General features: G+C 40.3%; 1 protein-coding gene across 1 annotated transcript; it reads left to right on the top strand.

Moving 5' to 3' along the window:
• The first annotated feature begins 48,949 nt into the window (after positions 1-48,949).
• On the top strand, positions 48,950-109,846 carry RXFP2 (relaxin family peptide receptor 2). The gene is made up of 19 exons (XM_007097721.3): positions 48,950-49,047; positions 50,037-50,095; positions 68,136-68,282; positions 70,748-70,825; positions 73,649-73,754; positions 74,603-74,674; positions 82,408-82,479; positions 83,060-83,131; positions 84,694-84,765; positions 85,806-85,877; positions 89,735-89,806; positions 91,257-91,328; positions 94,644-94,715; positions 94,827-94,898; positions 96,810-96,881; positions 99,495-99,724; positions 100,354-100,764; positions 103,767-103,985; positions 108,432-109,846. Exons 1-19 carry the CDS (start codon positions 48,950-48,952, stop codon positions 108,689-108,691), a joined length of 2,328 nt encoding a protein of 775 aa, XP_007097783.2. The 3' UTR covers positions 108,692-109,846.
• The last annotated feature ends 34,333 nt before the right edge of the window (positions 109,847-144,179 follow it).

Here is a 144,179-nt window from a genome sequence, read left to right on the forward strand (position 1 = left end):
CTTGAGTGTTGGAGGTCCCCGGCCTCACACTCTTCCACAAGGACTTTGGCCTAGGTCACCTAGCAAGCAAACCCCAGTCCTTGCCAAAGGCTCATCCGTCGCCGCCCACAGGGCGCCTCACCCCTTAGGCCTGGCCAGGTGCAGAGGAACCCACTCTAGCTCAGGTGGTGCCCAAGTTCCCAAGGCTGGTCCGAGGATGCAAACTGAGCATGCTCAGGCAACAAATCCATCGCCTTCTTGGAGGCCTGAGGCCCCAGGGCAGCCACACGGTCCTCCACTGGGGAACCCCGGGGCCTCAATGTGGCCCCCCCAGGTCCAAGCTGTGGCAACCCAAACCTACTGTTCCATTGCACAGCCTCAGCTGCAAGGTGTCCCAGGAGACTTATAATGTGACATCCTGGATGGGATCCGGCAACAGAAATGACATTAGAAAAAAAAAAAACAACTCAGTTTTTTTTTTTTTTCCTGAACTCTGTTCAGGAATATAATTAGTAACAGTGTATTAATATTGATTCATTAACTGTGACAGATATACCACACGAATGTAAGATGTTCATAATAAAGGAAACTGGGTCTGGGATATATGGGAACTCTCTCTCTCTCTCTCTCTCTCTATATATATATATATATATATTTTTTTTTTTAAGGGCATTTATTTATTTATTTATTTTTGAGAGAGAGAGAGAGAGAGAGAGAAAACACGAACGAGTGAGCAATGGGCAGAGAGAGGAGAGAGAGAGAGAGAGAGAGTGCGCACGCGCAAAGTGGGGCTCAAACTCAGGAATCGTGAGATCGTGACCTGAGCAGAAGTTGGTTGCTTAACCAACTGAGTCACCCAGGTGCCCCTCTCTGAATAATTTTTGCAGTAATTCTGTAAATCTAAAACTGTTTGAAAATATAAAATTAATCTAAAAATCTCTCATTGATATTTAAATGAGCTGCAAACGTAATGGATAACCAAAAATCACATTAGTAACAGATTTTTCTTATACAGATATCAAACTTTGTCTAAGCATTTTTTAATGATTGATTTTTAGTGTGGATTTCACATGCGCTTTAACACATGGCTTAAACATGTGGGTTTTCAGGGCTGTGTCATTCGTAGGTGTGCCATACCTGTGTCAGCAGGAAACTTCTCTGTGACAGCCACCATTAGAATAGTCTGTTAGCATGCCTGTTCTCCCCTTACAGAGGGTTCTGGAGGCTTGAATATTGATTGAATTTTACTTTGTGATTCTTTAACTCCTAATTCCTTATGAAACTTCTAGATTCTCCTTACTGTATGATAAATGGCTTGGCTCTTGGATATTACATGTCTTTCTCTTGTTTTCCTTTTTAAAAATATTAAGTTAATAAAGAACTATCTTTCATCTCTTACCTGCTATTGGAAAAATGGCAATTCAACCAACTTTTGGTTACAGTATCTTACTGCTATAAATGCCTTCATTTCTTCCCTCTGTCTCCCATTTTCAGATATTTGAGACAACGATGCCTACTTAGAGAATGACAATAGATTGGAATCACCTGAAAAGCAACACACGTTAAACTCTATTAAATCACCATTTCAAATCCCCCTGATGAAAATTAAAATATTTGGATAATCTTCAAAATATCTAATTTGAACAATGTCAGGCATCAAAAATGTTTAGACACAATTTACCCAGCACCAGTGCAAAGTGATAAGGATTTCTGGGTTATGTAAATCAACACAGGAATAATAGTTACTAATTCTCAACATAGAGATAGCCACAGATGTGGTCTCATGTCATAGAACTCGCATCTTCTTGTCAAATGGTACCAACAAGTGGTCTATGTTGTTTGATCACTGAAAATTTCCAAGTCTCCATTTAGATTCCCCAGCGGTGCCTGCTGTTGCAATCTTTCTCATGAACTTCCCTGATCAAAACCATACACCCAATAGCCCTTCCAGAGATCATTTGACAAACTGATCTATTCTGTTTTGCCATGACTCATTGCAGAGACATTTTCATTTTAATGACAACTTTTGGAAATATTCCAGAGGAATGAGTCTAAGGGCAGGAAATCCAGGAAGATTGTCTGGGGAGATGTTCTGGAGCAGGGTGACCTTTTAGAACATTTCAACGCTTCTATCCTGCCCTGTCTTGACTTGGGGTTGACAGATTTGTGATATATATACATCTTATCTTCCTTTCTTATGGTGATTTCATTGTCTTTATATGTCTTTCATATGTCTTCATTGCCTTTAACTGAAGGAAGATGAAAATGTGAATTCTTGTGATTACAGAGCCAGGGAAAAATGGTCTTGATCAACACTATCCAATCTAAATATAAGCTTTAAATGAAATTTAAAACTTTCTAGGAGTCACATTAAAAAAATTTAAAACAAAAGAGGTGAAATTAATTTTAATAATATGCCTTACTCAACCCAATATATCCAAAATATTATTATTTCAACATGCAATAAATATTTAAAAATTATTGTTATTTTAGTTTTCCTATTGTCTTTGAAATCTATGTGTGTGTTATGCATACAGCACAACCTGATTTGGACTAGCCATATTTCAAATGCTAAATAACCATGTATGCCTGGTGACTACCACCTTGGACATTGTGATATAGATAAGTGGTAATTAAGAGGAGGGAGCTTAGGGGCACCTGGGAGGCTCAGTCGGTTGAGCGTCTGACTTCAGGTTATGACTTCAGGCTCAGGTGATGATCCCACAGTTCATGGGTTCGAGTCCCATGTCGGGCTCTGTGCTGACAGCTTGCTCAGAGCCTGGAGCCTGCTTTCTATTCTGTGTCTCCTTCTCTCTCTGCCCCTCCCCTGCTCATGCTCTGTCTCTCAAAAATAAATAAGTGTAAAAAAATTAAAAAAAAAAAAAAGAGGAGGCAGCTTGGCTTCAGATGGTTTGAGAGTTGGAGCCAGCATAATACAATGAGAAAAACTCCAGTATCCCTGATTAAGTAAGAATCCTTAGAAAAATTGCCTTAAATGTCTCTAAGTCTCTTTGCATGTTTGTCAAGTAGAGACAATATTATTCCGTGGGGTTAGAGATCAGATTTTTTTAATGTTTAGTTTTGAGAGAGTGCAAGCAGGGGAAGGGCAGAGAAAGGGGGACAGATGATCCAAAGCGGGTTCTGTGCAAACAGTGGCAAGCCCCAGGCAGGGCTCAAACTCACAAACTGTGAGATCACGACCTGAGCCAAAGTCAGACGCTGAACCAACCGAGCCACCCAGCTGCCCCCTGGGATTATAGATAAGGTTAATTAAGATGAGGTGGGTACATCTATGGCCACACTGTAGGTATTCATCAGATCTCACCTTGAATCCTTCAGAGGGAATATATCCTGTGAATTTATTAATTCAACAATATATATTTATTAAGTGGCTGCTGTTACACATCAGTGAATAAAACAGACAATCACACCTAGAAAGTGGAGGAAAACTGACAATAAAGAAATAAAGCATGTCGTCGTATGTTGGAAATGCCAAGTGCTATAGGAAAAATAAAACCAAGCAAAGTAAGAGAAACCAGGTATAGAGAGGATCTAGCATACTTTTAAATAAAGTGGTCAGACTAATTGAGGAGAACACATTTGGGCAAAGACTTAAAGGGTGTGGCAGAGGTGACCAGTAGATTTCTGAAGGACTAGCATGCAGGCAGGGTGTCAAGCTGGAACAAACACCCTGAGGTAGGTTATGTCTCATGTGTTTGAGGAACAACAGAGAGAACAGTATGGCTGGAGAGCTGGGAGTGAGGGTAGAGTGATGGGAGATAAAGTCAGAAAGGCCCCGATGGGGTGGGTCCTTGTAAGCCATTGGTAGAATTCAGGTGTTCGCTTGGACTTGAGACAGAAGTTGCTGCAAGATTTCAAGCAGGGACGAACATGTTCTTACTTCTGCTTTAAAAGCATCATGCTGACATCTGGGCTGAGAGTAGGCTGTAGGTGGTGAGGTTGAGGGCAAGAGACACCGGGAGTAAGAGAAAAAACAGAGAAAGGTCAGAGCTACTGCGATAATGGTGGAGAGATGGTGCTGGCTTGGACCAGGAGGTAGAGTGAAAGTGTTGAGAAGTGATGAATCTCTAGATCTGTACCGAAGGCAGAAACAACACTACTTCCCAACCAGTCAGATGAGTGTGGAAGAGGGAGAAGGATCAAGGACGAAACCAGCACTTTTACAATAAGAAGCTATGTGTCTATCATTAACTCAAATGAGAGGACTGAAGGTGGAACAGATTGGGGGAACAGCAGGAGTCGCATTTTTGACATAGCGAGTCTGGGATGTGCCCCTGTTCCCGAGTGGCTCCCAGAACAAAAGCCACAGGTGAGAATTTGTAAGGTATCTCTCTGGGGGAACCACTATGCCACTGAAAGGAAAGCACCGGGGGGTCCAGTAGGGCGAGTCTCCCATCAAAATGTCCACTCACTTCACTGAGAAGCTCCCCAATACAAAGGCATCTATCTGTCAGTTTTGAAGCACTTTTTCTTTCCATTTTAACAACTTTGAAATTTAGATGCATCTTAGAAGAGTAAGCCTTGTACAATCACCATTGGCCATGGGACAGTCATGAGGTGGACGTCACTTCCCGTGCACGTGCAAAGCAAATTTTTTTGCCCCGATAACAGGACTAACTCCGTATCTGCAACACCTCATTGCATATTGATGTAACTAAAAATTATGACCTAATTGTAATGTGAGACCTGAATCCTTGTGCTTTGTTAAAGTTGGAAGTCAGTAACAATATCCAATACCAAAAACCATCAAAAAGCAGTAGAAACTATTTTCATCATAAACCATGTGGAATCATATATTTTCCTATAGAGTTTCTATAAATACAAATAGGTTATAAAAAAATAGGATGTGATATCACACGGTAACATGCTAATGCTCTGAGTCTTTCCAGAGACCCGTTCTTCCAAAAACCATCTTCCACACCACCACTAGAAGAATTTCCTGAATTCCTTACATTTTGAGTATTTCCAGAGATCCGCTTTGAAAATTTCGTCGCAAAGTTTTCACATCTTTTGAGTAACCCAGCAAAGCCAGTATGCAAAGCACGGGGCTGTCATGGGAACTAGAGCCTCAAAGAAAAAGAGAAACTCCGAGAATCCAGGACACCCAACAGGAAGTGAACAAATATGCCGCTAGATTCCCTCTGGGAAGCAGGTGGGCCAGAAAGTACTATAATTATTCCCGACATGAAGAAAGATGCCATTAGGTGTACCAGCTGAGAGGTTCTTGCCAACTTCACAGACTACCGGTGGCTGTTGGTAGGCCTGTGCACACACAGCCCGTGTGGATTCCTCTGGGTCTAAGTAGAGTTGACCATCCATCTGCAAGTAACCAAAACGCGTTGTTCGTTGTTCACAGCTCAGATGGAGCTGTGTCCAGGGCAGGGATTCATATGTTTTTTGTTTTGTTTTTTTTTAAATGGCCAGAATAAGACAAGGTGGGGAAGATAGGTTTCTAGTCCTATTGTTCTATAGATCGGAAAACTGTGCTAGTTCACAATGAGATATACTCTTTCAAAAGGAGAAATTGGACGCTAACGTAGCCCAAGAAGTCGATCCGATGTTAAATCAAGGGAAGGACGTGCATTTAAAGTAAAAGCATAATCTAAGTTCAATGATGAAAATAAAAAGTTCAAGCTGCTGATGTCATTAAAGAGGAAAATGTGTACATAAAGAGGCAAATTAAAAAAGAGAGACAAATGTGTGTTTGTTTCATCAATTATCCCAAAAGGCAAGATGATCTGGAAAACAAACCTTAAAAGATGTCATCAGTTATGTGTCCCTCAGGAAAGAATGCCCAGGGATGACTGTTTCCAACTCTGTAATATCTTTTCCCTAAGAATAACAATGCAACCACAAATCTTTAGCATATGCATAAATGAATAAATAAAGGAATGGGTAAATACAGAACTACTCAATAAAGCAGGAGAAGTTAGAAAAATGAGAAAATATGAGGAAAAACTCAAGGGCATACTGTGTTGATACAGTAATGGGAAAAAAAACAAAAACAAAAACAAAAAAAACGAAATCCGCTGGTCTCAGAAGACTATATCTTACAGGATCAGGGGAAAAACAAACCCCAAAGCAGCAAACCAAAAGCCCAAAGCTTCTAGACCATGTTAATAGCAAAGATGATTTGACATTTTTGTTTTGTTTGTTCTCTTTTTGACAGAAATGGGATGCATGTTATTACTGCCGGTGTCCCTCCGGTTGAGGAAACTTCATAAACAAACATCCTCTCTTATAGAACCAATTAATTTGGAGGTAGCTGTAGTGTAAGAATTTACCGCCAAATTTCATCCTTTAAATAGCAAACCATTCTGGAGTCTTCTTTTTTTTAACCTAGCTATCCCCCCAAGTGGGAAATAATTGAATTGGGGGAAATGGCTGAAAAACAAGAGGCTTCTCTACCACTTTGGAGGGGGTGAAAAATATAAAGCTGAGTTCATTTTTCAGCCCGTGAAAAGAGCTGACTGCAATGACCACGTTCCATAGTGTCACCTAGTGGTCTTGGGGGACGGGCTCCAGAACTGAGGCAAATACTGGAAAGATGTTCAGTTGGCTTCGGAAGCCTGCCATTCTGGAAAGCAGCCGTCCCTTCCGGCTGGGGGAGGGGTGGAACAGGATTAATAGCTAACCTCAGAGCTCTGTGGTGAGGCCCAAACTCTCAAACTGCTCCTACCACCATGTGTTTCCCAGGAGTGACCTCCCTTATTTTTGTAAGTCTAAAACCAAAGCTTTGCAATCGGGTTTCCATGTATCTGATGTGAAACTCCTCAGTCCGGTATCTTTGAGATTTCTGTCTGAGAACCAGACAGAGAAGATATCAGACAAATAAATATGTGGTTTTACGCAGGCATCATTTCCAAGTTGTATGGAAAAGACGTACACGAATAGCCTCATTCTCACGTCACACTCTCACTGTGTCTCTTATATTGGTCTGCCATTTGATTGCAAGGTCACGGGCCTCACGGACACGAAAATGCCATTTACTTCAGAAACACCGTCCTTTGTTTCCAGGATCATTGCAACTGACTTACCGGCCTGCAGCCTAGACCCCTCAGAATTTAACCCCTCACTGCCACTTGACCACCTCCTAAAGCATAAAAAAGTGATTGTGTTGTTCCCTTCCTTAAATTCTTTATGGAATTCTCTTTGCCCTCCACACAAAGTTCAAATTCCTTAAGCGACACGCAGGGACCCTCAAGACTCAACCCTGCTCAGCTCCCAGGTAGAATCAACCGTTCTTACTTGCCTTCCAAGTTCTGCCAGACAGATCCCTACCGGGCACGCCTGGGCCCCGACTCAGGTTTCTTCCGCTGCTGTAACACAATTCTCCACCCCCTCTTTACCTGTGCTGGTCCTGATCATCCTTTGTCCTTCCCCAACCTCAAGCTTAGGTTAGGGGCCTCTCCCCTCACTCCCCTGGAGTGTTCTGTATGATCCATGTAATAGTTAATACCCTGTTTGACCATTACTCCTCCAGTAAATTATTAAGCTGGAGTGCCTTATATCTCTATATCCCAGTGCCTGGAAAAGTGCCAGAGGCATAGTTAATCTTGGGAAAATTTACATGAGAGAAGCCATGAATAATTAAATCAATGGTCTGTTTTCTGTCTCCTAGCACATCCAGACAATCAACTTAGTTCTAAATATACATGTGACATGGTGCTTAGTGGGACTTACCTGTGGCTCTTAAACCATAGAACCAGACAAAGATGAAGTTCACATTAAAGACAGCCCATAGCAATAGAAGCCAGAAATTCCCACTGCAGGTCCTGTGACAACTACCTACTCCCAGCACCACCCCTTAAGTCTCCTCTGAGAAGAGGTCTCCTGGGAGAGGGGAGGGAAGTGGACATCATTAGCCTTATGGACACTGTGATGTTCATGTGGGATTTATTCCCCATTCCCTCCAAAATCAAGTGAAGGAGGAGAGTCCAAGAGACCTATGTGCATCTACGAAAAGTGCCAGCAAGAAAGGAAGCTTGACTCTCGTTCAGCTGGGTACTGGCTGAGTGGGGTGAAGGAAGCCTTGGGAAAGCCTGGAGTGTCCTCTGGGGTAAGAATGTAAAAAACATGGAAACTTGTGCTTGCTACTCAGATGGCTATTCTTAAAACACAGGCTTGATGGTGAAGCCCATATTAGTAGGCAAAAAAAGGGCTACAGCATAATGTGCCTGGAAAGAAAAGGACAGGAAGGGACACCCTCACTCCAGTTTGTCACGTCCTTTGGCCCCGTGAAAGAGCCTGGAATAGGGGAGAAGCTGCAGGAAGCCTGGAGTGGCCAGGATGACCACCAGGCCAGGAGAAAAATGCCCTGCTGGGCAGGACACTTGAATATCTCTGTCTAAAGGGATCCTCAGTAACAGAGAGAGCAGAGAGATACTCACATTATGTGCTCTGTCTATAGAGACCACCATATCAGCAGAGGATAAGCAAGAGTAGACATAACCTGGGTCAGGCGAGCAACACTCCCCAGCACATGTATGCAACCAGTGACATGCGATGTTCCTTACCTTCTCCATGTTTCCCTCCTGCCTCCCTCCAAGTTAGAAGGAGCTAGTCCTGAGAGAAACCATTTGCACAGATAGACCAAGCTTCCCCACTAGCTCTTTCAATTCTAAGCAGACAGGTTCATGGTTCAAGCCTGTCCTGGGACGTAGGAGCCAGAAGAGGCTCAGTTTCCCTCACTCTTTTGGCAAAGCCCCATGTCTCAAAGGCCTGACATAACAGGTTACTTCTCACTCATGCTATATTTCCAAAGCGCAGCGGCAGAGGGCTGAGCTGAGGGATGCTTCACCTGGACATGGGCTTCCTCCGCCAGCATAGGAAGGAAGGGCATGCAGAAAATGATACACCTCTGCCAAGATGTGGTATATGTCATATTTGCTTGAATTTTGTTGGCCAAACACAAGTCATATGGCCACCTTAACTTGGAAGGCTGTGGGGAGTGCTTGCCTGCCATTTTCTCATTTAAAGGACTAGAAGATTCTTAAATGGTCCTAATAATTTACCACATTGGGAATGGAGGAAAAGACCATCAAGATGAAACTCAAATTCAATTTAAGCTCGAAATATTGAACTAGAGTAGGTTATAATGACTGAAAGTGATCAGAATGATCTAGAATCTGCCAGAGGTACAGTCAAGGGATCCCAACAGATGACTCAGAAGAGCATACCTGGAAGTCATGTTTAGAAAAGAGAAGTGTTTCACATTTAGACCCTCTCGGCAGAGGCGCTTCGTTAAATTGGCTACATATATATTCTCACCTTCTGTCCAGAAGAATGTTCTAGAACAAAACTCTACAGAAATGCTGAATAAATTCCACCTCAAATGCTTTGTTTGACAGTTTCTTCCTCTGTCTAATGTTTATCCTGCTTATACCTGACCAGGCCTGTTTGGGTTAAGGAATACGTGACAGCAGTATAGAAAAAAGTTGAGAGGAGACATTTAATTCCAAAATTTCTTCTGAAGAAAAGGATCTTCCGGTAAAAAGATTATATTGACATGTGGAAGAATTATTTATAAATCAGCCTTGAAGTCCTAAATCAGGACATCAAAATTCTCAAATATTTAAGGAAATTATCTCACTTTAGAAAATCCCTACTTGGAATTATTTTCACTACATTGAGAACACAAAATTCATTTCAATTCCTTTGAGTTTCAGTTGAAGAAAGTCATGTATTGTGATAAATTAATTCAAATATGGACTCCTTCCAAATAATGAAGAAATTCGTAGCTTAGACGTTATTTCACTTTTCCCAGTGAAAAACACCACCTGATTCTTGGACAGGCTCCCAACGCCAACCTTGATAGATATTGGTGATTTCCATTTGCTGAAATTGTTTGCTTTTGCTTTATTTCCTATAAAATACTGGCAAGGAAAGAATTTTTAGCGTCATGGATGATTTAAGGAAATAATAATTTGATACATTCAGTGTTGAATTAATGAGTAATTTTTATTTTCACTTGTATCAGAGTAAAGAAGGGAGATTAAAAAAAAGTTGTCTAATAAAATGTGATATACAGTTTTATTTTAGATCTTACAGCAAATGTTTAGAGGCCGTAAATTTTTACCTTGCGTGTCTAGTATTTTTGTTGAACTACTAACAGCTCCATTAGCCGATGGAAACTTTCAGTTTGTCAAACCTGTGAATCTACAGAGAATTTTTCGCGTTTATATGAAACAGAAACACAGCAGGCTTTGTGACTATCTTGAGTGGACTCTATAAATATGTTCATGGAAGATAAACTCTGGTTCATACTGGATGGTATGTCTGCCATTAATGTCTGAATTTTCCTACTGTAGCCTTCTAAAGATATTTTATTGTGTCTGAAGAAAACCTCATATTTCGTACAACTCCCAAGATAACTAACTTCGGGAAAGATCCAGAGGGTGGGGTGAAAATATGCTTTCCATTATGTCTGTTGCAATATGGAGAATAAATTACACGCATGTATACCTCATTTTATTGTGTTTTGCTGTATCGTACCTTTAAAAAAAAAAACAGAGCAGATATTCTTGCTGTTGTTGTTGTTGTTTTCTTGCAAATTGAAGGTTTGTTGCAACCGTGCACTGAGCCAGTCTATCCGCGCCATTTTCTAACACATATGCTCGCTTCTTGTCTGTGTGTTATGTTTTGTTGCTTGTCACAATATTTCAACCTTTTTCATTATTACTGGATTTGTGATGATCTGTGATCAGTGATCTTTGATGTTACTATCGCGATTGTTTTGGGTGCCACAAACCGCACCCGTGTAACATGGTAAACTTGACTGATCAACGTTGTGTGTGTTCAGACTGCTACATCCGCCAGCCATTCCCCGTCCCTCTGCCTCTCCTCGGGCCTCCCTGTTCCCAAAGACACGATAATATTGAAATTAGGCCAATTAGTCAGTGGCCTACAGTGGCCTCTAAGTGTTAAAGCGAAAGGAAGAGTCACATATGTTTCACTCTAAATGAAAAACTAGAAATGAGCAAGCCTAGCGAAGAAAGCGTGTCAAAAGTGAAGCTAGGCCGAAAGCTAGGCCTCTCGTGCCAAGGAGCCAAGTTGTGAATGCGAAAGAAAAGTTCTTCAGGGCAATTAAAAGCGCTACTCCGGGGAACACATCAATGATAAGAAAGGGAAACAGCCTTACTGGCGATTCACGGAAAGCTTGAGAGGCCTGGACAGAAGATCAAACCCGCCAGGACATTCCCTTAAGCCAAAGCCTAATCCAGAGCGAAGCCTTAACTCTCCCCAATTCTGTGAAGGCTGGGAGAGGTAAGGAAGCTGCAGAAGAAAAGTTTGAAGCTGGCACAGGTAGGTTCATGAGGTTTAAGGAAAGAAGCCATCTCCATAACATACAGGTACAAGGTCAAGCAGCAGGTGTTAAGCAGGAGCTGCGGCAAGTTCTCTAGAAGGTCTCACTGACATAACTCATGAACAGATTTTCAGTGTAAATGAAATAGCCTTCTATTGGAAGAAGATGCCACTGAGGACTTCCATAGCTAGGGAGGAGCGAGTACAGGTAAAACACTTATAACGATGCCTGGCGAATAAGAACCGGTCATTTTTATCGTTGTCACTGTTTTTCTCCCTTTTCTCTCGCTAGTTTCCTCTTACTCTTTCCCCGTGCCTCCTGCTTGGTACAGTACTTGATACACAGATGATAAATAATGTCTCGTTACATGAAAATGCGGAAGTATTTCAGAAGAGAAAAAGGCCGTGAGACTGGGGGAAGGTCCAGGAAGTTTTATGGAGGAGGTGGGGCTTGTTTTGGCTTTATAGTCAGATAAAACCTAAATATGTAATAGAAAACACATTAGTATTTTTATAGGTGAAAAAAGAGAGATTATGTATTATACATATACTCCTGGGTTATACATTATAGATTTATTCTTAGATTTAACAAATCCTACATTACTATAATTTCTTCCATTTCCAGATAATTAGTGCCAAAAATCTGTTCAAAATACATTACAAAATGTAGCTTTATCTCGCACTTGTATCTCTTATGTGTGCCGTAAATTCCAATTTACATAATCCAAAATCAAACCGAATTCGTGTTCGTTACGAGACATGGAGAAAAATCAAACCGAATGGCCTTAGGGATACTGTTCAGCTGTGTTATAAAAAATGACCCACAATAATGTCACAGAGAACTTTTATTTATCTAAATTTTATTTTTGCTAAGTGAGTCCAATTACAACTCTGTTTCTCTTTGTAGCTTGGGACTTTCTTCTTTAGGGGCTCCAGGCAAAACCTCTGTTTGATGTGCCGGGAGTGAAACTCCTTCCCCAGCTGTCAAAGATACACTTGACTTATTAGTATATTTTTCACTTATCTTCACTCCCAGCCCTAGAGTATCTTGATTTCTTTGTTCTCCGAATGACTGCCATTGCCAGTGGGGCTACTTGAAGCATATTGGAGCATAATTAACATTGAATGTTCTTCAGAAAGTAAAGAGAGTATTTGTTTCTTTTTTTAACTCTGCAGTTGTAGCCCTTCCCACAGTATGTTACAACATTCAAAGGAAAGCCAAAAAGTACAGGCGCTGGCTGAACATTTGACACCCTTATGATGCTGGTGTCCAGACCCTCCAGCCGTTTCAACACATCACCTGAAATTCACACCATCACACGTGACCCCTTGCTTTTCTTTGTCGTTGTCCTCTGAGGAACCCACCCCACTCCCCCTATTTCAGGAAGGGATGACTTTATCAACTAAGCTTTCTTTACTTCCCCACCACTACTCCTGTCCTCATTCTTAACAACTTCAGCATCCATGTAGACAACTGATTCAGCACCCTGATCTCTCAAATCCTTGGGCTCTCTGCTTCCAAAGGTCTGTTACTTCCTCCAACTCAGCAGCTATTCTGGAATCTTTAAAACACGCTCTCCCTGAGAACTACACCTCTTCCTTCCAGCTCACCTACCCCTAGTGCTACTCCAGAAATCCCGACCTACCGAAGCGTCCACCTGACCATTTCCTACTACCACTCTTCCCGTTGTGCTTGTGTCCCTTCTTGCTCAGCATAAATTCCACAGCCCACGATTCTAAACTTAACCCCCTCATTCCTCCCTTTCTCATTTAATTGGCCTTGGAAAGCTGAAACTCTATGCCAGCCCTGTTGCCCACCTGCAAGCCCCACTAACCACCTGCTCCCTGCCTGCACTCAAGAAGCTCCACGATGCCACAGCAAATACACAATCAAGCCGACGCACTTCTCCTCAAGATCAAAGTGACAATCTCAAATGAGCACATTTTTAATGTGTGCTTGTCCACTCTCCAAAAAGGTCATTTGCTATCTGCTTTCTGTTCAACTCTGCCCAACATACACACACACACACACACACACACACACACCAGTCTCTCTTCTGATCTCTCTTCTGAAAGCAAAGCAGTCTTTCACCAGTGATCTGGTTTCATATGTTACTAAAAGAAACAGACACAATCAGATAGGTACAGAATTTGATTCACTTTACCTGGACTAACCTAGGTTAAGAACTTTGCTGTTGGGTATAACGACGGATCAAGACAGATATGTGTTGTTGTTGTTGTTTTTAAGTATAATTACATTTTTGTTCAGTTGAGTTTGTGGATTGAGAACATTTTATCTTCAATAAAAGCAGGTCACTTCACTTGTTGTGATGAGCACTGGGTGTGCTATGTAACTGATCAATCACTAAATTTTACACCTGAAGCTAATATTACACCGTATGTTAACCAACTGGAATTTATTATGGTTTTTCTTCATAGATATTTGTCTTTACTTTTTTGTTATACCTTTTCAAAACAGAGCCATTCAACAGTAGTTAGAATGGCCATCTCCCAACATTTAAAAAAAAAAAAACCCTGCACCTCCCAATGGGTGAACAAAGTAGAGTAGTAACCTCGAGTTGAGCTGAGTAAGCCGCTGTGGAGCCTTAAGTGGTGAGGTTTTCCAATTTCAGAGTGATGTGTCTTCAACTTGTATCATCATGTTAGTGGAAAGAACATAATTTAATTTTGGTGAAATGAGATTCATCTTCCCACAGGATTAACGGCATTCACTGAATGCCATATTCTTCTTTTGGGAACCGTGAAGGAAATGAATGGTAGCTAGAAGATCAACGGTATTCCAACTCCAGCTGCAGATGGAATGAAGATATTCCAGGACAAAAACATCTACATTTTGATTTAAAAAGCTAACAGCAGTTTTAAGTCGGCAACTTAATCACAGACCAACCACACCACAAACTTTTCAAACGGCAAACATGCAAAAAACTTAAGTGTTAACAAACATATTTAACTGAAATTTAAATTAAAATTTGGAGGAAAAAAAAGCAGGCCACTTAAGAGAATCTTTTAAATCTTCATCAAAACATATTTTCGAGGGGCATCTGGGTGACTCAGTCATTTAGGCATCCGACTCTTGATTTCGGTCGTCTCAGATCACGATCTCACGGTTCCTGAGTTTGAGCCCCACCCTGGCTCCATGCTGACCATGCAGAACCTGCTTGGGATTCTCTCTCCCTCTCTCTGTCTCTCCCCTGCTTGTGCACACACTCTCTCATTCTCTCTCTCTCAAAATAAATACACTTTAAAAAAATGTGTAAAGAAATTTTTAATAAGACATATGTTAATTACAGAAAACGGATAGTAAACAGGAAAACAGTAGCAAAGAGGAAAATAAAAGATGCCCCCCAAAAGTGCTATTGACATTATGGACTGTTTACCTACCACCATGTTTGTGCTGAAATCAATGACACATTTAAATCTTCAATATTTCTCAATAGTATTGAAGACTCTTGGTACCCGTAAATTTCAGTGGCTACACAATATTTCTTTCATGAATGTACTATAATTTGTTTAACTCTTCCCGTGTTGTTGAATGGTTTGTTTCCAATCTTTGTTATTATGAATTATGTCATGCTGAGTATGTGCTAAAGCTTTTCCTGCATTTCTGCATTTTTCCATGTGAAATATTCTTAGAAATTGACTAAGAAAAGATAGGATTTTAAAGACTCCCAATACATAGTACCAAATTGGTTTCTGAAAATATTAGACCAATACTCCCATCTGCAGTTGATTAAAGTTCATTTTTCATAGCACCCTAACCAGAATTGCATATCTTTTATAATCCTTTCTGCTTATTTAATTAATTTTTCGGGTCTTGTTTTTGTATTTTAACTTCTTTATTAGTTCAGTTGAACATTTTTTAAATATGTTTCCTGGCCATTTATAATTCTTCTCTTACGAGCTAAGTTAGAATCCACCAGCATCACAGTGCAGAACTGAATGTTAGTAAAATAATAGGAAGATGCACACAGTTCACTCATTTATCAGTTTGAGCTATTGCAATAACTCTTATATAAGATTATTTGTCAAATTCGGGTTTTAAAAAACAAAACCAAAACCGAAACATATAAGGAAGAGCTATACTTACTCAACACTAATTGATAAGCCTTTATGTGCCATTACTGGGCTATAAATGATATACAAAGATAAATTAAACCTATATTTTGCCCTCAAGATGCTTATAAGTTCAATCACGAGTGGTATGAAACAAGAGTGTTATCCGCTAGAGAGCTGGAAACTCAAAGTTTACTGCGCACTCATAGGAAAGGATCTGACTTCTTCCCATGAAGCAGAGAAGTCTAAGAAGGGCAAGAGATTTTTGAGAGGCATCCTAAGGATGGGAAGGAGTCCAGCAGGCAGAAAAGGGACAGGAGTGCCAGATAAAGAGGTCTCGTTCAGCAAGATTCCAGTTATTAAGAGACCCGTCTTACTATGAAAGGGTGAGATTCTTGGTGGGATTGGAGAGATAAGGCATATTAGGAAATTGTGAGAGGGCCACCTGGGTGGCTCAGGCAGTTAAGCGTCCAGCTTCAGCTCAGGTCATGATCTCACGGTTCCTGAGTTCGAGCCCTGCATCGGGCTCTGTGCTGTCAGCGCAGAGCCTGCTTTGGATCCTCTGACTCCCTCTCTCTCTGCCCCTCACCCATTCGCATGTTCTCTCTCTCCCTCTCTCAAAAATAAATAAATGTTAAAAAAAAAAAATTGTGAGAGCCGGGAGTGGTTAGTCTGAGGCCAAACTATGAAGAAATTTATATGTATTAAAGAAGAATTTGAACTCCTTCTATTTTTGGTGTGAAGTCAGCATTTTTTTAAAGCGGTACTACTAACCTCATTTTCAGATGCAGAATTGGAGGTGGAGAGATGTGTGGTGATTTGCCACATCATGCTGTTAGGAAGTGACAGATTTTTGAACCCATTTCATGTGACTCCTGAAACAGGGCTTTTCCACACAAGGCTGTTCTGCTTCCCAAGACTCTGCTCATCCTCACCATATCCACACAGAGTATGCCCTGCGAACCGTGTTGAGTAATAAAGGAAGGAGCCAGTTCTGCTCTGCCTGCCCCTATCACACACCCGTGCCTAATACACATACACCCCCACCTCACCCCACCCCCATACACCCCTTTCATCCCATGCTCCCCAAGAGAAAAAAAGGTACCGGTCTACCTGGCGAAGGAGAGCACTGTGGAGGGTGATGCAGTGGGCACTGGCATCTCAACATACTTCGTTTTAGGCTCAGAACCAAGGGGTATATCCAGTGCCAATGAAAATGTCAACCACACCGCTCTTCACCTTCCCACAGGCTAGTGCGGCCTCAGAAAGCAAGGGTTACCGAAGTATTTTTTTTCTTCACACTCACCTTGGTAAAAGCACATTCCTGATCAGATAATTAGGCTCTGTAAAAGTGAATGCGAGAAAGAAAAATGGTTTTTTTTTTCCTTGGTCTTCAGGGGAAACATTCTGTCCCTCATTAAAGATCCACTGTTAAAAAAAAAAAAAAAAAAAAAAAAAAAAGACCCAGGATCTAGAAAGCCAAATCCCGTCTTCTGACACCATCCACGTAAACAAGTTTTCACTTCTGTCTTACTGATCTCTTCTTCCCTTTTAATGTCCCTGGTCTCCAAAATTAAAGAAAACCTAAACATACCAGCTTGTTCTTAAGACCTATTGTTCTCTTCCCTGCACTTCAAAGTTACTGGAGACATTTTGCAGATTCTTTCAGTTTCTATGAATTGTTACCATATGAATCAGTAGAAGCAAAGAACTGAAAAGCTTGATGTGGAAGAAGTTTGCTGTATTTTGGCAGATGCTCTGCTGGATAGCAGCTAATAAAGTGCAAAGCCAGCTGGTGAGCCCTCCGCCTAGATGCTTCCCGATGGGTGGGAGGTGACCTCTCCAGAATACACTGGAATTCATTAACCACCATTTGGAGATGGTGTTAAGAATCCTCCCATGATCTGGTGCACATGAAACCTTCTTATTTTTCTGCAGCCTACTTATCCCTCCATGGATGCACATTTAACCCTTTGACAGAAATCCAACCCCGGTCGTAGAGATCAATGGCATAGAATTTCTTCACTTTCACCACGCTCTTGACCTGACAAACCCCTTTATTTTGAATTGATTTATTTTATATTTATAAAATACAATTAAATATTTGTATTTATTTTATTTTTATTTGTTTTGACTCCCCGTTTACTCTTTATAACCTGTCTTTGTATGTCATTCTTGAGTCATGTTTTGCTACAGAGAGGATTTCCCCCTTTCCTCCAACAGTCGCTACTGCATGCATAAGGAGGAGACGTGAGAAATGCTGGCAGATGTCTGGATATTTATTATTAATTTGTATTAGCTACGTGGCTGCTCAGGTTTTTTAAGGAAATACAAAGCATACAACTTTGAATGCATATACTGAAAATCTACCCATTTTCATCTGAAATATATTAACCAGCAAGATAAAGTAACTTCCTCAAAAGACACAGGTAAGGATTTGAGTTTGGTCGAATATGTTTCTAGAACCAGATGATTCTCAGATTACTCCGAATAAGAGTCAAAACTAATGAACACCTGTCTAATATTTTAAGCAGATGTTTGTTTTATCTAGAATTCAGAAGTTGACTATCTATGGTATTTTTTATGGGTGAAGATGAGATATTGATTACCAAGATAAACCAGAGATAAATAAACACAATTATGCAAAATTTCTTCTGATATAAATAAAATGAGATTTGAGTTTCTGCTTTGTAGCCCGAAGCCATATATGTAATAACCTTTTGAAAGATTTATTGATCCTTCTGGGAAAAAGTAATTTTCCCCAGAAACTAAGAAATAGTATCTTTTGTTTATTGTGGAGAGAGCATCTGTTAATTACGATTTTTCTCTTAATTCAGAAATCTTTAAATGAACAAAAAGAGGGCATTTACCAATAAGAGAAACATTAAGGCAGTAGATAAATGAGCAAAGAACCTGACCAGAAAACACGTAAAGGAGAAAATATGGCCAGAGAAATGGAAAGGAAAAAATAATGGTTGAAAGTTATTGACATAATTATTCAAGGAGAAAACTGCATTTTTTTTTTTTAGCAAAACACTGATGGGCCACTTTGGGTTGTGAAAGACAGTTGTAGGCCAATGCCAAGTGGAATCGAGAGGGGGCTAGAGGCAACAAAGAAACACAGGACTGAGAGCACAGGGCTGGAAGGAGAGAAGGGGGTTTGATGAGGTGTGGTCTGGAAGAGGTTGCCTGAAAGACGCAGGAAGCTGGGATCTGGAAGGAAAGGCATCGGTGAGCTTTCAGAAACAGGAACAGCTGTGTCCTTTTACAAATAGAGATGTCCACTATTCAATTGTCAGGGCTTTGCCATGCTAAGAGGTTTTGTTTACTTGCAAACTCCACCCCTCCTTTGCTGTCCCAGGTATGAGGAGCCTTTGAGGGAAATGAAGAAGGGACGGTGTGATCATGGAAGGTAAGAAATGGGGGGCGGGGGAGACTGACAATTCTGTCCATTCAGGAAATTGACACAAGAAGTGCCTAGAAGAAAAATAAGACCCTCAGATCTCCAGACCTGTCCCAGCAGACAGTGGGTTTCTACCACCGAAGGGAATTGAAACTATTTTATTTTAAAAATAATGAGAACCAAGGTGAAACTAGCAAACAGGAGAACTTGCTAACACTCCTGCAGCTAATGTGACCTCTTCTTTCTCAAAAGAATAAAAGACACACAAATTAAAATAAGCAGCAGGTACTGTTTTAGCTACCAAATTAGGGAGGAAGAATGGTAATGATGAGCTCGTCTTGCCATTTTGTACCTTCATTTATCATTGATAGCACTGTAAATTGGATCGACCCTTCGGAAAGGCAAGTTAGCAATTATACATCAAGAGACTTCAATATGTTGATATGCGTGGGCCAGTAATCACACTGCGGGACCAAATACAAAAATGGCATCATTGTTTTAAACAAGGTAATCATCGGAAATGATATATTTTAAGGTAACTGTTGGATCCACCCGAACTGCCTGCTTCTCTGCCAAGTCCCACTAAAATTGCCAAAGGGGCGTTTTATTTCCTCAAAGAGAAAACCCTGTGTCAGTTCTGAAAACTAGGAACATTATTATAAGGTGGGAAATAATGCTGAATAATTTCCAGACCGTAGAGTGGTAGCCAGAACGGACTGCTCGCATTTGGACATAAGCAAAGGAGGAAACCCACCGAGGAAATGAGTGGACAAGGGTCCCTCACAGAACCTCAAAGGCCAGGGAAGCCCAGGCCATCAGTTACCCGGTGAAGTGCGGAGGTGACAGAAGGATACTGTGAAGACCAGCCCAACTGCACCAGTTTCCTGCCCCCGAGTCCTGGTACCACCTCTGCCCCGTTCTTCACAGATACAGGCAGCAGCAGCCTCCTGATGGTGGCAGTCGCTTAACGAGAGGAAATGAGGGTCCTACCCAACTCACGTGGGGTCTGCTCTACCCCCGTGGGGGCGTGGTGTCAACCCGCCCCCGTGCCCCGCAGGGACGTTCTGCCCCAGGGCAGCTTCGATACCCCCTCCCCTCTGCTCCTCCTCCCGCTCCACGCACACCTTCTGCAGGCCAGCAGGTCAAGTCAGACCCCATTCCTGGACCTGACAGCCCCCCAGGCCGGGAGCGGCCCTTTCACAGCTGTGCCTGCCAACGACCTATCCGTCCAGGACAACACTTCAGCCGGTCAATGGTTTCCCGTAGCTCATTTTACTGTAAGGTGTAAAAAAGAGGGGAATGGCGAGGAGGAACCCAAAGTGCAGGTGTAATCAGGAGTGTGGGGTGAATCGGCCAGTAGACAAAAAATGGGCCCATTGCACAGAGGAGCAGGGGAGAGGGGAGCACGTGCACAGGGGAGCACGACCCTCTAGGACTTAACTTCTATCTCTCCCGAGTTGTGAAATTGCCGAGCCAATCAAGTGCACAGGTCCCCGCAAAGTTGAACAACCTGTGAGTCTTCTAGACCAGGAATCTGAGAAGGTGTTTTGCAAAATATTTCTGCAGATATTTTGAGGGTCAGAAGGTCTCTCTCTCAACAACTCAGCTCTTCCCAGGCGTGTGACGACCGGGGCAGCTCCCCCAGGGCTCCCTGCTCAGAAGGACCCTGTGCTTGGGATTTGATGCTCTGAGCTCCCAGTCTCGACATTTTTCATGATTTTGTCTTTGAGTTTGTGTTTCATAAATGAAGTCCTAGGGGACATCGGAGCACGTGCTGAGGACGTGGGACTTGCTCGTGTGAAATATCGCCTCTTGCAGGCTCCCAGCCTCCTGTTCCTTTCAGGCCAAATAAGGAAAATGGCATAGGATTCCAAGCTGGAAATCGACCGTGTTTCTAGCCATTTCCTCCCCCTCCACTCCATTTGCTTATACTTATTTTCCTTTCCTGGCAGCAGACTATAATTCTCATCTTAATCCCATCCGACCTATGTTCTATCTGCTGTAATTTTTTTCAAGTTTGGTTTTCAACTTTGATTTGTACATGTGCTGCGTGTATATACACGAGCGTTTGTAACAACATCGATGTAAATTTTTAGAGGATTACTTTCATAGATGTTTTCCTTGTGTCTTATGTCATCACTTTTAACTAAGAAGATCATCCCAGGCTTTCTAGTCTGTTCTACATGCAATCCCCGTCTTCTCTCACCAGCAGCAAATGGGTTTCGAGCCCATGGGACACGGGTGAAGAGAGGCTCCAAGTAATCGGGCCAACCTGGCCTCACAGTGGATTGGCTGTTGGGTCTTCAACGAGTTAGTATTTAACCCCTTGAATTCTGTCACCTTTGTAAAATATGGATGATAATCGTGCCTATTTCATAGCATTATTGTGAAGATGAGATATACAATGTACAGAAACTGGTTGGCATAATGCTGAACACATCCCAAGTGCTCAGCAAGGGTTAGAGCAGCAGCAGCATCCTTAGCCTTCTTTAAAATGGATTTCAAGGGGCGCCTGGGTGGCTCAGTCGGTTAAGCGTCCGGCTTTGGCTCAGGTCATGATCTCATGGTCCATGAGTTTGAGCCCCGCATCAGGCTCTGTGCTGACAGCTCAGAGCCTGGAGCCCGTTTCAGATTCTGTGTCTCCCACTCTCTCTGCCCCTCCCCTGTTCATGCTCTGTCTCTCTCTGTCTCAAAAATAAACATTTAAAAAAAAATTTAAAATGGATTTCAAAACCTGGTAGTTCGCTTCATAATTCATCTTTTGCAAGTAACTTTTGCTACTTATTTTTTCAATAATTCACAATCCATTTGTAAAGTTCCAAACATTTATTGGGATTTTTTTTTTTTATCATAAATGTGTTTACCCTCTGAGATAATAGGACATCATCCTTAAATAAATCAGTATTTCTACCTGAGGACACTACAGGTCTCTCCATTTATTCAATTTCTTCCATCTGTTGGGAAAGTTTTGTCATTTTCTTTATATTGGGTCCTAGACTGTATGCAGGATGGACATTTATCAAGGAGAAGCCCATTGTCCACGTGAGGGGCAAGATTTAGCATCATGCCAGGTTCAGAGGAAAGACGTCACCATGAGGACCCATTTAGAGGGTCCGGGGTATGCAAACTCTGAGAAATGTTCATACCTACAGACTAAATGTTCGTGTGCCTCTGACATGTGACAATACAAGGAGAAGATGGCCATCTGAAAACCAGGTGGCAGGCTCTCATCAGACACCTTGATCTTGAACTTCCCAGCTTCCCGAACTGTGAGGAATAAATGCTGTTGTTTAAGCCACCCAGTCTGTGGTGTTCTGTTATGGCAGCGCAAGCAGGCTAAGACACTTGTCTTGCTTCTTTTAGAAGTTTCCCTGTTCTCCCAGCCTTCTGTGCATTCCTGTCAGACGTTAGCTGGGTCCGCAATTGTGCCTGAGCCCGTGTGGGGGCGGCACAGCCCTGCCCAGCCTGGGGAAGCCTCCTGAGGAGGCTGTGGAAGACTGTTGCTGGGCAGGCCCAGACACAGGCCATCGATTGGGTGCCTTTCAGGATGGATTTCTGGAAATGTAAATACAGAAGCCTTTACCCTTCTACCCTGCCTCTCAATTCAGTTGCGGATGTCATAGATAGGAGTAGAAACCCCTGACAGATACCAGAGACATTTCAAGTTAAAGGCAACACTTTTGGCCATGGGTTCTGTCCTTCCCTTTGCTTCTCTCCCTTTATGAATGGCCCGAGGCGTGGAAGGTGTCCCACTGGTTTCATTCGGGAGATCTGAGGGTTGGGTAGTACCCCACAAGAGAGAAAAATTGAAACTGGCTATTTGCTTGCTCTGAGCCCAAGGGGGAGCAGAAGGAATGAGACAGAGAATCTGCTTCCATTCTGTATTGTAGAGGCTATCTGGGGAGAGAAATGAGGATCCCCAGTGCAGGCACTCAATTGACTTTTTGACAAATTGAGACGAAGCAATCTTGTCATGGTTTAGAAATGGCTCACTCCTGCATGCTTCAGGATGAGGAGAACACTGGTGCTGGGGCCTCCTCTCAGGCCAGGACCAAGGTTTAAGTTGGTGAAGCTTCTTCCCCTTCTCTGACTTCCTGACTATCCCTTTGAGATCTGGAGGGCTCAGATTTTATCCAATTCTCAACAGGACTTGTGGAGACACTTTTAAGGCTAAGCCAGGTCTACGCCACTCGTTCACCTCGGATTTATGGTCAAGTGGAGGTTGTGGTTCACATATTTGAGTCAAGAGCTCTCCCCCTGGGGATGTTGGCACACACATCCCATTGTGAGTTTTGTACACATCCACTCACTGCTCTGCTCTCCTGCCCTCACAGTGGGAACTGCTGCCTTGGCAAGGAGAAGTCCCAGGTAGCTCCCTGTCCAAGGCCAGCTTGCCGTTCCCCACCATGTGTCTCCTCATGGGCAAGCAATGTGCTGAAGGGCAGAATCTACAGCTCACTTGCTGCAGTGGGTACTAGGTGCCCTCCCCAGCCATCCAATAGGCCAGCAAGGGGGGATTCCCAATCTGATATCTGCTGGTTCTTTCCTCTATATCCTCCCAAGTGTGGGCCTGTGCATAAACTTAGGATCTGTAGCTGAACGTAGAAGCATCAAGGAATATCAAGCACCAAAGAGTGGAAGATGTAATCCAGGGTAGGGAGAAGGCGTCCCCTTGTCTAACAAACTGAAGCCCGATTTCTAGGGCTTTCTTATCATGAAATGACTACCTGAATATATCCTTCCAAAACAAATATCCACATTAATACAGAACCTGGGAAAAGGATCTTCTTCCACATTCTTTAGGGCCCCCTGGTACTATTGCAGGCCTTATGGCCCTGTGCTGAATGGCTAACGTGACTTCACACTGCTAATTAATGTAGTCAATGCAGAGCCTGCTGCAATTCTTGGGGAATGTGAACTGCAAGGTCTGACATAGATTGTTGGCCAGGCCAATGCCCTAGAGTCTAGTTGATGTCCAAGGACATGAAAAGGGCATGTCTCCCTTAACCACTCTTCTGGCCAAGGGAAACCCCTTTTGGGTGTTTGGGTGAACACCCTTTTGGGTGTCTCCCAGACAGCAGAGCTCCCCTTGGCAAAAGTGAAATCACTCTTGTGAAGGGGGACAGAGCAGAGTAAGTGCTCACTGAACCAGGCCCCACACATATACCACAAATGTTGACGCTGCAAAGGGGAAGGGTGGCTGTTTCAAAAAATGGTACCAAGTCAAATGAACATTATACAGACAAATAAATGAATTTCAACCTTTGCCTCCTACCACACTCAAAAATCAATTCCAAATTGATTGCATATCTCAGTGTAAAAGATTTTAAGAAAATACGGGAGTATGTCTTCATGACCTTGGAGTAGGCATAGATTTCATAAAAAGTATGCAGAAATTGCTAGCCATAAAAGAAAGAAAAATAAACTACACTGAAGTTAAGAACTCCAATGTGTCTAAGAATATCATTGTGGGAGCAGGGAGGTCGGGCCACAGACTGCTAGAGGATGTATAAAGTGCTTAGTCTAGAAAGGAGACTATTCGGAGAATATTAAAAGTACCTGCAGATAGCGAGAAGTCTATCCGTTTCTTACTATCACTGTGACAAATTGCTATACTTAGCGGCTTAACACAAATGTATACATTATCTTATAATTCTGGAGGTTAGAAGTCCTAAGTCAGTTTTTCTGGGTTAAACTCAAGGTGTTAGCAGGCCTGTGTTCCTTTGGAGGATCTAGAGGAGAATTCATTTCCTTACTTTTTCCAGCTTCCAGAGGCAACCTGCATTCCTTGGCTCGTGGGCCCATTCCTCCATCTGCAAAACCAGCAGGGTAGCCTCTAACCTCTGCTTCTACTGTTAGATCTTCTTTTTCTAACTTTGATCCTCCTGCCTCGCTCTTATCAGCACTCATGTGATTGTATTGGGCCCAACTGGATAACCCAGGATAATCTCCCCATCTCAAGAACTTTAACTTAATCACATCTGCAAAGTCTCTTTCCCGATGAAAGGTAGCATGCTCACAGCTTCTGGGGATTAAGGCATGGGCATCTCTAGGAGCCATTAGTCAGTTTACCATAAGAGAATATACACCCAGAGGAGAGGCCAACAGGAGAGCTGGGTGGGTTACAGGAGAGGATATCCAAATGGCTATTCAGCAAAGGAAGAAGTTATCAAGGAGGTACAGATTGAAGAGGTCACCAGGCAGCAAGACTGCCCCACAACCAGAACAGCTAAAATCAAACAGAGAGATGACATTAGGTGTTGGTGAGAACGTAGAGCAGCTAGAGCAGTGGCACTGTTGGGAGTCAAAGGATCGGAACCATCAATAAGGAGAACCCTTTGTCACCATCTACTGGATTCGGACGGGCACATAACCTGTGGCTCAGTAATTCCGCTCCTAAGTATATACACAACTAACTGTATACATGTGCTCGCTAAAAGACACATCCACAGGTGTTCATGGAACCACTATTTGCAATGGCCACAGAGATGTCCATCTGTGACGGGTGATGGATGGCTTTTGATAGTGTCTTATGGTGAAAAGCAATGAAGAATAAAGTTTACTTGCATTCCTCAGCACGGATAAATTTTAGAGATGTGATGTTGAGTGAGGAAAGCTGTTCCCAAGGAAATATGTCCATCATTCCATGTGTATGGAAGAAAAGAAGAGGCAAAACTAATGCGTGGTTTCGGAAGCCAGGATGGTGGTTGCCCTAAGTGGCGAACCATGATAGGAGGGAGACGCAGGACAGGGAGGTCTCTGGTGCAGTGTTCTGTTTCATAATCTGTGCACAGATCACATGAGTGTATCCACTATAAGAAAATATATTCAGCTGTGCGATTATAATTTGCATACTTTTTTACATGTTATACTTTAATAATAATATTTACAAAAATAAAATAAAATAAAACCAACTTTGGGAGAGTTTTTCTTTCCTGCTTCTCCACTGCAACATGCATAGTTACAAGCCCTTGCCCTCTGACTACAAAGGTCTGGAGGAGTTGAACAGCTGTCTTCTGTCTTCCCAACTTCCAGTCAAAGATCCCCAAGCACTCGGGGCTTCCAAATTATTGTATCTGGCTTTTACTTAATCAATAAATTAGTGGGAGGGGAAGCCAAAGCTCTAAATGGTGCATTAGACCTGAGATAATGACTGGTCCAATCCAGGAAAATCTGCAGCTGCTTCTCTGTTTTCAGACTCCCCCATTTGTAAACAGATTCAATTCTGTCCCTAAGGAGTGATATTGTGACCTATCATATACCTCAGGCAATCCAAATTACATGCCTGGGTTTCATCATTAGCCTGGACTTCCATAGTTCCAAGTCATCCAGATGTTTTCCCATATTTTGGATTAAAAATTGTAATATTGTCTACATACATAATCATAAAGGATTCCATTTCCAGCAAAAAATTATGGACCAGCCCCTGCAAGGTGGTTAGAGCTTTGCTTATCCAGAAAGGCAAATGCCTTAAAGTCATAAAATCCCTCTGGATCAAACAAATCATCTTGGCCCTGTTTTCTGGACTTACTTCTACTTTCCAGAATCCTTTCTTCAAATCTACACCTTTGATCACCTTACCGGACCCTGAGGGTCCTTCCAGATAATAAGTTCTAAATATGGAGAAGCCGTATTATTATTAACAGCATATATTCCCTGTTGTTGTCACTTACACGTTGGCTGCTTTGAGCACCCAAGCCACTAGCAAAGTGCACAAACTCTCCAACTAGAGATGTCATTATCAAATACCAGCATGCCAACTTTTTCTCTTAATATTCTACAGAGTTTGATATTTTGGGCAACCTAGTCAGAAGGGCCTCTCTGAGCATGGACCTGAGTGAGGAGCTTCAGTATCCAGTATCTGGGGAAGGAGCATTCAGGTAGAGGAAGAGGTGGAAAGTCTAAGGAAGGAGGAAGTTTGACATACCCAGATTTGCCTCCCGGTATCTGGCCTATCGGTCACCAGTGGGTTCCAAGTTTTACCCTCTAAAATAACATATAGCTACATGCCCTTTATCCTCTTCTTGGCAATTTGCTCTCCAAAGTGGGTTTTTTCTTTTAACCTGAAGTTACCATTTCCAGAACCAGGTCATCTGAGGAGTATGGCCGGAAATGCCAGCAAAGATCCCTTCATCGGTGCCTACCGAGCCTTCTTTTGATGGCAGGATTTAACCCTCAGCACATGGGGTTGTATAAATCCATTCTTTGGAGAGCCACTAATAATAACAAGCTCTTTCTGGATTGCGGCTTTGGGCGCCTAATGCCCATGCCTCAAAAGCCAGGAACATGTAACAGGATGGAACAGAGACCCCAGCCTGAAATTAGATTCTGGTCTACCTATGTCAAACGACTTGACCTCTTTTTGCCTTCGTTTCTTTATTTAGAAAAAGGGAATAGTGATAGAAACCCCCTCTTAGGATTGTTTTAATTAATGCAAATGCTTAAAATTATGCCTGGCACAAAAGAAGAGCTTCATAAGTGTTAGTTTTTGTTGTAACTATCACTCCCTGTCCTAACCATATTCTGCAATGCTTCTAGACACATCTTTTCAAAATAAGCTGTATGATTATCAAGCTCATTATAAAAAGTGGGAAAATACAGAAACGTGTAATAGAAGAAAATTAAAATAGTCGATAATTTCATCACCCTTTGGTATTATAATTTCAGTTCTTTCCAGTTTTTTTCTTCCTTGTACATATCCATGCTGTCATTTTATTTTAAAAAATTTAGATCATACTGCCTAAATGTATTTACCTTTCTTGTTCCACTTACCATGAACCATGAGTATTTTCTAGACCCTTAAGTATTCTTTTTTGACATAATTTTTAATAGTTGCGTAACATCCCTTCCTACATATTCATAATAGTATTTACTTCATGGGGTTGTTGTGAGGATTAATGATACATACAAACAAGAGTAGTAAAATGTGGTTAGAACAGCACCATTTTCTCATAAAAAGAGCTAAAATAAATATTAGCTAAAAATAATAATGGTAATGATGCTGAAACCACATTTGGGGGTGAATTAACGTATTTCTGGTTATAACCAGACATTTTCTGCTTGAGCAGGACAGACAACACCCCTCGTCACTTGCTGTCTATTTGCACACAGCATTTTGGTTGTGTGAGTGGACAGCAGGGAGACGCTTAGTTTGAGCAGGAATTTGAGGGGAGGAAGGTGTAAGGGGAGGAAGGGTGGCAAGGTGTCTATTGCTATAGAGCCTCATGAACTGAGTTTGAGCCTCTGAAATCAGAAGAAAGAGCTGCATAACCATTTCCATGAGAGATGGCATGGGGGTCCCAGCAGTGTGAAGCCACCAGCTGATTGTATGTTTTCCACTGTAAGAGGCTCTGAGGACAGACACAGTTACTTGGAAAATAGGTGTCCACGTGTGGCACATGGTTCTGGGGAGTTGTCTTCTCCTGACCTCCCTGTGGAGCTCAGCTCTGCTCAGAGTCCCTAATGTTCATGACATCTGGAGCCTCCTCAGAGGGCAGCCTCCCTAGCAAACCATTGGTGTCCTCACATTGGCTTCTTAGCTGCGGCTACCTTGAGAATTCCAAATGACTTCTCAGGTAATTGAAGTTAAAAGCAGGGGAGCCAGAGGAAAAGGAAGCAAGGATATATTACTTCTGGAACAAATGTAGGGCACTCAGGAGAAGAAGACCATCTAGAACCATTTTAAATATTGCCTAAGAGGACAGCCAGGAAGAATGAGCCATCCAATTCTCAGCAGCCAGTGGAGAAACCCCAAGTGGTCAGTCAGAGGAGACTGCACAGTTATTATGGCCAAGTGTTGCTGATGGGGACCTCTGAAAGTCACCAAGGAGTCACCTTTGCTCACTTGCCACCCACCACACCCAGAGAATCAGTTTTAAAATCTACCAAAGAGAGAGACAAATCTTAATTGAATGAATACAAATCAAGTAAGAGCTTTCCTACTTCTCACCTTTCTTCCATGGGCTCCACTTAGACCCTGGATGGAGTAGAGAGAACAAGGACCAGGCAACTGTGCAAAGAGAGACATTCTAGATAATGGAAAAGAGGTTAATGATGTCCGTGATGTTGAATACAAAAGTGTCATGGCATTCTCTCTTTGCAACTGTTATGGGCTGAATTGTTTCCCCTGTTCCAAAAACATTCACATATTGAAGTCCTAGCCCCCTAGTGCCTCATAATGAGGCAGTTCTTGGAGACAGGGTCTACAAAGAGATAATTAAGATTAAATGAAATCATTAGAATGGGCCCTAATCCAATATGACCGGTGTTCTTTTAAGAAGAGGAAATCTGGACATAGATATGTACAGAGGGAAGATCATGTGAGGCCACAGGGAAAAGATGGCCATCGATAAGCCAAGAAAGAAGTCTCAGAAGAAACCAACCCTGTTGACACCTTGATCTCAGACTTCCATGTTCCAGAATTGTGAGAAAATAAATTTCTGGTTCTTAAGCCACCCAGTCTGTGGTGTTTTTTATGGCAGCCTTAGCAAACTGATTCAGCTGCCCGGGGTCACTTAGATTTGGGAAAATGATTTATGCCTTTGAAGAAATACTTTGTAAACCTATCTTAATATCCTACAATGTTCTGGAACTTAATTTTTAAATAAGTCTTCTAATGGTGGCTGCATTCCCCCCCCCCCCGCCACGACGTCAATCGAAAAATCTTCAATCAAAGGGTTTTAACAAATGAAGTGCCAAAAATACCAGCTTTTGGAGATTCTAGTGAATTGCATTTATTGAAAACAAACTTTCTGGATTTTCCTTTATCAAAGCCAACTAAAAGTGAACATATTAAAGAAGAGCCTCGATCATGCACAAGATTTAATTTTGAAAGTTTATAACCCAGTTTTGGAACCTCTTGACTTATGGGCAGAATCTTTTAATGGAGCTCTTTTATATTTTAATTGGATAATATTTATGTACTATATCAGGATTAAATGAAATTGAGGAGGAGTATAATTTTTCTGCCCTAAAAACAATTAGCAAAGCAATAAGAATCCTAGAGACAATTTGCTTAATAAGCTTTGTCTTGTAAAAATATATGATAAAGAAATATAGCTCAATGGAGACCAAAGAATAATACCTATGAGAACATTTGGGCTGAACTATACATTGTAACATTAAAAATAATAAGTCTGAATCGAATATACCCTTCATTTGGCAAAATTTTCTCTGAGCTTGCCGCTTAGCGTGTTTCCTTTGTCCTCCCTTCCCCTACTCCTACCCTTAGGTTGTTACCAACAAATTCACCAATTTTAAAGCCTGAAACCAAGTTTGGGATCCTGCTTCTAAATGAGCTATTTGGTTTCCCAGAAAGGTGTATAAGGGTAACTGTGAAAAACACACAGCGTTTTCCTTCACTCTCAAACTCACAATACTCCTGATACCAGATGTGTTTTTCTCCCCATATCTACCAATTCTCCCACACCAACTGGGTATTATACAATTCAATTTAAAAAAATCATTTCTGACTCTAACTGGAGTTAACCTAGATCCCACAAGTGAAGGGCTTAATCCCACCAGACTGATCCCTACCTCAGATGCCAATCACCAGTACTAGGTCCCTAGGTTACTCACAATTTCTGTTCAACTTGGCTACAGATGAGAGCATCCCATGACCCTCTCCTCAGGTTCAATAATTTGCTAAAGCAGCTCATAGAACGCAGGAAAACAGTTCACTTGTTATTGCCAACTTACTACAAAGGCTATTTTAGCAGATAAAATTGAACAGTCAGATGGAAGGGATACGTAGGGTGAGGTCTGGAACGGTTCCAAACACAGGAGCTTCTGTTCTGGTAGAATTGGAGTATGCCATGCTCCCAGCACGTGAATGTTTTCACCAACAGGGAAGTCTCTCTGAACCCTACACTTTAGGGACTTTTACAAAACCGTCATCATGTAGGAATGATCAATTATTAACTCAATTTCCAGCCCCTCTTCCTTCCCCAGAGAACAGAAGGACAGACCAAAAAGTCCAAGCTTCTAATCATAGCTTGGTCTGTTTAGTGACCAACCCCCTCCAGGACCCACTGAAAACCACTTTATTAGAACAAAAGACACTCCTACCAACTGGGGAAATTACAAGTTTGGGGAGCTCTGTGTCAAGAACCAGAGGCAGAGACCAACATATATTTATTTCTTGTTATTTCACAAAAGGTTTGTCCCAATCTCATTTTCACTAGTGCCTGCCTGTTATAAGCTGCATATGTCTCCAAAATTCATATGGTAAAGTCCTAACCCTCAGTACCCCAGGATAGTATAGTATTTGAAGGTAGGGTCTTGAAAGAGGTAGTGAAGTTAAAATGAGGACATTCTAGTAGGCCTTAATACATATGATTGGTGTCCTTAAAAAGAGGCTATGAGAACATAGACACACAGAGGGAAGACCAGGTGAAGACACAGGGAGAAGACATCCATGTACAAGCTAAGGAGAGAAGACTCAGAAGTAACCAACGCTGCCCACACCTTGATGTCATATTTCTAAACTCCAGAACTGTGAGAAAATAAATGTCTGTGGTTTAAGTCGCCCTGTCTGTGGCACTTTGTTATGGCCGCCCTGACGAACTAACACACTACCATTGTGTCTCAAATAGTTTTGTTACCTGCCGCTGGCTTTAAACCCAAAGTCTGTGACTCTATAGGCATTTAGTTAGTAGGATATTTTATTACATTGTGCTTGGGACCAAGTCGAGCAGGTACAAAGAACTTCCCTGAAAGCTACATGTGGTGTCCTTCCTCTAACAAGAGATGTCTGCCTTCTGCTCACACCCAGATCAGCTGATTGCTCTCGAGCTGATGTCCTTACTAAGAACATCGCACCAAGCTCCTAGGTGTTGTTGGTGTTTTTATATAGCTTGTTTAGTTACCTGGCAGATGAAACCAAAGACCCTCTCTCTTTCCTCACAAGCACATAACACTCCGCTTGGAAGTGTCTTCATTGTTGCCTCTTTAAATTTTTCTTGCTCCCTGTATGTGTCCTGTGGGGGTAAAAATCCTGTTTGTTTATTTGTTTGTTTATTTTTATGGTGAGCTATGATTTAAAGAAGGATCCTCTACCTCTGCTTCCCCTGTCTGTCTGGAAACTCCCAAAGGTTTTCTCCTGGCTATTCTCCTAGCTGCCCAGTCCTCAAATGTCACACTGGGCCAGACTGGGCCCCATTCCTCCTTTCAGGACCAGCACACCCCCTTGGCCCTCACACTGGTCTGGGCCTGGTTCTGCCCCTTATCCTGGGCTCTGGATTTCGCCTGTGTCCCACAGTGTTTCCTCTGTTCCCCACACTGGAGCTGTTGCTTCTGCAAGGTTTCCTGAGAAGCCCATTGCTCTGTGCCCCACCAGTGAATCTCAGACAAGGGGATCACTGGCAAGTGAGGGAGAGAGTCTTCTCTTGACTTTGCTTTTCTAGTTATTTGGAGGTCTACTGGCACCCCCGGCTTGCTAATGCTTCTCTGCTCTTCATTTGGGCACTGCTGATCTCCACATGTTCACTGAGTATGTGAGCAGGTGGTTTTTTGCCTCTCTGCCCATCAGATGTTGAGAACAGGAAGGCTCCCTGACCTCCACACACCTCTGCCTCTTAAACCAGTCTCCAGGCCATTTTTTCCTTATCACAGACCCCAGGGATTTGTTCCAATTGCTTCTTTCCAGACATCCTGATTTTCACTCTTTATCCCTCCTCAGGACCAACCTATAAGGTAGAATTCATATTTCGTGATTCCTCCTTCTCACGTTGTTCCTTTATATGCTTTTCCCATTCATCCTCCCATTTCAAAGAACTCTTGTTTCACACTTATTTTACAACTAATCACACAGGAAAATGAAGACTTTGGGGAAGAATGCAATTAATTACAAGAAATGCCACAATATACATAAGATTTCTTGCCCTTATGTGTCCCTCCCCAAGAACCCCATGTTGAGTGGTATTAGGGAAGATCTATATGGCCTCTGCCCCAGTGAGCCTATCAGGAATCTTCGGTACATTCTTGCTGTAGAATGAAGATGGGGGTAATCACATCTGTTCCACATGACACTGAGGGATGCTAGATGAATCAAAGGAGAATATGTATTTGAAATTGATTTGTAAACTATAACCATAAAAAGTTCTATTCGGATATTTTGGATATTTGGTCTCCAAAACAGGGCTTACCCACGGGGAGAAAAATGTGTTGACATTCCTTGTCCACATGATTTTGGCAGTCATTTTCCTCATTAAGAATGATGAAGTTGGCTTTCTGCCTCAACTTGAATTGCAGTGGGTTTGGGAAGCGTTGTTCTGTTTCCCAGGGCATGTGTGGTCTAGGTCGTTTCAACCACAGAAGTGTTAGGTTTCATTTTGGCCAAGCTGGCAGACCAAACAGAAGTCATTAGTCCTTTCCCACTGCAACAGGGAAATAATCATAAAACGTGTATCTTTAAAATGGGTCAAGTGCATTGGACAAGGAACTGAGAATGGGCAGTGGTGAAATGACCTTGAACAAGCCATCTGAACTCTATCAGCCCTAATTTCTCGCCCATAAAAAACTCAGTGAATCATACCAACCCTGCCTATTTCAGAGTTGTAATAAAGATTAAACGAAGGCTGCAAAAACACTTCGCAAACTATGAAGTGACCTGTGGAAGTGAAGTGTTATCAGTTATTAAATTTATGATGATAAAACTGAATTACTGATTAGGATATAATCAAATTCAAACCTAGTTGAAAAGGCAGGTTTAAAGGCACTCTCTCATTTACTACTCATAATAACAAGTTCCCAAGATCAGGGAAAGGTCTCCAACTTTTATTTGTCAAACTTGAAATCAGCTATGATCTTTAATATTACAATGAGCACATAACTACAGAGGAATAACTAGTCAAGTCACTAAATTCACTGTAAACATTGAAGTCTCTGCCATTGGTAGCTTAGAATTTAGGAGAAGAATGCGAACATATAGGCAAAGGAACAGATAACATCACAAAATTATATAGACAGCAATGAGTTATATATTACAGACAAAAATTACCATAAGAGGAGGGAGAAATCTATGTGAGCTGGGAAATCTGGAAAAGGTTCAATGAGAAGGTAGCAGGATGTTTACTAGATCTTCCAGGACACATCACATGTATGTGGACAAACATAGATTCTTGGGCAGCCAGGGCAGGCAAGGAGAAGGGTATGTGAGCAACAGCCTGTAGGTGAAAGATCATGGGTATATTTGAAATACATTAGGGTAGACTGATTGGCAGGAGTGAAGGAAGCATGAAGTGGCCAGTGGTAAATAGGGTTGGAAAGAAAGATTTTAAAAGCCAGAATAAAGGTATCAGATTTAATTATGACGGCAATGGGGAATGATGGAAAGTTTTGACTCAGTGTGTCAAATGCTATTTCAGGGTGGATAATGTAAGAGTGAGAGAGGCTGCATTAGAGAGGAATGATGCAGCTTAGTTAGGAACCCTTTCTAGTATGCAGATGTGACAGTATATGAGCTTGAATGAAAGGAAGATATTGGAAAAGGAAACAAGTAAATGATGGCAAGATCATCAGTCAAAGACAAAGCTGGCACTCAAACTGAGTCAAGGCTGGAAATCCAGATTTGGAAGGGATGATGGCTGAATCTATGAAAATAAGTAAGATTTACTAGACAAAAGCCTAGAGATGGGAAGACTGAGGGTAAAGGTAAACCTACAGGAGCTGGAAAAAGAACAGCAAATAAAGCCCCAAACCAGCAGAAGAAGGGAAATAATAAAGATTAGAGCAGAAATCAATGATATTTAAATTAAAAAAATAAAAAATAAAAAATAAACAGAACAGATCAACGAAGCCAAGAGCTGGTTCTTTGAAAGAATTAACAAATTGATAAACCCCTAGCCAGTTTGATCAAAAAAAAAGGAAAGAACCCAAATAAATAATGTCACAAATGAAAGAGGAGAGATCACAACCAACACCGCAGGAAAAAAAAAAACAATAATAAGAATATTATGAGCAATTATATGTCAACAAATTGGCCAATCTGGAAGAAATGGACAAATTCCTAGAAACATATAAATTACAAAAACGGAAACAAAAAAAATACAAAACTTGAAAAGACTCATAACCAATAAGAAACTGAATCAGTAATCAAAAATCTCCCAACAAACAGGAGTTCAGGGCTGATGACTTCCCAGGGGAATTCTACCAAATATTTAAAGAAGAGTTAATACCGATTCTTTTGAAGCTGTTCCAAAAAATAGAAATGGAAGGAGAATTCCCAAACCCATTCTATGAGGACAGCATTACCATCAATTCCTAGATGAATTGTTTCCAAAACCAGATAAAGACCCCACTAAAAAGGAGAACTATAGACCAATTTCCCTGACGAACATGGATGCAAAAATTCTCAACAAGTTACTAGCAAACCGAATCCAATAATACATTAAAAGAATTATTGACCACGATGAAGTGGGATTTATTCCTGAGCTGTAGGGTGGTTCGATATCTGAAAATCAATCAGTGTGATACATCACATTAATAAAAGAAAGGATAAGAACCACATGATCCTCTCAATAGATGCAGAAAAGGCATTTGACAAAATACAGCATCCTTTCTTGATAAAAACCCTCAAGAAAGTAGGGATAAAGGATCATACTTCAAGATCATAAAGGTCAAATACAAAAAACCCACAGCTAGTATCATCCTCAATGGGGAAAAACTGAGAGCTTTCCCCCTAAGGCCAGGAACAGAACAGGGATGCCCACTCTTACAACTGTTGTTCAACATAGTGTTGGAAGTCTTAGCCTCAGCAATCAGATAACACAAAGAAATAAAAGGCATCCAAATCAACAAGGAAGAAGTAAAATTTTCACTTGTTACAGATGACATGATACTCTATGTGGAAAACCCAAAAGACTCTACCAAAAAACTGCTAGAACTGATACATGAATTCAGCAAAATTGCAGGATATAAAATCAACGTTCAGAAATTGGTGGCATTTCTATACACCAGTAATGAAGCAGCAGAGAGAGAAACCAAGGAATCAATACCATTTACAATTGCACTGAAAACCATAAAATACCTAGGAATAAACCTAACTACAGGGGTAAAAGATGTGTATACTGAAAACTATAGAAAGCCTATGAAAGAAATTGAAGAAGTCGCAAAGAAATGGAAAAACATCCCATGCTCATGAATTGAAGAACAGATATTGTTCAAATGTCGATACTACCCAAAGTAATCTACACATTCAATGCAATTCCTATCAAAACAACACCAGCATTCTTCACAGAGCTAGAATAAACAATTCTAAAATTTGCACAGCACCAGAAAAAAAAACCCTGAATAGACAAAGCCATGTTGAAAAAGAAAACCAAAGTGGGAGGCATCATAATTCTGGACTTCAAGTTGTATTACAAAGCTGTAATCATCAAGACAGTATGGTACTGGCACAAAAACAGATGCATAGATCAATGGAACAGAATAGAGAACCCAGAAATGGACCCACAAATATATGGCCAATTAATCTTCGACCATGCAGGAAAGAATATCCAATGGTAAAAAGTCTCTTTAGCAAATGGTGTTGGGAAAACTGGACAGCAACATGCAGAAGAATGAATCTGGACTATGCTCTTACCCCATACACAGAAATAAACTCAAAATAAATGAAAGACTTAAATGTAAGACAGGAAACCATTAAAATACTAGAGAAGAAAATAGGCAACAACCTCTTTGACCTCAATCATGGCAACTTCTTATTAGACATGTCGCTGGAGGCAAGGGAAACAAAAGCAAAAATGAACTTCTGGGACCTCATCAAGATAAAAAGCTTATTCTCAGTAAAGGAAATAATCAACAAAACTGAAAGGCAACTGACTGAATGGGAGAAGGTATTTGTAAATGACATATTGGATAAAATGTTAATATCCAAAATTATAAAGAACCTACCAAACTCAATAAACAAAAAAACCCAAATAATTCAGTGAAGAAATGAGCAAAAGACATGAATAGACACTTTTCCAAAAAGACATCAAAATGACTAACAGACACAAAAAATATGCTCAACATAACTCATCATCAGGGAAGTACAAATCAAAACCACAATGAGATCCTACCTCACACCCGTCAGAATGGCTGAAATTAACAGCTCAGGAAACAACAGATGTTGGCGAGGGGGCAGAGAAAAGGGAACACTTTTGCACTGTTTGTGGGAATGCAAACTGGTGCAGCCACTCTGGAAAACAGTATGGAGATTCCTCAAAAAGTTAAAAATAGGGGCACCTGGGTGGTTCAGTGGGTTAAGCGTCCAACTTGGGCTCGGGTCACGATCTCGCAGTTCATGGGTTCGAGCCCCGCGTCAGGCTCTGTGCTGACAGCTCAGAGCCTGAAGTCTGCTTTGGATTCTGTGTCTCCCTCTCTTTCTGTTCCTCCCCTGCTTGCACTCTGTGTCTCAAAAGTAAATAAAAGATTAAAAAATTTAAGGAAAAAACTTAAAAATAGAGCCACCCTATGACCTAGCAATTACACTATAGGTATATATGCAAAGGATTCAAAAATGCTGAATCAAAGGGGCATATGCACCCTAATATTTATAGTAGCACTATCAACAATAGCCAAATTACAGAAAGAGCCCTAATGTCCATCAACTGATGATTGGATAAAGAAGATATGGTATATGGGGTGCCTGGGTGGCTCCGTCGGTTAAGCATCTGACTGTTGACTTTGGCTCAGGTCATGATCTCATGGTTTGTGTGTTTGAGCCCCGCATTGGGTTCTATGCTGACAGCGTGGAATCCGCTTGGGATTCTCTCTCTCTCCACCCCCCCCCTCTCTGCCCCTCCCCCACTGGCTTGCTCGCTCTCTCTCTCCCTCTCTCTCAAAATGGATAAATAAATAAATAAATAAAAATTTTTAAAAGAATTGGTATATACATACAATGGAATATTACTCAGTGATCAAAAAGAATGAAATCTTTTCATTTGCAACAATGTGGATGGAACTAGAGAGTATTATCCTAAGTAAAATAAGTCAGTCAGAGAAAGTCAAATATCATATGATTTCACTCATACATGGAATTTAAGAAACAAAACAGATGGACACAGGGGAAGGGAAGGAAAAATTAGATAAAAACAGGGAGGGAGGCACACCATAAGAGACTCTTACATATAGAGAACAAAGTGAGGGTTCCTGGAGGGGAGGTGGGTGGGGGATGGGCTAAATGGGTGATGGGCATTAAGAAGGGCACTTGTTGGGATGAGCACTGAGTGTTACATGTAAGTGATGAATCACTAAATTCTCCTCCTGAAACCATTATTACACTAGATGTTAACTAACTTGGATTTAAATAAAATTTTTAAAAAGAGAAAACTGTTCATTAATTATGTAATATTAGGTGTTCAGCAGTGTACCGAACAGTGTGGGGTACAAGATGATCAGATATGAATGGTCCCTTAGGAGGTTTCCTGTCTGGATGCTGAAGCGATCTAATTCCCCACAACAAACCAAGGTTGTCACCACACAAAACAGTTTCTGAGTGAGGGCAAGGTTACCTGTGATGATCTTCACTGCCAGCAGAATTCATGGATTAAGTCTGTCAATTTCAGCCACCTGAAATTCAGCTCCTAGTCTTTCCTCTGCTAGTGAAACACATCCCTTTAAGACAAAACTATATTCAGATCCTGTTAGTAAGCCTTTGCCGCATCTTCCACCATTCCCCACATCCTTCAGTGTAGTTGTGAACTTGTTGTCACAGATACTCAACCCTGACACCATCCTCCCCTGTTATATTAACATTATTCATAGGGACAAACGGAAGCTGTGTGCCTCTACACGTGATACCCCAAGAACACATCCCCTTTGCCGTATTCCAGTCTATAAAGCATAACCCAAATCTAAACATAAGTAAACATTAGACAAACCCATAATGAGAACCGTTGTATTTTTTTAAAACTGAAGTGCAGGGAATGTATACTTCAAAAATATCAGTGTCATAAAAGATTACAAAAGGCTGTAGAAATATTCCAGATTGAAAGAGAATAAAGAAACACAACAACCAAATGCAATACCTAACCCTAACCTAGACCTTGTACTCGAGGGATAAAATGCCAAAAAGAACATCATCTGATCAATTAACATAATTGGAATATGGATGATAGGTTAAGGTGTTGCATCAATGTTAAATTTACTCATGTTGAAAGTATATTACAGTTACCTAAGAGAATATTCCTCTTCTTAGGAAATATACATTGAAGTATTTAAAGGGCCATCAAGTATGCAACTGGACTTCTAATGATACAGAAAAAAATTCATATGAGATTAGATAAATGGATAGATAGATAGAACAAGTGACAAAGGAAATAGGGTAAAACATTAACAAAAGTTGAATTTGGTTAGAGGGTATACAGATATTATTTGTGCTAATAGTATGTTTGCTACTTTTATATAGGTTTGAAATTACTACCAAAAGTTAAAGATTTTTTAACCTGAAAGCATTCTCTAAATAGGGCATTAGAAACACAACAAAAGAACTAATTGAAAATGACTTAGTTACACTATAGAATTCACTCTGCCGCAGTGACTGAGTTATGGATAAGCAAACCACCAATGCATTGCCTATCCTTATGTTAACATCTAATCCTTCCTTGCTCAGAAATTGACTGAAGAAAATGCCTCTATGCTGTTCTCACCAGATTCTTTTCTTCTTCTATATCCTGGTTTTTACAACATTATTCTGTATTCTATTGAAACTGAGCTAGAAACTGAGCTATTTCTCCCTTTCCATGTCTGTAAAGAATCAGTGATCTGATTTTAAGTATATTTACCTTATTTGTCTGCCATATTTCTCTAGCTCTAGTGCTTTCTTTCTTTTTTTTTTTTTTTTAAGTTTATTTATTTTGAGAGAAAGCAAGCCAGCAGGGAGAGGAAGAGAGAGAGAGGGAGAGAGAGAATCCCAAGCAGTCTCTGCGCTGTCAGCACAGGGCCTGATGTGGGGCTCAATCCCACAAACTGTGAGATCATGACCTGAGCTGAAATCAGAGTCAGACGCTTAATTGGCTGAGTTACCCAGACACTCCCAGCTCAAGTTGTTTCTATTCCAAATTTGCTCCTGCACAACCCCACGTAACTATTGAAAAGCAACACTCTCCTCCAATTCAGGTTTTGCCCAGTGCAGGCTCCCATTTCTTCAGGAACATCTTTCCTGTGTTTATAGCCAATTTCTCCAAGAGGAAGTGGAATCCAGGATTGTTGCAGCTACTCTGACATTTGGTAAGAGAACAGTTTCCAAGGGCCTGGAAAGTTCTTCTCAACTCTTCAGAAGTCCTGGGTTCTTGGATTCCTTGTGTGATCTGATTCAGACATCACCACACAAGCTCTGGATGTTTCGCTTCCAGATTTTGATGTTTAACTATTTTATGGTCACGTCTTTGTGGGCCGCACAGGGATTTGATGACTCAGAAATGGACTCTGCAGGCCTTTCCAGATCTGCTTTTTCCTCTATCAATAATTAGCTTCAGGGATCCCTCCATCCCCCACTTCAACCCTGGCTGAATCACCAGTCTTACCTCATTTGCAATGACACCCCAAGGGAACACCAATGCATGCACCACCTCAAGTTAGGAAAGAACCTCAAAGGAGGAAAATTCTAAGAGAATACTTTCATTAGAGCACTTTTCCTCATCATAATTAAGTATCCTTTAGTTAGGCCATATCTGGTCTTGATCTATATAATATGGTTATGCTTAGAATCAGGATGCTATTTTTCTTAAAGTATTGTTCTCTTTGAAAGTTGAAAAACATGACTAACTACCCTGGGTATTTAAAATAAACCTCTAATGGGGTGCTTGGGTGACTCAGTTGGTCACGATCTCACAGTTGTGGGTTCAATCTCCCAGTCGGGCTCTGTGCTGACAGTGCAGGGCCTGCTTGGGATTCTCTCTCCCCCCCTCTCTCTGCCTCTCTCGGACTTGTTCTCTTTCTCTCTCTAAGTAAGTGAGTAAGTAAGTAAACAAATAAATAAATAAATGTAAAACAAATTTTAAATTAAAACAAAACCTTAAGTCACGTAATATTGTGTAACACAACACTTAGCAAGAGTTTTGCCTACTTCAATGCTGGTACCTTAAAAATCATTTCAGTATTTTTATAATAATGGTATTTGGTTCATCAAGTAATCATGAAGAATAAAACAAAAATTTTTCCATCAGGAACTTGTAATATTAAGCAGAGAAATCAATCAAAGTTTAAAAACAATCTTCTCTTTTTTCTTTTCCGTGAGCTATAACACAGTAAACTTACTAATTCCACTCATGGATTACATGAATCCTAAAATTGTTTTCAGTAGAGAAGTTTTAATTCTTTTATTGAACTAAAATCATTTCTTTTCTTTTTTTTTAATTTTTTAAAAAAATTTACATCCAAATTAGTTAGCATATAGTGCAACAATGATTTCAGGAGTAGATTCCTTAATGCACCTTACTCATTTAGTCCATTCCCCCTCCCACAACCCTTCCAGTAACCCTCTGTTCATTCTCCATATTTAAGAGTCTCTTATGTTTTGTCCCCCCACCCTGTTTTTGTATTATTTTTGCTTCCCTTCCCTTATGTTCATCTATTCTGTGTCTTAAAGTCCTCATATGAGTGAAGTTATATGATATTTGTTTTTCTCTGACTGACTAATTTCACTTAGCATAATACCCTCTAGTTCCATCCACATAATTGCAAATGGCAAGATTTCATTATTTTTGATTGCCGAGTAATATTCCATTGTATATATGTACCACATCTTATTTATCCATTCATCCATCGATGGACATTTGGGCTCTTTCCATACTTTGGCTGTTGTTGATAGTGCTGCTATAAACATGGGGGTGCATGTGTCCCTTCGAAACAGCCTACCTATATCCCTTGGATAAATACCTAGTAGTGCAGTCACTGGGTCATAGGGTATGAACTAAAATCATTTTAATCGAAATATATTTGAGTACCACATTGTGTTCATTAAAATGAGGGAAATGGCAAGAGAGAAAGAAAATGAAATAGAAAGGTAACAGGAGATTGAGAGAAACACAAAGCAATGAGAAAGATTGGTGAAGGAAACATCACCCTTTTACCCCATTTGCAGATATTTCCTGAGGGTCTCCTGTGTGCCTGGAACAGTGCTAAAAGGTGGAAGGGGAGGAAGAAGGGAGGAGTAAAAGCAAGGGAGAAGCCCTCTTGTTTCCAAACAAGAGGAAGTCCAGAGTTAACTGCTGTCTCCCACACTGTGCCATTGGAGGGACAGTCACCTGAGGCCCATCCTGCTGCCCGTTGACATTTTGAAGTGCAGTTCACGTAGGGAATATTTGCCAAGATTCAGATGAGTTAGAGTCGGGGGCCAAATTTGGCCCGTGGGCAGGAGGTTTGCCAAATACAAAGAAATCCAATATGTTTTTGCAACAACTATTCTGCAGTAGGTGGTCCTGTCCTGAGTTCAGAGTTTAATGTAGTGAAAAATTGATTGTCATTAACGGTTGCTTTTTAATTGAATGCCAATCTATTTATACTCCTAAAAGAGACATTAAATGAGAAGCATTCAAGTGTAGATAAAATATGTCATTTGTATCTGTTATAAATTTCAAGAAAGACAGTTTTCAAACCACAAAACTAGTTCACCATATGCCAACTAAAGACATACTAGGCCCTGTGTTTGGCCCCAGCTATTTGGGCTCATTGACTTGATCATGAAGCTATCCGCTAAATCATATCTCATGAAAAGAAAATTCCATGCATTAAGGAGTTTAGTGGCTACTCCTATTCATTTGCTAGCCTTGTGTGCCTTCACTCTCCATTCTGAAATCCAATAGCATTATGTTGAATAGGATCTAGATAACTGTCTACATATGTGCTTGGATATGCACAGGTGCACATAATCACTTACATAACCTCATCACCTATGCTATTATAATAATTTTTCTTTTCTTAGCTCTTTTCCTTTGGTTTACCAAAATGGAGCTCATATATGCTAGTCCTAGAATGAATGCTCAGTAGATAGTAATCTGATATTAGCTACACGTAGCACCGGTTCCTTGAGTGCCTTGGAATCTTAATGACTTTTAAATAAAGCTTCTAATGACTATCTTCTTATATATAGCAACTGAATGAGTTAAAAGTTTTGATTCTAGCATTTTAATCCCTTTATTGTAAAGTATTTTTGGTAACTATTTTCACAAGTAAGACTCCTTGCTTCCCACACCATACCTCTTTCCTGAATCCTAACTTCTATTTCCACCTGTTAACTAGGCATTGCTATCTAGATGTCCCTCGGTCCCCTCAAATTCAGTACATGGAAATAGTCGCTCAGTGTTGTGTCTGACCAGACACTCCTCCTAGCTCTAATACCAAATGGCTTAGTCTGAAGATTAGAGAGTCACCTGAGGCTTCCCTCTATTCCTTTGTCTCATTGGTCATCATATCCCCTCAATTCTACTTCTTAAATGTATCTTGCATTTGTTCCCTCTTCTCCATTTCCTCCACCACAGCCTTGGCTCATGCCTCCCTGTGGGCTATTGTGGTAGAGCTGATGGGTCCTCCAGCCTTCAGGAACCATCCTCCCCACTTCACCTCCCACAGTAGCCACGCCAACTTCTCTCCCCTTCTATTTGATTAAAGCTTCTCAACACTTTCCCCCTTCTAGCCACAAGAAGTCTACCTTTCTTCCCACAGTTTAAAAAACACTTCAGAGGCTCATTCCAATTCCAACAAGCTCTTGGCTTCCCCCCAGAGCCCCCTTCCCTCTGGGCCTCCATACAGGACATACTCCCTCACTCTTCAGCTTAAACCACATTTAAATTCAGTAACTGTTTGTTGAATGAACATGTCAACAAATGAAATAAAAACACACGTCATGAGTTGTCACAGGGTTGCCCAAAGACGAGCAGTTAACTCTGCTGTCCAAGATGATCCAATCTATTGGTTGTGTGGGGCCTTGCTTTTGCTCATTCTCCCATCTGAAGCCAACAGATTGGGTGCCTTTCTGAATATTTCATCAAGCTGTCAAAATGTGAAGTAATACTCTGAAGAAACACTGATCAGTGTTCTTACTCAAGCAAAGGGAAAAGCGTGAGAAGAAGATGAGAGCAATGGCCGTTGTGAGCATTCCAGCTGCTTTGAGGGCTTAAGGGAGCTCTGCCAGGCTTCTGGTTGTGTAATTCTATAAAATGAAGGGCTGACTAAATGACTTCAAAAAGAATCTAGATAAAAATGATTTGTTACTTTTCACTTTAAATCAAAGATAATTACCCAGCAATATACATCATTGTACTTTATAAATAAAAGTACCTTCATTCAGGGTAAACTCAATACACAGACTTGAAAATGAAAGCAGTCATCAAATAGTGTTCTAATTTATTCTATGTTACCTCAAGCTTTAAAAGGTAGGCACTTAGAGCTCATAATACGTAGGCACTAGAAAATAGCATCTATTTCCTAAGTACATACTGAAATTCAATCATATTACAGAGAATTTCAGAAAAATCAAAGAATATAGTTCATGTTTAGGAATCATTTTGCGTATAATGCAGGAATGTCTTCTCTGGAAGTAATCCTTGCATAATTTACTCTAAGAAACTTCGGAATACTATATAATAAAGAGGGTATTCCAAAAGAAGAAAATTTCTGCAAAGAAAAATGGGATTCGTGCATAAACTTACTCATCCTACATAGCACGTAACTCTAGGCCAATGCCTTCAGTTTTTGTCCTGAATAACGAACCGCAGGACTCATGACTTCCATATCTATCCGTTTAAGTTTTGCTGTGGCAATCAAAACAGCAACAATAAAGTCAAATTTTTAGTGGCTTGTAACCATAAACATCTATGCGTTGCTCATAGGTCTGCGGTCATCTGTGGCTCTTCTGGGCTTAGCTCGGCTCAGGTTCAAGCATGCGGCATGCCACTCTCATTCGGGCTAAGAAGTCACACCATACAAGGTCAAGCCACACCACAACGAGGACTTCTAAGCCTCTGCTGGAACCTGGCACATGATACATCTGGCCACATTGAACTGGTCAAAACCAGTCTCATGGCCAAAGGAAAATAGACCAGAGCCACCTATAAGAAGTATTGCCAATCACATGGCAAAAAAAAACAAAAAAAGTGGGCGTGTATAGTCCTTTCACAGGGAGGGGAAGAATTAGGAGCAATGCTGTATCATAATACCTCTGATACACTCTGAATATCTTTCCTGTTGTTGTCCTGGCCATGTATGTGTGGGCAGGATTCTCTCAGTTTTACACAAATACAAGAATCTGCTTAGCTTTCTTCTCCCTTCAGCCTTACTTGAGCGCATCTTATTATCACTGTGAGAAGAGTTGATGTTACTTCCTAATATCGCAATCCATTATTCAAGATGGGCAGGGTTCAAGTTTCACCTAATTGTCTCTGCAACTCAAGCAGAATGTTCCCTTCCCTGAAATGCCATTGAACTCCTTATCTGCATTTTCATTTTGGTTCCTATTTAACTCTCTAGCATATCTTGTGCTTGACTTTATTTTATACTCCCTTTAAAAGATAGCTTTCCTTGGTGCACAATTTTTAGTTGCCAGCTCTTTTCTCTCAGAACTTTGAGTGCTGTGTTATTTATTCTGGCCTCCATCTCTGTTGTTAAGAAGTCTAGGAGCACCTGGGTGGCTCATTCGGTTAAGAGTCCGACCTTGGCTCAGGTCACGATCTCACGGTTCGTGGGTTCTAGCCCCGCGTCCGGCTGTGTGCTGACAGCTCAGAGCCTGGAGCCTGCTTCAGATTCTGTGTCTCCCTCTCTCTCTGCCCCTCCCCTCTCATGCCCTCTCTCTCTCTCAAAAAATAAATAAACATTAAAAAATTTTTTTAAAAAAGTCTAGCATTCAAGTATTCCCTTTGTTGGTGATCTGTCTTTCCCCTCTGGTTTCTTTTAAAGCCTTCTCTGTACATCTGATATTATGCAATTTCAATGCTGAAAGTCTAGAAGTGGATTTGTTACTTGTACTGCCTGATAGATATTGTTATTCCCATATTTGTAAATTTTATATGTTATCATTTCTAGAAAATTCTCAGTCATTATCTCCTCAGATATTATGTCTTCTTCATTCTCTTGTTCTGGGACTCTAATTATCTGTATGTGGAAACTTTTCACGCTTTCCTTCAAATCTCTTAATTTCCTTAATTTTTTTCATTTCCTATACTACCTTCTGGATAATTTCCTCACCTCCTTATTCCAATGTACAACTTTTTTCTTCAACTTACATCTTAACAACTATTTTACCCACCCATTGAGTTCTTAAGTTCTACAAGACTTGTTCTTTTCTAAAAGTTCTCTTTGGTTTTTTTGAATGGTTTCTTATTTCTTAGTCATGTTTGTGATTTCATATATCTCTTTCTTTAAACATTTTATATTCCATAACTGATCATTTTAATATTTGAAAAGGCTAGGGTTTTAAATCTGCTTTTATTTCTGCCGACTCTCACCCAAGTGTGCTCACTTGATCTTGGATAATGAGCCAGTGTGTGGTTGATGGTAGTCTGGGTAAACCCTAAGAATCTAAATTGAGGATATTTCCTACAAGGTTCATATTTGTTTTGAATGGTGCTAAGAGGCACTGCCTTTAACAGTGCTCAGCCGAATCCTCTAAGGAGGCTAACATCAAGCCTCAGAACTTGCCACGACCCAAGGCTTGGTCTAAAAGTTGCAGTGCTGTGGGGCACCTGGGTGACTCAGTCAGTTAAGCTTCCGACTTCACCTCAGGTGTCGGTCTTGCGGCTCATGAGTTTGAGCCCCACTGTGGACCCTGCACTGACAGTGCGGAGTCTGCTTGAGATTCTCTCTCCCTCTCTCTCTGCCCCTGCCCCACTTGTGCACACACTCTCTCCCCCCCTCAAAATAAATAAACTTAAATAAAAGGTGCAGCACTGATACCCACATTCGTTTGCGGGAGCACCTTGCCTTTTCTATTTGGTCACCGCTATTCATCGCCATTTCAGCATTTTGGTTTGGTTTGTCTTGTGTTTTCCTCTTACACTTAATTCCTCTCATTTCAGAGACTTCAGAAATGCAGTAAAACTTGTTTTATGCAGGAGCTATTATTTTCAAGCAAGAAGGCCTTTCAGAGCTTCTACTCTACCACACTGCCAGGAGTGGCTGCCTTGGTGATATTTTTTACTCTGGGTTTATAGCTATGCTCCTAAAAGCGGAGCTTGCCAAGAGTTGAGATTCCCAGATAAATGGAGCATGGCTTAAATTATTTTAAACGTTGAACATCAGAGTTAGAAAGCTTAACTTAGACTTTCTTGCTCAAAATGGGCCCTATTTCAGGACTGGTTTGCGTAACTGACTGACAGCTTATGCTAATGACATCACATGATTCAGTTCTGTTTGCTCACTGCCAACAGGGTGCATATAAACCTGTTACCCCTACTGAAAAGGTTACTCAAAATATCACTCATTGAAGGATGAATTAGTGACATAATCTCGTGAAGAAAGGTTAACAATAACTATCACCACAAATACTTAGCTAACATAGCGGAATTACTAAGGTTTTACTATAACTTTATTTATGGTATAGTGACGACTCAAGCAAATGTTGCCATTGTTGGGCCGCCATCATGAGCTTGGAATTCTGATATTTTTTTATTGTATAACTTATCTTTTTGAGGAAAATATTATCTATTAACATAGCTCATTCATTGAATATCATTATATCCTTTTCCCTCCAAACAGAAAATGATAGCAAACAGCTAATGGATCAGGTTTGGGGAATAAAAACCAAGGTAATGTGTAGAAGGGAGCGGTGTTTTCAAGCCTATATTGGCATTAAGTACAGTGAATGGTTAGTAAATATCCTGATTGAAAACATTAGTTTGGCAAGATAATGAATTATAGCCTACATAAAAAATGATCACATCATTCTAAATATGTGTCAAAATCAGGGTTTTCTGGCTATATTTAAATAAATTATGTTCCGGATTTCAGAGCTTTATGTGTAACAATCATGTCTAAGACATGAGTAAGAGTTACAGTGGAAACTAAGAAAATGCCCCTACCCACCCACCCCCACAGAACTAGGTAATCAGTACTTACAGTAAATAAACTCCTTCGAATTATCCAGAATTATATTGAATCATGCTATACAGTGAATGCTATATTTACATGAGCTTTTACTACTATTGCTGAGAGCATGGGTAGTAACACAGGAGACTGGAATGGAGGAATAAGTTGATTTAGGTAAGGATCAATAAAGCACATTTGTGCAAATTTGACGTTAGTATCTGGGGATGAATTGGCTTGCCTAGTGTCTTCCCAGCTCTGCATGAAGCGCTCTCTGGAACTTCCTCCCCAGCGGTGTCTCCAAGGAAAGAGGAAATTCATCCACCCTCATTTAAACACATACATCATACCTTGTGCACATATCAGCCATTTCAGTTTCTGTTCAAAATCAAAGTTAAAACATACTAACTGAAACATGTTTTAATTCTTACACTTTCTGCCTTTAGAAATCAATAATGAATCAAAGATATTCTTAACTATTATTTATAGTTACTGGGTTCTGAACTGTGTGTGTTGAACGCTAATATTTCAAAGATTAACTCTGAAAAGCCTAACACAAAGGGATGATGATTCAACTCTTTAGCAATTAAACTCTATTTCTTTCATGAGTAAGTCTGGTAATTTCTTTGAAATCTTGACAATTCTTGCTCTAAAAATTGTATTTTCATGGACTATATATTTAAATTTCCAATAGATTTGTGACGGGCAATTCATGGCATTTACTTGCACTTAAAAATTCATGCCCAAAGTTTCAATACCAGAAACTATCAACCATCCTCTTGATGGCAGAACACAAATTAGAAGAAAAAGTGATCCCCCTGATTTTTTTAAGTGAAGTAAGGCAATTTTTATTTAAAAAGTCCTCGAGGTTAGTGAAGAAAAAAAGGTGCCTGAAATGTAAGGAAAGATTTTGAAATTTTTCTTCTCATCTAGTACTTGATTCTCTTTGTTGCTTTCTTGGTTTGAAAAATAAGAGGAGAACAAACACATCTAAACGTATCTGGAGAATTGAGCTGACTTCTTAAAAGAGAAAGAACTAACACGTCATGTGATTGATAAAATATTTTCCCTTTCAAATCCCTTTTGAATCCTTATTCTATCAAAGCCTGGAAAGAAAGAAGGAAAGAAAGAAAGAAAGAAAGAAAGAAAGAAAGAAAGAAAGAAAGAACAATGACAACTCTGTCTCTTATGATGAGTGACCACAATGGCCAGCCATCACTGGACAGTTTTTCAAACAGCGTTGTTAATGACACGATTAATAACGACATGTAAGAGAATCCCTATCATTCACTTACAAAATCCTCCATTCAAATTAGGACTGCAAGCTGTTTTATATATGTCTACATAGGCATTTCCTAGTCAGTGAAACTCTGACAACAGAATTCTACACTGAAGTTTTGTAGAAATCTTTCTGATTATGCGAGGATCAACCAAAAGTCCCTTCCTATACTTGAATTTGCACTAACTGTGCTGTCTTAGAAGCCACTTTCAGGGTGTAAGAACTAAACTGTAATTAATGTTTTCTGGTAGGCATGCAACACAGCATTGAAAGCAAAATTATCCACTTTAAAATTATCCACTAAAATTATCCACTTTAAAAAAGGAATATGGTTACAGAGTAAGTAAATGCTTAAAACATTGTGTAAATGTTTTACAATAACTATTAAACCCAAGGCCATATATTTTCATTATTACTATCTTTCTGTATGTTATTTGAAAACATTGAAAAGCGTTTGAATACGTGTTCTTCATGTATTTGTCAGTAAGTAGCTTTTTGTCACTTGCTTCTTGCATTAAAAATATGCTTGTAAAGAGTTTCATCGCCTTTTCACTGTAAATCTATATCCCTTCATATGCAAGAACTGTGTATGTTTAGATTTTAAGTAAGAGCAAATTGCACTACATGCTTTGAGGGGAAACAAATTTTAAGTGATTTAAAACAATGTTTCTTATCTAATAATGCCCAAGTCTTATTTATGTCTCTCTGTCCATACTATAAGGAAATAACGACCAAGAATATAACCGCAGATTTAAACTAATATGAAACAAAAAAGAAAGAGCAAAAAAGATAGGCTGCAGAGTGACAAGACCTTCTCCCCTCAATGCCAGTAAGGTTCTAGCTCTGAGCATGCTCAGACACATGGGAGGCACCGAAGTTACTATGTCAGAACTCCTTCAGAGGTATAAGGAGGATACATCTAACACTTCAATTGCTGAAAACCTATTGTTATTTTTCTGGTATTAAACATCTCTTCAGCCTCAGACTGATTGCAATGTTCCTTCTACTTCATTTCATCATCCTGATCGATGTCAAAGGTAAGTCTGCTACTTTCTCGCTTAAATGAGTGCAATTCCAAAAGAATAGAAAATAGGCTATTTCTATTTAGTTCTAGCATATTTATAATAGACTCATTGCAGCGTTTGAGAAACAGACACCCAGTTTACATTGTCATTGTCATCACCACTAATTGCTTGTAGTCCCATCCTAGCAATTTCTAGCAGCAACAAATTTTTCATGGGAACTTGCTTTTATACGTTATTAAAATTGTAAGTAAAACATTTTTTTAAAACCAATGTGGAATATATCAATTATAATGGCGAAAATAGTTCTTAGTATTTGTAAAACAAAAAAAAAAAACAAGCATGACAAATTAAAAAATTAAAATTTTGCCTTATGAAATTTCAACCTGTTGAAATATCTTCATAAAATGTATGTAATTGTTAGTTGCTATGTTTCGTTGTTAACATAGCTGAACTGGGAACTGCCCCCACCCCCCCACCAAAAAAAAAAAAAAAAAAAAAAAAAAACAAAGAAAGAAAGAAGGAAAAGAAAAAGCCACAAATCTAAAAATCAGAATCTCTCCCTTAGAGCAAACCTATGTAAAATAAAATCATTACAAATGTACAAAAGGACTCTCCTTACTGGTTTTGATTTTTAAACATTTTTATTTCATCCATATTTATAACTTGGCATTTTTCTTAGGAAAAAAATTAATATTCACCTGGTTTTAAAGAAAAATATACCCTTGTTTTATTGTGAGCTTGTACACTTGTATCTATTTATTATATCCAAAGCATGTTGGGTTTATTATTATTCAAAATGTGTCTAAGTTCCTAGTCTTTCTTAAAGAATTTTGATAAACTTCTGAGAATAAGAGTTAGAATTTGAAATGATTTTTGTTTTCTGAGAAATTGGTTTTAGGTTTCTAAAATACTCAGTTTTCATTAAATGAACTTAATTGAGTATTTTTAATCTTGAAATAAAATGCAGTTATTTATGAACAATTATTTACAAACTTCTAACAAATAGAAGATTTTTAAAGTATTTCAATTTCAGTTTGAATTTGAAATACTAAAATTTTCTTCAGATTATTTTAAAGTATTATCCTAATACAGTTAGCATGATTTTTATTTTGCATTTTAATCTCCTTTACATAAAAATTTAAGTTATCATTTAAGTGTTGCTTTATGTGTTTCTTAAAGACAAGGAATATATGAACTCACTTGACATGAAATACGTTTGTGGAGAGCAGTCTATTTCTTTGATTTAGGGTCTTCCTTCAATTTATATCCTATGCATATCTGTAATATTAAATTTTATATGATTTTTAAGAATAAAAGTTAAAAAGAAGTTTCTTGGATCCAATACACTTTGTAGAGGTAATCTGTACCCTTAATTCTTTACTGTACAGGAATTGCAATATAGTTAACCAGTTTTAGTAAAATATATGGTATAAAATATATATGGTATAAAGGATATGTATAAAATATAAAGGATAGTATTGCTTGTGGTAATACATTTAATTGACTTTGTGAACAAAATTTTTATGAGATGAAAAACATCTATTACTGAAATAATGTTTTAAGATTTACCACAATGTAATGGTGTTCTTTAAACTAAGAAAGAAAGGAAAGAAATTTTAAACAGATGATTTGGGTTTATTTCTAAGCAAAGGCCATGTTTCAGATCCACAGTCCAACCTGATAAATATTTTCATTGTAATTCCTCGGAAATTTTTATTTTCCAATTTACCTTTCATTTCAATTGCTAATTTAACCCTTTCTTTTTAGCATTATTTTCAAAGCTAGACATGTTAATCCTTTGATATCTTATTCCTATTTATAAAGATAATAATCATTTGCTATATAATTAGTGGAAGTTTTTCACAATAAAATTATAGACAGTTAAAGTAGTTTGGCTATAATAAAGAAAAGTCATCCGGAATTATGTAAGAGCACAGATTGCTTCTTAAATTTACATAAATATTTGTCATAATTTTTTAGGTCAGACCTAAACAAAAGGAAAAGGCAGACATTATGTTTTACCTTTTCTCTTCTGGCCATCATCACCCTTGAGTGTCTAAGGGATTAGTGATATTGGCTAACAAGCTACAGACATTAACTGATGAGTAAAGATAACATATCTTATGATAACTTTGTACATGTATTTTATCATCAATTTATTCACTGGGTATCCTTGTTAATCAGACTCAAGCCACCTCCTCCCCAACAAGTTTTTTGTGGATTAATTACGGATAATATTACAAACCGAAAACATGGGCTTATATGGGAAATTAAAAACATAAAGTGCCCACAATGCTACTGGGTAACTCTAGGTTGCTAGCTACTCAAAAAATTTGCTAACCTTCAAAAAATGAAGTCATTGAAAACAGGGCCTAACATTTTGAAGTGAGCAGTATTTGACTGCCCCCTAATGGACAAGTTCCAAGCTCGCGTTGGATGCTCCTTTTTCTAAGAAATGTCGCTTGTAATTGGTTGCTGTCACTTGAGAAAAGGTTTTCCAACTAAATTTTAATTTCACACAATTACATCATGCTGCTGGTAGCTGTGAAAATCTATTACATTGCAGGCCAGCCATACAGAGAGGCTACACGGGCACCACTAATGAAAAAGAAACTTACCTGAATGGAGCCCTCTGTGAGGAAGACAGAAAATATCAGAAAACCAGAAGCGAAAGCTATTTGAGATGTGTTCTCTCTAAAGGCACTAACCAAATACATCTTGCAACAGATGTTTATTCATTTGTTTATCTTATGGTAAATAAATATGACCAGGTATATCAAGAGTTTTAAGGACTCTTACTTGAACTAACAAAATTGGCTGTCTCCTGAATTTTAGAGACAAAATTGGTTTGCCTTCAAATCAGTTAGTTTTGAAAAATGGCACACTTTTGTCCTAGAAAACTGTAGCCTGAATAAAATTCAACTAATTAGAATAGTTTTTGTGTCCATAATTATATAATGATAAACGCACAGCATTTTTAGGAACGTATGTATATCTTAAATATATACGTTTAAGAACCTATTACTTGTTTGGTAAACATATAACTTAACATTTATCAGAAAAAATTAATGTGCTTGTTTTACATCAGAAATAGTAGGGAATTATCTGAAAACAAAAAATACACCTGTCTTCTCTGCTTTATTCACACACATCAATTTCTCACCCCACACTTCCAATCATTGAGTACCTCTGGATGAAAACTAAGTCTGCTGGGTGCCTGGGTTGCTCAGTCACTTAAGCATCTGACTTGGGCTTAGGTCATGATCTCATGGTTCGTGAGTTCAGGCCCCAAGCTGACAGCTGAACTTGCTTCGGATCCTCTGTTCCCCTCTCTCTCTGCCCCGCCCTGTCTTGTGCGCTCTCTCTCTCTCCCTCTCTCAAAAATAAATAAACATGTAAAAATCCTTTTAAAATTAAGCTCAACTGTGTTAAATACCTCAGAACGTGCTCCCAAATCAAAATGCAATGGTTGCTTTAATGCTCGCGTGGTTCGGTAAACTTTTGAATGTTGTAAGATTAGAAAGGAATTGCAGTAGAAGAATTAACTTTATTACCAAGTAAAAAGCCTTTAAATAAATTCAGTGAGGTTGATACAATGATAGACCACTTGTCTTAGGTTACTCTTCCTTTGCACTCTTCTGGCTTCCATCCTTACCTCTTGTCCTCTTTAGGCCTCTCTCTTCCCCCTGAGTCCCCCACCCACCCACCCCCACCGGTGCTCCTTTCTTAGATTCATCTCCTGACACACTTAACTCCTTCTTCTCCTCCCCTTTGCACACATCTGTCTCAGACGCCCTCCCGGCCTCTCTGGCTGCTGTTTCTCCCTCTTACCTCCTCCCTGTGGTCTTTTCCAGGTTTCCTGGCCTCTGAGACCTCTTCTGTCTTGTCTTCCTGCCTCCACTTTTCAACTCTCTTACTCTTTGAGTGCTTACCTTCTCCAGCTCAAGCTTCATGCTTTTCCCATTTCATGCTCCCTAATTCCCATTTCTGCTCCACTTTGACCGTCAGCATCCGCCTCGTCATTTCCCCTTGGAATCCAACTGCCCCTCGGTTTCCTCCTTTCCCAGGTATTCCTCACCTTTGATGGCCTCTTGTCATTCTTGAGCTTCCTCTCCAGGTCTTCTTGTATCTGTCTTGTTCCTCTTGAGACCCTGGTCCCCTTTCTGTTATTTGTGTCTAGCCCCAGCGTCTCCCGGCCTGGCCAGCAGTCATCATTTCTGTTGCTCAGATTGCTAGAACATGTGTTCAAACACAAGCAAACATGTACTATATCTTGTTATAACTTCAACCCCACCTTGCACTCGTTTTGGAGGTCCATGGTGATTTCTCCACAATTCTGAAATGCAGAGAGCTCCAAAAACTGAGAGTTTGAACTCTTTTGCCAAAAAAAATGTGGTTAGAATTTACCAGAAACTATTTAAGGTCTTCACTTATAAATTTACTGCAAAATGTCATACGTTGTGATATATACACAGATATTAATGTGTTCGCTCATGTGATTTTGCCCTAGACCCAGCAGAGAATGTTATGTCATTTATAGCCTAAGTATCATTTAACTTTCTAAACCAAAACGAATGATAAATTCTGGAATACATTTCTCCAAACGGTTTCTGTTAAGGCGTTATAGATCTATACTAGCCATCACCCTATTCGGATTACCAGCTGTCTGTCCAACATTTTTCTCACCAGTGGTATATGACTATTTTCTTTGCTCAGGGAAGTTCTGTATTACCAAAATAAGTGTTCGATGAGAGAGAAAGAGAGAGATTATTTTAACGAATTCTCCCTTTCTGTGGTTCTGGTTCATTTTTTATTCAATTCGTTCAGATATTTTTAAAATGTCGGTGACTATATTTTCCATTCCAATAATTCCAACTGTATTTAAATCTGTCTGTTCTGGTTTTATAAACTTCCCTTCTTACTTCACGAAATTATTCCTCCCATTATTTCTTTGGAAAATAAATACAGATTTAAACCGCTTTTTAAAGCACTATCATCTAATTCCCCAGGTATGAATTCTCCCTTTTTTTTGGAGCCCTGCACCCTTTCATAAAGTCAGAGGGATTTTTTCCCCTCCACACCTCTGCCTTTGAGGGATCTCAGAATTGCTGCAGTGTAGCCTATGGAAGTGTTCAGGTCTGAGCTGGAGTTTATGTTCAGGTTTCAGCGATTTTTACCTCGTGGGTGACCCAGTTCCAAATCTCATGTCTGGTTTGCAAGGCACCGCTGCCGCTTCCACTGCTGACATGGGCAGGGTGATATCCAGTCCACAACCTTGGGGGGTCAGACGGAGCCATTTACATTCATCGCCTGGGGCTCAGTCCCAGCACACGCGTCTGCAGGTTCACACAGCTGCTGGCTGGGCTTTCACAGATGGGCTTGGTGCCCAATCCTCATGCTCAACCAGTCCCAGCTCCCTGCCCACCTTGGGGGGCTAGCTCCTCTCACTCCAGTGACTTTTTCTGTCTTCACGTACTGTGGAGAGTTCTCTCTGCTATGAGCTTGACGTTTTCATGAAGAAACACGATACCCATCTTTTTTGTGTCTATGGAAAAGAGTGTGTTGTGGGGAGTGTATCCGGAACTTGCTCACAACGGATCACCTTGATGCAGAAGCTCAGAAAAGAAGGTAGTTTCATTCTTTAGATTTCGCTTTATCAGACGTCGGACCCTAGTGGCCACACACCGGAGATTTGGAGTCGCCATACAGGTGTAAGGGATTCGGGGAGGGGAGGCAGCAGAGTGTGGCAAGGATGCTAGATTTAGGATCAGCGGAACTGTGTTCAAGTCACTGCCTTATCCTCACTGGCCTTTGGCCCTCAACATACCAAATAACCCCTTAGCCTCAGCCATATTGGTGTGATTGTTGGTTTCGAAGAACCATTTGTGATGACGTTAAGGAAATAGATTCTAGGATGCCACCCCCAGTAGATTCAACAGATCTAGGCTGGGCCACAGGGCTCTGCGCAGTATAGAAGCAACCCAGGTGTTCTGATAAACCTGCCCTATGGATCGCATCTCTGGAAACACTGATATTATATTAGCGCATCAAAATATAAGTAGGCTTGTTTCCTATAAGATATGCTCATTCCTTGCTAATTTTTTGTTCATATCAGGATGTTCATTGGGCTTACCTGCATTATTTTACATATTAATTCAACTTGAATTTTTTTTTTTTCATTTTGAGGATAAGAACCAATTAAATATTTGGCAAGGGAATAGCTGAACATATGTTGTCTATCAATACACAGCCTCTTAATGGATAGTATGATTCAAGAAAGTATAATTAATATGCAAGTTTAGCTGTAAAGTAGTCAACGTTACCACTCCTTTTTTTTTTTTTTTGAAAGAAATCCTAAACCTATGATACAAGTGGCTAGGGAGACATCTCTTCTGATTTAGACTAAGATCCTCTTTTTCATTCATCACCTGGCTTTCATTATCCACGACCACGTGGATACCCACGTCCACGTTTCATTATCCACGTCCAGCCAGTGGACACTGGGCTAGTCATTTGCCTGTAGGAGGACAAGAGTGCTATTTTAGGGACCTCTCCTCACTCCCTTCCTCCCCTCGTTTCACCCACCTCTCCGGGTTTTTTGTAAGTGTTTATTTTTGAAAGAGAGAGAGAGCGCGCACAAGCAGGGGCGGGGCAGAGAAAGGGAGACAGAAGATCTGAAGCGGGTTCCACGCTGACAGCAGCGAGCCCGATGTGGGGCTCGAACTCCTGAACTGTAAGATCATGACCTGAGCTGAAGATGCACGCTCAACTGACTGAGCCACCCAGGCGGCCTTCTGTCTCTTAGTCACACGTTTGCCTGAGATTTTCTTTCTCAACCAGATAGGCTAAAAATAGTATATCTATTATTGTAGATATTTGTACTCTTAATTTTCTTTCATGTAAATTCATGAAATATAAGAAATTCAAAAGATATGGATTCACTTCCATTCTTGAGGGCCACTGCAAAGATATTCCCTCAAAAGTCTTAACTTCTGTGTGGGAGTGAGATGAGCGAGTCTTTAGGTAAACTTACTTATAGTTAAGAAAAGGATAATCCAGGCTGAGTGTTAGTGAAAAACTCTGTTTCCTCATTCAGAAACCATTCCTTTACGGCTGTTTCCCATTCCCCACTTACAAATGCCGCTCTTACTCTAATTAATGCGAAAATTATCTGCTTGGAAAAGTAAGTTGCCTTCACTAAGAGCACAGGGTTTTGCAAATGCAGTGTGATTTTTGTCCATTGTCTGAGCGAATTGCAAGAATTTTGTAAAGAACAAAGCATGAGGAAATTACTCGTACTATAACCTGATTCCCAGACGTAGAGCATATACTGTAATAAGCCCAAGTGGGCCACCTTACCCCAACATACATAGAATCTACCTGGAAATTAGGAGACACCGGACCATGTCTCCTCTTCCATGGTAGGTAACTTTAAGCAAAAATGCCAACATGAAAACCCCCCTGAAGTACTGATATTAGATAAATGAGAAAAGAGAAATGAACATAAAGCTTCTACATGCACCTAACCCACATGGGTGGCATATGTACATGTGCACTCAAGTTTGGCCTACACTTCTGACATGAAGTAGCTATGTGCCCCCCACCCCGCATACAGGAATTTAGGGATATGTAGTCCAGTTATGGAAACAACATGGCCGCCCCTGAAAATGATAATTCAGTTTGCATAGCAATTTTGAGGCATATAGTATGTGCTAAAAACTGAAAACTTTGTTAGGCAGTGAGAGACTCAAAACTGGTAAAGTAAGTTCCTCTCCATAAGAGGGGCACGATATATTACGGGATAAAGGAAGATATCTATAATAAAGTGTATATACATATATATATATATACACACTTTATTAGAGATATATAATATATATCTATATATGATATAGATATAAAAATATGTGTTATATTTTATAATCATAAAATGTCATAAATACTACAATAGGGATACGCGTAAGATGCTTTGGGAAGGTTCATACTTCGGAACAACTTTGGAGGCGATCCTGAAAGTTCTCACGGAAGTGACTTTTGTAACGGGTGTGAAGAGTGAGGAAGTGAACCAGGAGAGAAATGGCATTTCAGAGGCAGAGAACAGCACAGGCTGAAGGAAGAGGCCTCAGTGTCTTATTACCTCAGAAGTCAGGGCCGCCGGGCGCATGTTCCTGACAGAGTACGCAGCAATTCTAAAAAGTAAAGGAGAAGCGTCCTCTGCCTGTGCTTGATCTGAAACCGCGTTGAATGATTTAGTTTGCTCATTTGCAGCACTGTATCGTATGCCGCCGATAAATACGCCACACTTTTTATCTATCTTATGTTTCAAGGATGTTTGGGTGGTTTCCAGTTTGGGGCTGTTACGAAGAATGCTTCCGTGAATATTCTTGTCTGAGTCTCTTGGTGCACATGTGCGTGCATTTCTGTGGGCACAAGCCTACAAGTCAAACTGCAGACTGGTCAGGTTTTTAAGGCTTCGACTTTACCAGGCAATGCCAAAGGGCTTCCCAAAGCAGTCGCTCCAAGGAACACCCTACTAGCGTGTGAGACTTTGCACAGCCTCACATCCTCACCAAATAGTTTATGATGGTGTTGTGTTTTTTTAGGTTTATTTATTTATTTGGAGGAGGGAGGGTCAGAGAGAGAGAGCGAGAAGGAGAGAATCCCAAGCAGGCCCCATGCGTGGTGCAGAGCCCCATACGGGGCTTGATCTCACAACCTCAAGATCATGAACCGAGCCAAAAACAAGAGTCCCATGCTTATCCAACTGAGCCACCCAGGTGCCCCAGTAGTTTGTTTTTTTTTAATTATAGCCATACTGGTAACCTGTAGTAATATTTCTTGTAGTTTTAATTCGCATTTCCCTGCTAACTAATTAGATTGAATATCTTTTCAAATGTGTTTTTGGCCATTGGTGTATCTGCTTTTGTTATGTGTCTGTTCAGTCTCTTGTTCATTTTCCATTTATTGTTCCTATTGTCCTCATTATTTTGTAGGACCTCTCTCCCCCCGCTCCCCTCCACAAACACACACACACACACACACACACACACACTCTCACGCACACATGCACACACTCACACACATATTCTAATTATAAACTTTCTGAAACATCTTCTACTCTGGAGCTTGCCTTTAAACTTTCTTTTTTCTTAATTAAAAAATGTCTTTTAAGGTTTATTTAAATCCAAGCTAGTTAACATATAGTGCAGTAATTGTTTCAGGAGTGGAATTTAGTGATTAATCACTTATATATAACACTCAGTGCTCATCCCAACAAGTGTACTCCTTAATCTCCATCACCCATTTAGCCCATACCCACCCAACACCCTGCCAGCAACCCCTCAGTTTGTTCTCTACATTTAAAAGTCTCTTATGGTTTGTCTGTCTCCCTGTTTTTATCTTATTTTTCCTTCCCTTTCCCTATGTTCATTTGTTTTGCTTCTTAAATTCCACATAGGAGTGAAATCATATGAAATTTATCTTTCTCTGATGACTTATTTCCCTTAGAATAATACGTTGTTTCCAATGGCAAGATTTCATTCTATTTGATTGCTGAGTAATATTCCATTGTATGTGTGTATATACACCACATCCTTCTTTATCCATGGACATTTGGGCTCTTTCCATAATTTGACTATCGGTGATGGTGCTGCTATAAACATTGGCGTGCATATTCCTCTTTGAATCAGCATTTTTGTATCCTTTGGATAAATACCTAGTAGTGTAATTGCTGGGTCATAGGGTGGCTGCACCAGTTTGCGTTCCCACCAGCAGTGCAAAAGTGTTCCCTTGTCTCCACATCTTTGCCAACTTCTGTTGTTTCTGAGACATCTTCTACTCTGTAGTTTGCCTTTACACTTTCTTAATGGTTTCTTTTTTCTTTTTTTTTTCAATAGAACGTATTAATTTTAATATAACCTAATTTAGCTCTTTCCTATATGACTAATGTTTTTTTCTCTATTTTTTGTATTCTCCTTAAAATCTCTACCCCAAAGTCATAAAGACTTTTTTCTATATTATCATCCAGAAACTCTATCGTTTTACCTTGGGTATTTAAATATAATTCACCCAGAAGTACCCATCCCCAACCACTGCTCTGTAGTGCTACTTGTTCGTAAATTAATGTTCACATCTGTCTGTCTTTTTCTGAAGTTTCTATTCCATTTGGCTGGTCTATTGTTCACCCTTTGCCCCAATATTCACTCTCTGCCCAAATTATTGTACCATCATAATAGGTCTTAGTTTACAGATAAGTTCTCTTGCCTTGTTCTCCTTCTTCCAAACTTACCTGACTCTTCTTGTCCTTCTAGAAATATATTACTCATTTTAGAAACAACTTATTCATTTCTACACACTGTACATGCACATTCTTGGATTTCTATCGTAATTGCTTTGAAACTGTAGACCAATTGGGCGAAAGAATTAACATCTTTAAAATATTGTCTCCATTTATTTAAGTTTTTAATGTCACTCAGTAATTTTATATACTTTGCATAAATGTCTTGCAGATTGTTGTTAAATTTATTCCCAAATATGTGACACTGTTGATGCTATAGTAAAAGGCATTTTTTTAAATTTTATTGTCTAATTATTTGTTGCTGACATACAGAAATGACTTTGATTTTCAGAAAGCTTGCTAGATTTACTAGTCCTAATAATTATCTTGGATTTTTCTGTTCACATTCATATTATTCATAAATGATGACAGTTTTATTTCTTCTCCTTCAATATTTAAACCATTGATTTACTTGCCTTGTCTCACTACATTTGCTAAGTCTCCCAGTACAATGTTGAATAGATGTAGTATAGTGGACATTGCTATCCTGTTCCCAATCTCAAAGGGAAAGCCTTCAAAAATCCACCATCAAGCATATTCTATACTGTTGGCTTTTATAGATATCCTTTATTAAATCAAGCAAGTTACCTTCTATTTTTAGTTTGCATAGTTATTTTAAAGTCAGAACCTGATAGCTCCATCTCTGGAGTCCCTGTCATAAGCGAAGTTAATGACGAATGGCAGACCAGGAGAAAATATTTGTGAGTTATAGACCAGAGGGCTAAGCTCTCTAAAGAATTCCGGTAACATTGCCAGATTTGATTTTCTCACACACAGTTCCAGACACTGTGTTCCGGGCCACTGCCGTCAGGAATGAAAGTTTCACCAGTCCAGGAGCATAAATAAGTATTTTTCATAAAGCTAAATATATTCCTTTTAGAGGACTTTCTTTTTTCCTGTGGATATGTTTTCTGGAATTTTTAGTGGTAAAATAGTATTTTTCTAATAAATCATTATTATAATACATAGTAATTTAGGGTTTTTAAATTTTTTCTTATTTGACAAACTAAAATATCAGTAACTTGTTGGAGGTCCGTCTACATTCTTTAATTGATTTGATGGTCTAAGGAATCTCTGACCAAATGTTTATCAGTAATCTTTAGGGTGTTGACAAAAAACAAAAAGGAGCCAGTGCATTGAGAGGGGGGTGGGGGAGGACCTTTAGAGAATATGGAAGAGGAAGTAAACCAGGGCAGTGAGACATCACAAAGCCATGGGAAAAATGGTTTCAACTTGGTGGCTGTGGTTAAGCTGTGTCAAATGCTACAAAAAAATTAAGTAAGATGAAGACTATAAAATACCTACTGCATTTAGTAACAAAGAAGACATTAATGGTGCTGATGGGAGACTTTCAGCAGAGCAGCAAGGCCAAAACCGAATGCTGTGGATTGAAGGAAGGCTGGTGAGGAAGTGGAGACATTGCCTTATTTGATTTTTCTTGGGAATTTAATTTTGAAGAGAGAAGTGGATTTCAGTTCCACTGTAGATATAGGATTTGGGTTGATGGGTTTGTTGGTTGCTTGCTTGCTTGATTGGTTTGTTTCTTTGTTTGTTTTGAACATGAGAGATGACTGAATAAAATTAACATCAATTTAAAAACCAGTGGAGGGGCATCTGGGTGACTCAGTTGATTAAGCATTGGACTCTTGATTTTGGCTCAGGTCATGAACCCCAGGTCATGAGAGCGAGCCCCACATCAGGCTCTGTGCTGAGCATGGAACCTGCTTAAGATTTTCTCTCTCTATAGCACCTTCTGCCTTTCCCCCCTGCTTATACACACTCTCTCTCCAAAATAAAACAAATGGACAAATGAACATTCGAAATATTGTTAAAAAAATAAAATAAAAACCAGTGGAGAGACAGTATATTAAAATATAGGAGACAGAGATAATAATTAACGGAGAGAGATTCTGAGAAGATGAGATTAAATGGAATATAGAACACAGATGGACAGTTTCACTATGGGCAGGAAAAGAGACTTTTATCCTTTGTGCATCATGAAAAAGCACCCAGGGCCTCAGTCTAGGATGGTGTGGCTTTTATGTGGCTCAACACCAACAGTCTGCTGAATGGTGTCCCATGGTTGTGTGAAACACATCCCAGCTACGCACATGCAGCAGTCTTGTCTGTAGGTAAATCTGTAAGTTGATGGAACTAGAATTTGGGAGAATTGCCACCAAGAGGAAGAACAGCCGGTGAAAGTCCCTTGACACAGAGTAGTCAGCAAATTGGGGATGAATTAGAAGAGAGAGGGGAGAAGGGAAAATGGAGCGTTTTCTCTCCTCTCTACGTTTCCTATGCCAAGTTCCCAACAGGTGTCACCTTCACAAGCACCTTTTCCATGTTCCTCTTCCCTTTACCCACCACAGTGGTCATTCTGTGAGTTCATTGTGCCTAGGCAGCTTTCTTTAGGAAGAAGATAGCCTCTCAAACTCATACAGAACAAGGTGGCTGTTTAAATAGTAAAAGACAATATTTTAACCTAAAGGAATTCCTCTCTAAAGGTGAAATTTAGGCAGTTTATTGGTGGGTAGCACAGTTGTTTTGGGGGTAGAAGTGTTCCTTGTGCCCTTATATCCCTTATAACCCATGAAGGGCCACAGCATTCAGTTTTTGATCCACCTAAATGGACCCAGCAAAGGGAAACATGGGGCTGAAATCCATTCCTGTTGATGATGATATTGACAATTTGAAGTTCTTGTTTTCTAATTTAAATCAACATGTATTGAGTCTATACTTGTTCCAGCTAGTTTGGCATTGTTTCCTCAAATCTGTTTGTTCAAACATTGGACAATCATCTGAAGAGGGAGATAGGGTGATAGTTTCAGCAGAAAATTTGTGAGAGGGATCCTGAGGGACATTCGTCTCAGGCCTGAGGGCCTTAGATGGTCGGTTTGTCCCAGAAGAACATGAGAGAGAATAGGGCCCTAGAGAAATTCAGCTGAGGCAGCGATCTTTGAAATGACAAGGAGGTGGGTAAATGTATGAATGAAATTGGATCTGAATCCTATACATACTGATTGATATGCCCACACAATACTGTTGGGGCAGGGGGAGACCAAACAGAAGCACAACAGCATAAGATTTCTAAGTTTAAAAAACACCACACAAGAGGCCAATTCCTCTCCGCTCACCTTAACATAAAAGTTTTTTAGAAAGACTTTACTAGTTACTTGCAAACAAACAATAAATCATCCATCCCACAAAGGTGAGCTGTTAGTGATGCTCATACTCTTCCTAGAAATAGGAGAGCTTGCGGCGCCTGGGTGGCGCAGTCGGTTAAGCGTCCGACTTCAGCCAGGTCACGATCTCGCGGTCTGTGAGTTCGAGCCCCGCGTCAGGCTCTGGGCTGATGGCTCAGAGCCTGGAGCCTGTTTCCGATTCTGTGTCTCCCTCTCTCTCTGCCCCTCCCCCGTTCATGCTCTGTCTCTCTCTGTCCCAAAAATAAATTAAAAAAAAAAAAAAAGAAGAAATAGGAGAGCTTCTAAAAGGTGGATTCAGTGAATGAGCTGGATTCACCTTTGCTCTGCCTTGTAAATGTAGCTGCTGCTCCTCTTAGACATCCTGGCACCCGGGCTCCAGGTAGCAGTGGGCATTGTCTAACCTGTTGCCCTAGCATATAGCAGGCAATCAGTTAACATTTTTTGCACATTAAATAAATGTTTCTTCTGGTGCCGCTCTTTACACTAAAGACTAGTTGGCTCTTTAGTCAATGGCAGAGGCTTCATCTGCATCTGAACTGAGATCCACTAGGAGCGGTGCATTCTGGGAAATGGTCCCATTGGCCAGGATCCTCTGTGTCCCCTCCAACCCCCCCCACCCCGGGATTGTAGAGCTGTCATCTCTGGCATTGGTGTGGAGAGAATCTCAGCCAGAACACTAGGCTGAGGGGATAAGGGCTTTCTTTAGCTTCATGCAGGAGTACTATTGGCAAAAAATCAGAAAAAGCAAAGAGGGGCTTGCACACCTCCATGGGTTCTTAAACTGAGGACCTACAAAAGCATTTTCACCTGTTGTTTCCCAATAACACAATGATGGTGTTGGCAGGCAGCAAAAAAATGTCCTTGGACAGCAGTCCAGTTGGCTTCGAAAGGCTATCAAGGAGTCATTTAAAAAGCTCTTTGCACAGACATGTCCAGAATATTGACCGGAAGAGAGAAGAAGAAGCACTCACTGAGCAATTTTCTCTCACATGTTCGAACCTCCCCTCAGCTGTGTGTTTGGCAGGAGTCCCACAGAAATTGCTGCAGAAGCTATCAACATAGCTTTTATGTAGGCATCCTCCATTTTAGTAATCCCTAAGTTTCAATAAAAACGATCTCTTTCCACTTCCACAGATGGCAGGAAGACTAGACGGCAGGATACACTTTCTCCAGACGGCTATTGATTCTTTTTCAGTATGTGCCAAATATAGAGGGGATTCTTAATTATTTTTTTAAATTATATATGACAGAAAAAGTAATAGATGGAGTGCTTGGAAGATTGAACGCTATTTTTGTTATTAAAATAAAAACATAAGCTTGCAATTTTGAGAAGTTTAAATCTTGAAAGGGCTCTTCTTACAATTCTTTTTATTCCCAAATGACCTATTAATTCATTTCTTCATTAAAAAAATTATTGAGCATGAAGTAAGTGCCAGGCACTTGGATAACAGGGATTTAGGATACCAAGGGCAAGGGGTAGGGAGTAGATTTCATTTATTTCTTTTCCTTCCACCTAAAATTTATAGCCCGAGGATATCTTCAGGAAGCTGCCATTCTTGAATGCAAACTGGGGAATTATGAGAAATGCAATTGATAAGTTCTCTTTACACATGGTCAGTCTTTCCATTCCCCTTCCCTCATTCTAACTTGCTAGATGTATTCCATTTTTCTTCCAGATGCAAGGAAATAATCTTGGTCTGTCTTGTCTGTGACAATTGATTACTTGTCTTGCTTTGAATCTGCTTCTCTGAGATGGGCATTTAGTTGGGTCCAGCCCTCAAGGAACTCAAGGTTATCTTCATGGTAAACTCCACAAAGGAACACAATGTATTGCCTTCAAAATATCTTATGCAGGCTCAGCTTTCTATTTCAAAATTGTCTTTAATCAAATGTTTAATCGCCTCTTCTAAATCATTAATAAAATATTATTATTAGTGGTGAGGACGTTTTCATTGCTTATTTATCATTTACAACATCCCCCCCCCTTAGCTTTCAAAGCGATTTGAGGCTGCTTAAAATAGAAACCCTAAATGTCATATGGTGTTTCAAATAGAAAAACATGAATAGGTAGGGGAATTTTTATTATAGTCTCTGTTATTCCTTTCTTAGAAGTCACATAAAAAATTCTGCACTGCTAAGGCACAGCAAGCTTTCATTCTACATTCGAGTTTCCTTCTTAAAGTCCTATTTTCTTACCTTGTGTTGAAATTACCTGCACACCAACATTAACTGAGGGCTTAACGTGGGCCAGGAACTCCCCGGTATTTCATAACATTAGCTTGTGAAGCTCCTGAGACACATCCATATTACATGAACTTTATTTTAAATGTGAGAAAACTAAATTTGTAGACTAAGTAGCTTTCTTGAAATCTAGTGAGTGGCAGAAAGAATGTCAACCCAGGCAGGTCTGATGGCATCCAGAGTACTTCATCACTAGTGAATACTTATGAATAATGAATGGGTCATATGCCGTTAGTGGATCGTGAGATCAATTTAGTGGATTGTGATCCCGTTCCGAGGGAATAAGATAGAATAGCAATGATCAGAGTACATCCCACATAGTAAAAGGCAAGTTATAATTCAAGAAATTTTGTTTTCAGTGTGTGCCTGTTTGTATGCTGAATTGTGATACAAGATATATGTCTGTGAGTTACTATCATAAAAAATTTCAAGGCTGCTACACTAGGATATACTGACTCTCACTCATTCATATTCCAAACACAGGGGGACAACTAGTTTTTTATAAACCTGCCCTCCACAGAAATCTTTACAAGAAAGAAGAGATTTAAAAATCTATGACTCAGTATGCCTCTCCCTGTGTGAATAGGCTTAACAAGCCAACTCCCAGAGCCATGCAGCAGAGTTTTCCTAAAATCGCCAGCCTTCACTGGTCTTACGCCAAGTTGCTAATAGTAAATCATTCATCTACCACTGCAACAATAGCAAAGAAAAATATTTTTTGCCTTGCTAAGAGCAAACATCCAACGGATAGAAAAGCATCCAAAGGCCGCCCTCCCCATCTACAGAAGGTGTAGCAGACGAAACAGCAGCAGCTTCTGGGGTCAAGTGTGTGTTGGCAGGTCCAGTCGTCTCCAAGACAGGGCCAGGCTCTTAACCTTTTTTTTTTTTTTTTTAGTAGTGTTGTATTTATTAAAGGGAAGGGAAAATTAGACAAAGTGAATACAGACAATACAAAATATAATGTGTTTTCGAAGGTGTTAAACTATTTTTCCATGAATTTCCTACCTATAAAAAATGTTTTATTGCTCATATCCTCCCTCCCCTATACATGTATTTGAATCATCCCCTGACCCCAGAGGACCACTGTTAACTACTGTGTTATGAAGATACCAGTTGAATCGGGAACCTGAATTTCAAGGGGGGCATAAATCCTCTGTGAGGACAGATGCAAAACATAAGAGAAGGAAACATAAGAGAAGACAACAGCTGAATAGTGGCTACGTTGAATGAGAAAATGAAGAAAGGAATATAATTAACTTTGACAAAATTACTCTGTGGGTAAAATGATCAAAAACGTTCTAGAAATTTAGATGTAAGAGACATCTGTCAATTTTGAAAGAGTACTTTCCAGAAAACAAGAGATGTTCTTCATAAATACTCTAGTACAATTGTTGAAGTCATGTATTGTTTTAAAGGAGTGCCAGTCAAAACTTCACAGAAATTGACTGAGGGAGACTATACATTCAGGCATGACCACAGTTCATTATCACTAATTGAAGGGAGTGAGCGGTGTTGGAAAGGTGCTCCTAACCATGTTGCCACTGATGTTTGGCATCATGGCCAGGACTTTCCTTGGGTTGGAGGTATGATGTATTTTAATATAGCAGAGGGATAGAGAACAAACCTTCTGTGACTTTCCAGATGGATGTCTGCATTTAACTTCCTTATCTCTGAAACATAAAGGAAAATATCACCCATACATACATTGGTTGAATGAATACCTGAGATAAACCACTTGTGCAAATGGCCTGGGACACAGTAAGCTCAATGAGGGTTAGATATTATTACTTACTATTTATCCCTCCTAATTCAAATGTGGTTCCCAATTTCTAATTCACACTTAAAACTGTCCTTTTGCATATATATATTATGTCACTTCAAATCCTTCTCAGAAAGGATTAATAAGTAAATAAATCCATCTGTTTAATTCTGTTAGCTCGTGGCTTTACCTTTCTGTTTCCAAGAGTGGACAACTCTTTGATTCCATACAAAAGTAGGATGATTGCTTTGGTTTTGCTTACTATTGCCTTCCTGAAATTAGTTCAGAAATGAACCTTGATTCTTGGTATAGCTGATGTTCGATATGACAATGATTGTTTAGAATGTTATAATTAAGAATACTATTCAAAGATATTGTACACTATGGATAGAATTAGACAAACTCAATTCAAAGGGTCCTTTTGAAAATTAAAGGGAATGCCATGAAAAGAATTTTGGCCATATTAACACTTTCATTCTATTACCTGAGACTACTTTCCCCTCTTTCACATAGATTTTGCACTGACCAAGGGCAGTACAATCACTTCTCTGTGCCCAAAAGGATACTTTCCCTGTGGAAATCTTACCAAGTGCTTACCCCGTGCTTTTCACTGTGATGGTGTGGACGACTGCGGGAACCAGGCTGATGAGGATAGCTGTGGTGAGTCCTCCGCTCAGCTCCAGACATCCACCTCCCCTTGTGAATGCCCCCAAACTGTGCGTGGACCAAATAATAACTGTCACGAAAGGGAAGAGATGATTTGATATTCTATAGGGAATCCTACTGTAACACAAATAATTGTTCCCCGATTTGTTTGCGATGATGACCAGAATTTTTCACAGGTAGAGGTTGCTTAAATCAGAAATACAAGTGTGATAAAAACTGAAATCATATTTTGAAAGCTACTTGATGCTCATATTCTAATTTTAAATGTCTTCCTATAGACTACCTCTTTTTTTGGCTTGGTAATTTGGTGCAGTTATACGAATACCCATAAAGCGTGAATGGTTCCTGCCTAGAGAATTAATTCACTGAGTTAAACCTACAGTGAGTACCCACTATGTGCCAGGTGCTGTCTCACTCACCCAGACACAGCAGGCTCAAGAGAGACAAGGTCTTGCCCTCATGGAGTTCACGTGGACCTTGTGAACAAGGAGGACAATAACTCTGTACGGAACGAAGTTAAATATTAAATGTATTCAAATATTAATATTTATTCAAACGTTAAATATTTTAGAGCATGATAAGTGCCATAAAATATTGAAAAAAAAAATGATGGGGTAGAAAGTGACCTGAAGTGAAGCCTATTTTAAAAAGGCAACCAGAGAAAACCTCCCTGAGATTATAATGTTTGAACTGAAAACTAAACCATGAAAAATTGTGGACGAACCGAGTTGCAGGCAAAGGAAACAGCAACTGGAAAAGACCCTGAGGCTCAACGAAGTAAGACAATGTGTTTGTGAGGCCAAAAGGCCAGTGTGGTTTGAGCAGAGTGAACAAAGATACAGAGGGTGAGGAGGTAAGCAGATACCAGATCACCAAAAGTCTTACAGGCCGTTTGAGGTCTGTATGCAGGGACCGTGTATATTGTCTAATATAACCTGTTTGTTTTTACTTGAATAAACTGATGCCAAATTGACATGTCTAGTTAGTGAGAGAGTAGACAACTAGAACCCAGATCTCTTGAATCTGAAAGAACCTTGTGAGTTTCCTATCGCACAGAACAGCCATTCTTTGATAGCACCTAACTAGCAATCCAAGGGAGACCACAAAGTCCAGGAATGCCAGGCATCTGTCTCTAGAATCTGCTTTCCTGCCCTTGAGGATTCACGTATGCTCCCCTCTCATGGAACCTTATGCCCTCACCTCCAGTGGATCATTCATACTTACCATTTAGGATGAGTTCAGGGACCCTTCTCACCTCAGAAGCTTGGCTTCCCTGGCCTCACTCCCCACCCTGAAGCTCTGCCAGCAGTCTAGAATAAGCACCTTTTCTCCCTGTTACCATAGCATCCTGGCTGTACCCATATGGTTGTACTAAGGGCTGCCTCGTCTTTTCACTGTTCTTCTCAGTATAGACATGAACTTCTTGAGAAGAGTTCTTATTTGTGCCTTATTTCTTTTGTTGTCATCAGAGCCTATAATAGTAGGGTACATAGTAGGTGCCCAATCACTTCTCAGTGACGGGGGCAGCTGTCTGGATGCCAGTGGGCAAGTCAACCAAATCCTCAGTGTTCCCTCTTCACTGCTTGGGAATCAGAGACCTGGCATATTTATCTACCTCGTGAGGATGTTCTGAACACAAGTTAAATAATTCATGTAAAGGCATCGAATAGAATCATTTAAAAAACCATTGTGGGTATTAATAAGAAATAGAAATCAGTTATAGGTTGTAGGCATCAGAAGGGAACTGTGGGCAACTACTTAAATTTACTTTTCCATTTGTATGAGCTTCAGTGTACTACGTTATAATACGTATCTTACCATTTTAATGGCATGTGCTAAAGTGATGATACTTCAAAATCAGGTTTCCTTTTTAAAAAGAAGATAATTTTCTTGCAGAAAAGGAGAAGGAAACTTGGCAAATAAGCAGAAACTTGGCAATTTCTGACAAATTGAGAAAATATTTTTCCACTCAATAGGACTAGGTATCCTTGATGAAAAGGAACTTTGTTTTTGCTTTATTAAAAAGGTCAGGTGACACATCTTTTATTATTAGTCATTACATCTATCAAGCATGTATCCACATATACATATGCAGCAATATGCATATGCCAAAACAATTCAGATTGTATTTTCTTCCGAGGACCTTAAAATTAAGATCAAACATTTCAACTGTCAGCACTAGAAACAAGTAGTATTTTTCAAGATGGATATAGGTAGGTAAAATAATCCTCTATTTCCATTATATATTTTATGAAGCATACATTTGAAATATTTGTAATTTTCCAAAAGGGAAAGGCTCCAGATGTTTGCCTAGCTTTTTGTCCCTTACCATTGATGTTACCATTCAACTACTGAAACAAATTTTTAATTGATTTCATTATCAAATTTTTATACTTTTGTTTTGTAATTTGATATTTGATTTATAGAATAACTGACACATATTCATCACCATTTCACAGGAGACACTAGTGGATGGGCGACCATATTTGGCACAGTCCATGGAAATGCTAATTATGTGGCATTAACACAGGAGTGCTGTAAGTGGTATTGATTCAAAGACTCAGTCTCAGCTTTGCGAGCAACATGATTTGTGGTGCATGGATTTATATGGGTAGCGTGGTCAATTCCCTTTAGAATTTCAGTTTCAGGTCAATGTCTTTCAGTGGTCAACTGCTCCGTTGTCTGCCATGGGATTGAAGACATGGAAGGAAACAACATATTCCATTCATGCTCATTTTATGTAGTAGCCTACGATTGTGAGAATATATAGATATTAAATAATTATGATAAATACTAAAGATATTTTTCCCTTTAACTACTTTCTTCAGTAGAGATATTGAACACCAACTACTTCTCAGCCCCTATGTTAAGGACTGAGAGTACAAGGATAAGTAAGATGTGGTCCCAAGTCACAAATACTTCACATTGTAGCAGGAAAGGCAAAACCTCATGGAGACAGAGATGATACAATATAGTGAAGTATATTGTATATACAATATACAATATATACAATAAACTAGAAGGATGATGTTTGCACAAAGGAATGTGGAAGCCCACTAGAAGAAATGATGGTTGTGCCAAGGGTGGAAAAAGATCCACAGAGACAATGACACTGACATGGACCTAGAAGGATGGCACCAGCCCATAGAGGATTCTGGGTGCACACTTTGGACTTTGGCCTCTACCCTGTAGATAGAATCATGTCTTTATATACACCTATATTACATACATGTGTATAATGTATACCTAGACATAATTATGCAGGTACATATACAATTATATACATATATTAGTATGTATATACAAATAGTAATATACATATATATTAAACACTATATTAACCTTATATTATGTACTTTATAATATCAGTTTATAATTGCCACTTATTACATACTTTATTGTGCACAGGTACATCATATATAAAAATTAGAACTTAAAAAGATTAAAAATAAACACAACTGTAAGTTCTCGTACTTTCTTCCTGAGTCATAATGGGTCATCTTGTACACATCCCATTGTGGAGATCACTGCTGTACATGGTCGGCAACTACTGACACTGTGGGCTTATTTTCTTTTAATGAGGAGGAAGAAGCACATGAAAGGAAGGGTTTGTAAGAATGATTCTTCCATCAGAATCATAGAGAATGGATCAGAACAGTGGTTCCCAACCCCGGACAACTTTTGTCCCCAGAGAACACTTGTCAATGTCAAAAGACATTTGGGTTGTCACAACTGGGGGATGGCTCCTGGCATCTAGTATGCAGAGGACAAGGATGCTGTTTAGCATCCTACAATGCACAGGACAGCCCCCCCACAACAGAGAATGAGCCAACCCAAGTGTCAACCTTCCCAAGGTTGAGAACAAAGAACAGTGAGATACTGATCATTATGTTTCCTGCAATACTCCAGAGTAATACTAAGAATCTGATCCCAGAAAATGCCAGTGGGAAGAGTGAGAGAGACAGAGATGCAGAAGCATTTCTGAAGAAGAATCCAGAGCCTGTGGGTATGACTGATGTGCAGGTGAGGGAGCTATGCTCACGTCGCTGGTTTAGGCAGTAGGCCCAGCTTGGACTACATGGAATTCTTTTATTGGTAAATATGAGTTTCCATCCCCAGGCTTTCAATCTAATAACGCAAACACCATTTTTGCTGTCAATAAACGTTGAAGTGAACATTCTGAGCTTTAAGGAGTTGAGCTAATTAGCATAAACCTATAACATAGAATATTTTCAAAAACTCTATAAAAAAACTTTATAAACAACATAGAATATTTGCAAAAATTTTATACACTAGATACTTCCAAAACTTTATGCATCTTTTGAATTAAGCAGGTACTCAATAAAAGTTTGCTGAATTTACTAAAATTCCGTAAAATTGATTTTAGAAAGTTTGGTTAAGGGAATTTAAAAGAAACAGAGCAATTAGAAAGGATGTGTAAAGATCTAACTAAATAATAATACAAAAATTGGAAAAGAATCCTTTTTCTTAGCTCCATCAAAACAAATACCCACAGGATCAGAGGCAAAATCAAGTGCTCCATAAATATCACACCCCTTACTCTCATACACACACACACACACACACACACACACACACACAGAGTGATTGTCTCATGGGACAAGTTGGCCTGTTTTCTCCATAGATTTCTCACCCCTTTATATGCCATTATCTTAATAATTATGTAAGTTTCTTCACAGTAAATCCTGAATTTTTTTTTATTCTGAATGTCTCAGATAGATGGATCTTTGGTTTTCTCAGCTTTATAGCTTCTCTACCATTTTTGTCTTCCACTATAACTTTATAGTAACGAAAAACAAAGAACCCAAATAAGACGGTATCCAACTTGGCTTATTTCAATAAGGCACAGTGGAGGCTACTGCATCTGTCTCTTCTCACAGCCCTAGGAGAAGTTTGAAGGGGGGAAAAAATTGAATTGAATTTTAACCAACAAGGATTTACTGAGCAACCTCTTTGTGCCATTCAATTAAATTAAATCGACTCAATTATACCCATTGCAGATTTACTCTGTTGTATTAATGTTTTTCGTTGAGGAGAACTTAATCTTGCTTCACTACACACTTTTGTGCTACTTAAATCTTTCTGTGGTTTCTTTCTAATCACTTATTAAGTGCCTCTGAAATGACCACTGGAAGCTAGAACCAAAATGAAATGCCACATTAGTCTATGATGGACTAGGAGACAATTCTTTGCTTTTAGTATGGACCCAAATTAGGCTACTAAAGAGGTAAATGTTATACATTCAATGAAGAGAGAACACTGTCAGTTATTAGAGATGAGGTCATAATTAAAGAAAAGTATTTTTTTTCCCAGTGAAATACTACTCTTTTGCCCCCTAGCTCTAAACCAGTATCCACAACCCTGTGACTGCAAAGGAACCGAATTGGAATGTGTAAATATGGGCTTAAAGTCTGTGCCAGTGATTTCCAGCAATGCGACATTACTGTGAGTAGAATTCATGTCTTGATGATATTTGCCCCTGAAACCATATGAAAACCATGTAGTCCAATCTAAACTCCCCTTGTTGTGTTTTGTGTTACTTATATATTAGCAAAATCATAGAAGTTCCCCTTAAAACTACCAGAAATCAGAGAATCCCACATGTTTCTTCTCCAGGGAAGGCAAGTTTTTAAATGCTGTGTGTTAGATTAGCCTGGTTATCATGGAGCTCACAAATGTCTCTGGTCTGCAGTGCTGATTTGCAGTTACTTTCCGATTCATTGTTTTTACTAAAATGCGAGTACCATACAACTAAAAATGAAAATAAAAAAGGAGAGCACTAGCTTATTCTACCTCATTGTAAATGGTGGCAATTGTCCAAGACTGCAAAGATATAACAAAGATATAAAAAATCCATGAAGCTGGCTATGTCGTCACTGTAAGTTTGCCTGTACTTTGTAAAAATGTTTTGAGAGCCTCCAGAATTTGCAGTCATATTATGATTTGAGCATGTGTGAGTCGGTTAGGAATTTTTGGTTTTCTTTTGTTTGTTTGTTTGTTTGTTGTATTTTATTAAATTACCCAGAGAGTAAAGATGTTAAATCTTCATAGACATTCTAATCTATGATACTAAATGGCCAAACTTGTCAGATACTTGCAAACTGCTTTAATTTTGCCTTATGCACTTCTCATTCTCACACGAGAAAGTTTTCAGTTACTAGGGTCATTTTCAAATGTGCGGGAAGTAGCAAGGAGTATCCATAAATATCCTGTTTTCAGTCATGCACTTTCTTAGGGAAAAGTTTTCTTGGTCATAAAACCCATAATGAAGTCTGCTTTACCTGTTATTTTAGGTCTCTTAAAGAAAACAAAATTCACAGTCTTCCAGATAAAGTTTTCATCAAATACACAGCACTTAAACAGATGTAAGTAGCTATTCATAGTGTTTTTATGAAGAAATCCTTGTGATGTTTTAAGATGCCTTTTATCTTTAAGTAAAATGGAACATAAACTTAATAATCTTTATCATTAAACTTATTTTTCAAATGTAATTAAGATTAGGAAATAAAGCTTTGAAAACTAGTATATTATCTTTCCATTTCATAATTGAAAGTAGCTGAATTAATTTTATTTAAATTATTTTTAGAGAATTAAATTGAAGTTGAGATCAGGCATCTCAATAAGAAAACACATAGTTCCATTCCATGCTGTTTTCCAAGATCATTTGGAAAATGACACGGTAGATTCAGAGGCACTAGATAGACTTCTTAACTTTAAAGGGGAATGTTAGGGGCGCCTGGGTAGCTCAGTCGGTTAAGCATCCGACTTCAGCTCAGGTAAGGATCTCGCGGTCCGTGAGTTGGAGCCCCGCGTCGGGCTCTGGGCTGATGGTTCAGAGCCTGGAGCCTGCTTCCGATTCTGTGTCTCCCTCTCTCTCTGCCCCTCCCCCGTTCATGCTGTGTCTCTCTCTGTCTCAAAAATAAATAAATGTTAAAGGGGAATGTTAGTATAGATAAGAAAGATCAGATCTTTTTTTAAAATTTTTTTCAATGTTTTTATTTACTTTTGAAGGAGAGAGAGACAGAGCATGAGTGGGGGAGGAGCAGAGAGAGAGGGAGACATAGAATTTGAAGCAGACTCCAGGCTCTAAGCCATCAGCACAGAGCCTGATGTGGGGCTTGAACCCACGAACTGTGAGATCATGACCTGAGCCGAAGTCGGACGCTCCACCGACCAAGCCACCCAGGTGCCCCAAGAAAGATCAGATCATTTAAAACACATAATGGTAGGATACAGACTGTCTCCCGGGATAATAGAAACAAAAGCTGCAATCTTAGTGAAATCAGCGATAGTAGCATATCTGAGGAAAGAAAATGTTAATAAATAGGGCACAGTCCACAGTAAAGAAATGGTAGTCAGAGAGAAACAAAGTATCAAGATGCTTCCAGCACCTTCCAAGAAAGAAAACCAGGATCTGGGCAATGTAATCCCTAGACAAGTCTCATTACTTGCATGAACTATCTTTTGATAGAAATTCCCTTTATTTTGATTCCCTGCTCACCAAACAACCTTATGATGACTGCATTAACTTTCCAAATTACTCATATCAAAGTATTTGGACAGTTACCTCGGATAGGGTATTAGAATGTTCCTTTTGGTGGAATTGGATACCTCCCATTTAAATAAAGACATTGAGAATATTCAACCTCTTGTCAGTTGTTACTCTATGGCAGCCCCTCCGAGCCCAGTCATTCTGGGATAACGAAGAGATCAAGTTTCTACAATTGCCAAGATGGTCATTAGACCAGATTTAAAAATTAACAAGGTAATGTTGTAAGGCTCCTTAGCAGCACAATTATACCGTTTTATCCTTCACAGTCAGCATAGAAAGTTTCTAGAAATGCGAAGTATGTTAATATCTAGAAATGTAAAATATGTTAAAAAGAATAAAAATAATCTGATCCTCTGCTGATACCGGACAAACAGATTTGGCATAAAATGCCATCAAAATTCAATGCTGTGCATGAACTTAGGTACAGATTTTCTCGCACAAGAAAAGAAGTCGCTGAAGGAAGTCGATTAGTGAGGTAGAATCTTATGTGAACAGAGATAATCATGCCTGGGTTTGATCACAGCCTCTGTCAATGCCATCCGCAGTCACGACCTTCTGCTCCATTGTGGGGTGTGTTGTCATGTTCACATTGCCGCAGGGGAGTAGCTATGCAGTGACTCTGGGTTTCCAGATGAATCTAGAGAGGAAACCCTAACTATACTGCTGTTACTCTTACTGGAAATTCTTGGAATCACCACATGTTCATCCTGTGAGTCAATACAGTTCTTGCACGGCCTGAATAATGCTCAACGGAGGCGGGGGAAATGGCACTAACAGAAAGGAAGGAAAAAGATTCATGTTGTAGAGTACCTGTTTCAGTTCTGTTATCTAGAGTCATAGAAGTTTTATGAATTTCTAATTAAGTGCTCTTATTGTTCACGAGGTAACTAAAGTCTGCAATGGTTAAATGATTTAACTAAGATCTACGACTAGTAAGCAGAAGAGCCAGAGTGAAAGCCCATATATTCTGATGCTCAGTGCAGTGTTTATTTTACAATAGCCAGGAACCAGAGATGGATGTTGTTCTAGCATCAGACTGAATGTTCTACCAACACATACTGTCCTGCCCCACGCAGAACTCCCTTTTCTACATGTGCCCTCTAATTTGGGACAAACTGACTTCTGGGAAGGCAGAGAGATCACCAGAGGATCAAGCAAAGGAGGGGTACATTTCAACTTCTACCAAGTCCTTTTGTAGACCACTGATTTATGTCAATACTTATCTCTGATAGTATCGGCTAGCCCACGTAGGGGAAGGATATGGAATCACTAATTTTGATAATCCAGGCCCCAATTTCTCCTAGTGAAATAAAATAGGGATTGACCTTAATTGCCAGGTCAGCTGGAAGGTTCTCCAAGTAAATGTTTACTTCTACTTTGAGAAAACTTAGATGCCACATCATCACCCAGCTGAAACTCTCCTGATGCAAGGTGCTATTTGATGCTATTTGAATCAACGAGGCAAGCTGATTCTCCCAGAGGCTCAGAAAAAAAGATTAGGGGACCCTCATCAGGAAACACTCACTAAGTGTTTATCCTAGGCAGAGTACAGCACAGTTCCTTATATTTATATATCACCTTTTAAAGTTCACAAAGAATCCCAACATTTGGAATTCTCACTCGGACTTTGAGCCCCATAATCTGCGAAGTGGGGGTGGGCATTACAAGGTTCTTTCAGGAATGAGGATACCTATTCTAGAGAAGAGGGATTATTTGTTCAAAGGCAGTCAGCTGACAAGTATTAGATCTTGGCCTCAAAGCCAAACCTCTGACTGTGATCTTTTGGAAGCTTAACTGCTTGGTCCAGTCTCAGAATATTGTTCCTGTTGATGAAAACATCCATTAACCAAGCTTTGATTTGAACATAACACAGGGTCTTTACAACCATTACTTAAGTATCATAAAGCAGCTCATGAGCTCAGCCATCCATCCTTAAACCTCCTACCCCCACCCCCTTTTCTCCACTCCTCAGTCGCCCCTGCCACTCCTTCTCCAACCCCCAGCCTCAGTCATGCCCTTCTCTCTCCTGTCCTTCCACTCTTACCTTCTCCTTCCCTATTCTGCATTACAACATCCCAAATAGCCGATGTGGCAAAACCAAAACCATCCCCAGGAAAAGGTGTCTGGGGAAGGAAGAAATGAACAACTCCCAGGATCCTTGGAAACATCCCGTAGGAGGGTAAAAGCTGACAAAACCACATATTCATTCATTCTTTCAACAAACATTTGTCGATACCTGCCAGGCTCCAAGTACTGAGGATACAGCAGTGAACAACACATGTGAAAAGCCCTCTCTTCATGGAGTTAAAGGTGCAGTGGAGGAGGATAGGCAATAAAACAGAAAACACATAGTTTGTTAGATACTGATGAGAGCCATGGAGTAAAATAAGCCAGGAAGGTCATGAGGGTGCGCTGAGCAGAAGAAACTTCAAAGAATACACCAATAAATTTTGTCTTGTCATGTAAATCTACTACTGCCAAGGGTGTTTTCAAAGCTCCCCATCTTTCTTAGACTTACGCCATGAAACTGTTCAAAACACACCCAATCAGTCCTCTACTTAACTGTAATAGTTAAAGCTGGCTCTTATCACCCTGCATATTCCACGAGTCTCTTCCAGCAGACTTCTCCCCCAAAGGATGTGGTTTCAAATCTGATCATCACCCTGGTCACATTAATCTGTATATGTTCACCTACACTTGCCTTCCACGTAGTATCTAGAATAAATGTAATATTGTCACTGTGACATGGGCGGGGACGGACAGACGAAAGCTAGCAAGACTTCTTTTCTAAACTCTATATGCTCCCAGCTTACATTTGATATCTTGGTGGCTATTTCATACCCATAACTCTTAGCGGTCATGCTTCTAAAATTCCCCATCCCGTGCCATAGGTGTTTCTGCAAAGTGATGGCGTCTCCATCCTGCATCTGTGCACTTGGCATTTGAGACCTAGTTGTAGGTCCATAAATGTAACCCTGTTCAGTTTCAACCTGTTAGATTCAGCTTTTCTTGTCAGACTGTAATGAACTTTTTGGAAAATTCAACATATTCACTATGACTGTGCTGAATATTCATATAAATATGAATATGACTGCTGAGAGGTCCGCATTCTGTTACCTGAAAATTGGATGAACCATCTTTACTCAAATCGTGGAATAAAATATTGAAGAGGACAGTGCCAAATACTCTTTCCAGAGCCCTTCATCACTGTCCTTCAAACAATGTGTATTATTCTTTATTTTGGCCACAAACGCATCAGAAAGCCACTTGATCAATGCATGCTAGACATATAAGCAGTGTCAGCCACCGTTGGTGTTGGACTGATCAGTTTTTCAAAAAAGAAAATAAAGTTAGTCTGACATGACTTGTTTCTCATGAAGTGCCCTGTTCATTTTCTTCCTGAGGTATTCACAGGCGGTTTCCTAAATAGCTTGTTTTGTGATTTTGCCCAGAACCCACATCAAGCACATCTTACTATACAAATTGGAATATATCCTAAGAGATCATTGACTCTAATGTTGAGTGAGTCTGTGGTCTAGAATGTTCTAAATAGTCAGTGGGTTGAGGTCATTTAGGCAACCAGAAGAGTAAGTTCATAAATCAAAATGAAATTTTAATTGCCAAATAAATGTTGTTGAACTTACCTGAATGTTTTTACTATTGGTCAGATTATTCATTTTAATAATCTTTTCAAAATATCAAGCCTTTCTAATGTGGGGGGGGGAGGGAAGAGATTTAAGATGACCTTTCAAAGAAATAAAATAGACTTTAACAGTGACTATATTACTCTATCACCACTACCATGGAAACCAGCAGCAGCCTTCCTCCTCATTGTGACATAAACCTTACATAAATTAGGAATTTCTTCTTAAACATGGTTCTAGTTCAAAACAATCATTGGCAACAAAATATAATTCAAGGAGTCTGCCTGGCTCATGAATACAAAATGTTGCATTAAAAAATAGCCTATAAACATGCATGTCATTAAAGCATTTATTTGCTTTAGTTTCAGGTACATAAATTCCTGGCGTTTCTGCTTGAAAAGTCCTGACAGCTGAAACAGCAGGAATTCATGAACCAGTAAGTTATTCTTAGAAAAGCCATTCAGTGGAAAGTATATTAAATGGGCTCACATCTCGGCTTTGAATAAAAAGAGGACACCACTTGCCAAACTGTTACGGTTCCCAATTTCCCCTCGTAGTCACCAAGCTACTATTCTACAAAGAAGCAAGGGGACGCTACAGGATCAAGTTAAAATTCAGTAGCCTAAGTCTGAGACAGGGGACTTGGAGCTCCAGTTCTCTGGGAGGTGCCAGCAAGCTGAAGCCCAGCAGGTGACTAGAGGCTCTTCCTTATTTAAAGTGTTGGGGTCTTGGGGCACCCGCGTGGCTCCATCGGTTGAGCGTCCAACTTTGGCTCAGGTCATGATCTCGTGGTCCGTGAGTTCGAGCCCCGCATTGGGCTCTGTGCTGATGGCTCAGAGCCTGGAGCCTGTTTCAGATTCTGTGTCTCCCTCTCTCTGCCCCTCCCCCGTTCACGCTCTGTCTCTCTCTGTCTCAAAAATAAATACACGTTAAAAAAAAATAAGTAAATAAAGTGTTGGGGTCTCAATTCATGTCAGGGAAGGCAGGTAGGCTGCACACGTCCAGTGAGTCATGCAAGTGGAAAGCACGGAGCCAAATGCACAATTTATGACCGCGCCCATCTCTTCAAGATTGACAACATGTAGGTAAAATGTGCATGGCAATTTTGAATTCATTATATTTTTTAAAGTTTATGTATTTATTTTGGGAGAGAGAGAGAGAGAGAGAGAGAAAGCACATGCACCTGCGCAGGCGCACACGAGTGGGGGAGGGGCAGAAAGCGAGGGAGAGAGAATCCCAAACGGCCCCGCCCTGTCAGCCCAGAGCCCCACACAAGGCTCCATCTCCCGGATGGTGAGATCATGACCTGAAGTCATGAGCTGAAGTCAAGAGTCAGACACTCAACCTACTGAGCCACCCAGGTGCCCCTTGCATTCATTATCTGGAATAAAATATAACTAACACTAGTTAGGTAGTAAATTTTATGTTTAAGAGGAACTTCAACGTACGTATATTATAGCATTGTATTATTTTTCTATTTCACTTACTATTGTAACATAATTCATTACGTTCATTTTCATTACATCACTCCAAGGGCTTTGAAATGCCAAAACAGATATTGATCCGTACGGATTCATTCTATTCATAGCGGAACTTTAAAACCAAATGACAATGTATGCTGTAATGGGAAGCGTCTCCTCACAGACGTGGGGCGGGGCGGGGGGAGAGAAGGGGTGGAATGACACGAGGTCTCAATGGGTTTCAAGTTTACTTGGTGAGATTGAAATTGGCGCTCTTTGTATCTTATGGATGTAATGCGTGTGCTGTAGTACCAACCTCTGCCACTTGGTGGAACACAGAGAAAATGACAATATCCGTTCAACACTTGGGTTTGAACTTGGGATGGATGGGTTTGCTGATAACTGGGAGCTGATAATCGGCTTTACCTCGCTACCTTGAGGGCTGAGGGCTTCAATATCCTGGCACTCCTATCATGGCTTCATAATTCAAAGGCTGGGAAGCTTTGCTAGAGAATAGTTACAGTATAACAAAATTCAAAGTACAGCCAGCTGCCAAAGGAGCACGTGTTCTACTAATGGTTTTGCAGTGAAGTCTCCTAACAATTAAGGAAGTGTTGTGTGCGATTTTAGGAACTGAACCAGATCAAAATAAGAGCTAGGGAAGCCATTCAAAACACTCTGTAGTCATTAGTCACTATTATTAGTGTGGATATTTCCTGCTCCTAAATACCTTGAGAAAATACGAATTCAAGGCTAAACTCCCACTGTATCATAAGCACAGGGAATGGAAATTATTTTACTTAGATACTCCCAACAGTGCTATTATTGAGTCAATACTATATTGGTAAATTGCTTCAGGGGGTAAGTAAATCGTGACCCTGTGAGCTGAAGTTGAGATACTAGCCTCAGTTCCACTGTGGATGCCAGCTGTGACCTTGAGTACCTCACTAACTCCCTTTGTGCTTCCCGCTCAGCATCTCGCAATAGAAACAAATGAGACTTGCCCTCTCCTTTTTTCATGGGAATAGAATGAAGAGAAATGGGGAATTAAAGGTGGAACTCTGTGCTGAAAGAATAAAAAGCTCAGCAGTGAGACACGGTCCCGGGCCCATCTCACATGGCGAGCATCATCTGCAAGTCAGAATAAGAAAACCGCAACACAAGCCCACGTCCCTCCTCAAACTCGTCACCTGGGAGCTCAGCGGGGCAGACCAGAGACGCCCAAATCTCACTGCATGGTTGCCAGTGGGAGACAAGCGTCGGTTAGTTTCACAGCCATCTCGTGGGCAACACCACCACCACCCAACATAAGAATAGGACTTGGGACTTCGTAAACCAGTTTCACAAATTGTCTTTAGATGAATCAAGTGGAGACCATGTGCCACAACTCGATAAAGTACCTACACCCTAATCACATGGCTCTTCTGTCTCATTCCCACCAGATTTCTTCAGCATAATTGTATTACGCACATATCACGGAGAGCATTTTTTGGATTACATAATCTGCAAATATTGTGAGTAACTTCTTTACAACTATGAGTACAATTTTAAGTAAAGATTAAAAGAGTAGAAATGGCACTTTTTAAAGGCTTGACTTGGCTATAGCAAAATGGGAGAAATAGGTTACCAGAAAGTACCTAGATGAGTCATTAACCTAACGGAATTATTAAAAGATTCCTAGTTTTACCAGAAGACAGAAACAAAGGCTCTCCTTAACCTTGTCTTCTGAAGTTTGGGTCATTTCCACAATAGTTTAGCATTTTTTTTCTAACCCTTGCTAACTTACCTCTCTCTTTTCTTAAAATGCTAATCTACTAAGGATGTGACCAAAAGTGACAGAAGCAAAAATCACCTACTCTTATACTCTTAACAGAATATAATATCCCAACACGTTATTTGTGGCCAGTTTGCTGGTCCTGTCCCCAGTGTCATACACACCAGGTTCGTGGTTATCTGTATCTTCTTATCCAGCTGAGTGCTTTCAGAAACAGATGTCCCTACTCCATAATCATCATCAGCGGCTCATATTCTGATTATATGTGACTAAAATGAAGTATTGAGTTTGCCTAATTGACTCGCTCATGCTATTTATAGGTATCTCAGCCACAACTGTATTACAACTCTCAGACCCGGAGTATTCAAAGACTTACATCAGCTAACTTGGCTGTAAGTATCCTAGCTTTTCCTTCAGAAGATCGGATAGATCAGATAGACTATATATGCTTATAGTCTCCATCTATTTATGTATCTTGTTTATTACACTCATTTTTCTGATTGTCACATCATCTGGAGCACATTACCCAAGCAATTCAGATAATGGCACGCCAAATGGTAGTTGTGTGCAAAGGAACCTGTGCTGTGCTTTTTCCAGGTGGCTTTCTGAGCCATGTGTCCATCCAGTGTTGATCTATTCCAGCATTTCTCAACCTCAGCTCTATTGGCATTTCATCTAGAGAATTCTTTGATGAAGGGGGTGTTCTCTCGTATTTGGGGATCTTTAGCATTATCTGAGGTCTCTATCTCACTAGATGCCAGTGGTACTGGTTCCCAGAGGTGTGACAACCAAAGATGTCTCCAGACATTCATTTAAACGGACCTCTGTTGAAACCCACTGACCTAGAATGTAAGCAAGTTAGGGACCTTTTAGAGTTCCAGAGCATTCATAGAAAAGTCTGAAGATTTGGTAGCTGGTGGTGTTTCATCACTTTCCTGGCTGAGCCACCAGCTCCCTTCTGAGGAGTCTCACATCAGATATTTGTATTTTCACCAGGAAAATGAACATTGGCCCATTAGAAGGCTCGATGTTTCAGTCTGACATTTCTGTAGGTCAGATTGGTCTGGTGGAAAAAGCCAGAACTTCAACTTTATCCAGATCCTGTGTATGCTGTGGGCCTCTGTTAATGTTCCAGAAACTTTCTTAATCTTCCCGGGCTGCGTTATTTCTCATCTGTAAACTAGAAGCACAGCTCCTTTTTAAGAGTGATGGCGTGAGGATTAAATCACAAGGCAGATATAAACTGCCACATGCAGAGCACTTGGCATATCGCAGGTGTCTAATGTCACTTCCTTCTCCAAATCCTACTCTCAGGAACCGCTGAGAGTAAGAGGAAATGGTACCTGGCTTCAAAGGCAACAGGAGAAAAGAAGGCATATTTCCCCCTTAGTCTATTTCTTTCTAGGAAAATACCGTATATGGTTAGAAATGGTTATTTGAATATATGAGTATTTTCACGCTCTCATCCTCAAAGCTCCTAATGAGCTGGTTGGTACAGACCTTATAAATGTATCATTTAAACACCACGAGACCAAAGAACCATTTGTGATTTCCTATGAATTTTTTTTCATCCACTCTTCATTCAGTCAATCAGTAGGTCAAAGCATTTGTGGAGCCTGTATTCAGCCAATTAATAATTCAGCTTATGCTGGATTCGAGTATCCAGAGGTGAAGGGTCTGTCTCTGGTCTTTAAGTCCAATGGGAGGCGGATGCAGTCAGAGAAAACAATCAGGACGAACCCCTCATAAGGGCTGGGACAGGGGGTGGTGGAAATTTGGAGGAAAGAGCTAGGAAGGACTCTTAGGGAAGAGGACGGGGAGCCAAGTGTGGACGGGCAGGAAAGAGGAGAGCAAGTGTTGGGAGGCAGGATTGTCACGGGCTTTATACTGTTTCCTGGTTTCATTTCACAGATGTCTCTAATGGTGGAAATATTTTTGATATTTTTTTTTTCAGAATTCTAGATGACAATCCAATAACCAGAATTTCCCAGCGGTTGTTTACTGGACTAAAGTCCTTGTTTTTCCTGTAAGTGTTCATCTACCCTTCAATACATCTGTCTATAAATTGCAGTGACATCTAACACTAGCTTGCAAAATGAGCTTTAAAAACCTCAAGCCCGTTAACATTTTTATTAGTCAAAACCTTTCCTGTACCTCCAGCCACAGTTACTGTTGTGACTTCCTAGCCTTGGCTCGTGGTATATTTGAAACCTACTGGTTGATTAATTTTTGATCTCCTTTACTTTCCTTTAATCTTAAGGCATGTTTTACTTGCAGTGGTGGACCAAAGCTATATTCATTTTTATCTCCTAACTACATTTAAATCTACCAGAATCTCCTGGGAGTTCAGCTCCGACTACATTTTTAACAGAGGGAAATGTGCCTTTGCCCAGCAAGAGTCTCTAAACATTCCAAAACCTTTGTCCCACTGACAGAGCTGTTCTCATAATTACATTCTCACTGTTTATTAATACACTGAAATGATTTATCAGCAGGGGATTATTATGTTCCTTTATAGTTCATCGCATGGCATCATTATTTTTCCATTTGTCAAAAGGGACCACAATATCGTAAATTAATCGTGCAACTTAACATGCTGATGGGTTGTTTTCTTTCCCCCAGTGCCCCCTGCGATCGCTTCTTAGATTTAATGCAGTTTCCAGTGTGGCCCCTTAACACTGTAAATGATTTGTGTTTCCCTTAAGAAAAAACTTTGGATGTAGGATGTGGAAATGATTACAAGTTTGAAGTTTACAAGGAAAATTACCATGAACTTCAGAATTATTACTCAATACATACTTTTGTTTGATCTCGTAAAATTAAAGCGCATAATATTTATTCCCAGGTTATATATCATACTTTTGCGCTCAGCCTCTTTGACATGTGCTTTCTTATCTGTGCTATACATATATCTAGAGACCGTTTTGAAGAAGTAGTTATGTTTTTATTTTTTATCCTGCTATACTGATTTTAGCATGCAAGTTTCCAAATTGTGGAAACAGTGAAAGTGTTGTTCTTAAAGGGGCATACCCTTTTGTTTCTAACTGACATCTTCTTTGTGCAAAGGTCTATGGTTAATAACTACTTAGAGGCCCTTCCCAAACAGATGTGTGCCCAAATGCCTCAACTCAACTGGATGTGAGTATGCATTTAGGAGCTAATTTGTTCTTAAGGAAACCAGCCCTGAAGTTAATTCATGATTACATAAAAAGCCCATAAAAAAGCCCATCTTTCCAAAACTGAAATCTGATTATGTTATTTCCTGGTTTAAAAATCTTTTGAGGGGTGCCTGGGTGGCTCAGGTGATTAAGCGTCCGGCGTTGGCTCAGGTCATGATCTCATGGTTTGTGGGTTCGAGCCTCATGTCGGGCTCTGGGCTGACGGCTCAGAGCCTGGAGCCTGCTTCGGATTCTGTGTCTCCCTCTCTCTCTGCCCTTCCCCCGTTCATGTTTGTTCTCTCTCTCTCTCTCTCGCTCTCAAGAATAAATAAACGTTAAAAAAATAAATTAAATTAATTTAAAAAGAAAAATCTTTTGAGAATTCCCATGGGTGTGCAAGTTAACTTCAGACTTGCCCCTTGAGCACCCGAGACCCCCCATTGGTATCCCTTCCTCCATCTAGACTACTACCCGGCTCCTCCTATGTGCCTTCCTTCCAGATGCACCAAACTGCCATAATCAGTTCCCTGAGCACATATCGTTCCTTCAATTAGAAAAGTCTTTCTCCTTTATTCTTTCGGTTGACTCCAAAATTTCGGTTAACTCCAAAAGTCAGCTTAAACATCCACTCTAGGAAGCTCTCACACCAGCCACTTACAGTGACTGCCTCTGTGACTCCTTTGTACCATGGACAGGCTTCCACCACGGCACCCATTCCCTACACACCTATCTCGGTTCTACTGTCACCATCTTGCCTGTCCCCCCCCCCCCATTGTGTAAATTCTGTGAGGGCAGAGACCCACCTTGTGATTTGTACCCCAGCATTTGTACACCAACCAGCACATAATAACTGCTCAACAAACCTTTGTTAAGCCAAAGTGCTAAACCGTGTCCACTCCTTGTTAGCTTTCAACCAATACTTGTTTAAAACATCTACTTAAGTTAATTCATGGCTTCTCCACCACTACTCGCCCCTCCCTGTCACCTTCATCTTCAAGGTCTCCTGAGACAGGCAGTTTTGGCACCCACAGTGATTTCTTGCCCTGTAAAATGCTGGTTGTACTGTCCCGCAGAACTCTTCTCACTGTCAAACCAGGAGACTCGATACTCCTAGGGTGATAAAATTATAGCACCTCAGCCTCTGGTCCTTTCTGAGCTAGCCTCACAATTACTTTCTACAACTCTTAGGGGTCCTTATGTTTATACGGACTTTTATTTATTTACATACCTGTTATCGAAGACTTCTAAGGCCATAGAGGTCTCATGTAAGTGTGCCACTCCTGAAGTGGAAATAATGATCTGAAAAACATGAGAATCATACTTGTTAAGAATAGGTGGGGGATGGGGCGCCTGGGTGGCGCAGTCGGTTAAGCGTCCGACTTCAGCCAGGTCACGATCTCGCGGTCCGTGAGTTCGAGCCCCGCGTCAGGCTCTGGAGCCTGTTTCCGATTCTGTGTCTCCCTCTCTCTCTGCCCCTCCCCCGTTCATGCTCTGTCTCTCTCTGTCCAAAATATAAATAAATAAATAAATAAATAAATAAATAAATAAATAAAAAGAATAGGTGGGGGAAAAAAAAACTTAGAAAAGACAAGAGCATAGCTGCACCATGGAAGCAAACAGGAAAGAGTGAAGGTAGCAGGAAAAGATCAGGGCCCGAGCCTGCCTCTCCTCCAATGGGCATCAGCAACCAGGAGGAGAGCAGGAACCAGCATCAGAGCCCCAGGTTCTGGTACAGTCGTGATTTGAGGCTCCCTCAAACACGAGGGGAAAAATAGACACCCAGTGAAAATATCATTAGTAAGATTGTCCCATCACACATGAGAAAGGGCCTTGAAACCAAGAGGACAGCACTGAGAGGTCAGACCCCAAAAAACCCTTACAGGAAGGAAAACCCACACCCTGGCCAGGCTCCCGCTCCCTCACTTGCCATCAGCAGGGCGATCGCTCGCAAGTCCTTGCTGCTATACTTGTGAAGTGTGAAAAACCCTTGTTCCCATTCCACCGAGCAATATTTGGGCTTTTAAGAGAGTACAGTGTTTACTATTTTAGCCACAGTATTTTCAGAGGGAAAAAAAATACCAAGTTCCTACCAGGCCATCTGGATGGGTATAAAACAGGATTTAAAAGGAAATGACACACGACTGGCGATTTTAGTGTTAATGTGAGAAATGTTCACAGGCGGCAAAACAGCTATTGTCCTATATGGAGAAGATTGTAAGAAGCGGACTATAAAAAGAGGTTAGGAGACTTGGCAGGAAAGTCTCCTCTCCCTCATTCCTCCGCACCGCTGGAAGCCGTAATGTCAGAGCGCTCCTGGGAGGGTCCCTGATCACGTAGGATGCCGCTGTCACAAAGGATCCCCGGCAGAATGTCACAGCTCCCACGCTCCTCAAACAACACGAGGCCTTGTTAGGACCTCAGTCCTTTTTTTTTTTTTTTTCCTTTTTTTGCCACGACGTGGATGGAGCTAGAGGGTATGATGCTGAGTGAAATAAGTCAGTTAGAGAAAGACACATACCATATGATCTCACTCGTATGTGGGATTTAAGACACAAAACAAATGAGCAAAGAAAAAAAAAAACAAGAGAGAGGGACAAGAAACAGACTCTTACCTACAGGGACCAAACTGATGGTTACCAGAAAGGCGGGTGGGGGGAGGGGTTAAATAGGCCAAGAGGACCAAGGGGGGGGTGGGGGGGGGGGCTTTGTGATGAGCACCAGGTGTTGTAGGGGAGCCCTGAAGCACCTGAAATGTTGCACACCTGAAACGAATATAACACTGTATGTTAACTATACTCAGATGAAAAGGCCTCAACCCTAGAGTAGCAACGGGACGGAGTCCAAGAGTCTGCATTTCTCAGCACTTCCCAGGTGACGCTGAGGGCTGTCCCAGCCACCTTGGAGCAGCGCTAACACTCAGCATCGGGGTCTCAGAGGCAGAGCAGAAAGAGCGGTTGCTGTCATCAGGCAGAGGGATACCTATGCCTGACTCTGGGATTTAGTATCTGGAAGATGATCGTGCCCGAGTTTCTCCTTAATCCAAAATAGAGACAAAAGTATCTACCTGCGGCCAGGGGAAAGTGAGAGTGGAAGGATCTATGACGCATGGTTTAGTGTCCAGACTTTAGATAGAGAGACATCTGAGTGAGAAGGTCAATTCTACTGCTTACCGGCTGCGTGGCCAGAAATTAAGTGAATTCCCAACAGCCTCAGTTTCCTTATATGTTGGGGGGAGGGATAATACCAATTTAGCAAGAGCGCGACTATGCACTCAGAACAATATCTGACACCATAAAAGTCTAGTAAATGTAGTTGCCGCTATTATGGTGGCAATATTATAATTAATAGCATGGTATCTGGCACAGAGAGAAACACTCACTAAATGTTGAGCTGCCCTTTCCCTCAATTTTATTAAGCTCTAACATTAATTGGAAGGGGAAAAGAAGCATAATATTATATTAACCTTGTAATAATTGGGAAGAAAGCATAAACACTGAAATGAAGTAAAGAATAAAGTTCAGGGACGCCTGAGTGGCTCAGTCGGTTAAGTGTCTGACGTCAGCTCAGGTCACGATCTCATAGTTCATGGGTTCGGGCCCCACGTCGGGCTCCGTGCTGATAGCTCAGAGCCTGGAGCCTGCTTCGGATGCTGTGTCTTCCTCTCTCTCTCTGCCCCTCCTCCACTCACGCTCTGTCGCTCTCCGTCTCTCAAAAATGAATAACCGTTAAAAAAATTTTCTGTAAATGAAGTTCAGAACTGTTATGGCCACGAAAAGCGCCTCCAGACATGTGATTCGTGCAAAAACATTAAAAATATCTTTCCCCCGTGCATTTTAGGGATTTGGAAGGCAATGGAATAAAATGTCTTACGAATTCCACCTTTCTGTCATGCAATTCACTCACAGTGCTGTAAGTATACAATGGAAATTAGCGAACAAGGGGAAACCCGATAGATCTGGAAGTCAAAAGAAAACACTGATAAGGAATTTTAAAATAGTCTTTTATTTACAGCCTCGGTCTGGAACTACAGTCCTAGAAAACGCACCCATGGGTTGATGGATTTTGACGGTGGGCCTAGCCTTCAGTTGAGCTGCCCAGAAGCTAGGTCTCCAGCTGTTCCCCTTCTTGCTGGGGGCAATTGTTATTTCACTGCATCCTCTCAGCTGAGCCGAGCTGGTGTCTAACCCCGTGATAACCAAGGAAATGAGATCATGTGTGAGAAAAAGCTTAGCTCTACAATAATGAGTGCTTACTGCCAGGGGCACTTATCCCTTGATGTCTGTCGCTCTCTCTAAAGAAAAAAAAAATGATAATTTTACTTTTTAGGGAAGAATATCTAGTGTATTCTGATCTGCCAAAGATTCTGATTGGTGATTTGGATTGCTGATTGTGTTTTTTTTTATTGGGCGGGGCGGTGCACATGGGTTGGTTATGCCACGTTTGCACTGGTGAAAAAAACACAAGAATTTTGCTTTCGTTTTAACCAATAGTTTTCCACGTGTAGTAAGCAGTTAGTAATGTCTGGTGGTTGCACAGGTGGTTGGAAAAGAAAAATTGGAGTATATTCATTTGTAGTAGTCTCACCACTGGTTTTTTTTTTTTTTTTTCACCAAACTAAGAGACGAGGTTATTGCCAGGCTACATATTTATCAGTCAGATTACAGACCAGCATATTGAATGAGAAAAAAGGGGCTATCCCACTCAGAAGATGCAAATAGTTGACTCTTTTTCTCGTGGATAATGAGAGAAAACACTGGTAAACTCAACAAATTACCTTGACACTTTCTATTTTACAGCCCCGTGTAGCTTTTGAATCACTGTCACACTCACGAGCTCTCCTCTGTAGGGCAGGTAGCTGCCAACCCCCTCTTTTTACCGTAGGTCTTGAAGAATTCCATTTCTAGACAAAGGAAATGTAAAACCAGTGCCCTCACCACCACCGCATTTAAAATCCATCTGTGGCCCCATGGGTTCAAACTCTGTTCTCTCTGGCCTTCTCCTAAGGAATATGCCTTACACAAGGCAAACCCCGCTCTAAGTATTAACGGGGTCGAAATCTGACATTACGTGTATGTCGGGAAGTAAACACTTTCTGAAGCCATCAGAATGGAAACCAAATGCAGCCTTAGAGACCACACTCAGCCCCTCACCTTACCTATGGCTAGCGTTTCCTGGAGAGAACACGTAGATATCCTCGGTGAGAAACTCCTGCCTTGTGCTCCACACCAGATCACGCCTCACTTTGACACTTCACAGGAGGCCTTGAGAAATCACATGCGGATCACTGGCATCTCCCAATGAGGACTGATTCTTACCGCAGACACAAACCAACAGTGCTGACTCTCACCATGTCTTACAGGTTTCTGCCTAGAAATCAAATTGATTTTGTTCCAGAGAAGACATTTTCTTCATTAAAAAATTTAGGAGAACTGTAAGTAGCATTGTCTACTAGGAAAATAGGATTGCTTCTTCCAAGATTATAAATTTAAATGACTAGTGAGGCTTCTTTTTCACTAGTGGCAATCAAATCCTGCAGACTCCCGGATATTCCAAATCAATTAAGAAAACCAACATTATCCTAAAGCCAAAAGCAAATTAAAATTAAACAGTGGGCTTAATACGGATTTAGCCTACGCTAATTTCTCTGCCTATTTTCTTTGGGTGATTTCATGTGTGTGTGTGTGTGTGTGTGTGTGTGTGTGTGTGTGTTGGAGCAAATGGGCTTTCTGTAACTCCTTAAACTGAAGGATCGTTATCTCTAATGACTGGCGTATAGTTAACTCTCAGTAAATGCTTGCTGAATGAATGACTGCAATGATATTAATCATGACTGAACAAAGGAACAAAGATGCTTATTATCCCTTGAGAAATTATGACTTCTAGAGCAGATGAAACAAATACTAATGTCTAGAATGATCAGGCTTATTGAAAAATGTGCAGAGAGATCATGGAGCTTTTTCTGTTCAAATATATGTTTTGTAGAGCTAAAACTTTTAAAAGCATCTGCCTTGCGATTAATTCACTGCTACCCACATAATTGTGTGTCATTGGAAGTTAAAACTCAGTCTGCTACATTATAATTAGTGGCGATTAGGATACAGAACTCCTCCTCCTGATCTGAAGCCTAAAAAATGGAAATGAATTTCTTAATCAATCTCTCCCCCCTTCTTTATACCTTGCTTTGAAATACAGAAAGGACTGGGGAAAATAACTCCGTAAGAGTCACTTGAAAACGAATGCATGAATAATTAAGATAATTCAATCTCATGTATAAGTATCACAAACCAAATGCGCATATATTTACTAAGTGCCTAGTATGTGAAAGACACGGATTAGAACTACAAATATTGTCATTCTATGGCACAAAGTGAAAGGCAGCTCCCTTAGAATTGCTCATTCTTCCTCATGAGGCTTTAGGGGTTTGCTAGGGATTTGGGTTACAGGGTGGGGCAGGTGAACAGCCCAGGACGAACAGGAGGGATGTTTTAGGTACAAACTTAAGGAGATGGTGGTACGGAGTTCGTATTTTGAAAACTATTCAAACCCTCCTTTTATCCTACACTTTGGCAGAGCTCCACACACCCCGGCCCCCCAAAAGAGCCATTAGCTTGCTTTGTGAAAGACCACCAGTAATTCATTCCAATCCACTAGTCCCCAGTAAGTGGAAAGAAATTCAGAAGTTTATAGAATTAACTTGAACGAGGTATTTTTAACTCCTCAGTTTACAATAGCGTTAGATAATTTTCCTGAGCCATTATGACCACAAACGCTGCCTGGAGAGGAATCAAACAGACTTAGGGGAGGCCACTAAAGCCCTTTCCCCTACGAGACTGTACTTTGTTTTTCAACGTGACCCTTAGCAGGATGTTTTCTAGCTGTACAAGACATCATCGTCTCGCTGTGTGGTCACGCTCTCGCTGACCCATGCGTGCCTGTGGCTGTCCTTCTGCGCTACAACCCTGGGGCTCTCTGCTCGCTTACAGCTCCTCAGATCAGAAGTTTCCAGCTGGCGGGATGTCTACACTTGGGTATCATGACAACTCCTCAAAAGCATCTGTTACAATTAATGTATAGATGACTCTTACCCCCTGTCAGCTTCTTCCCCTGAACTTGCCATCTTGGTGGTATCAGCATCCTTCCCGGCAGCCAGGCTCAAAGCCTCTTCCTTTCTTTCCGACCCTCGTGACGCTTCATGTCCCATCGGACAGTGAGCCCTGGCTGTGCCCCCTTAAGCCCTCGTCTTCTTTCACCCGGTCCAGGGTCAAAGCCTCCTGCCTGGTCTCCATCCTTTTGCTCCTTGACTTTCCATGCTTCTGACAGAACTGTCTTCCCATAATGCAGAGCACAGTTTGCCCCTGTCCTTCTCCATATTCTCACTCCTTGTTGCTAGCTCTCAATGTTAATGTTCAGAAGAATCACAAGGGATACTGGCTTTAAATGCATGTCACCAAGCTGCCCCCACTCAGAGATTATGAAGTGATAGTCCTGCTGGAGTGGGCACCAAGATCGTTCTTTGAGTGGGCTCCCAGGATTTATAAGCATCTTCCTTGGTTCTGATGCCTGGGCTATGCTCTGGGAAGTACCACCTTGGAATCTGTTCAGGGCCCTTCCATTTTGTCTCCGTGCTTATTTCCAGGCTCACTTCTTCCACATCTCCCCATACTTTCCATCCTTCACCCACGCTGGGCTATTTACCAACTAGAGAAGATGTCATCGAATTCCAAGTTTCTGTTTCTCTGAGCCTGGTTAACCCTCACCTGAAAAGCTGTTCTTCTATTCCGCCTATGAAAATCATAAAGCTTTGTTTACACAGTTCCTAATTTCCAACTCGTTCCTCTGTTTTCTTTTGTCAGTAGGTCTGTAATAGCACCTGCTTCATTCCGTCCTTGTTTTATAATCTAGTTGCTTATTCTAATTGTAAGCTTCTTTAGAAAGATATCTAAGTCTTAGTTATTTGTAGCTCCCACCTATCCATCCATCAACAGCTCCAAAGCATCAAAAACAGATAAAATCTTTTGTTTGACTCTTAAGCAATTGAATGTCTGTTTCACTCCTCAATACCTTCCCTGGTTCAGAAGCATATTTTGGACTCTTAAAGATTCCTGATTCCTTCTGATCCTAGACAATCCTTTTCTACATTCTCTAGAAACACTTTGCCATGATTCTTCATGGATTGGACGGTACTGTGATACTTTGTTCTAAAATTTTAATCTCCTTAAAAAATAGTACTATAACAAAATAGATTTAAAATGCATGAACTTATCCATTCAAGACTATCTGGGGAGATAATATGTGGCCAATACCATTTTAGTTGGAATGCAAAGTAAGTAAAGGCAAAGGTCTTGGCCTCAGAAAGCTTCTGATAGAGTTGGATAAATAAGATATCACATACTTGAATCCAGGAGGAATCACAAAAACAAATGAATGATCGAAGTGTACAAGGAGTACCTGAAACAGAGGAAATTAATCAAAGTAGATATTGAAGCCAGGTTGGGAATGTGTTGGAGAGGGACTGAGAGGAAATTCCAGACAGGAACTGGATGAGCAAAATGTCACACGTCTGAAATGATGGAAAACATATCCATTTGGCTGAGTCACACAGCCCTGTTTTGTAACAAGTTATCAGGATGGTTAAATTGGATCCTATTTTCTGTTACGTCAAATGGGATGGTGATAATTGTGAAGAGTAATACCCATGTCATTTATTTCCAATGTAATTGCTTTGGGTTTTCGCTGTCATCAACAGGGACCTGTCTAGCAATATGATAATGGAACTACCAGCCCACCTTTTTAAAGACCTGAAGCTTCTACAGAAACTGTAAGTTCTTCTTCCCACCCACCATCATCAGATTTAAATGGCAACATCTTGAGCTTCCAAAATAATAACATCCTGATGCTTCTTTCCTTCCTCTTTCTAATGGTACAAAAGGAATCTGTCGTCCAATCCTCTTTTGTATCTCCACAAGAACCAGTTTGAAAGTCTTAAACAACTTCAGTCTCTGTAAGTGAAATATAACGGTATATTGATTATCATTTGAGTGGATATATTTTACTTAGAACCACGTTTATTTTTAAATGGGTACTTTATGCAGAGAGCTCTTAATCTGAGCCCATGCCATCAGACAATTGTGAATATCATTGTTACCATCAAGTATGTGCTGAAATGACAACAAAGCCACCTCTTTTACCGTTTAATCTGTTGCAAAGACCATTTCTGTGTCTGAAGCTACATGTACCGGGTTCTTATGGAAAAATCTCATCCTACAATTTTCCCGAAGAATTACATTTTCAGTAGGTTGGTTACTGAACTGTTGCTAAAAAGCAAATTATATAAGACTTGCCTGCTTTTCCCTTTCCCATTTGCTACGACAGTCTACTTGACATTGGTCTACAGTGCATGCTTTTTCTATTTCTATCAGTAAAGAAAAAAATATCCTAGCAACATGAACATTCAGACACTTAATGTTGCTTCGTATTTTAAAATTTCAAACATATTAGTGTCAAGAACTCTGCCAGTTCTCCTTTGAACTTCCTCATCCCTTTTCTATGAATAGCCATTGTTGGTTCAAATTTGTTTTTACACAGAGAACATATGCATTACCTGATCTCAGCCTAAAGCCTTTGCACATTTAATTCTAAAGCCTCATTCTTAATATCACTTTTTCTTCTTGCTAAATAATTTTCTTTTGGCAATTAATGCCAGATTTAGGTTCTCTTTCAACATGCTCTCTCTCATTAGTAAGCATCCACCGATGAAAAAAAGACTTTCCTCATTTTGTTTGAAGATTCATTGACATATTGATTCCACAAACATTTGCCAGCCATCAACTTACCTGTAGCGCTGTCTTAGGCATCCAAGATGTAATGACCTCTGCCCTTTTGGAAACTATCGGCTATGAACCAAATGATCAAATAATCCATGTAGAGTTAAAACTGCGGTGAGTCCAGGAGAAAGCCAGAGAGAAAAGAAAGAAGAGGGAAACAAACCCTGTAAGAAGGACTCGAGTTTCCTGCAGCACGGGCCCTATGATGATTCTGGAGTATAATTGTTCCGCTAGGTTTCATTTCTGACTGCCAGAGAAAAGGCAGTGCTATGAAGGAGTCAACGGCCAAGGAAACCTCAGAACCATGTCAAGAAATCCCTCCTCAGATCAAGCAAAAAGAAACTGAGTGAGAATCAGACAGCTTTCAAAAATAACCATGAAAAGTAAGAGGCTTCTGTCTTTTTAGATTTTCCTCTCTCCATCTGTTTCCTGAGAACATGGCAGTTTCCCTTAATTCATGCCACCCTAAAGAGTCTTCAAAGAATCCGTATTTGAAGAAGCTTCTGGATAAGTGAGGAGGATAGGAGTTCCCACTGCAGCCCTCTGAGGACATCTCATGGGGTCTGGGAAGGAAAGGCATTATACTTCCTGCTACTATCTTAGGAACGCTTGTTTAGAGTTGGAGCCCTGCTTACCGCTTCCCTGGTTTTCCGCCCGGGAGACCCATAGGCCTGGAAGAAACAACTGCATTTGAATGCAGGCCCCCACAAAAGTCACTTCAGTGATGTTCTCAGATTGGAACTACCAGCTCCTGTCAAACCCTCCACAACTCACATGTCGTGGTCCATGAAACCAAACTGTGCAGCCAATTTCACGATCACACTAATCACCACTGCCATTTTTAAATCAAAGAAATGCATGAAAATGTCTTATTAGAATTAATTCTGCACTTCAAGTGACAAAATCAGCTCCAACTTACCGAAGGCATAAATAGAAATAGCAATCTTCTAAGAGAGTTTACTCTAACATTTCCATCCTGGTTTGAACTGGTAACAAGACTTTGAAGCATGGCATTTAGGATAGGACAAAATGCGATGATTAAAAAGTTAAGCCCTAAACACATGAAACCTATTGTGCATGTTTTCCAGAGACCTGGAAAGGATAGAGATTCCAAATATAAATACGCGGATGTTTCAACCCATGACGAATCTTTCTCACATGTATGTATGTATGAAAGAGTGGAGAAGTAAGCATGGTGAAATCTTGCCAATGTTCTAGTGTAAACTGTCTAATGTATCACTGCAATGTGTTTGTATGCACGAAAAGTCTTTTTATTGAGAACTTTTTAATTTTGTCACCTTTGGTCCCTGTCAAATAGAGTTCAATATTATGATGTGCCGACATGAGACACTTCTCCCTGGAAACACGCTGTTTATCCAATTGAGGTCCAATAAGAGATCAGGGTACCAGAATGCCACACATTACACAAGATGAAGCCACTGGCTAAATGGTACTCAGGAGACCTGGAAACATTAATTCACCTCACATGAATGAGCAGTCGGCTGCTCTAAGATTTGAGCCCTTAGGAAGAAAGGTGCTATATAAATTCCAGGTGTTGTTACTGTTACTAAGTGCACTACAAAATGGAGGTAATTAATCTTTATAGTAGTTTTTGATAAGTCACTTTAATATATTTGGCTAAAGTGCACTGTGTAAGTTGTGTTAATATATGTGTTTATGACATGATCATTTCTTTCCCAGCTGTATAATCTCTGTGTTCATGATTTCAAAAATTAACCCTTGTTATCCACAACAGTAGGGAGGATTCGATGTAAGATTACAAGTTGGGTGCAGCAAATGGATGGAATGGTTGGTGTGAAAGTGCTCTTTGGGGAGAACAACACGTTTATGTCTCTGCAGTAGGTGTGACTACTAAAAGACAGATATTTGACGCGTATCCACATGGCTTTCCTAATTTCCCTTTCTGTGGCACCAGTAGACACACATTTAGTGAGGCGATCATTTCCTTGTTGCAGGCAGAATGTGAGGTCCTTTTGGGACAGAGAAATTCACCCTTAATAGAACATGATGGAGAAGGTACTGCTTAAGCTATGAACTTCGGGTTGAGGTCAAGAAGGTCCCGACAATGAACAGAAAATGTATTAAGTTAGTTGCTTCTCTACTGAGTGATCTATTCTTCTTTCACCTTCCTCGTCCACCATTTATTGAAACACATCCACCTCATAGCCCCCAACACTTTCTGCCAGCCAGTGCCTTGGTCACAGCAGGAGGAGAGATTGAATGACCAAGACCCTAGCTGGCTCTGTCTGAAGGCAGCAGACATGATGGAATCTCCTTTAAGAATCTCCTTTAAGACTAAGAGGTCAAGTCAGGTGTGTGCCAGGGACTCCAGGCAGGGAGAAGATAAAAAGAGAATTTATACATCAAGCCCCTTGAATCGGATAGATGATGTCAGGAAGCTAGGCTCTGAGCTACTTGGGGGCAGTGATGGCCCCCTATTTCTCTACCTGACAAGCCCAGCGCTGAATTATCCATCATTCACTTGCTCATCTAGGAAGTGGCTAGATGAGGGCTTCCCATGTGTCAGGCCCTGTGCTAGATCTGAGAACACAGGGATGAACAGGAGAGAGAAGTGTCTGCCTCACGGAGCTTCCGTTTAGCTTTGGGACCCAGAAAGCAAACAAATAGTTAACACATACCGTGAAGAAAAGCAGAACAAGATGAAGGGTCAGAGGGAGGATGTAGATGGTTCACATAGAAGTCAGAGAGCTGGGACATCTGAGCAGAACAGAACGAAGGGAGGGAGCAGGCCTGGCGATATCTGGGGGAAGAATCTTCCAGGCAGGGGGAACAGCAAAAGCACTGCAGTGATAAGGGGGTGAGCCTGGCTTGTTTGAGTTTGGGAAGAAAGACAGGGTGCCCGGGTGGAGCTAGCAATGAAGGGAAGGAGGTGAGTGGATCCGGGCATCCAGTCTTGAGGGGCCTTGAGGCCGCGGCAAAGGAAAGCTTCCTTTAACTCTGTAGTCTCAAAACTGAATGGAGAGATGGTTAAAAAAAAAAAAAAAAAAAAGGATTAGACAAAGAGAAATGAACTAAAAGAAGTTGTATGGGGGGGGAAAAGTCTACATACACAGGTTTAGGGAGCAGCAGTAAGCCAAGTGACCTCCCAATTCAATCACGTGAAGCTTCCACACACCTAGGTCACAAATACCTTGATCACAAACAAGCCTGTATTTTTCTCTAGAAACTGTGTAAGCCCTTTTAGGCTCTGGTGAGAAATCTGCTTCCTCTCCTAGCTCCCGTGAGTCTGAGGTTTCCGAGTCTCAGAGACTCTCCCTTCCTGCCAGTGTCAGGGGAAAGGAGGCTGGGTAAGTGAGTGTACTTAAACTGAGTACCAGGCAGGAATGCTTTCGGCGAGGTCCTTTACATCCCCGACCCAAGCCCCCGAATGTGTGCTACAGATCAATGTAACAATGACAATTTGCTTTTTACCATACCCTAGAGAATAATCCAGGAAATTAGGAAGAAATAGAGTCCTGGAGACTTCACATTCTCGTGTCCTCACCCGACACATCTCGGTCAAGCCACAGAATTTCTACGCCCTTTAGGTTCTTTGTCTTTCCAAGAAGAACACTGCCCAGAGTAACGTAATATGTAATGAGGAAACACTCTAATTGCATAATCATTATTAAACAAAGATAAACACACCTAGTGAAGTTGCCTCCCTGAGAGGGCAGCAGCTCTGCCAGGATGGCAACTGTAGTTTCTCTGTCATTGCTGTAAAGTGACTCTTTTTTTCCCTTTGAATTTAGTTATTTCAAAAACTTTCGATACTGCTCCTATGCTCCCCATGTCCGCATATGTGTGCCCTTGACTGACGGCATTTCTTCATTTGAGGACCTCTTGGCTAACAATATCCTCAGAATATTTGTCTGGGTTATAGCTTTCATAACCTGCTTTGGAAATCTTTTTGTCATTGGCATGAGATCTTTCATTAAAGCTGAAAATACGACCCACGCTACGTCCATCAAAATCCTTTGTTGTAAGTATGTTTCCTACCTAAATGGATTTAGGATGTCTTCTGTGACCTGAGCACTAGATACATATTGGCCTTCAACAAAGGCACTTAGTACGGATTAGATGAGCTAGGCATTTTTTTCTCTGAGTATGAACTACTGTTCTCTTTGGCTTTCTGTTTTAGATTGCATGAGTTTGCAGTGATCCAGCATTCACCGCTGGGGGTTATATCTTGGAAATGGGGTAACAGGGAGCTAATGAATCAACAGAAAGATTATGGAGGACAGGTTGTGGGTTACAAACTAAGCTCAGTTTGCCTTCAATTACAACAGCACCCATGCTCCTCGAGCCCAGAAAATTATTCTCTTTGTTAACTAGGCCAGTAATACTTATCTACTGTTTAAAAACTAGCTTCCCCCACAAAACTTACCCCCTCACGCACACCACCATTTTTAAAAATTATAAAACAAAGACCCAGTACAGTATTTTAGAATTGGACATTTTTTTGTGAAGTCCATTGGCTTTTAGAGACCGCTGTAGTGTAGGTGTTTATATTAGTTCATTTAATACAGGATGAAGGAAGTAGACCCAGTTAGGAAACCGAAACTGAAATGTTGGGAACTATCAACATACAATGTATTGATTCCTTAACAGGTGCAGATTGCCTGATGGGTGTTTACTTGTTCTTCATTGGCTTTTTTGATATAAAATACCGTGGGCAGTATCAGAAGTATGCGTTACTGTGGATGGAGAGTTTACAGTGCCGCCTCATGGGGTTCCTGGCCATGCTGTCCACCGAAGTCTCCGTCCTGCTGCTGACGTACCTGACTTTGGAGAAGTTTCTGGTCATTGTCTTTCCCTTCAGTAATATTCGTCCTGGAAAATGGCAGACCTCGGTCATCCTCATTTGCATCTGGATTATGGGATTTTTAATAGCTGTGATTCCGTTTTGGAATGAGGATTATTTTGGAAACTTTTATGGAAAAAATGGCGTGTGTTTCCCACTTTATTATGACCAAACAGAAGATATCGGAAGCAAAGGTTATTCTCTTGGAATTTTCCTAGGTAAATTATATTTTTCACTTTCTGGGCCAACATAATTTTGGTAGAAATATCATATATTTCATCAACGGTGTTTTTGTCCTTTTCAGAAAGTAAATGAATATACTCAAGACTGTGTCCTTTTTTAAAGAAAAATTCTTACTGAGTATAGTTTTTATTAAACTTTTTATATAGAGATTTAGTATGGGAAACAAAAACATACTGTCAGGATCTCTGGATGATTTTTTATTACCTGTAAGACCCTTTGATTTTCACATTGTGACTATGAGCTGGAGGAAGTCTAGGTTAGTACCTTGACCTGTGACCCCGTCAAGTTATCTGAACTCATTTTTATTTTTTTTACAATCTAGATATGAGTTAAGTAAATAATAATAATAAAATTCTGGAAACTCACTGACAGGAGATTATTGGAATGGAAATACCAAGAAGGTTTATTGCCTTTGGTAAATGCAGCTCTAAAATCAAAACTGGAAGAATGCTTAATAAAACTGCTTTCAGTTTTTCTTAATTCCCTCTCATTTTTAAGAAAAGAAGATCCTACCTTCTCTGGAACAAAAGTGAATGAGAAGTGGAGCTCTTTAAGGTTAAAAAAAAAAAAACAACACATTTGTTTTTGTCCAATAGGTATCCCTGCTGTTTAAAATTAAGACGATTTCCATATCATTTCTTTAGAGCAGTATTCTCATCTTAATTTCCCCTTCTCATCTTTTCCCCTCTCTAAGTGGTCGATAAGCTCTATCATCCTTTCTTTCTCATCAAATATTTTTTTCATCAAAATATACCACTGCCTTCTATTTCTTCCAGTCTCTACCTAGCATCACCTTCATGTGAAACCTCACTACCTCAACCCTGAAGGGCTTATTACATTAGCTGTTACTAGTCTTTTGGCCTCAGGGGCTTTCTCTCTTCTATTAACCTGTTCACTCCCTGAGTATCAAAAAGGCCTCAGCTCTGAGACCTTCAATGACTCCCTGCTACTGCCAAGGTCAAGTGTACATTAGTCACTTAAGATACTTCACAAAATCGCTCTAACCACCGGTCCAGCTCTTCTTCATGGATTCCTTTTCTTCTTCTGAGAAATATACCTTCTTAGCACCATTTTAATAATACTCTTCACATACGACCCCGTTCTATAGCTATTTTTTCATGGACGTTGTAAGCTGTTCCTAGCATAGATGCACTTCATAGAGACCCCTCCTAACACACACACACATTCCGCTCCATTCCATTCGCTGATTCATCAATGATTTATTAAGCACCTGCTATAGGCCAGGCACTCTTTTGGACACTGGAGACACAACAGATCAGCCCTCACAGACCTACCACCAGAAAGGAGGATGAAGACAAGTAAACACATTCTTATGTCACAAACTGACAAATGCCACAAAGGAGGAGAACTGGATGTTCTAGGAGGCCCCAAATCTGAGCACCGGGGAAAGCTTTCCAGTAGGAATGAATCCAAAGGATAAGGAAGGATTAACCAAGTGAAGTCTGTTCCAGGAAAAAACATAGTGGAGGTAGAAGTCCAAAGCCAGGGAACAGGCCCAGATGAAAGGCCAAGAAGTTAGGTGTAGCTGGATCTTATAGTTAAGGAGAGTGGGGTAAGATAGCACCTGTGATGTATTCCAGGTAGATCAAGAGACGTGCACGCACACGCACACACACACACACACAAGCACACACACGCACACACACTCATCATCATCATCATCACCTATATACACTTGGCTTACCTGTGAGAAGAGTCCTAGAGCCTTTTTTTCTCTTTAAAGAATATACAAATACACAGTTTGGAAATCAATTCTTTATTTTAGAATGGAATAAGATTTAGAGAGACGTTGCAAGGACAGTAGCTTCCATTTACCCCTCACCTAGTCTCCCCTATTGCCAACATCTCACATCCCTATGGTGCTTTCAGAACACACGATTTTAATCCTTCCTGTAAGTCTGTTTTCACAATTTGTGTTATAGGATCATCGTTAAAAGTCATTACCTGTTATTCTTAACTAAAGTTTCTGACAAGAGGCCTAAGATAAACCAATTTTATAAAATTCTATTGAATGGCTTTGTTATGAGATTCTATGGAATGTGAAGTGTTTTGGATAAAAGCAACAGAACACTGGGAATTTATACAATTCTCCCCTAGACTTCACCCATCTTACACATAGTCTAGATTCAGATGAACATTTTTTAAACAACTTCGAAATCGTATGCATGTTTTATATTCACAGTGAGGAATGTGATAATTACTCTTAGTATTTTTATTCCAGCAAGAATATAACAAAGTGACTAAGAAGTCAGCATTATAAGATAGTGATGTTAAGTGAGAAGTTGACCCTATAGTGAGAATATATTTGACCCTAAAAAATCATTCGTACAGTTGAATTTTTTTATTTTTTCTTCTCTTTTTTCTTCTAAAACAAGTCTAAAGGTTTCTGAATTTTAGTTTAAATTACTGTAAGCTCTCTGAAAAAAAAACAAAAAATGCATTCTTGTTCTATGTAATATTTTTACTTAAGACCAAAAACCATGGGAGATAATGTTTTTGAGGCTATTATCTTCTTGATATTCCAAGTCATCTTGTTCCTATTTATAAGATAAAGAAATGGGGTCATGTTTATTTTTTGAGATAATCAGATGATTACAATAATCCCTTAAGATCTGAATTTGTGGGGACTGAAAAATGAAAATAGCTTTATTCTGGCTTTCAAAAAGCTAAAATTCACCTCATGCTACACCTAGATCTGAATTTCAGAGGCCTGAAACTCTTTATAAAGGGTTTGTGTGTTTCCAGTATCTTTTTGATCTGACAAACCCAATTCTTTTAGCTTGTTGCAGCTGATAGCCTTGGATTCAGGGTTTTTAGCTGATCGCCCCTGGACCTATACAAAAATATCCTTGGAAGTACAGCCTAAGAAGGCGCCATAATGAGCATCTATGTAACACAACACTTTTACTGTTGATTTATACACCTGAGATGTTAAGAGCTGTGCTTTTCCCAACAGGTGTGAACTTGCTGGCTTTTCTCATCATTGTGTTTTCCTATATTATTATGTTCTGTTCCATTAAAAAAACTGCCTTGCAGACTTCGGAAGTGAGGAATCATGTTGGAAGAGAGGTGGCTGTTGCAAATCGTTTCTTTTTTATAGTGTTCTCTGATGCCATCTGCTGGATTCCTGTATTTGTAATTAAAATTCTCTCCCTCTTCCGGGTGGAAATACCAGGTCAGTCCCTTCTATTATTCCCAAGTACATTGTGCTTTCTTTAGCCCCTTGGCAAGACCAGAATACAGTGCCTTACATATAGTAAATTCTCTGTAAACACCTACAAACAACTATTATTTTCCTTAATACTTTATAGTCTGTATTCTAAGACAGTAACTGGGCAGTGGTGCAATCCAGACAAGGACGATAAGGAAACAGGACTGAGAAAAAAAACGAACACTTAGTGTCTCGTTTCTATCTGAGCTAGACAGTGGCTCTTAACCAAGAGTACACATACAAAATCAAAATATACACAAAAAGCCCAGGTTTCATCTACAGGGACAAAGAGCTACACGCAGGTATTTTGGAAAAGTTCTCCATGTGCCCACGTGATTCTGAGGCACACACCCCTCCTTAAGAACCACCAGTTTATTTCACGGTCCTTGCCGTATGGTTGTCACTCTAGGCTCCGCTCTAGGGTGTTAGATGTTTGGTGGAATGGGGTCTCCCACCCACACCCCTAGTTCAACCAGAGGAAAAAAAAAACCCTTTCATTAGTTAGGTTTTTATGCGAACCCCTTTCCGGGACTTAGAAATCACAGTCATCGAGGGGCCACCTGAGCTTTGGCCTGACTCCCAGGGACACGGGGTTTCTACTTGGCGGGGGGGGTGCTCATCCGGGGCAGAATTGTATCTGTTCATCTTGGCACCCCAGGGTCAAGCATGGGGTGGACGCTTCGGAAGCGCTTATAAAAGAGTGATGAATGTCCAGGAAACAAGCAGCTGTAATGATTTCTGTCCCTCTGGCGTGTGCATGGCAGTCACGGGAGGTCTTGTCAAGTGCCTCGCTGCGAAACGGCACACAACACCCACAGCTTCCACTTAACCTGTCAGTTTAGACTGATCACAAGGCAGACGCAAGGTGTGAACGTGCAGATCAAGAGAGACATCACGGCTGACTACTTGGGAACTTTCACTGAGTGGCGAGGGCAGATGCCTTAAGAATGCATGTGCCATTGCTTGGGGAGACTCAGCTGCGTGTGAGTGAGGAGCAGAATTACTTAAATATTAATGGTCACCGCTGAGGAGCTTGACGAACCATCCAGCATGCCACAGCGTCCTGGACAGTTCTATTTTTACATCCTTGCATTCCGAATTCAACAGGACTAAAAGGTCCGTGGGCCTCCGTGGCTCGTGGAATAAAATCCAAGTGCTGGGATCGGCATTAAAAATCACCTCCTACCCCGCCCTCGTGTATTCTGTCATCCAGGCTCCACTCTAGAGTGTTAGATGTCTGTTGGAACGGGGTCTCCCACCCACACCCCTAGTTCAACCAGAGAAAAAACACTTTCATTAGTTAGGATTCTATGTGATCTCCTTCCTGGGACTTAATCCATTCGAATGATTAGGACTTTTTCCCTTCTGTACCTTTTTGATGTCTTGACATTGCTGAAGATGTTTCCTCCACCTGGATTATATTCTCAACCTGTAGGGCTCTAGCTTCCTAAATACCCCTGCTCATCCTTCAAGATTCAATCCAAATACTCCCTCTCCCATGGTACCAGTCTAGGTATCTCTCCAACCCACACCCATCTAACCCAACTGCTTAAATGTCTGTGACATTTTGTTTGCACTTCACTTATTAACCTCATCCGAGCTGCCTCCCAGCGGTGTTATTTTTTTTTTTATGTGTTCATTGCTCCCTTCAGATTATAAGCTTCAGGACGATAGGGACCGTATGTTGTTTATCTTTCCACAAGTGTTTTTTTTTTTTTTTTTTTTTTTGCATAATGTTATTTGATAAATGCTTCTTTAATTAAAGATGCTGAGCTGGTCCGAGAGTGGTGGAACAGGGTGGGAGGGGACTGTCTCATCAACCTCCCAAACTTCTCTTTCCACGCCTTTTGATGCCCTCCCCCACCCCAGGCACTTGCTTGTTTTTGATGTGGGAGGAGGCAGCCTTGTGTGGTGATAGAAGGACCAAGTGAGGCAGGAGTCCTGGGTTTCTGTCCTAATCCCGCCGCTGACCAGTTGAGGAAATGGAGGCAGATCACCTCACCTCACCGAGACTGTGTTCATACGGCCTCTCAAATTCCTTCCAGTTTTCATATTCTGTGAGCCTGTCAACTCCTTGAGGCTTTTCCTCTGTATTACTCTGCTTGGACTGCCATAACAGAGTAACACGAACTGGGTGGCTTAAGCAATAGAAATTTATTTTTTCACAGTTCTGGAGAGCTGGAAGTCCAGAATAAAGTGTCAGCAGATTTCTGCTGCAGCCTCCCTCCTTGGCCCTCCTGCCTTCTCAGCCTATCCTCACGTGGTCTTTCCTCTGTGCATATGCACCCACAGTATCTCTATGTGTATGAAAGTTTCCCTCTTCTAAGAACACCTGTTAGATTGGAATGAGGACCAATCTAAATTATTTTAACTTAATGGCAGCTTTAGAAGGCCGTCTCCAAACGCAGTCACATTCTGAGGTCCAATACATGAATTTTGGAGCACACAATTCAGCCCATAGCACTGTCCGATTTAGAGTCAGGGGAGGTCTGGTGATCAAGATGTTTTGGTATCTGAGAGCCACAGGAGTAGTCATCATCCTTGGAGAGCTTGCAACATTCCAGATCATGATAGGAAACTAGAAAGGGAAAAAAAATGTTTTGTGACAACCTTATTTGGCCCACACATCAGTCTTTCTCTACATCTATAGCTCAATCCTTTGAGGTCTGTCTTGAACACTGGGTGGACCTAACAGAGTAGACTTGACGGCATTTGACTAAGCCCCTTCTTGCTTGTCTGACTCCCCAAGTGTTGTAGGAAATGCTGGACCCATTGGCTTAAACCCATCCTGTCCTCATCCTCCAAGAACTCTGGGGTGTGCCCCACCATGGCATGCCACTGACAGCACATGCGGTCAGCCCAAAAGATAAGCCAGCTTTAGCCCTCCTTTCTCAGAAGTCACCTGCTGACCTTACATTAGTGAGTCACCCTGAGACTGAATGGGAAGTCTCATTCCTGGTCACAAGTTCCTCTGGGAACACAACAGACAAAAAGCCACTTGTTTTGTTTTGTTTTGTTTTGATTTCAATCATGCACTGTCCATACTATCTAATTTTTAAAAATTCAAGACACGTAATATCGTATTATGAAACCGTAATAAATCTGAGTTATGCTAAATATAGCTATTTTTCTTCCATATTCTTTCCAGTTCAAAAAAATAAATAAGGACAAGAAAGAGAAGATGGGATAGGAAGAGGAAGGCAAATACAGAAAAAAAGAGAAGGGAGGGGATAACAGGAAAGCAGGAAAAAGAGGAGGGGAGGTCAGATAAGCAGTCAGAAGAAATGGAAAAGAAAGAGAAGAACAGAAAGGATGGAAGGAACAAAGCAGGGCAAAGAAGAACAAAGAACAATGTCTAAAGGATAAGAAAATTGTGAGATGGGGAGGGAAGAGAAGGAGACAAGGGAGAGTGACAGGGAATGTATCCTTGGCCTTACCCTCCGGCTCTTCACCTGAGCTGGGAGTTCTTTACACTTTTGAAGGTGTAAGAGGAGGCAGCCTAGTGTGGGGGGGGTCGCAGAATTGCAGGTGTTAGTGCTGAAGAGGGACGTCAGCAGAGCTGCCGACCGTGGCCCACCCAGCCCCCCGACTTCGATCAAGTAAGTTATCATCAGCCCCTTTCACAGGTAGGGTAGTTGAGGTCCAGGGAGCTTAGGTGATTTGCCCACGGTCCCGTAGCTCAATGACCCTAAGAGCAGGCTGCGTGCAAGGGGGAAAACACACTTCGTCCTCACCAAGTGCGTGATGTATTCGGAAAGGGCACAATCATCACAAACGTCTACTCACGAGGAAGTTTTGTGGCGTCTTTCCCTCCGTATTCTAATGAGCGTCTGTAAGGCTTCACACAGAAGGATTGATTCAGTTGGAAGGTGTATTCTCCTTTGCTCGTCACATCCTCAGCCTCCGCTCTGAAAAGGATGGTTGGAATACGAGGGCGGGACAGTTAGGCCTTGAGGAGTGAAGTTAAGACCGAGGTCCCATCTGAGCCCGGACCAGATATTTCCTGAACACTGATCTATTGATTAAGAAGTATTTTGTCATTTTCTTACGTATCTATAAAGAAAAGCAATAACGACAAGAAAAATACATCATATATATATATATATATATATATACACACACATGTATACACTCACATCTATGAAGTGTTTTTTTTTTAATATATTTCCTCTCAGTTGGCCTCCCAACAACCTACCAAGTAGTTACTGAAATTCAAAAATTTCTGAATGGTAGGACCTTGAATTCATAGGTCCTCTGCTCCTCCAACAGAGAGGGTCTCAATATAGTGAAAGAAAACTGTCATAGGAAGCCCTCCCCAAAGGAACATTGACTACAAACCGGTATGTGCTATTTGTGTCTGTTTAAAATTTCCGCTTCATGACATTTCCCACATTTCCTTTCCCTCTCCAGGCACAATCACCTCCTGGATAGTCATTTTCTTCCTTCCAGTAAACAGTGCCTTGAACCCCATCCTCTACACTCTCACAACCAGCTTTTTCAAAGACAAGCTGAAACAGCTGCTGCACAAACATCGGAGGAAATCCGTTTTCAAAACGAAGAAAGAAAGTCTCTCGACATCCATTGTGTGGACGGATGACTCCTCCGCACTTAAACTTGGGGTTTTGAACAAGATAACCCTCGGGGACGGTATAGTGAAGCCAATTTCCTAGCAATGGTTTTGGAACCCCGGACTTCCAGGGGACTACCTGTAAGAAAAGGACAGCGTTTGGAACATGCTACCTGCAGTGCTTTTCATCTCTCCCAACAGCAAACCTTTCTGCACAGAGAGCACAGCAGAGTGACTTCTGGCACTGCGTTCCGATGGCAGCTGTACTACTTATCAGCCGTGCGAAGAACTGTACCTATGGGTTCTGCTCGCTCTCGGCATTTCGGAAATGCACTAGCGAAACCACACATAGTAGGCCGATGGGCCGTTGATCCGCAGCTGGTCGACACTACCCCCCTGCAAGTGAAGGCCCCGCACGTTGGCACTGCATGTCCGCTTCTGAGTTGAACTGCACCGTCCGTAAAATAAAAACATTCATGACACCTCATTCCACGGTGGCCATCGTCACGTAAACCTCACATCTCTCTCTTTGCTTTTTCCGCGTCAAAGGAAATCATCGGCATCCTGCTGAACTGAGGGCAAAGGATTTCTGAGATGTTCGCCCGCCTCCAGCCTCGCCCTCTACGCCGGTGGCGTAGAAACTTTGAAAGCACACCTTTACAGGAGGCTGTTGCAGCCAACAAAACGGCAGAGAGACAGAGACTAAGCCTAGTACCATTCACCCTCTTGGCTGTTATTTAGTGTCAGCAGAGTTGAGATCGCAAACAAGATTATTTTTCTCGAGATTGCCCAGGCCACGAAGAAAAATTGGACACCCCAACGGCCAAAACTACATTTTAATCTCTTTCAAGGGTAATTTCTTTAAAGTAGCATCCCTACGGCTAGGAAGTTCTGTCTTCATAAAACACACGGATGAGACGTGTTAAAGGGGTTTAAGAATAGTGGTTTGATTGGGTCCGTTTGCTTACTCAGAGAAATTTCATTCAAAAAGGCCAGTAAGTTTGGACTTGAGTTTTGAAAATGTAAACTTACTTGTGAAGGCCTGGATGTGTCGTTACCATGAAAGCTCATATGTGAAAAACAATCAGGTAAATAAAATTATATTTTGCATTTGTCCATATCTTATTTTATGTTTGAGAAAGACTACAGAGGCTGTTTATTGACTATTACCATGTTTCTCCTGAGAGAGAGTATAGCCGGGAAACACAGCACCTCAGTCAACAAGCACATCTTATATTTTTCTCTTACCCCTTTTTCCAAAGCATGAGGCAAAACCTGAATGTCTTTACTGCTGTCTCCATTCTGAGTTCCTTTAATGAGTAGAATCTAAGCAGCTGACCAAGAACTCCAGATTACCTCCTATCATCTAATAGCATCCAGGAAAGAATCCCAGAGTTCATGTGTCACGGCAGTTCTGGTAATTTACTTGTTATTGCTTAATAGTGACTAAAACCATCGTTTCAACCAAGTGAAACATCTTTTGCATCAGTGAAATCTTTCTGAGGATTCTGCAGATAACGTTCCTCCCCATTAAGTAGGCTGCCCTTTTCCCTTATGGTTTCAAACTTTTCTCCATCTTGTATCCTCACTATGGTGAGTTACTTCCTGACATGTTTCCTGAATTTGCTGACATTTTATTAAACGCCCTCTGCCAGTCCTTGATCATCAGATGATTTATTTCCTAATACATTTCCCAACATCAGGAACATAAATAAGGACTAGACCCTGAGCCCAGGATATTGCAATCTTAGCACAAATGTGTGTCTCCCTTTCTTGAAAAGCATGAAGGGTGGGCCATGAACCAAGCATCTGGGAACTGTGTTTGTGAATGTCTGTGCTCTTACTGTTAAGTAAGACACATGAGAAACACAAGGTCAGGTGCATCAGGGAAGTTTTCACGGAAAAAATGGAAGCTATATATTGGTTAGCAGCATGCTAATGGATAGTATAGAATTGAATTCTAATAGCTTAGTGATTTACGGCCTTATTCTGCACTGCTACATAAATAGAAACCTGTAAGAAATGTTTAATTTTAGCAAATAACAGCTTTTATCTGGATTGAGTGAGGTCTTTTGCGTTGTTAGACTTGTTTTCTAAACCCGATGTTTCTGTGTGGATATGAAAATACTACTTCCGGTCTTTAACCACTTCCCATGACAACATAAACAGCAAATAAACATGACTTGAGAACATAAGAGGCCATAGATTGTGCCATCTTTGAGTAAGAGAGAATGAGGGCAAATTACCCAATCCGCATCTCCATCATGTGCCTGTGTATTACTGACATCTGGTATTGAAATGTAAAAAAAATATATTCTAAGAAATGAATATGGAACCTCAGATGAGTGTACCAAAAGGGGGTATGTGGTTTATCTGTGTTAGACATAGCTAAGCTTACTTATATCACTTTGTTTTATTCTTAAGTTTTATTTGTAATCAAAATTAAAATAGTTTATGCCCACTGCGGTTGCTGAAATAGACCCTGGTGACCAGGAGCTCTAAGTGGGGTTACACATAGCTGAGCTTTAGCTCACAGGTAGTAGTTTTACACCTCACCATGTGCCTCAAATCCACAGCTCCATCCGGCCTAGTCTCTATAGCATCAGAGAGCCACAAAAGCAGAGCCATCACCCCAACGTTTTTCTCTTAAGGGTGACCTCGGTGCCAGATCAAATGAGTATTTGGTAACTTGCTATGCAGATACTCATGCTACATTTTCAAGAATTTATCTCACCCAATATGATCCTTCACTCTTCTTTACCATTCTCAAGTTGGTAAGCAATGCAAAGATCCAGAGAATGTACATGATAGAAATGAAAACTGGTGAAGTGTCACCAATCATATGCTCCCTATAATTTTACATATGCCCCCAAGGGAGGTCTGAAGTAAATGGATCTTTCAAAAGTAACAAGGGATACATGTAAGACATATTTCTTTTTAGTGTTTTCACTGTAGCGTAAATAGGTGTATGGTTCTATTTAATAAATAATCTTAGGTAACTTTACTCAAGAAACAAAGCATGGAAGATAAATATTTGTATTTTCTTATTTCCTGAAAAAGAAAAAGAAAGAGTGATTATAAATATTTCTCCTTATATTAATCTGTTCATATGTCAGTTGTCTGATATCCTGTCTATGAAAGACAGAAGATGCATTTCTAATAAAGATAATGTTTACTTCTGAACCAGAAACACAAAATGTAATCAGAATATTCTTTGTTGTTGTTGTTGTTGTTGTTTTGAGTATTCCTTTTTTTTTTTTTTTAATTTAACGTTTATTTATTTTTGAGACAGGGAGAGACAGTATGAACGGGGGAGGGTCAGAGAGAGAGGGAGACACAGAATCTGAAACAGGCTCCAGGCTCTGAGCTGTCAGCACAGAGCCCGATGCGGGGCTCGAACTCACCGACCGGACCGTGAGATCATGACCTGAGCCGAAGTCGGACGCCTAACCGACTGAGCCACCCAGGCGCCCCTTGAGTATTCTTTTAGATGGTTTTTCAGTAAGAGACCTTAAAGTCCTTGAGGTACACTTCCTACAGCCCTATAAGCTGATTGAAACCTATACGAAATGTATTTCATTTAGAATAGTCTTCAGGATACTCCCCACATGACACATATGGAAGAAATCAATTAAAAATAAAGAAATAAAATACAATAAGGCCACCTGACAAAATTGCAGATCCAGGGATGGGTATCTTATGCCATCTCAACGGTCTGGCCCCAGTCCATGGTGACACTTCTTATCTCTAGGACCTGAAAAAGCATAACTATTTCGAGTCATAAACTCACAACTAGTTTGGATACAAAAAGAAATTATTTCTGGACTGCCTGGGACCCCATAAAACTTTCACCTGTTTCCTGATTTTCTGAATTCACGATGTTAGAGTATTTGATTCAGTAATGATTTTGCAATGGAAGCTATTATATACTTTCCTGCTACAGACAGTATATATTTAGGACAAAGAAATACAGAGTCAAAACCAGAAAGCTGGTGCCATAATTCCAACTCAGTCATCAACTACTTGTAAGTTCTCAGACAAATGCCTTTAAATCTCTTCCATTCTCTATAACTGGGCTTCCTTAGGACCATCACACAAACTGATGGCCTATCCCATTTTGGGCAAGATCTATAATGTGGATTAAACCACTTCCTGAAGGTCCGTGTGGATTAAAAATCCAAAAGTTTACATAAAATTCAAGGATTATCCAATTCTCAGTTTCCCTGGGATATTACAAGGTCTCAGAAAGAATCAATGCATGGGTCAGTGCGATGTTCAGAAATCCTCTTCTGGCGAAAGCTTACAGGGCCCCCATTCTCTTATGGAAAGAACACTGAGGCAAAGCCTCAGACAGTGACTCTTTCCTAAGACGTGGAAGATTACAACAGTGTAGCAATGAGTTCAACTTAAAAACTAGGTGACCTAATGCTAGAAAAATCTAGGAATGCAGACAGTGATGTAATTAACAAGTAACCATTTTATTTGACTACAAGTCATAAACTGGTCTCTTCATGTAAGTGTATAAATAGGTCTACTATCACCTACATTATTCTGGAAAACACATATATGCACAGGTATGTCAAGCACTTATGACTGGGATTATACCCCATATACTGGGGGTAAAGTGTTGTTAGGGTAAAGACATAACAACCTACCCAATTTCCCCACAGAACCAAAATACAACACGTGGTTCTTGACCCAGGATTGATCTCTGCCTCAAACCTTGCACCATCAGCCTTGAACTCCCTCCCTTTATCATCAACCTCTCTTCTCCACTGGCCCTTTCTGTTCAGCTCACAATGCTCCAATTTCTCATATCTAAGACCGTCCTGCCATCCGACACTAGCATCTGTCTATTTTTGCCTTCTCTTTATGACTAAACATTTAGAAAGGAGGGTAAACTCTGTCACTGGTGCTTTGACTTCTCAACAACGGAATGCCTCTACCCTCACCACACCATGGAGGCACTGCTCCTTGAGGTCTTAATGATAACAGCCCAATGGACAGTTTCCTTTCTTTAACTACTTCATCTCTCTGAAGAATTTGTCACTGACAACCACTTGCTCCTCCAAATTCCTTTCTTAGAAGGAAGGACATCATTCTTTCCTATTCTACACTACTCCACTGGCTCTCCCTTCTCAAGTCCTTATGAGTTTCCTCTTCCTCCACCTGCCCCCATAAACTTATAAATAAGTTTCTGGGGTTTTATTCTTGGCTTCCTGTTCTTTGTCCTCCTTAAATCCCTCCCAGGCTTCAATCTCTCCATGGCTGTCATAGATAAGTAAATTAATTTTTAAAGCTCACATAAAAATAAACATAAAGAGGGGTGCCTGGGTGGTTCAGTCGGTTGACCATCCAAGTTTGGCTCAGGTCATGATCTCACGGTTCATGAGTTTGAGCCCCGCATCGGGCTCTGTGCTGTCAGAGCCCACTTCAGATCCTCTGCCCCCACCCCTTACGCTTCCCCTGCTCGCGCTCTCTCTAAAAAATAAAATATAAAAACAAATCTAAATACATAAATAACTAAATATAGAAGGGGCTTATTTTGATAGTTCTTATCATATCTTGACACTTTTTAATCTTCTCCACCATACAACTTTTGTTGAAATTTCTAACTTCCCTGATGAGAATCAGCTATTCTCTCAGGCTCATCCAAAAGTGATGCATTTTTACATGTTTAGCAAATGGGTTTGAAACCCACCAAAATCATTTGTTTGGAAGATTTTTAAGAGAAAATCCCGTAAACTTAAACTCCATAAGTGGCCCAGGCTGGAGAGGGGAGAGGACGATTCTAGTGGCTCCCTATATAAATTTCTGCTCGATTCCTCTATTTTCAGTCCAGGACCTATGCTTACATAAACTTTTTTCTTTTTATTTATTTTTATTGGACAGGATCAGAATGTGCAGACATGTCCACTGAAAGTATGGAATCGAGAAAGGGATCTTAAGGAAAAGTTTTATGCATATCACTGAAGAGGCATTGGATGGAGTAGGGTGGAAACCTCAGATCACACGATAACCATCATAGAGACTGAACCAGTGATATTAATTGATTTACCTTTCCTGTTTTTATGTAGCTGGCGGTAGCCTTAGAGATCAAGGGTTGTATCCTTTTGCTGCTTTGTAAACAACAAATCCTTTTTGTCTTAGTTTTCCACTCTTCAGTGGCTTATATTTTCCTTTAAAAATGCTTGGTTCCTGGGGCACCTGGCTGGCTCAGTTGGTAGAGTGTGTAACTCTTGATCTTGGGGTTGTAGGTTTGAGCCCCACATTGGGTGTAGAGATTACTTAAAAATGAAATTTTAAAAAATGTTTCATTCCTCCCTTGATTTGAATTTTTCATTTCCACCTCTTTTGTATTATTGTTTAAAATAAAGAAAATCCTCAAACTTTGTCCTGCATAGGGACTAAGTCTAAACCCACCATGCACGGAGTTTGATTTAGATTCACAACCATGTCTCTCCAGCCATTAGCCCTGCCCTTTGCTCGTTCACTGTGGATCATGGCCATCTTTGGAGTCCTGCCATGCTCTTTGTCAGCTAATAAGAAAACAGTTGGACATAATGTATGCTTCTAAAATAATAGTTTTTTTAAGGAAGTGAATCACTTTAGGAAATACACATCTAAATTTCTATTGCCATTCATTTATTCAGTCAGCAAATAGGCCTTGTGCAGCTACCTGAAGCTGCCACAATGCTGTCTGACAAGGTCATCTTCAAGAACAGGTAATTCACATTCCAATAAAATATGCTTGGCCAGACAACCGGGGGACTGCTTTAGAGTTGCCGTCAGAGATTAAGTCCCATGGATGCATCGGTCTTATCACTTTTATCCACAGGACACTCCTTTTTACCACAATATCTTTTTCTTTCTACTTCTCTTCCTTTTTTCCTCTGTCAAACTTTTTGCTGACATTCATCGTTCTTTTTCTCTTGCTCTCTCACTCACTACACCTACACACACACATCCCTCCTTACCTCTCTCAAAATCTGCTTCTTTGCCTCCTCATTTCCATCCTTACTCTTAATATTCCTGGCTTTATGTCTGTCTGTCTTTCTCTCTCTCTCTCCTGGGGTAGGCAGTATTTGGAGAGGGGATATAAGGCCAGAGTGAGGCCCAAAGTGAGATGGGCTCTTCTGTTGAGCACATCAGGAAGCAGACTGACTAAGTTCACTTTTATGCTCTCAGCCGGCTGTAAGTACCCTAAGTCAATGGTAGGAGGTCTAATCATCTGGCCACGATCCTATAGCAACAAATCATACTAGAAACATAACTGAACAGTTCTTTGCAGACTGCCAAATGCTTTCAGATAGGCTTTGTTAGAGGTCAAGCATTATTTATTCACAAGTGCATGCTTTTGCAGACATGTACATACACATAAACACCTTGTTATGTTGGAATTAATTCATTTGACAACCTCACCTCCTTGGAACATAACTAAGTTAAAAGAATAAACCCATTAATTTTTAAAGGCCTTTAAGAAACTCAAGATAAAACAGTTGCTACAGATTCGTAAATTAAAGCACAGAAGTAGAATGGGGCATAGGCAAAAGCACCCAGCATCTCATTTGAGTTGTTCATTCATTCACAAATATAAATTGGGTGCCATTATGCCAGGCAATTCTAGGTAACAGAAGTCAGCAGTGAACACATGGACCAGAAAGTTGTGCCCGTCTTAATGGAACTTACATTCTTGGGGGTTGGCAGGAGAAACACTAATAGAGGAAAATGAGCAGAATCTATAGTGTGCTAGAGGGTGAGAAATTCTGCAGGAAAAATGAATAAATAAGGGAAGTGGATAACTTATTGCCAGAGGAGAGAAAATGGCAATGAAAGTCCTCATAAAAGGTGACATTTGAGTAAAATAGCCTGCCACTATTTCTCCTCAGTTTACTTATCTTTAAGATAGGAAAAATAATGACTATCTCACAAAATTACTGAAAGCTTTAAATGAACAGATACATATTCTAGCACATAGCCTGAAATGTGTTAATTACTCAACAAGCAGTAGATTCATCTTACTCTCAAAATTTCACTCATCTAGGAGAGCTTTATATGTTCAGAATACATTTTCCTATAATTCACATATAATTTTAGCAGGATATATTTTCTTATTTCTAAACTCAGAGAAGACTGTATGTATGTATATATGTGTATGTATATATGGGTGTGTATGAGTGTGTGCATGTGCGTGTCTTGGATATTCATGTGGATTTCCATTACAAATTTAGACTTCCTAAGATCTATGAACCCCAAAGCCAATAAATTTAGCCAAAAATTAATTCTAAGAGGATAATAAATAACCCTGAGATAACAGGAAGTGCCAAAAATAAACTTCTCTAAAACATCTATCCTAACTCAGTCCTCACAAACATCTCCAAAATGGTAGATTCTCATACAAGCCTTTATAGAAGTTCTACAGGTAACGTCTCACAAATGATGAGCTCATAATCCCAAATTAATAAACCACAAGGAAACAATACACCAGAAATGGGGAACCAACGAAGCCACAAAACTAAACAACAACAAAATTTCAGGTAATAGAATTATATGACAAAATCTATAAAGCACATTTTTAAAAATTATTGAAGTAAATAAATTGACACTATAAAATGTATAAGACCTTATGAAAAGTATCATTTTTAATTTTAAATTTTTTTAGAGAGAGAAAGAGCGCAAGCAGGGGAGATGGACAGAGGGAGAGAAAGAAGGGGAGAGAGAGAGAGAGAGAGAGAGAGAGAGAGAGAACCTTAAGCAGGCTCCATGCTCAAGGTGGAGCCCGATGCAGGGCTTGATCCCACAACCCTTGGATCATGACCTGAATAGAAATCAAGAGCTGGACACTCAGTTGACTGAGTCACCCAGGCACCCCTGAAAAGTACCTTTAAAAACAGAACTTTTTTGAATTAAAATGTATTCATTAAAATTAGAAACTCCATGGAGAGTTTTTTTTTTCTTTTATCTATCTGCTTTATTTATTTATTTATTTATTTTTAAAATATGAAATTTATTGTCAAATTGGTTTCCATACAACATCCAGTGCTCATCCCAACAGGTGCCCTCCTCAATACCATCACCCACCCTCCCCTCCCTCCCACCCCCATCAACCCTTAGTTTGTTCTCAGTTTTTAAGAGTCTCTTATGTTTTGGCTCCCTCCCTCTCTAACCTCTTTTTTTTTCTCCCCCCCCCCCCCATGGTCTTCTGTTAAGTTTCTCAGGATCCACATAAGAGTGAAAACATATGGCATCTGTCTTTCTCTGCCTGACTTATTTCACTCAGCATCACACTCTCCAGTTGCATCCACGTTGCCTCAAAAGGCCATATTTCATTCTTTCTCATTGCCACATAGTATTCCATTGTGTATATAAACCACAATTTCTTTATCCATTCATCAGGTGATGGAAAACAGTGTGGAGGTTCCTCAAAAAACTAAAAATAGATCTACCCTATGACCCAGCAATAGCACTGCTAGGAATTTACCCAAGGGATACAGGAGTGCTGATGCATAGGGGCACTTGTACCCCAATGTTTATAGCAGCACTTTCAACAATAGCCAAATTATGGAAAGAGCCTAAATGTCCATGGATAGTTTCAAGATCAGATTCTGTACAGCTGAAGAGAAAACTATGGAACTAGAAGTTAGGACTGAGGAAAGCGCAGAAAATGGAGAGAGATTTTAAAAATGTGTAAATTACGATCAAGATTTAGGAGTTACAAAGGATAGTATAAGAAGGTCAAATGCACATTTAAAAGGAGTCCCAGAGGGGTGCCTGGGTGGCTCAGTTGGCTAAGCATCCAACTTTTGATTTCAGCTCAGGTCATGATCACAGGGTGATGGGATCAAGCCTTGCATCAGGCTCCATGCTGAGCATAGGGTCTGCTTAAGATTGTCTCTCTCTCTCTCCCTCTGCCCCTCTCTCCAGTTCATGTGCTCTCATTCTCTCTCAAAAAAAAAAAAAAAATTAAAAAGGAGTCCCAGGTTCTGGGGATCTAATGTACAGCATGGTCATTCTACTTAATACTGTACTCTCTAACACGAAATTTGTTAAGAGACTAGATCTTAAGTGTTTTCACCACCCAAATAACTGTAAAAAAGTAACTAAGTGAGGTGATGGATGTGTTAATTAATTTGATTGCAGTGATGATTTTACAATGTAAGAAATATAAAATCACCACATCATATATTTTTTAAAACATACTATTTTATTTGTGAATTATGCCTCAATAAACCTGGAGGAAAAATTTTTAAATAAAATAAAGGAGTCCCAGCTAGAAAGAACAGGAAGGATGGAAAAGAAGCACTGTTCCAACAAATGATGGCTCAGATAGCAAACAACATATGAAAAGATGCTCCGCATCATATATCATCAGGGAGATGAAATGAAAGCAACAATGAAATATCAATACACACCTGTTAGGATGGCCCAAATCTGGACTACTGACAACATCAAATGCAGGCAATGATGTGAGCAACAGGAACCCCCATTCATTACTGATGGGAATGCAGAATGGTACAGCCACTTTGGAAGATGGTTCGGTGATTTCTTACAAAACCAAACATACTCTTTCCACATGATCCAGCCATTGTGCTCCTTGGTATTTACCCAAAGAAACTGAAAACATACACCCACACATCCACATGGATGTCTACAGCAGATTTATTCATAATTGCCAGAGCTTGGGAGCAACTAAAATGCCCTTTTGTAGGTGAAAGGATAAATAAGCTGTAGTACATCCAGACAATGGAATATTGTTCAGCACTAAAGAGAAATGAGCTATAGAGCCGTGAAAAGACATGGAGGAAACTTAAATGCATATCACTAGGTGAAAGAAGCCAATGTGAAAAAGTTACACACAGTAGGATTTCAACTATTTGACATTCTGGAAAAGACAAAACCATGAAGGTAGTGAAAAGATCAGGGGTACAGGGGCAGGGAGCAAGAGAGATGAATAGGTGGAGTCCAGAGGATTTTTACAGCAGTAAAAATACTCTGTATAATATTGCATCGATAAATATATGTCATTATTCATTTGTCTAAACTCATAGAATATACAGCACCAAGAGTGAGCCATAATGTATACTGTGAACATTGGGTGATCATGATATGTCACTGTAGGTTCATCAACAATAATAAATGTAGTACTCTGGGGGGATGTTACTGGGGAGACCATTCATATGTGGGATCAGGAAGTATATGAGAAATCTGTGTAATTTCCATTCAACTTTCCTGTGGACCTTAAACTGTTCTAAAAATAAATAAATAAAGACTTAATCTAAAAAGATAATAATTTTTTAATGTTTATTTATTTTTGACAGAGAGAGAGAGAGAGAGACAGAGCATGAGCGGGGGAGGGGCAGAGGGAGAAGGAGACACAGAATCCGAAGCAGGCTCCAGGCTCTGGGCTGTCAGCACAGAGCCCAACCCGGGGCTCGAACTCACAGACCGCGAGATCATGAAACCGACCTGAAGTCGGACGCTCAACCGACTGAGCCACCCAGGCACCCCTAAAAAGATAATAATAAAAAAATGAGTTTATAGACCTGGAGAAAGTCTTTGTAAATCATGTAAATTATAAATATATATTATTTGGAAATTAATAGGAATAAGACAAACAGACCAAAAAAAATTTTTAATGGACCAAGGATTTGAATCAACAATTCACAGAAGAAGAAAACCAAGTGGTCAATAAATGTGAAAAACAAACAAACAAATATAAACTTACATTATTAATCAGCTAAATGCAATTTAACACAAAAGGGAAATACTGGTGTACGCGGTGAAATTAATAAAAGTAAACTGAGTTTTCAAAGATGTAGTGAAAACAAAATCTTTTGCATTGCTGGCTGGGAGTGTAAATTATCACAATCATTTTTGAAAATGATTTGACATGACACTTTAGTACAGTTAAATGTGCGCATAATAGTAAAAGGCATACCCTGTTGGATATACATCTCATATGCCTCCCCAAATTCTCCTGCATCATCTGCGCCAACTCAGTTACCATCACCGCAACCAGCTCGAGAAAGGTCTATGAAGCTCTCCTACCTGGCGCTGGCCAGCCGGACATCAAAGTCCCTGGCTCTTCCCATCACTTACTACTCAGGAAGAAGCATTGGGCTACAGAGGGGTGAGAAGTGGGGAGGGGGAATTGGAATCCAACTTGTCTGGCAGCTATTAAAGACGCCATGTAATATAATCTGAAAGTGCAGTGTGCTTTACTTCCCTTGAAATGAACTTCGTTCAGAGGAGAGAGAAGGGAAATCGGAGCCAACAAATCAGTCTCCTCTTTTCCTCCTCCCGTAGGCTGTTCCTAGCAATAGTATTCCCTATAGCCTATCTAGAGCAGTCCACGTGGCCAAGTGGGCCCAGCTGCCCAGCCACCAGCTGTATCTTTTCTTGACTTGCATTTGCTTCTCGTCCTTCCCTGTCTTGCTTCCTGCTTCCCTCAGCCTCTCTGCTCTAGGCCTGGCTTCCTAATAAGGCATTAGCACCTAAGCGCTGCCTCAGGCCCTGATTATTTAAGGATTCCAGGCTAAGATATCCTATAACCCAACAATTCAACCACTAGAAAGATGTTCACCCCAGAGAAACCCTTGCATATGTGCACAGAGAGATAAATACAAATATGTTCAATGCCTTACTGTTTGCAACAGGGCAAAGGGGAAACATCCTAAGTTTCATGCAATAGAAGAATGGATAAATAAACTATGTTTTATTCAGTCAATTATCAAACAGTGAAAATGATCTCATGCATCGAAATAGAGAAATGTCAAAAACATAACGTTGGCTAAAAAAGACAAGTTTGAAAGGTTGTGTCTACTGTATCATTTATGCAAAATTTTGAAATGCACAAAATAATATATCCCGTATATATCCTGAAGCAAATATAACTGATGTGATTATCAGTTTAATTTTGCCAGTATGTCCATGTTATCTGTTATAAGAATTCATGAACATTTCTGTGGTGCAAATACCTTTTCGAATTAAAATGTACATGGCTCAAGCCCTCATTCTACCTATCATAGCACAGAGTGTGTAGAAGTCTCTTCCAGGTTTCTTCAAATTTTCATGGAATTTATAATTGGCTAAGTCAGTTCCTGTTCTGTATTTTTCCCTTCTCCCCTGATCCCCAGCTCTGAGCCTCCTCTGACTTTGAACGCCTGGACCACAGGCTTCATTCTCCCCTCAATGTAGTTCTGCCACCAACATACCAGCACATTAGAGGGATGATGTAGAGGGGCTGCATTATCCTACCACTTTCTCTATCATTTCCAACTCAATATAAACACACGACTATGGTGCATAGACTTGTACTGATAGTGAAGAATAAATGAATATGTATCACAGTTCAGCAAAATACTTAAAATATGTTCTAAAAGCTCTTTCAAACATTTTTACCTCTGCATTTTGGCATACTTGGTTTCCATCCTCTGGGCTTTTCTGTTACACACACACACACACACACACACACGTACGCATACATTATCCCTACTGTATCAGTCTCCTACATCCAAAATCCTGTTAATACCTTCTGCATAATAGTTTTGTTCTTCATGTCTGCCCCCAAAATAAGATTTTCAAGCCTACCTTTGCTTATCCAGAATATTAATCTACATTGTTAAAAAAAAGAACGCTCTATTCAGGGTCTTGGTCCTTTAGCTGAACCAAACAAAAAGAAAACCTTTGAAATGATAGGTTTCCCTTCAACATGACCAAATTTTATGAACGATAGCTTTACCTTCCAAGACTTTCTGAAAACAGAAGGAAAACACTATGAAAACTCACTTTCCTTTTGTCCAGAATAAATCTGCAAGAGTGGTGAACCTCCCCCGGGCTCCCTATCCACAGTTTACCCTGCCTCCTTCACATACATACAAACACTAGAAGCCCTGAGATCTGAGGCCATTTAGTAAAGGGGCACGTTATTCCGTATGCCTTAGTTGATCCCAAAGAAATGTTTGTATTAGAATGAACTTCCATAATAATGATGTTCCTTTACAAGGAACTTTTACACACACAAAAAAACAATTTGTTAACAAATACTTGAAATGACGCAAATTATTTTCAGCAGAGCTGAAACTAAAATCTCGTTCCCTTGACTCCTAACACGATGCCTTTTCATGCTGTATCAAACCCAGATGCCAAGAAAGGATTAGGTTAATATCAGGGTCCTATAGAAAGGATAAAGTGCAAAGAGATATAAAAAGTTTCAGAAAGAGTTCGTTTTGAAGTGTGGTTTTGATGGATAAATGGTTGTCCAGAACAATGCCTGATACATAGTAAGTGCCTGATAATTGTAGAATAAATAAATGAAAAATGTATATCCATAGCTTCCTGAAATCACACTGTAGTTGAACCACCCAAATGTTTTACATGGCCAAAATGGTGTTATGTGGGACAGAAGGAGACGTGATACACACACACAAACACACACACACACGTGTGTGTGTGACTACAGGAATTCCCCATCTCCATCATTCTCTTCCTTGCCTTGTAATTGTACATGTAAAAAAGTGAAGATTTTTTTTGAGAGAAAGGTAGAGGGGGTAGAAAGAGAGAGAGAGAGAGAGAGAGAGAGAGAATCTCAAGTAGGGTCTACACTCAGCATGGAACTGACACAGGGCTCAATCCCACAACCCTGGGATCATGACCTGAGCCAAAATCAAGAGTTGGACTCTCAACCCACTGAGCCACCCAGGTGCCCCAAGAAAGTGTAGATTATTAATAGATAAGAAAACATACCCATGAATATAAAAACCCTACCTAGAGGAAGATACTGAGATCCATATAAGGTCTTTTCACAACTTTATTATCTCCTCAATAGGGCATCATATACATACATATATATATATATATATATATATATATATATATATATATATATATATATATATTCTTAAGTGTAACCAGACCTTCTTAAAAGAGAGAGTATGTCTGACATCCTTCTTCCTGGTGCTGAGAGTGAATGAGGCAAGGTGAAACACACAGATAATAGGAGGTAAAGTAAAACCTTTGGCTTTGATTCATGAGATAGAATTTGCTCAGAGAACAGGACACATCAGAGAACAGACCTTGGTTCCAGGCTCAGGAGAGACTTATCGGTGGCTGAGCAAACAGCAGTCTTGTTTGGCAGAATTTGCTTCAGAGAGTAAGAGGAGAGAGGGGATTCCAAGAGACAGAGTTGGGTGTATCAAGCTCTAAGCTCCTAATACAACTGCTGTAGTTAGACGGAAGTCCACTGGATAATTTAGAACACTAACAAAAATATAAGGAATCCTTACATCAAGAAAGGCCAGAATTTTATTAAGTCACCTGCAAAGCACATGTAGGAGAGAAAAGGGACCTCTGAATAGGTTCTTGGTCTATTCTCATGAGAAGCTTATAGAATGCTGCCAGAGAGTGAATTCATACGATCTCAGTTTAAAACTTGCTAAAGGATTCAAACATCTTGTGATAAGATAACATGAATACGAAAAGAAACAAAACTCCATTAACTCAATGAGATTTCGAGTCAGTGGATTTTGAAGATCAATTTAAGAATTAACAATTTTAGAAGAGCCTCTAGCAGAGGAGATAACATCTTTATTGGGGATGGATGAAGGAAGTAACGTACAGCTTTCCTGGACTTCTAGAATGGCTAACTGCTTTCACCTGCCAGCCCTACTCTCCAGTTCTGGAAATCCCAATTCATCGCAGAGGGCAAAGAGGCTGGCTCTCTGGCCAACTGCGGTGCTAGGAAAGCCACAAACTAGTGGTTTGTTTTCTTTTATTTTTAACAATGTAGTTAGTATTACACAAATTAAATGATGGCAATATTGAAATAAAATTCAATATTAAATTAAATTAAAAAAATTAAAATCACCCATAATCTCACCATTTTAATATAATGACTCTCTTCAGTTTCTTTACTGTATTATTTCTTTACTGTAACTTATTATATAAATAAATATGTTTCTGTTATTGTAAACCCAGCCCACAATACATACAATTGTATTATGCTCTTTTCTTTGTGCTGTATTGCAAAATTTTTTGTGACACAATTTTCATAATTGTTATTTTTCTATACAGAGAAGCATGATTTTTCACTGATGTATTAATCCTAATTGACTTAACTACTTCCCTGCTGTGCACATTTGGGCCTTTCCAACTCTGTTCATTCATTCACAAAGCATGAAGCACTTTTTATCTGCCAAGCATTATACTAATTTTAGGGACAAGAAAGAAAGAAAGAAAGAAAGAAAGAAAGAAAGAAAGAAAGAAAGAAAGTTGTGAAGGAAGGAAGGAAGGAAGGAAGGAAGAAAGAAAGAATCCCTGCTCTTGAGAAGGGCAGGGTGAAAGAGATAGGCTCACTAAAAAGGGACCCAAACCCAATGCAATGAATGCAATAAAAAGGTCAGAAGACAAAAGAAGTTTGTAGGAGTCTTGATGAGTATTTCTGAAATGTTTAGGAAGGGACATAAATATATATTATGGAAAAAATGGGTTGCAAAGTCAAGTAGGCTTCAAGACAGATAGAATGAAACAAAGCTAAACATAGGGTTTAAAAAGTGTGTGTCCCTAAAGAACCAGCGGACATCATGAACTTCCAGGAAGGGATGTGGCCTACTACAGCATTTCCCATGTATACCCATCTCAAGATCCTTTAACAAAACAACCTTAGATAGAGGATGTACGAGGTGGAAACTAGAAAAGCTGCTCTGGTACATACTATAAACAGGTGTCCAAACAGACTGAACTAATAAACACATCACCCCAGACTCGGAGTTTGCCAGTTTCGTCCACAGCAATATCCTTGACAATTTTACAAGATAAATAGGTGTCAGATGTACCTCAGTACTGAATTGGTATGCTGCTAATGTTTCTTAAATGTTTTATTTACTTGCTGGATCCCTCCCAGCCACAAATACATATTGTGATGGTTATTTTATGTGTCACCTTGACTGGTCATGGGATACTCAGATTAAATATTATTTCTGGATCTTTCTGTGAGGGTGTTTCCAGATGAGATTAACATTTGAATCGGTAGGCTCAGTAAAGTAGATTGCTCTCCTTATTGTGTGTGGGCATCATCCAATCCATTGAGGGTCTCAATAAAACAAAAAGTGGAGGAAAGAGGAATTCACCCCATTTTTCCCTGCCTCTCTGCTTGAGATGAGACATCTCATTTTATCTTCCATCCTGAAACTGAGAATTACCCCGACTCTTCTGCTTCTCTGTCCTTTGGACTCAGACTGAATTACGCCAATGGCTCTCCTGAGTCTCCAGCTTTCAGTCAGCATCAGGAGACATCTCAGCCTCCATAATCTCATGAGCTGATATAGATATAGATATAGATATAGATATAGATATAGATATAGATATAGATACATAGATATATAGATACATCCTATTGGTTCTGTTTCTTTGAAGAATCCTAATACAGATACTATTATGAGTTGAATTGTGTCCTTCCAAAAGATATGTTGAAGTCCTAACTCCCAGAGCCTATGAACATTTTATTTGAAAATAGTGTTTGCAGACGTAATCAAGTTAAATCTAGGTCATTAGGGTGAATCCTTAATCCAATGATTGATGTGCATATAAAGAGAGAAAAACCTGGACACAGACACAGAAGGATAACAACTATGAGAAGGAGAGGCTGAGATTGGAATAACCCTGCCAAAGCTAAAGAATACCTGAGATAAAGAAATTGTGGTTTATATACACAATGGAGTACTACAGGGCAAGGAGAAAGAATGACATATGGCCCTTTGTAGCAACGTGGATGGAACTGGAGAGTGTGATGCTAAGTGAAATAAGCCATACAGAGAAAGATAGATACCATATGTTTTCACGCTTATGTGGATCCTGAGAAACTTAACAGAAACCCATGGGGGAGGGGAAGGAAAAAAAAAAAAAAAAAAGAGGTTAGAGTGGGAGAGAGCCAAAGCATAAGAGACTCTTAAAAACTGAGAACAAACTGAGGGCTGATGGGGGGGTGGGAGGGAGGGAAGGGTGGGTGATGGGTATTGAGGAGGGCACCTTTTGGGATGAGCACTGGGTGTTGTATGGAAACCAATTTGACAGTAAATTTCATATATTGAAAAAAAAAACAAATAGAAAACATAAAAAAAAAAAAAAAAAAGAATACCTGAGACTACCGGAAGTTAGAAGAGATAAGGATCCTGCCCAGGGGCTTTTAGAGGGAATGGCCCAGCGACATCCTGGTTTAAGACTTTCTGGTCTCTACGACAGAAAATAAATTTCTATTGTTTTAAGCCCACCCAGTTTGTGGTAATTTGATAAAGCAGCCATGGGAAACTAATACAGTCACCACACCACCAATGCTGGGAAATACTGGACAAAAAGGGAGGCTACCTTTGGTTCTGTTAGCCTCTTTAGCCTTTTCACACCATCCCTCGTAACGCTGCAGCTGCCTCCTCTCAAAGCCCCACAGGAGCCCACTGTCTCTTCCCCTTCTGCCCTACGAAGACCATCTGTCTGGAAACTATCTGGAATATATTCCTGCTGGATTATAAATTATGCCTCCCACAGCTGAAATCATCACTATGGCAAAGACCATTAGTACCCCAACCAGGTTCTGCAGGCGACACCACTGTGTTAATCTTAAAAAAAAATAACAATGCTAGTTATTTTACCAGCCAAAAAAAAAAGTAGGGAGAGGGGCTTATTCGGGAGTAACAGAGAAATGCGATTTGACACAAACAAGCTACAGCAAACCACAGGCAAGTCTGGAGAACAAAGGAGAGGAACCCTCAACCTGAGAAAGGTGGGAGTTGGGAGGGGCTGTTATAAATAAAAAACTGTGTGGAGTAAACTGGGAGGTTGAAGTATAGTGGATTTTCACTGGCTGGGTTGTAACAGTTTCTCATTGGGTGGACTATTGCGGGGGAAGGAGCAAAGCCTTGTTTTCTCCAGCTGGGGTGGTAAAGGAGTGTCCACCTGCAAGGTCTCTCTTTTCCTCTTGGGTCTGCAATTGACAAGGAGTGGTAGCCCATGAGAGCCCACGTGCTGGCCTCCCAACTCCAATTCTAAATGAAGTCTCCTTTTATTAATGTTTGCAGTTGCAGACTGAAAATTAGGAGGGCCTAGAACCAAACTGCCTGGATTGAAATCCTGGCTTCACCAAGTTTAGAGCTCTTTGAGCTCTGCCAATCCCTTGAAACTTATTGTGCCTGTTTCCTCTGCCCTTCAGGCTTAATGACTTGAAGTTAAAGGAATTAATATATTTCCACACAAAGAATAGTAGCTGGGCTGTAGAAAGTGCTCAAAAATTAGTTGTTATTTTATTCACAAATAAAGGCTGCCTAGGGTTCATTTACTAGACATAGTGTTTTGGTCTGGTTTCGTTTGGTTTAAGTGGTATGGCCACGATGAGAAAATGGCAGTACAAGAAGAATGAATGCCTGATTTTCTCTCTGACTCTGACACAAATATGCTATTAAAAAAATCAACTTTTCCATCTTCCGATGGGGATGGCAAATATCCGCCACAAGAATTCTGCAGGAATATGATAGAGGTATAACATTGCGAAAGGAAGGCTGTTTGTGAGCCAGGAGACCAAAGTTTTAGTTCTTGCTTTCCTTTTAAATAACGATGTGGACATTGCACCTATTCTGAAAATCAGGATGTTGGATGGTATGATATCCCAGGTTCCCCACAGTACAGTTCTCCCTGTCTATGTTGTAAGATCGTTACGATAACAGAGGTGTATTGAACACTAGAAAAGAAAGATATTATGTTAACTTATTACCAAATACACATTTTGGAAAGGACCCAAATCTTTGGGTAGGGTAGAACTTATACCTTAAGAATATTAAAGAGTAACAACACAGAAGTCAGTGGTCAATGGTCTTTGGAGACAGTTATTCTCTCTGAAAGATTCACCTTGTTATAAACTTAAAATAAAGAAAGCAAGCCTCCATAATTTTGAAAACGGTGCCTAAGTCACACCAAATAAATAGCAGTACAGGTTCTTTGTCATAACCCCATTCGGTCTCACTGCACATGAATCATTCCAAAAGGAAAAATCCCTGACAGATAGTAATGAGCAAACATGGCAGATGCTAATTGGTGCCATGCAATCAAATCATTCTCCATCAGCTTATATGAAATAGACTTTCCTTTGCCCTTGAGGACAGGCTTGAAATTTCCATGTGGGACTTTGCCATTTAGTGTGGTTAGAGGACCAACAGCATTAGCAGCAGCTGAGACTCTAATCAAAATGCAGGATCAAGACCCCACCTCAGACCTACTGAAGCATAGCCTTCATTTCCCAAATTCCTCGGGGGGCTGACAAGTGCCCTAGGTCTAAGAAGCATTGGTCAGGGTACACTAACGATGGGATCAGGGCTTATGCTCTTAACGATGGACTCATGTTGAGCATAAAGCCTTCTCTTCCGACTCTTCAGTAATACCTATGTAAGGCTTAGCCCTTTTCTTTTGGAGTGTAGACAAGCAAAGTTGAGACTAAGGTGGTGAGATTTGCTGAATGTGGACTAGAGCTTTTTGTTAACATACAGCCATTAGTAGCAAACATTCTTCTAAGGTTTATATATTATTGACTTATTTATTTATTTCAGAGAGAGCGCGAGTAGGAGAGAGGGGCAGAGGGAGAAAGAATGAGAGAGAGCTAGAGAAAGAGAATCTTAAGCAGGCTCCTCACTCAGCGCCGAGCCCAATGCTGGGCTCGATCTACAATCCTGGGATCATGACCTGAGCCAAAATCAAGAGCCAGATTCTCAATCGACTGAGCCACCCAGGTGCCCCCTTTTATTATTTATTATTTTTATTGTTTTTTTGTTTTTTTTTTTTATTTTTTAATATATGAAATTTACTGTCAAATTGGTTTCCATACAACACCCAGTGCTCATCCCAAAAGGTGCCCTCCTCAATACCCATCACCCACCCTGCCCTCCCTCCCACCCTGCCCTCCCTCCCACCCCCCATCAACCCTCAGTTTGTTCTCAGTTTTTAACAGTCTCTAATGCTTTGGCTCTCTCCCACTCTAACCTCTTTTTCTTTTTTTTTTTTTCCTTCCCCTCCCCCATGGGTTTCTGTTATGTTTCTCAGGATCCACATAAGAGTGAAACCATATGGTATCTGTCTTTCTCTGTATGGCTTATTTCACTTAGCATCACACTCTCCAGTTCCATCCATGTTGCTACAAAAGGCCATATTTCATTTTTTCTCATTGCCACGTAGTATTCCATTGTGTATATAAACCACAATTTCTTTATCCATTCATCAGTTGATGGACATTTAGGCTCTTTCCATAATTTGGCTATTGTTGAGAGTGCCGCTATAAACATTGGGGTACAGGTGCCCCTATGCATCAGTACTCCTGTATCCCTTGGATAAATTCCTAGCAGTGCTATTGCTGGGTCATAGGGTAGGTCTATTTTTAATTTTCTGAGGAACCTCCATACTGTTTTCCAGAGCGGCTGCACCAATTTGCATTCCCACCAACAGTGCAAGAGCGTTCCTGTTTCTCCACATCCTTTCCATCATCTATAGTCTCCTGATTTCTTCATTTTGGCCACTCTGACTGGCATGAGGTGGTATCTGAGTGTGGTTTTGATTTGTATTTCCCTGATAAGGAGCGACGTTGAACATCTTTTCATGTGCCTGTTGGCCATCCGGATGTCTTCTTTAGAGAAGTGTCTATTCATGTTTTCTGCCCATTTCTTCACTGGGTTATTTGTTTTTCTGGTGTGGAGTTTGATGAGCTCTTTATAGATTTTGGATACTAGCCCTTTGTCCGATGTGTCATTTGCAAATATCTTTTCCCATTCCGTTGGTTGCCTTTTAGTTTTGTTGGTTGTTTCCTTTGCTGTGCAGAAGCTTTTTATCTTCATAAGGTCCCAGTAATTCACTTTTGCTTTTAATTCCCTTGCCTTTGGGGATGTGCCGAGTAAGAGATTGCTACGGCTGAGGTCAGAGAGGTCTTTTCCTGCTTTCTCCTCTAAGGTTTTGATGGTTTCCTGTCTCACATTCAGGTCCTTTATCCATTTTGAGTTTATTTTTGTGAATGGTGTGAGAAAGTGGTCTAGTTTCAACCTTCTGCATGTTGCTGTCCAGTTCTCCCAGCACCATTTGTTAAAGAGACTGTCTTTTTTCCATTGGATGTTCTTTCCTGCTTTGTCAAAGATGAGTTGGCCATACGTTTGTGGGTCTAGTTCTGGGGTTTCTATTCTATTCCATTGGTCTATGTGTCTGTTTTTATGCCAATTCCATGCTGTCTTGATGATGACAGCTTTGTAGTAGAGGCTAAAGTCTGGGATTGTGATGCCTCCTGCTTTGGTCTTCTTCTTCAAAATTACTTTGGCTATTCGGGGCCTTTTGTGGTTCCATATGAATTTTAGGATTGCTTGTTCTAGCTTCGAGAAGAATGCTGGTGCAATTTTGATTGGGATTGCATTGAATGTGTAGATAGCTTTGGGTAGTATTGACATTTTGACAATATTTATTCTTCCAATCCATGAGCAGGGAATGTCTTTCCATTTCTTTATATCTTCTTCAATTACCTGCATAAGCTTTCTATAGTTTTCAGCATACAGATCTTTTACATCTTTGGTTAGATTTATTCCTAGGTATTTTATGTTTCTTGGTGCAATTGTGAATGGGATCAGTTTCTTCATTTGTCTTTCTGTTGCTTCATTGTTAGTGTATAAGAATGCAACTGATTTCTGCACGTTGATTTTGTATCCTGCAACTTTGCTGAATTCATGTATCAGTTCTAGCAGACTTTTGGTGGAGTCTATCGGATTTTCCATGTATAATATCATGTCATCTGCAAAAAGCGAAAGCTTGACTTCATCTTTGCCAATTTTGATGCCTTTGATTTCCTTTTGTTGTCTGATTGCTGATGCTAGAACTTCCAGCACTATATTAAACAGCAGCGGTGACAGTGGGCATCCCTGTCGTGTTCCTGATCTCAGGGAAAAAGCTCTCAGTTTTTCCCCGTTGAGGATGATGTTAGCTGTGGGCTTTTCATAAATGGCCTTTATGATCTTTAAGTATGTTCCTTCTATCCCGACTTTCTCAAGGGTTTTTATTAAGAAAGGGTGCTGGATTTTGTCAAAGGCCTTTTCTGCATCGATTGACAGGATCATATGGTTCTTCTCTTTTTTTTTGTTAATGTGATGTATCACGTTGATCGATTTGCGAATGTTGAACCAGCCCTGCATCCCAGGAATGAATCCCACTTGATCATGGTGAATAATTCTTTTTATATGCTGTTGAATTCGATTTGCTAGTATCTTATTAAGAATTTTTGCATCCATATTCATCAGGGATATTGGCCTGTAGTTCTCTTTTTTTACTGGGTCTCTGTCTGGTTTAGGAATCAAAGTAATACTGGCTTCATAGAATGAGTCTGGAAGTTTTCCTTCCCTTTCTATTTCTTGGAATAGCTTGAGAAGGATAGGTATTATCTCTGCTTTAAATGTCTGGTAGAACTCCCCTGGGAAGCCATCTGGTCCTGGACTCTTATTTGTTGGGAGATTTTTGATAACCGATTCAATTTCTTCGCTGGTTATGGGTCTGTTCAAGCTTTCTATTTCCTCCTGATTGAGTTTTGGAAGAGTGTGGGTGTTTAGAAATTTGTCCATTTCTTCCAGGTTGTCCAATTTGCTGGCATATAATTTTTCATAGTATTCCCTGATAATTGTTTGTATCTCTGAGGGATTGGTTGTAATCATTCCATTTTCATTCATGATTTTATCTATTTGGGTCATCTCCCTTTTCTTTTTGAGAAGCCTGGCTAGAGGTTTGTCAATTTTGTTTATTTTTTCAAAAACCAACTCTTGGTTTCGTTGATCTGCTCTACAGTTTTTTTAGATTCTATATTGTTTATTTCTGCTCTGATCTTTATTATTTCTCTTCTTCTGCTGGGTTTAGGCTGCCTTTGCTGTTCTGCTTCTATTTCCTTTAGGTGTGCTGTTAGATTTTGTATTTGGGATTTTTCTTGTTTCTTGAGATAGGCCTGGATTGCAATGTATTTTCCTCTCAGGACTGCCTTCGCTGCATCCCAAAGCGTTTGGATTGTTGTATTTTCATTTTTGTTTGTTTCCATATATGTTTTAATTTCTTCTCTAATTGCCTGGTTGACCCACTCATTCGTTAGTAGGGTGTTCTTTAACCTCCATGCTTTTGGAGGTTTTCCAGACTTTTTCCTGTGGTTGATTTCAAGCTTCATAGCATTGTGGTCTGAAAGTATGCATGGTATAATTTCAATTCTTGTAAACTTATGAAGGGCTGTTTTGTGACCCAGTATATGATCTATCTTGGAGAATGTTCCATGTGCACTCGAGAAGAAAGTATATTCTGTTGCTTTGGGATGCAGAGTTCTAAATATATCTGTCAAGTCCATCTGATCCAATGTATCATTCAGGGCCCTTGTTTCTTTATTGACTGTGTGTCTAGATGATCTATCCATTTCTGTAAGTGGGGTGTTAAAGTCCCCTGCAATGACCACATTCTTATCAATAAGGTTGCTTATGTTTATGAGTAATTGTTTTATATATCTGGGGGCTCGGGTATTTGGCGCATAGACATTTATAATAGTTAGCTCTTCCTGGTGGATAGACCCTGTGATTATTATATAATGCCCTTCTTCATCTCTTGTTACCGCCTTTAATTTAAAGTCTAGTTTGTCTGATATAAGTATGGCTACTCCAGCTTTCTTTTGGCTTCCAGGAGCATGATAAATAGTTCTCCATCCCCTCACTCTCAATCTAAAGGTGTCCTCAGATCTAAAATGAGTCTCTTGTAGACAGCAAATAGATGGGTCTTGTTTTTTTATCCATTCTGATACCCTATGTCTTTTAGTTGGCGCATTTAATCCATTTACATTCAGTGTTATTATAGAAAGATACGGGTTTAGAGTCATTGTGATGTCTGTATGTTTTGTGCTTGTAGTGATGTCTCTGGTACTTTGTCTCACAGGATCCCCCTTAGGATCTCTTGTAGGGCTGGTTTCGTGGTGACAAATTCCTTCAGTTTTTGTTTGTTTGGGAAGACCTTTATCTCTCCTTCTATTCTAAATGACAGACTTGCTGGATAAAGGATTCTCGGCTGCATATTTTTTCTGTTTAGCACACTGTAGATATCGTGCCAAGCCTTTCTGGCCTGCCAAGTTTCAAAGGAGAGATCAGTCACGAGTCTTATAGGTCTCCCTTTATATGTGAGGGCACGTTTATCCCTAGCTTCTTTCAGAATTTTCTCTTTATCCTTGTATTTTGCCAGTTTGACTATGATATGTCGTGCAGAAGATCGATTCAAGTTACGTCTGAAGGGAGTTCTCTGTGCCTCTTGGATTTCAATGCCTTTTTCCTTCCCCAGTTCAGGGAAGTTCTCAGCTATAATTTGTTCAAGTACCCCTTCAGCACCCTTCCCTCTCTCTTCCTCCTCTGGGATACCAATTATGCGTATATTATTTTTTTTTAGTGTATCACTTAGTTCTCTAATTTTCCCCTCATACTCCTGGATTTTTTTATCTCTCTTTCTTTCAGCTTCCTCTTTCTCCATAACTTTATCTTCTAGTTCACCTATTCTCTCCTCTGCCTCTTCAAGCCGAGCCATCGTGGATTCCATTTTGTTTTGCAATTCGTTTAAAGCGTTTTTCAACTCCTCGTGACTGTTCCTTAGTCCCTCGATCTTTGTGGCAAGAGATTCTCTGCTGTCCTGTATACCGTTTTCAAGCCCAGCGATTAATTTTATGACTATTATTCTAAATTCACTTTCTGTTATATTATTTAAATCCTTTTTGATCAGTTCATTAGCTGTTGTTATTTCCTGGAGATTCTTCTGAGGGGAATTCTTCCGTTTGGTCATTTTGGAGAGTCCCTGGCGTGGTGAGGACCTGCAGTGCACTTCCCCTGTGCTGTGGTGTATAACTGGAGTTAGTGGGCGGGGCCGCAGTCCGACCCGATGTCTGCCCCCAGCCCACCGCTGGGGCCACAGTCAGACTGGTGTGTGCCTTCTCTTCCCCTCTCCTAGGGGCGGGATTCACTGTGGGGTGGCGTGGCCCGTCTGGGCTACTTGCACACTGCCAGGCTTGTGTTGCTGGGGATCTGGCGTATTAGCTGGGGTGGGTAGGCAAGGTGCACGGGGGCTGGAGGGGCAGGCTTAGCTCGCTTCTCCTTAGGTGATCCACTTCAGGAGGGGCCCTGTGGCAGCGGGAGGGAGTCAGATCCGCTGCCGGAGGTTTGGCTCCGCAGAAGCACAGAGTTGGGTGTTTGCGCTGCGCGAGCAAGTTCCCTGGCAGGAACTGGTTCCCTTTGGGATTTTGGCTGGGGGATGGGCGGGGGAGATGGCGCTGGCGAGCGCCTTTGTTCCCCGCCAAGCTGAGCTCTGCGGTCCGGGGGCTCAGCAGCTCTCCCTCCCTTTGTCCTCCAGCCTTCCCGCTTTCCGCGCAGAGCTGTTAACTTATGACCTCCCAGACGCTAAGTCGCGCTTGCCGTCGGAACACAGTCTGTCCGGCCCCTCCGCTTTTGCCAGCCCGACTCGGGGGCTCCGCTTGGCCGGCGAGCCGCACCTCCGCCCCGGCTCCCTCCCGCCAGTCCGTGGAGCGCGCACCGCCTCGCCGCCCTTCCTACCCTCTTCCGTGGGCCTCTGGTCTGCGCTTGACTCCGGAGACTCCCTTCTGCTAATCCTCTGGCGGTTTTCTGGGTTCTTTAGGCAGGTGTAGGTGGAATCTAAGTGATCGGCAGGACGCGCTGTGAGCCCTGCGTCCTCCTACGCCGCCATCTTCCGGAACCCCCCTATTGTTTTTTTTTTAGAGCTTTGAAGCTTCTAATTGAAGTTAAGTTCACTACAGATTTTTTGTTTTTTGAAGCTAAGCCGAGTGAGTCAAAACCACACTTCCCATTTGTTGTCTGTGGTGGCTGCAGGCAGATGTTCCACTCGTCCACCCACATGGCCCTTTAAGGAAGGACTTACTGCAGATGCGGTATAGATATACAATGGAGTATTACTCGGCAATCAAAAAGAATGAAATCTTGCCATTTGCAACTACGTGGATGGAACTAGACGGTATTATGCTAAGCAAAATTAGTCAGAGAAAGACAAATATCATATGGCTTCATTCATTTGAGCACTTTAAGACACAGAACAGATGAACATAAGGGAAGGGAAGCAAAAATACTATAAAAACAGGGAGGGGGGACAAAACAGAAGAGACACTTAAATATGAAGAACAAACACAAGGTTGCTGGGGGGGTTGTGGGAGGGGGGATGGGCTAAATGGGTAAGGGGCATTAAGGAATCTACTCCTGAAATCATTGTTGCACTATATACTAATTTGGGTGTAGATTTAAAAAATAAATACAATTTTTTAAAAAAAAAAAGGAAGGACTTGTTGCCCCAGCTGGTATGAGTGCAGTCAGCAAGCTTCAGCTGCCTTCAACGACCACGTCATCTGCAGAGCCACCAGCCCAAAGGCATGCTCTCCCATGGGTGGTGAGCATTCAATGACCAATTCAGGTTGGGGGCCTGGCCATTTTAGCCCAGTAGTTTCCATGCATGACAGCTCTGTGAGCCACCTCAGATCCAGGGCTCCCTGTGCATCAGCCAAAGCTGCTGGTCCTGCAACCAGCTCACTTCTCCCTCCGCCTAATCTGCCTCCTCGTTATCTCCTCCATAGGTATTGATCTCAAGGGCACTCCCTAATAAAGAACCCTGAACACTAAACTGTTTCAGAGTGTACTTTTTGGAAATCCTAACCTGTGACCTACCATGAAGGAAATACAAGGTTGCCAGAATGTTGGATGGAAATATGACATAAATCTCACACGGGGCATCAAAACATCTGGCTCAATTTCTACATGGGCCACAGAGAATCAGTGTCATCTTGAGTAAGACTCTTACTGCCTTTGAACCTCAAATGTTTACAAGATAAGAATAATTCCTCCCCATCTATCTCACAGAGTTTTTTCATGAAAACTTAATGAGAAAATAATGTATGTCTAGGGAAAGCACTCTACAGAGTGCAAGACATTAAATAATTGATTATTATTCAATAGTTTCTGGAATTGTTTTTTTTTTCTTTGCCTGTTCCGTAAGTCCATGCCTGTCAACATTAAACCATTCAGATAGCTCTAGAGTAATACTCTGCTGGACTATTTTTACATCTGGCTGGAACTAATTCTTTAAGGCTCATAAGATATGTCAAAAATAAAAAACCCTGAGTGAGTGTCAAAGTACTCCACAACACTTATAATAAACATTTCTAGCAACATAAATTAATCACTATACACGGAGGCCCCAGGCTACATGAATGCCTGTAATCTTGTATAAAGTAAGGATATAAGAAAGTTGAAGATAGACACTTCGGGTTGGATATAAAGGAGAAACGTGAGCCCCAAGTCCTGTTAATGTATAGGAAGTTATAGTAGAATGGTTTTTTGGGGTGGGGGATATATTGCTAAAGTTTCAGCCTATCTTGGCCAGAGAACTTTGTAAGTAATCCTTGGTTCATTTTTTTCTTCTTTTTGTGAAGTTCCTTCATGATAATTAAGAAGCTCACTTGAAAGATAGCAAATCGCTCAAATGGAAATCAAAAGAGTGATAGACATTTCAATTGGTGATGGAAGGAGAGACTGATAAGGCAGAGTCTGGACATAGTGGGGATGACAGCGCCCCAGTGAAAAGTGTCCGTGGGAGCCTGTCCCACTGAGAAGTTATACCTACTGCTTCCGGTATAATTTCTGATAGTTATACCACTATCCTCGGTTGGTATGACAAAGGCATCCAGTGAACAACATCCAACACTGCAGATTGTCTCACTGCAAACATTTCATTTCTCTCTCTACCTCTCTCTCTTTTTCTGAGAAATATATAGCCTCAGATTAATGTAACAATTCACTTACCGGTAAGTTGCTACAAAAGAAAAATTAGGGAATATGATGAAGGTCTTTGTCTCTCTACACATTCAGCAACCTTCAGAGATCTTTGAGTTCCTTATTTTGATTCACTGAAAAACACATTATTAATTAAAATTTAAAACAGTTTCCCTTGGCTAAGGCAGAAATCTTTCTTTTAGCCCTTTTCCAGCACGGGTAAGAGCAAAGTGTATCCTCTTCAAAACCCAACTGTTGGTAATGGAGCTGCTCCATCAAAGCCAGTGAACAAAACTCAGAAAATTATTTTGATTTTTTCCCAGAAATATTAATAAATGATTACTAGAGATGGTGAGGGTCAGTTTGATAATAAATAGAATAAGGCTTGGCTACACTGAAAGCAAAGTGAAAAAAGCAAAGTTGGTCTGAGTAGCCCTTCTCTTCTCTCTGTTTATTTCTGTTTTCTCCCTCCCTTAGGATCTACCAAGCTCTGGGAAGGTTTCCGCCCCCTACAGTCCCTTAGCCTCCCAAACGCCTCATCTTAACTTGGTCATCCTTGACTCACCATCTTTTTGTTGTCTCCATCCCCAACCCAAGACATGTACCCTTTCCCCACTCATAACTCCAATAGTTGGTGGGTTTTCATGGCCTCAGATTTTAAGGGCTAACTAGTGAAACCAGTGGCTACTTGAGTGTTACAGAAGGAGTACGTGTGGGGAGGGTGTGCTTCCAAGAACATGTGACATATGCATGTTAATAACCCCCAAGAGACAATCGGTCCGTGGGAACCATTTTGTTACCACGATTCTAATGGTGGATATCTCTCACTTGACAGCTAAGGAGAGACAGACTCCGGCTGGCTGGGGGAGCAGAGATAACTGACGTCAGAATGACCACCTTCACCCCAATCCCAGGAGCTCCTCCCAGCCCTAATCTTTTGATGTAGAGGCCCTCTACCTGCTAGCTCCTTCCTTTAAAGTTCTGGGAATGTCGATAATATCTTGCCAAAAGCCTTTTGGACTCCTTTCATTCCCATTAGTCTGGCAATATATTTGGCTTTAGAACAGAGAGGATTTCAGTGTCTGTCTGTGATGAGGTCCTCTGATCTGGCAGTTCTGAAGCATTAAACGTGCCAAAATGAGAAAATTAAAGGAGCAGTGCCCTACACATGAGAACAATTATGTGTTGAAGTACTGAGTACCACCCAGAAGATAAGTGGCAAGTGCCAGTACACAGATGCACTCACAATATTTTAACTCTTACATTTAAAAAAAAAAATCATGAAGATTTTAAACACCCTCCCTTTATGCAGCAGAATCATTGTGCATTTCCTGAAGTAGAAGCCATGTGCAAAGAGTACGTTGCCAAGGGTATTTGGGAAGCTGCTCAGCAGTGACATTGAGCAGCAGTGTCCTGTGAGAAGCACAACGCATACTTGGAAGAGGTGGGGAAGAGCCAAAGCTGAGTAAAGGGAACTCAGGAGGTGACAGTCTGGCAAGTGAAGAGGGACATATGGGGAAACCATAACCATAAGCGGGAAAGCACCAATGAGGAGTTCAACAAGTACCACTACAAACAACACACACCCACCACTCACTTCTCATGTCATGTCGCATATGCAAAGCGAGATCTCTGGATCTCAGGACACCGAAAGCAGAAAGGCCAGAGGGGGCAAGCCCTTCGTTTCCGTCTTATGAAATGGCAAATATGAGGCCCATATCACTGATGTTCCCAAAAAGTCCTAACTATCCACAATGATTAAAAGGAACAGTCATTCATTCAGTGAAATGAGTGAAGTGGAATATGGGAGGATAGGGACGGGGAAGACAGGTTTCACCAACTTCCACCTATTCCAGAATGGTCTTTAGGTCTGCTGCCTACTTGGATGTAACACATAAACACGGTTGAAAGAGAGATATTTTTCTCTTGCCAACACATGCATGTAGCTGTGCTTCTTACTATTACCATCCAGGTATATGTTTTAAATCTGGCCAATTTTTGTTTGGGTTTTTTGTTGTTGTTGTTGCAGTTATTTTTCTTTAACTTTGTATTCTTTCTTCTTTTTCTTCTTTTTTTTTTTTAACGTTTATTCATTTTTGAGAGACAGAGACAGAGCTCAAGCAAGGGTAGGGCAGAGAAAGAGGGAGATCCAGACTCCAAAGCAGGCTCCAGGCTCTGAGCTGTCAGCACAGAGCCTGACGTGGGGCTTGAACTCATGAACCATGAGATTATGACCTGAGCTGAAGTCAGATGCTTAACCGACTGAGCCCACCAGGCACCCCATTGAACTTTGTATTCTTTTATTGACTTCTCCCTATTTTTCGCCACCTCTCATCCCCTGGCAACCACTTTTCTACTCTCTGTTTCTCTGAGTTTGATGTCTCCTCCTCCTCCTTCTTCTTCTTCAGCTTCTCTATATAAGTGATATTATACAACATTTGTCTCTCTCTGGCTTCTTTCACTTAGCATTATGCCTTCAAGTTCTATCCATGTTGTTGCAAATGCGGGATTTCCTTCTTCTTCATGACTGAATAATATTCCATTGTATACATACACTTATGTCTTGACTGTTATGGATAATGCTGTAATGAACATAAAAGTGAAGATACCTCTTTGATATGCTGCCTTCCTTTCCTTTGGATACATACCTAGAAGTGGAATTGCTGGATCATATGGTAGTTCTATTTTTAATTTTTTGAGGAACCTACAAAGTGTTTTCCATAGAGACTGCACTAATTTACATTCCCACCAACAGCATCCAAGAGTTCTCTTTTCTCCAAATCCTTGCCAACGCTTACCGTCTCTTGTTTTCTTATGACACTCATTCTAACAGATGTGAGAAGTAATATCTCCTTCTGGTTCTGATTTGCATTTCCCTGATAATTAGTGACGTTGAGGCCCTTTTCATGTATCTATTGGCCAATCATATGTTTTCTTTGGGAAAACATCTTTTCAGTTCTTCTGCCCAATTTTTAATTGGATTGTTTGTGGGGTGCCTGGGTGGCTCAGTCGGTTAAGCATCCGACTTCAGCTCAGGTCATGATCTCACAGTCCATGAGTTCGAGCCCACGTCAGGCTCTGTGCTGACAGCTCAGAGCCTGGAGCCTGCTTCGGATTCTGTGTCTCCCTCTCTCTCTGCCCCTCCCCTGCTCATGCTCTGTCTCTCTCTGTCTCAAAAATAAATAAAAACATTAAAAAAAAACCTATTTAATTGGATGGTTTGGGTTTTTTTTTTACTATTGATTTGTATGAGTTCTTTATATATTGTAACTATTAGTCCCTTATCAGATATATGATTTTCAAATATTTTCTTCCATTCCATATGTTGCCCTTTTATTTGCTGATGATTTCTTTTGCTGTATAGAGCTTCTTTGTTTGATGTAGTCCCACTTGTTTGTTTTAACTTTTGTTCCTTTTGGTTTTGGTTTCAAATTAAAAAAGATTCATTGCCAAAACCAATATCAAGGAGCTTACTCCCCACATTTTCTTCTAGGTTAATTTTGCCAAATTTGGTCAATTTTATTATAGTGGACTTCATTGTTGAAGGACTTGTTCATTGAACTGTCACTCCATAAAGAAAACGACATTAAGAAATAAGTCAGAGAAAGACAAATACCATATGATCTCAAATTTAAAACAAAACAAACTAGAAAGGGAAAGAGAGAGAGAGAGAGAGAGAGAGAGAGAGAGAAAGGCAAACCAAAAACCAGACTCTTAAGAGAACAAATGGATGGTTACCAGAGAGGAGGCTGGAGTGGGGGTGGGATGTGAGAAATAGGGGGTGGGGATTAAGGAGTGCACTTGTGATGAGCACCAGGTGTTTTATGGAACTGTTGAATCACTATATTGTACACCTGAAACTAATATAACACTGTATGTTAGCTAACTGGAATTAAAAAGAAAAAAAAAGGAGAAAAACCAAAACAACCTTAAAATACAAGACATAAAAATAAAAGCAGTAACAAATTTTTGCAAGATCAGAGTGCTCTTCACTTTTGCTTAATAGTAGATTCTAAAAATTAATAATTATTTTTTAATTTTTTTAAATGTTTTTATTTATTTTTGAGACAGAGAGAGACAGAGCACGAGCAGGGGAGGGGCAGAGAGAGAGGGAGACACAGAATCTGAAACAGGCTCCGGGCTCTGAGCTGTCAGCACAGAGCCTGACGCAGGGCTCGAACTCATGGACTGTGAGATCATGACCTGAGCCGAAGTCAGATGCTTAACCAACTGAGCTACCCAGGCGCCCCTAAAAATTAATAATTATTGACTACAAGAAATAATTCAATTTTTCAGTCTTGACTGAAGATTCAATTTATATAAATGATATAATTTTTAATAATCTTTTCCCTTAGGATCTGAGTATTTATTTTCCAGTCAAGAAACAGCATTTTCAAGAAACATTCAATTGTGTCAAGACACCCAACGGGTATTATAAAATAAAGCCAAATTACTGATTTGTTCTCTCTTTCCTAATAACTGACACAGAAAAGCAAACTTTTATTTCTTAGATTATAAAGTAGGAATATTTCCACATATTTGTCTATTAATCAAATAATTTAAATCTAAGTGTATAATGTGATACATATCTGACATTAAATTGTTTTTAAAACGAAGTGCATTATTTCTCTGATCCACCAGCTATTACTGAATACTACAGATATCTCTGTTATCGTGTTTGTAAGCACAACTACAGTGTGTCTGAAATATAATTTAAAAATCAATACCTAAAAGTACTTCAAATGCATACTTGAGCATTAGTCATCCTAGAGGCATGAACATCTCATTTTCTAGAAAAATCAAAGACATGCTCTGTCAAAATAAAAACTATATTTTCAATTCTGTCTGTATGATTGGATTGTGCAGGAATAATACTTAGATTTAATCAATTTAGAGGATTAACTAAGTGCTGAAAGAATATTGACCGCGAGTAGTTTAGTCACGGATTTTCTACATTTACACCTCTGTCTTAGTAACATGTAACTACCAGAAATATTGACTAACAAAGAAATGAGTAAAGTAAAAATCCATGGTAAGTTTCTTTTATCTTAATATTTCTTAAAAAAATAGAAAAATTGTTATATGATTCATGAGTTCAATATTTTTATTCCCTAATTATGTAACAGTTCATTTTCCTGAGGTTTATTTGGAGAAACAAGATGAACAATCTTGGATGATTAAATCAATGAAGAATCATCACTAAATAATAAAGCAACAAAATGTATAACAAATGTGATTTTTTGTTTGTTTTAAAGTTTTTAGGAACTTTCAGATATTGAAAGAGCAAATAGATATAAATATGTTTTGCCTTAGTGAGGTTTGCAATTTTGCTTTCCATGCCTGTTTTTAGGGAAATTAAGGCCTTTTGGGGTGGGGGGTGCTCTATAATTATACATTACTCCAAGATTTAAAAATTCATGCTCTGATACATTAATATATTATAATAAAACAATTAATACATTAATCTAGTTCATATAAATCAGGCTCATTCATTACATTCATTACAAGTTCATTTTTAGTAAAATTTGAAATTTTTTTTTCCTGAGCAAAGAGGTATTGAGGATTTCATTTTCATTTATAATAACTAATTAGTTAACATGTCCAAATTCATGAAAGCTATATTCTTCGGCACTTCAAAATCTATAATTTGTGTGTATTCACAACACATGCCTAAAAATTACACGTTAGTAATTTTAGTGGGTATTTAACCGCAACCTCAAATTGGAAACTTTAACTATGAAATAGTCAGACCCTTCTTACTACAGAACTTGGTAGGTATTGCTTTAAAATGACAATTACAGAAATACACCTTCTAGAAATACATAGTCTAGAGAAAACAGTTAATGAAACACACACACACACACACACACACCACATACACATCTCACAAGAAATGCATAGAGTTTCCTATCTTTTGTGTGCAAGAAGGAAGCTGGGAACAATGCTACCAGATGGTGCTAAAAACAACCCTGGACTCACATACCTATAGACTTTCAGCACCTAAATCCCAACCCACATGGAAACTCTCCCTCCCCTTGTTCATTCACATCCGTCAAGCTGCACTTTACCCATCTGTCTTTAAGGTGACTGTTGCGTTGAGTTTAACCTGATTCACTTCAATGGATAGTGAAGGGAAAAGCATGCTGCTGTTAGATTTTTCACACTATGTACACATATAGAGACGACACTGCCCTGATTTTCCCCTCTCCAGGCCCTTGCTGGTTGGTCAATCTCACATGAGTGCCCTAGGCTGCCCAGTCAACAAGTATATATCTTATTTTATCAGCAGAGCTCCAGGGCTGGGTCTACCTATTTTTAACATTCCTGAGGATTAATTTCTGTCAGCTCTTGTAATTCAGCGAGTCCTAGTTCTGAATCATGCTGAGGGCTGTGGGTGCAGAGCACAAGGCCTCAGGAGCCTACCTACAGCTGAAAACACTGCAATTGCTTTTTTACAGTATAACATCTGCATGGTTCTTCCAGCAGTCAGATGTCTTTTAACCTGATAAAAGCAGAACAGTGTTAGCTGGAAATGAGAACTGAATCTGTAAAACTAGTGAAGACGATTACAATCTGCCAGAAAATGCCTCACCCTGACTCCAAACCTGTCCTGGGACAACACGGCATTTATTGCATTTACAGTAATGTTGGCGTTCCTCTGGTTTTATTTTATCACTAGAAATGGCATCTTTTGAAATAATAAAAAAAAAATTGTTATCATATTGAGTGTCCAAGATAACCTGGCAA

This window comes from Panthera tigris, chromosome A1 (genome assembly GCF_018350195.1).
Source record: "Panthera tigris isolate Pti1 chromosome A1, P.tigris_Pti1_mat1.1, whole genome shotgun sequence".
Classification (NCBI taxonomy): domain Eukaryota; kingdom Metazoa; phylum Chordata; class Mammalia; order Carnivora; family Felidae; genus Panthera; species Panthera tigris.

Bases quoted from the DNA above. Each gene is read 5' to 3' on its own strand.
- RXFP2 (XM_007097721.3), top strand. From the start codon at position 48,950: ATGACAACTCTGTCTCTTATGATGAGTGACCACAATGGCCAGCCATCA. The intron at 49,048-50,036 runs GTAAGAGAATCC...ACATCTCTTCAG, and splicing joins GACACGATTAATAACGACAT to CCTCAGACTGATTGCAATGT. The intron at 103,986-108,431 runs GTCAGTCCCTTC...TTCCCTCTCCAG, and splicing joins CTTCCGGGTGGAAATACCAG to GCACAATCACCTCCTGGATA.